Below are 122,072 nucleotides of genomic sequence, written 5' to 3'. Positions count from 1 at the left end.
TGAAAATGGGTGGACGTCAATTCCCAGAATTCCCCATCTTGGCTGATGTCCAAGCTGCCAAGGATGAGAAACACTGGCTAAAATTCTCAAAGATGCTTTTTCGAAAGGCCGCTGGACTGTTTTTTTCCCCCACTTCAGGGGAAAAAAAACACACTTATTTTCTTCTTCAAGGAAAAACACAGCCCAGCTGACTTTTGAAAAAACACCTTTGAGATAACTATGAGCTGTCCTGGATGACTGAGAAGACACTGGCTAAAATTGAAATCTCAAATGTAGTGCCCAAAGCTCACCAGCAGAGGACGCACCAATTCACAGATATTAGCTATGAAAGTTACCCAGGTTAAATATTTGAATTTCCTTTTGGTGGGGGGCGGGTTCCTTAGAAGCATTATTTCAAAGTCTTCATTACTTCAGATTCCCGGACGCTCCGTTTGGATTCCAAAAAGATTCCATCCCCATTTCAAGCGAAGAGATTGAATAGCCTAGCACAAATTCTGAAGAATTTCAGAGACACGTCACAAAATTCCCCGCTATTGTCTAGGTTTCCAGCAGATACATTTTTCAATAGCGCAGGGGGAAAATCCCCTAACTTGGCGGGCAGCCCTAATTTGCTGGCAGAAAGGTTTTACACCCAGACCTTTAGCCTTCCTCAGCCATCCGAAGCCGGAATTGCAATATGCTGACTTCTGCCGGAATGCTTAAAAATGGATTCTATTTATTTGTTTGCTATTTAAAGCAGGCAGCACATTAGAAGAGTTTAAAAAAAAAAAAAGATTATGCTAATATGGAGGATCTATTTCATCCATGTTTTGATAATAGTACAATTAGGATAACCGATTTCCTCCAGCAGCAACACGTTCCAAGAATGTTACACTAAATTGGCTCGGTCTGGAAGGTTATGGCAGGTTACAAATACTATTTTCGTATATCAGGTGTTGGGAGTTAAAACCTACCCCTCTCCTAGAAAAATGAAATAGTTTAGGATAAATTAAAAAGGCAGAATATCTGTACTGTGATTGTGATGTGGTGTTTGGGGCACCATGCTGGAGTAGCTTTCAAATTTCATTGTATTCGTGGAATGTAATGACAATAAAGGTTATTCTATTCTATTCTATTCTATTCTATTCTATTCTATTCTATTCTATTCTATTCTATTCTATTCTATTCTACCCTACCCTATCCTACCCTATTCTATTCTATTCCTTATTCCCTATTCTATTCTATTCTATTCTATTCTATTCTACCCTACCCTATTCTATTCTATTCCTTATTCCCTATTCTATTCTATTCCTTATTCCCTATTCTATTCTATTCTTTATTCCCTATTCTATTCTATTCTATTCTATTCTATTCTATTCTATTCTATTCTATTCTATTCTATTCTATTCTATTTCTATTCTATTCTATTCTATTCTATTCTATTCTATTCTATTCTATTCTATTCTATTCTATTCTATTCTATTCTATTCTATTCTACCCTACCCTATTCTATTCTATTCCTTATTCCCTATTCTATTCTATTCTATTCTATTCTACTCTACCCTACCCTACCCTACCCTACCCTACCCTATTCTATTCTATTCCTTATTCCCTATTCTATTCTACCCTACTCTACCCTACCCTACCCTACCCTACCCTACCCTACCCTATTCTATTCTATTCTATTCTATTCTATTCTATTCTATTCTATTCTATTCTATTCTATTCTATTCCTTATTCCCTACTCTACTCTACTCTACTCTACTCTACTCTACTCTATTCTGTACCTGCCGTTTGTGCAAATAGAACTAAGCGCCTGCATGCTCGCGTATTCAGTCACTTTTTTCAATGTCATTGTAACTTTTTCCTGGTTGCTGAATGAATGGTTGTAGATTGAGGATTACCTATATTCAAGTTGATTTGCTAATCAATATGCTCGGCCATGCCCTTTGAATCACGGTGTTGCCAGGGGGAAAGCCAGCGTGTCAAAATGTTGCCCTTTTACAGAAGTCCAAGTCCGCTGCTTTTGCGTCTCTCTTTGACTCTGTCCTCACTGGGGCTGCTGCAAATGTCATTCTCACTTTTGCCTCTGGCCCCTTAAGGTGAAAAGAGAGCTGGCTTGGTGCACTGATTAAGGTGCTAACTGAGAAGCCAAAAGATTGCTTCAAGTCCCACCTTAGGGACAAAACCAGGTAGGTTTTGACTTTCCGCCAATCACCAGGAGACAGTGAGTCCTAGTCAGGGGTGGGATGCAAATATTTTTACGACCGGTTCTGTGAGCATGGCTAGGTGGGCATGACTAAGTGGGCATGGCTAGGTGGCCATGGACATATGACTGGGTGGGCGTGGCCTCCTCCTCCTCTTCTTCTTCCTCTTGTTGTTTCTTCTTCTTCTTCTTCTTCTTCTTCTTCTTCTTCTTCTTCTTCTTCTTCTTCTTCTTCTTCTTCTTCTTCTTCTTCTTCTTCTTCTTCTTCTTCTTCTTCTTCTTCTTCTCCTTCTCCTTCTCCTTCTCCTTCTCCTTCTCCTTCTCCTTCTTTTTGCAGCCCTCCCCACAAAAAACAGAGCATAGGGGGGCAGGCAGCACCCCCACCCCACGCACCCCCCTTTTTTGCCTCCCGGGCCTCAGGGAAGCCTCCTGGACGAAGCAGTAAGACAGCGAGGGGGATCCCAGCACAGCTGATCAACAGAACAGCTGATCGTCGGGAGGGGGGAAAAGAAATACCTTAAGGAGTGACTGAGCGGGGGGAGAAAGCAGTCAGCGATGTCAGGCATGTGTGCAATGTTGCACATGCGCAATAAGGATTGACTGGGCGGGGAGGGGAGGGTGGAGAGAGGCAGGGCCAGCCAGGGTCATGATTTGCTGGTTCTCTGAACTGCGCAGAATCGTAACAACCGGTTCTATAGAACCGGTCTGAACCGGCATAATCCCACCCCTGGTTCTAGTCCTGCCTTAGGCATGAAAGCCAGCTGAGTGACTTTGGGCCAATCACCAGGAGACAGTGAGTTCTAGTCCCACCTTAGGCATAAAAGCCAACTGAGTGACTTTGGGCCAATCACCAGGAGACAGTGAGTTCTAGTCCTGTCTTAGGCATACAAGCCAGCTGAGTGACTTTGGGCCAATCACCAGGAGACAGTGAGTTCTAGTCCCGCCTTAGGCATAAAAGCCAGCTGAGTGACTTTGGGCCAATCACCAGGAGACAGTGAGTTCTAGTCCCGCCTTAGGCATAAAAGCCAGCTGAGTGACTTTGGGCCAATCACCAGGAGACAGTAAGTTCTAGTCCCACCTTAGGCATAAAAGCCAGCTGAGTGACTTTGGGCCAATCACCAGGAGACAGTGAGTTCTAGTCCCGCCTTAGGCATGAAAGCCAGCTGAGTGACTTTGGGCCAATCACCAGGAGACAGTAAGTTCTAGTCCCACCTTAGGCATAAAAGCCAGCTGAGTGACTTTGGGCCAATCACCAGGAGACAGTGAGTTCTAGTCCCGCCTTAGGCATAAAAGCCAACTGAGTGACTTTGGGCCAATCACCAGGAGACAGTGAGTTCTAGTCCCACCTTAGGCATAAAAGCCAGCTGAGTGACTTTGGGCCAATCACCAGGAGACAGTGAGTTCTAGTCCCGCCTTAGGCATAAAAGCCAGACCAGTGACTTTGGGCCAATCACCAGGAGACAGTAAGTTCTAGTCCCACCTTAGGCATAAAAGCCAGCTGAGTGACTTTGGGCCAATCACCAGGAGACAGTGAGTTCTAGTCCCGCCTTAGGCATAAAAGCCAACTGAGTGACTTTGGGCCAATCACCAGGAGACAGTGAGTTCTAGTCCTGTCTTAGGCATAAAAGCCAGACCAGTGACTTTGGGCCAATCACCAGGAGACAGTAAGTTCTAGTCCCACCTTAGGCATAAAAGCCAGCTGAGTGACTTTGGGCCAATCACCAGGAGACAGTGAGTTCTAGTCCCACCTTAGGCATAAAAGCCAGCTGAGTGACTTTGGGCCAATCACTAGGAGACAGTGAGTTCTAGTCCCACCTTAGGCATAAAAGCCAGCTGAGTGACTTTGGGCCAATCACCAGGAGACAGTGAGTTCTAGTCCCGCCTTAGGCATAAAAGCCAGACCAGTGACTTTGGGCCAATCACCAGGAGACAGTAAGTTCTAGTCCCACCTTAGGCATAAAAGCCAGCTGAGTGACTTTGGGCCAATCACCAGGAGACAGTGAGTTCTAGTCCCGCCTTAGGCATAAAAGCCAGCTGAGTGACTTTGGGCCAATCACCAGGAGACAGTGAGTTCTAGTCCCACCTTAGGCATAAAAGCCAGCTGAGTGACTTTGGGCCAATCACCAGGAGACAGTGAGTTCTAGTCCCGCCTTAGGCATAAAAGCCAGCTGAGTGACTTTGGGCCAATCACCAGGAGACAGTGAGTTCTAGTCCCGCCTTAGGCATAAAAGCCAACTGAGTGACTTTGGGCCAAGCATCAGGAGACAGTGAGTTCTAGTCCCGCCTTAGGCATAAAAGCCAACTGAGTGACTTTGGGCCAATCACCAGGAGAGTGATGTCATGGGCACGAAGCCAGATGAATGACTTTTGCCAGTCACTTTCTCTCAGCCGTGGGAAGGAGGAAATGGCAAACGACTTCTGAAATGTTTCCATGAAAACTTTGGGGACTTTTTCAGGTAGCCATCAGGAGTTTTTTTTAAAAAAAAAACAGACTTGAAACCACACATTACATTAAAGAAAAAAAATATCAGGCATATGTGCCGTGAAGAACAATGTGGACGTACAAGGTCCTGTAAACTAAACCCTGTGAAGGAAGCTTGAGATGAGAAGATTAGGACGAGGGCGGAGATAACGGCTCTCTTCTCAATGATTAGAGAAGAGGGGACCCCATTTCACTTGTTCCAGATTTCAGGATGCAGAAGATTAGGGCTAAGTTACAGGAACACGGATTCCTGTTGAATATTAGGAAAACAATTCCTGAATGGAAGAGGAAGAATGGCTTGATAATGGAATTGACATTCAGAGAGAGGGGATGTCGTGTGACCTCCCGTCCTGGCAGCAGAGAGGAAATTAATAACGAAGCAATTAGAACTTCTTGAAGTGTCCTTTTCCCATCTAAATAAAATGGCACATCTTTGTTTCATTTGAACAAGCAACTTATGGCGTACCTTGGCAGGCGTTAATTGGTGTACAGAATCCAGATCATGGGAAGTCATTGTGCCATTTCTGCTCCGTTCTGGTTGGATCCTGTTTGGGTGCTGTTTCCAGTTTTGGGCATCCCAGTTGAAAACAAAGCACGGCTATTAATGACTGCGTGATTCATTTAACAATTGTAGTGATTCACTTAGCAATTGTGGTAATAAAGGTGGTAAAATGAGACAAAGCTCACTTAATTGCCTTGCTTAGCAACAGAAATGTTGGGTTCAATTGTGGTCCTACGTTGAGGACTACCTGAGAACCACATTCTTGTGTGTCTTCTAGGCATATCACCAAAAACTATAAGGCGTGTCACTTGTCACATGCTTGGCATAGGTTCACCATCACTAGCCCAAGACAATTTATCTTAGAAAAGCTAAAAGCAGAATACATGTTAGGAATAACAAGGTTACCTAACGTAGTTTGGGTAAAATAATATATATAAACTATAATAGTAAGTTTAAGTGTGTGTCACTTTAAACTGCAAAGCATGTAATTTTGGGTGCGGTGTGAAACCGCCATAGGAGGGAGCAAGAGAACCTGATTGATTGCTGACAATTCCTGACGATTGATGGTTTGATGAATTGATGGTTTGTTAACTGCGTGTTTCCCTACTGCTGAGTTGCTGAAGGAAGAGAGGAGTTTTTGACTTCTTCATATTTCTACTGCGAGGAGATATATTACTGGACTGATATTTGTAAGTTTACTGACCTCTTTTTCGACACTGGAATTTGCAACTGAATAATCCCTGGACAGACTGAACTAGTGAATCATATATGGACCCTTTTGACTATGCTAAAACTCTTGCTGGAATAAACTATTTAACTAGCACAGTGTATCTGTTTTACTGAGTGCAAGCTACAAAAACATTTATCTCACATATTTTGCCTGCCTGCCTGACTGCCATGCAGATTCTGCTAGGGTGTATCCCTGACAATACAGGTAGTCCTTGACTTACAACAGTTCATTTAGTGAGCATGCAGAGTCCCTACATGCACTGAAAAGGGGGACTTAATGACTGTTTTTCACACATATGACCACTGCAGCAGTTCCATGGTCATGTGATCAAAATTCAGACGCTTGATAACTGACTCATATTTATGACGGCTGCAGTGTCTTGGTTGTCAACTAAAAAGATACTCCTTTGGGTTTTTTTAGCTGCCAGAAAAAGGGAGTCGGGGAAAACAGGATATTCTTGAAATGCCTAGATAATCACCACGGCAGCCCAAAGTTGTCGGAGCATAAGAAGTTATTGGAGAGAAGATTCAATTTATTATAGGATCTGGGATGCCTGGTATGAGCGGTTTAGAAATTAAAATAAAATAAAATGGCAACTAGGAAAAGAATGAGGGAATATGTAAATATGTAAATATACCATGGAGAAGATTGAGATGTAAGGATAAAAGATATTGATTTATAGTAAGAGCAAGATGTAATGGTAAAGGAATAAGTAAATACAAATACTGAAAAATGTGAGGAAATGCAAAAGATGTCTTGATGTTGATAACAATGTGTAAAGTTTTGTTTTATGTTCTTTAAAATTTGGAAACTAATAATAATTTTATTTAAAAAAAAAAAGTTATTGGAGAGCATGATGGATGACTCTTGGAGACGGATGTATCCCATTGGAGAAGTCACATCCAGGGGAAAGACCAGGGTCACGGGGAAAATGTATGACGTGATTTAGTATCGGCTGCACCCAGCCATGTGCCAACATGGCAATTCCTAATAAACCAATTTACTTTTTCTGAAAGGCAGCTAGAGACTTTTGGAATGAATGAGGGTGGATTTGTTGGAGCTCTGGCACAGGTGTCATGTGGTTACCTTTTACAACCTTATGACGAGCAAAGTCAATGAAGAAGCCAGAGTCCCTTAACACAACCATGTTACTAATTTAACAACTGCACTGATTCACTTAACAGCTGGGGCAAGCAAGGTTGTAAAATGGGGCAAAACTCGCTTAACAACTGCCTCACTTAGGGTTAACTAGGCTCAGTTGTCATTAAGTCGAGGGCTGCCTATATGTCTGGATTTAGCTCCTTTTTGAGAGAATGCTTATGTGGCGTCTTCCCTTCACACCACAGGAAGGGAAAGGCACCCTCTGTCCCAAAGAAGAGGGACCTCAGACCCACTTGTGCAAACAATAGCCATCTGGCAAGGGATGAACTATATCAAGGCCGGAGATGAAGCCTGCAGAATGCCAAAAACAGCACCATTAAGACGATCTCTGACATTTGGCTCCAGCGGGTTGCCATCCCCCGGAAAGGAAAGGAAAACCGTGACCCCGGCTTCTCCAGAATCAGAAAAGAGCCACAATCGAGGGCACGCTAAATAAACAAAGAACAAAAAACTAATTATGATTCACATCCTTCGATGCAAACTTCCTTGTAGGGCTGATGGATGATCGGTCTTAATATGTCAGAGGAAGAGATTACCCGGAACAGCTGACTTTTTAGCCAAGAGATGAGCCGCTGCGATGGAAGAATGTACTACCAGATGGTGAGAAAAGTCAGGTTTTACATGTAGGCAAGAAAAAGCAAGCGCCTAGGTGTAGAATAGGGGGTACCTGGCTCAAGAGCAGTAACTGTAAGAGGGATCTAGGTATCCTAGTGGATGATCATTTAAATGTGAGCCAGCTGTGTGCTGCAGCTGCCCCAAATCCGACACAATTCTTGACTGCACCAACAGAGATATAGAATCATGACCGTGAGAAGCCCCGCTGGTAAATCCCACACTTGAAATACTGCATCGTGTTTTGGTCACCATGATACCAAAAAATAATGTTAAGAAGACTCTTAGAAAGAGTGCAGAGAAGAGCAACAAAGGTGATTAGGGGACTGGAGGCTAAAACATATGAAGAACGGTTGCAGGAACTGGGCCTGGCTGGTCTAGAGAAGAGAAGGACCAGGGGAGACAGGGTAGCAGTCTTCCAATATTTGAGGGGCTGCCACAGAGAGGAGGAAGGGGTCAAGCTATTCTCCAAGGCCCCTGAAGGCAGGACAAGAGGCAACCGGTAGAAACTAATCAAGGAGAGAAGCAACCTAGAACTAAGGAGGAATTTCCTGACAGAGGGAATAATTACACAATGGAATGGCTTGCCTCTGACGTTGTTGGGTGCTCCGTCACTAGAGACTTTTAAGAAGAGATTGGCTAGCTATTTGTCTAGAATGGTATAAGGTCTCTTGCTTGAGCAGAGGTTGGACTAGAAGACCTTCAAGGTCCTTTCCAGCCCTGTTAGAATAGAATAGAATAGAATAGAATAGAATAGAATAGAATAGAATAGAATAGAATAGAATGGAATGGAATGGAATGGAATGGAATGGAATGGAATGGAATGGAATGGAATGGAACGGAATGGAATGGAATAGAAAAGAATGGAATAGAAAAGAAAGGAACGGAACAGAACAGAACAGAACAGAACAGAACAGAATAGAATAGAATAGAATAGAAGAAGGAATTAGAATAGAATAGAATAGAATAGAATAGAATAGAATAGAATAAGGAATTAGAATAGAATATAGACTTGAAACCAGAGATTTTTTTTATTGGGAATTTTACCTGATACATATAGTAAAGATTTGAAACACCTGATTGTAAATGTATTAACAGCAGCTAGGACTGTATTTGCTAAAAACTGGAAAAATAAGAAAATACCGTCGTAGGAGGAAATCATTAAGAAAATATTCGAATGTGCTGAAATGAGTAGATTGACATTTGAAATTAGAGAACAAGAGGGTAAACAATTTTATAAAATTTGGAACCTTTTCTATCAATGGTTAGATAATAAAACACAATAATAGAATATCTAGAATTTTAGAAAATAATGAATATATAAAGATGTATTTCTTTTTTTTTGTTATCATATCCATAAAATGTTTTTAGGATAGATTTGGGAGGATTATATGAATTGTTATAAAATAAACTAAGTAAATTATAGTTATCTCGCAAAGTATGAATGAATAAAATTATAGTCAAACGATTGTTTAATAGTGATACTAGGATATTCAATCTTTGATTGATCATATGAGCTATCATGCAATGTAACTGTAATTGAGACTATGAAATGGATGCACAAAAAATTGGTAAACCAACCGACACACTGCTTGTACATTTATGAAAGAAAGTTGGATGTTTTTATGTTTTGTTTGTTTTTGTTTGTCTTTAAAAACCAATAAAACTTGGATTCTTTTGGGTTATTTTGTAGAAGGGTTTCTAGCTCCTTAATTCTCTGTTGTAATTTGTTTTGTTGGGAGTATTTTTCCTTGTTTCTCTTAGCATTATAAGAGATTGTTGTGCCTCTTATAACCGCCTTCATCGTATCCCAAACGTTTTGTTTCGTGGTTTCTCCGTTATCATTTTCTTTAATAAAAAAAATCAATTCCTCCTTTAATTTATTAATATATTCTTTCTCTCTTATTAATTGAGTGTTTAAAGTCCATCTTTTCTTTGGTTTTGCCCTGCCCTTCCATATTACCTGTATTGGATTATGATCTGCCCATTCATTAGGCAAAATTTCCACTTCTTCTAAGTATACAAGCAAAAAAGTTACAGTCGTAAGTGGGAGGAGATGGGTGATAGGAACGATGAGAAGATTAATAGTAATAGTAATGCAGGCTTAGTAAATAGTTTGACAGTGTTCTATGTTATTGTGTTTTAATAGTCCTGAACTGTTCCTCTTTAGAAAATGCTCCAGGTGCAACATTCTTTGGTGCTCTCTTCACACTAGTTGTGGTTGGAATGTGTCAACCTCCGAATAAGCACACAGAGGGGTTTGAATGTTTTAAAAGAAAGACAAGATGCAACCAGTACGGTAACTCAAGCTCTTCGTTATCAGTTCAAGCAGATATTTCTCTAAGGGGCCAAGGCCTGAGGTTCAAAGAGACTTTGCTAGCTATTACACACACTGCGGTATTCAGACATGGGACCGGGGAAGAATTAGGTGACAATGCACCCACGACAGATTTCATTGTACGCGAGGCACAAGGTTGTCTTTGGAAGTTTAGACGCTTTGATCAGCCCAGCTTACAGATGTTAAGATCGGAGATTATAAAACTAAAAGGAATAGTTTTCACGCAACAACTTTCAACTTTTGATCCAGGGTAGAACAACCCGATCAAGCTGTCTAAAATCACACAGGACATCCAAAATAGACAGACCGTCTGCCTTCCTCCAAATAATAAGCCAGAGGTTTTTCAATGAAGTTGATGGACAGGAGTTTTATAACAATCAAAACAAAAGTCTGTAGAGATTCTCAGTCATCCAGGTGATGCTTGTCCCAAAGGTGCTTTTTCAGGAGGCAACTGAACTTTCTTGTTTCGTCTTTTGAAGACATTTCACTTCTCATCCAAGAAGCTTCTTCAGCTCTGACAGGATGGTGGGGAATGAAAGATTTATATTTCTTGCAGACAGCCGGTCATTTGCCCTAGGTTTATCTATGTGTCCTCAGGGTGTGTTTCAACAACTCTCTAAGCGGATGCGAATGACCAGCTGTCTGCCACAAATAAGAAGGGGGTCAATTTATTCTCCAAAGCACCAGAAAGCGGGACAAGAAGCAAGTGGTAGAAACTAATCAAGGAGAAAAAGCAACCTGGACTTAAAGAAACATTTTCTGGCAGTGAAGACAATTAGCCAGTGGAATGACTTGCCTTCAGACATTGTGGGTGCTCCATTACTGGAGGTTTTTAAGAAAAGACTGGACTACCTGAAATGGTATAGGGTCTCCCCTTCAACTCTGTTATTCTGTTGTCCAGCTGTATTCTGATTATTATTATGAAGTCTGTGGACTTCAATTCCCTGTATGGCTAGCTGGGGAATTCTGGGAGTTGAAGTCCACAAATCTTAAAAGTTGCCAAGCTTGGACACCCCTGGTTTTAGGTTCTCCTACCTGGGCTAGAAGATCTCTTCCAACCCTGTTATTCTACGTTCTAAATCCAGCAATGTATCATCTGCAGGAATGGACAAACACCGTACATCGATAAAGCCGTTGCTTAGCGCGTATCTTTATTTTTGGTGCTTTCCGTGGGGGCTATTTAAAAAAAGCTATATTCTCCAATTTCTTCAGAATGCAGCAAAAAGGATGTTTTTCCCATTAAAGCGTTTGCCTAAAGCGAAAGACAACGTTGGTTTCCTCACTTCCTCTTCAGAGGAACAGGGTAAAATAAAAATTCCCACTGAGGAGGAAACGGTGGCCAAGATATCTTATTTTTTCCTTCGGGATGCCAAGTTGATTTATGGATCATTCAGCTATGGAATCCTTCCCTAATGGGAACGGAAGCCCTGTGTAAACATATTGGCCTTGGGCCATTCACAGGGAGAGTAGAGGTGCGCCAAAACAATTTGAATTCTTAGAGGGCTACAGGGAATTTTCCTTTTTTTATTTAGGATATTTTAACTTTCCTGTTCCTTAAGTGTCTTAGCCGACATAAAAACTACACCATTCCGGTCTCATTGCTAATCTATGAGGTTAAGAAGGTGAATTTGAGATTTGATTTCCCGTATTATTTGGCATCTACAACAGAAAACGTTCCCTTTTCAGAAGAAGGGGGTTTTTTTTCTTCCAAGAAATGAATCAATTCCCAATATTTGCTCACGGTTCAACCGCTACATTTCCAAACGTTGATGACAGGGAAGACATAATGGAGTATGGTCCTGAAACGCGTAGAAGCCATCAAACATGTGTTGGAGTGAAGATATAGCAATTATTGTCATTTAAAGCTGTGTTTATTCCACCTTTGATTGACTGGAAGAGGGGTAAGGAAATACAGGTAGTACTCGAGTTATGACCACAATTGACCAAAATTTCATTGCTAAGTGAGACAGTTTTCCATTTTACGATCTTTCTTGCCACAATTATTAAGTGAACCCTTCCTTCCTTCCTTCCTTCCTTCCTTCCTTCCTTCCTTCCTTCCTTCCTTCCTTCCTTCCTTCCTTCCTTCCTTCCTTCCTTCCTCCCTTCCCTTCCCTTCCCTTCCCTTCCCTTCCCTTCCCTTCCCTTCCCTTCCCTTTCTTCTCTCCCATTTGCTTGTGGGAAGGTTGCTGGGAGAAAGTCAGTGAGGAAGCCAGCAGGAATTTGGAAATCCAGGGTCAGCAGGCAGGTAAGTGACTGCTGCTGGGTAGGAGAGTGAATGAGAGAGTCCATGGGGGCGAGTGTGGGAAGGGTATAGAAAGGGTGAAGGAGAGATGGCAATGGCACATGGGTGAGGGAGTGCACAGGTGGGCAGCATGTTTCAGGAAGGGTATAATGGGATGTTTGCAATATGCGAGAATAGCCATGGAGGCCAGGGATGGTGCATGAGGATGGTACAAGAAATGCCACACAGATTAAGGAAGGGCACTGAGTAGTGTGGGTTGCGAAGGGCATGTGTGTACAAGAGGTGGTCTGTAGTTCAGGGAAAATGCGGGTGGGGCAATGTTATGCCTCACCTGAATCCACAGGTGAGCAATCACAATTCTGAAGTTCCAAAATTATAAGCAACTAAAAACAAACCCCAACCAAGATAACTGCTGAAGTTTTTCCAGTCCTCAGCAGTAAAATCCGATTTCTGTTTGGGAAACCTGAAGTACCTATAAATCACAATGCCTCAGAGAATCTTCACAAGACTTTTGCTCTAACAAGACACTTTGCTTCTGGCAAATTTCTCAAGCCAATCCGTTTCCTTTTATCCCCTAAAGGGGGCGTGTCAGTCTCATTAATCACTGGCTTGACGCTTCTTTCCCAATTGAGATTGACGTCTCAATCTCTGTCTATTTCTCACGTCAAGCCAAGATCCCTCAAACCCCTCCTCCTCCGCACTTGAAACCTCTCGCACGTTTTCCTAATTAACTGTTCCCGGCTGCTGTATAATCAGAGAGGGAGATTCGGGGGAATTCACCTCCAATAAATCAGGTTTGTCTCTCATAACTAAGTCCACTTCCTCATCCTGGCTGCCCTCAGAATCACTCAGCAACGCAGGCTCAAATTTCACTGCCAAATCGTCTTCGCTCGAGCTCACATCTGCCAACGGAGCAGATTCCAATCCCGGAGTCACAACAGGGCAATATGGACCCAGAAAGGTGCGTGGGAATTCCCTCCTCGCTGTCCCTCCATCCCTTCCTCCTTTCCTATTTCTCCTTTCCCTTCCCTCCCCAGTAAGCAAGTAAATAGCTGCTGTTGGATGAGGGATGAAATGAGGAATTGTGAGAGTGACTGGGAAACTGTCGTGGAATGTTGAAAATGAGCACCCCGTGATTACAGCAGCACCTGGCAGCATTAAAGCAACTACAATTTCCCCAAATTTCATTCCCTTGGGAATCACAGGTCCTGGGCTTCGGAGCCCTTCTGTAAGTTATCCTGTTTGAGTCACCTTGGTCCAAAAATAATTGCCTTATGATGCATTCTTTTGCCCAGTTAAAGGTTTCAGAAATGAGAGTTTTAATAGTAAAGTATATACCCTGTTTCTCCAACAATACGGCCTCCCCCAATAGGAAGTCCCAGCATGTTTTATAGGCATGAAATGAAATTAAGCCCCTCCCCCCAAATTAAGGCCTATATTAAAACATGCAAAATGGGGGGAATGGTGGGGGGGGGCTTGCCGTTAGGAAGTACTTTTGTTGCACACCCGGATATGGTGCTGCCTGCGTTGACCCCGATACGAAGTGCCCCACCAATGCCAAGGTCAACATCCAAGCCGTTGCCGCCCGCCCGAAGATGCAAGGGGGGGGGAATTAAGTCACCCCCGAAAAGATGGCCTAGCCATTTTTGTAGGTCTAAAAAAAAAATAAGACCCAGCCTTATTATATGAGAAACACGGTAGATTTTGACGATGGAAATGTATCAGATGAATTAGACACTCAATATTCCTTTTTACACATAACTATCTTTGACTGCAGGGTAAACTCTTGCAGATCTGGTCTCGTATCTGATTTAAAAAAAAATATCAGTGATATGTATGCCATCTTTTTTAGAAGGAGATCTATTTATCTATCTAGACAGGGGAAGAGAAGCAAAATTTGAAGCGGTAGCACAAGGAGTGAGTTACAGCATTAGGTGCCACATCAGGCCTGCTGTTTCAAAAAAAAAAAAAAAACACCACTAGGAAGTCTAGATGCCTGTCAGGCTTTGAGACTCCCAATTAGCCAAACTGGCAGCAGTTCCAGGCTCAAGCCAAAATCAAGAAGAACAGGGAAAAACATTTCATTCCAGCAAGGTATTTTATAACTTTTAATGAATGGCTTAGGAGGAGGAGGAAGAGAAAAAGGTTGACAAGAACACCACTGAATGCTTCTTCCAGATCCTCCATTAGCACAAATGCTAATTGGGAGATAGTTGAGTCACAGAGCTGTGGAGCATTTGGGGAAAGGGACCGCGGTTGTCACACTATCATTTTGCTTCCTCTGCTTCCTCCCCAGCCTGGACGTGCTTGTGAAGAGACCCCCAGCCCTTCAGTCAATAAAAGGCAGCACACATCAGATGCAAAGCCAGTCCCATGTTTCATTGCCAAGCTTAAAAAAGGCCAAGCCAGGGATGATGGTGGGAGAAAAGCCTTCACCTCAATAGGAAACTCAGAAAGTATACAGCACCCCAGATTTTCTGGCTGGTATGTGAACACCAAAGCAACGTAATTATCAAGAGGAGGCGCATGACGGCCAAAAGAGACATTCCTTGCTGCCCGACCCCATTTTAATTGGGATAGTTTGCCGTAGCAGTGACGGCTGAGGAAAAAACCGAACATAATACATGTCTTCCTCCAAATGGTTCTCTCTGTCGGATTCTCCACTCAGTGCAATTCTGCAGGACACAGAATAATTGGGTTGGAATCTAGAAGTTGAGTTATGGTTTTTTTCTCGTTGGTTCGAAAGGTTTCGCTGCTTCCGTCTGAGCAGGTTGGTTGGGGCGGACCCCATGTATGTCCTTGAGGGAGGTTTCATTTCTGGATAGGTTCGTAGGCAAGAGAGTCGATGGGATGTAAATATTCCTAAATCCTTAGCCGGGACATTAAGTGTGGCCTCCCTGGTGGACCTGAGATGTCCCATGGGGTTGATGAAAGATCATTACAACAAATAGGTACAGGATTAGTCTGAGGTCTCTATACCACTATCGAGAGAAGGACTTTCCACTTTGGCGTAACTGGATTCCTTCATTCTTCTCTCAAACCATCCATCTTCCCTGTCCAAAATGTGAACATTTTGTCCTTAAAGGGAGCTGTTTTTTTGTTTTTGTTTTTTTAAATGAAGGTAACCTGTGATATCGCTTCTCCTGTGCTGGGCCATCCTCTTGTGTAAAAGCTACAAGCTTTGTAAGCTGAAATCTAGCCCAGTTTCATCACTTCCTGTTTTTCCGAAAATACTGGAAGTGATGAAACGGGACACGATTTCGGCCTACAAAGCTTGTAGAAGCCTGCAAAAGCCTTCCTCAAGCTTTTGGGAGGCCGAAAAAGGCCTCAAACTGGCAGAAAATCAGCTGTGAGGCGCGCACATGCACAGTGAGGTAGGTTAGCCTGCAGCTCGCGTGCCGGCACCAATGGCTCTGCGTGCCACCTGTGGCACATGTACCATAGGTTCGCCATCACGGGTCTAGCCGCTAGACATACCTAATTCCTCAATCACTCATTGTACAGTTTAGCCTCCAGGTTCCTGATCTTCTTTGTTGCTCTTCTCTGCACTTTTTGTAGAGTCTTGCCCAGGGGTGGGATTCAACTGGTGTAACAAATGGTGTGATGAGCGCGCACGTTTGAAAACCGCCCATTTTCAGCTGTAATACTTACCTTCTACTTCAGCCCCAGTGAGTAAAACAGCTGAGGCGCGGCAATCCATTGTGCCGCGCAAATCAGCTGAGCTGCAAAACGCAGAAATAAAGGACAGACTAAGGCAGGAGCAGGTGGGTGGGGCCAAACGATCACCTGAACCAGTAGAATCCCACCCCTGGTCTTGCCATCCTTTTTGTATTGTGATGACTAAAATGGGATGCAATATTTTGAATGCGGTCTCACCAGTGCCAGTAATAAGCGGTATTATCTCGATGCTATCCCTCTGTTGATGCAGTCCAAGACTGTATCGGCTCTTCTAGAAGCTACAGCACACTGTTGGCTCATACTGAAGTTGTACTTTTCAAGCCTTCTCAAAAATTCATAGGGTTGGAAGGGAAATTCCTGGGAAATCATCACAGAATGTTGAAAATAGGGGTTATGTGACCACAGCAAGAACAGCCCAACAGTAGCCAGTAGCACTGAAGCAGCACAATTTTTCCAAATTTCAATCCCCCGACAGTTATGGTCCCCGATTTTGGATACAGTCTATAAGCCCACTTGAAGTACCTTGTTGCTCTGCTTTGCCCAGTTAAAGACAAGAGTTTTAATACATACATACATACATACATACATATATGTAAAAGAATCAAATTACATTAGTAATAACATGATGTTCAGTCACGGATCATGCTAATTCAGAATGCAATTTTATTTAATTACCCAGCACACCTTATCCAACCCTCCTTATGAATAAAATAATGTTAAACTAAAAATTAACATTTCCTTGGAATCAAGGCTGTATAAATAAAGATTTAGAAATCAGCAATCGTTGGAATGCAGAAACCACGGAAGTTAATTAAATAACGTTGGATTTTTAAAGTATAATCTTTTAACCTTAATTTAATTTTCCATTCCCCAAATAGAAAATGGTTGATTAACACAAATCTAGAATTGATTTGCTTAGGCTGGAGTTTTCTAGGAGCTGGATTCTAATGCCTATTTCCCAACTTCCAATACCGATGGAAGATCTTAATTAGATGAAGGCTGATTCAGACGCCAGAAGTAGGAACCTTTAAACAGTGAAAATGCCAAATTATAAAACAGGGAGGGCGGAAAAAAGTCAACAGAGGAAAGGTTACTAGTCTGGAGAGATTTACAGCAAGAACAACTGCTCGTGAAGTACCTCAGGGAAAGAAACAGATGTAAAAATAGGAGGGTGAGAGATGAGAAAAAGTCAGAGGCGGATCATGTCGTTTGGCTTGCAGATAGCACAGAAACCATCAAATACTCAAATGCTTAGGTAGCATCCTAAATCCATTTTCCCACATACAGGTAGTCCTTGACTTACAAGTATTAATTTGGTGATAGTTTAATGCCACTGAAAAAAGCGACTTAGGACCAGTACTCACACTTATGACTGCTGCAGCATCCCCACGGTCACGTGATCACCATCAGGTAGGAGAAATAGAAGCAAATAGAAGTCACACCAACAGGCTGAAGAACAGATTTTTCCCCTTGGGCTGTCAGACTTCTGAATGGAAAATAACTTCATGTCAACATATAGTAGTATGACAGACTTGCTGGGCCGGCGCGTTGTACAACAAGGTCACATAGGATAATAAGATTGGGTCTGGGTTAGGGACTTCTGTCTTCATTATGAGTTGTGTTGGGGTGTGTGCAGGGGTGGGATTCCAATCTTTTAACAACTGGTTCTGTGGGTGTGGCTTGTGGTGGGTGTGGCTTAGGTGGTCATGTGACTGGGTGGACATGGCTTGGTGGTCATGTTATTGGCTGGGTGTGGCCAACTCAGTATTACTCACATCGAGGCATGCATCTCCTCGCCTGGCCTCATGACTGTGGGGATGCTGCAACAGTCGTAAGTGTGAAAAATGGTCATAAGTCACTTTTTTCAGTGCTATTGCAACTTTGAATGGTCACTCCACACAAGCAAAGTACCAGCAAAGGAGGGAAAGAAAACTTCAGAGAAGTTCCAGAGACAGGAAGTCTAGTCCTGCCAAGAATGTAATAAGGGTTAACGGAGAGGCAGTTTCTGTAAGCAACACCAGAATGTTTCCTTCCTGCCTTCCTTACAGGATTAGGCCAGTAATTTCTTCTAACACCCGGTTCTCTGAACTGCTTTGAATGTTAACAACCGGTTCTAGAGAATAGGTGCAAACTGGTAGAATCCCACCCCTGGGTGTATGTGCATGAAGGGAGGTTCAGCCAATCTCATTGTACACAATGTTGTACTCTGACAATAAAGGTAATAAATTTTTGGCCTTTCTTGTTGGCTTCTAACAAGCAAAGTCAAAGGGTGGGAGGGAGAGAAGTTGGATTTGCTTACTGACCATGCGGTTCACTTAACAACTACATTCGCTTAACATCTGTAGCAAAAGGTCATAAAATGGAGCATGGCTCATTTAACAACTGTCTTGCTTCACAACAGAAATTTTGGGCTCGATTGTGGTGGTATGTCAGACTACCTGTGTGATTTTTCTCACAGTAAATTGAGTGAACCAACCGAGTATCTTGTTTTTGTGGCTAATGACTTATGAATGTGTTGGGCAGGCTCCATTATGGTTGTAAGTGGAGGACTACCTGCAATTCTTCCTTATCAATAGCCATAGCGCTTAGATTTATATATACCACTTTACAGTGCCTTACAGCCCCTCTCTAAGCCGTTTACAGAGTCAGCCTTTTCCCCCCAACAATCTGGGTCCTCATTTTACTGACCTCGGAAGGACGGAAGGCTGAGTCAACCTTGAGCCTGTTAGGATGGAACTCCTAGCAACTTGCATGTATTTATAGTGGCAAAAAAGGTCGTAAAATGAGTTGCAACTCACTTAACAACTGCCATGCTTAGCAATGGAAATTTTGGGCTCAATTGTGGTCGTAAATCAAAGACTACCTGTATAGACCTTGTCATGCCCCTGTTGGAATCTGATTCCAAGGGGGAGGTTGAGCAGCTGATGGGAAGTGGGAGTGTGGCTCAGGTGGCTGTGGAAGAGGCTGTGGAAGGGCACTGTCTGGCTGGGCATTCAGAGGAAGACCCAGGCCCACCCCCTCTTCATCCTAGGGCGCACAGGGAGGAATGGAGAAGGGAGCAACATGAGTTACAGGGGAGAAAAGGGCCCTGATTCCCTTCATTAGGTATAGCTGGGAGCTAATGAAAAAAACCTTTTTAAAAAGGGTGTTTGCGCACAGCACCTTTCTGGAAGCAAAGTGTGAATTATCTTTGTTTGTCAAGTCTTATCTGGGTTCTGGCGTCCTCCCAACTGTGTGTGTTTCGTTATCTTTCGAAGTCTGCAATTCTTTATCCTGACTTGTCTCATTAATTGCTGCAGCTGTGGTTTGTGTTGGTTTTTATTTATAATTTATATGTACTTGGGGTTCGGACTGAATCTCTTCCTTTTAAAAACTGTTCTTGGGAGAGTTTTTTTTTCCTCCAGCCGATGATAACTGGACATTGGGGGCCAAGTTGGAGGAATTAAAGGGACTTTACCTACTTTTGTGACTTTGTTGCTTTTGTGCCACACTCCGGGTCATCACAGACCTTCTTTGCCACAGTTGTTGAGTAAACCACAGCAGTTGATAAGTGAATCACACAGTCATTCATTGAATCCGGCTTCACCCATTGTACAAGTAATCCTTGAGTTATGATGTACTGGGGTCTGCCCATTAAGGTCATAACAGTCATAAAACGAGCCAGTCATATGACCAACCTGATGTTATAAGGTCTTTGGGGTGGGTAGTTGTTATGCAAATTCATTGCCAGGGTTTGGTTTTGCCAAAAACTGGAAATGTGCCCGCAAATGGAAAGAAATAGAGCCATACATGGTGCAAACAGACATAAATAAAGCCATGTTGCCAAGCACCTGAAGTGTGTTCATACAACCACATGGAGGAGATGATTGTTAGAACTTTGCATCCCTTTTTCAGATAGGTGGTAACTTCAAACCATCACAAAGCCAACAGTCGCAAGTCAAGCATTCCCTATACATATGCCGGCAACAAGAGGAGGCTGATCTGCACAGAAATGCTGTTCCTGAGGCAGTGCAGACATATAAGACCACTCCAGGAAGGGTCACACAATGGCTCAGTCCAGTTGTGACCGCTCTTTCACTTCCAAAATCAACTCCTGCTGTTACTAATCCAGCTGGAGGTGACGTAAAATTAAAAAGAACGTTTTCAAAAATCAGTGGAATCAATTGTCCATTTTCTCAGCTTGGATGTTGCTTTTCACGATATTTTACAGTTTCTAAAGTGGTTATTAAAAGCATCCCTCCCCCACATAGTTTTGGCTTCTGCATTTATAGATAAAAGTACATATAAAGAATATTTCCCTCCATGGCAAAAACGAGAGCTTTTACTTGACTTTTTTTTGTGGTTTCTGCATTGAGTTGGAAGCTGGTCTCTCAAACCTCTTTCTATATAGATGAGCCAACTCTTTGAATGCTGGAAACCAAGTTGCTTTTTTGAGATTTAATGGTTCGGGTTAAAGGCTTTTTTTTTTCCATTTCTTAAAACGTTTGCAACGTGTCCCGTCTCTTTCTTAATACTTTTAAATTTTAAAATCTATTCATCTTAATTTAAAATTCCTTCTGTTGTCCTTTTATTGTCTCTTTTAGTTTTCCATTTATTTCTCGCATGGTCTGGCATTAATGTTAAAATTCAGGGTTGGAGTTTTTTCCTCATTCACTTGTCCTCCATGATACAAATAATCCTCAACTTACGACCACGACTGGGCCCAACAATTCTGTTGCTTAAGTGAGACATTTGTTAAATGATTTTTTTTCTTGCCACAGGTTACCAAAGGTTGTTAAGTGAATCACTGAAGTTGTTCAGTTACTAATATGGTTAAGTGAAATCTGGCTTCCCCATTGGCTGCTTGTCAGAAGGTCACAAAAGGGGATCACGTGACACCCGTCACCGCAACTGTCATAAATATGAATCAATTGCCAAGTGCCTAAATTTTGATCATGTGACCATGGAGATGCTGCAAGTGTCCGTAAGTGTGAAAAAAGGTCATATTTTTTTCTGTGCCATTAAAACTTCAGTCACTGTTGTAAGTCGAGGACTACCTGTATCACTAGCTGCATTGAAGCAGAAATAAGGGGACTTTCCCAGAAGAGCCAAAAAGTAAAAAAACAAAAACAAAGCAAAAAGTAATTTCTATGCTACTGTACTTCCTGAAAGAGTTGAGAGTATTTTATGAGAACCTGTTGTGGTTAGCCGGCAGCAGGTGCGGACAGCTGAGGAGAGTGAGGACTCAGATGAGGGGCCAGGACCATCAGGGAGTGGACGGCTGCCTTCAGAGATTGTGGGGGCTGGCAGCAGCAATGAGGAGGTTCCCGAGGAGCCTGTGCCAAGTGTACGTGCACTCAGGATTGCTCATAGGAAAGAGCAGCTACAACAGCATGGGCGACTTGGGAGTAAGGCTGCAAGGTAATGGCCCCTCCTTCCAGAAGATAAAAGCCAGCTGTGAAACGAACGTACTTTGCAGAAGGCAAAGACATTTTGAAACTCTAGCCTCTTGGACATTCTAGTATCCTGAGTTTCTAGTATCCTGAAGATTCTGGTATTGCAAATGATTTCTAGTCTGTTATCTTTTGGAAAGTCTTGCACGGTTTGGCAAGGCTTGTGCTTATCACAGCTAATTATTTTGCAAAAGCATTACAAGGTTTCTGTTCCTTTTGGATTGTGTTTGATTTGTTGGAAAGGGGAGTGGGTCAGAACAGAACCATTCATATACACGTGTTTGTGTTCATGTTTGTGTGCCTATGGAAAGCCACACTATTTTCCTACAAATTTGGCATAAGATTGGGGTTGGATTCATGCATTATGCAATTCCAATTTTTTTAAAAAAACTTGTTGACAAAATAAGTGATCTGCACAGCTTTTTTTAAACAGGAAATTAGCCCATATGTGGTCACTAGAGCTGCTGATACTAATTTCTTGGCACATAATCAAACTAAAAACAATAACAATGGTAAGCCATAATGCAAGTCAAAATAATCTGAGAGGCAAAATAAGGTCTCCTTACCTTCATTCCAGTAATTAGTCCGTTCATTAAAATGGTTCAGAGTTCCTCATGTTCTCTGGGCTTACTTGTTTTCTTATAGACATTTCATTACCTAGCTAGGTAATATCATCAGTGCTGGAAGAGAGTGGGGTTTGCACTCTGTTTTATGTGCAAATGGCTCAATGCTAGTGTTAGGGATACACCCTAGCAGAATCTGCAGGGCAGTCAGGCAGGCAGGCAAAATATGTGAGATAAACGTTTTTGTAGCTTACACTCAGTAAAACAGATACACAGTGCTAATTAAATAGTTTATTCCAGTAAGAGTTATAGCATAGTCAAAACAGTCCATATATCATTCACTAGTTCAGTCCGTCCAGGGATTATTCAGTTGCAAATTCCAGTGATGAAAAAGAGAGGTCGGTAAACTTACAAATATCAGTCCAGTGATATATCTCCTTGCAGTAGAGATATGAAGAACTCAAAAACTCCTCTCTTCCTTCGGAACTCAGCAGTAGGGGAAACACGCAGCTAACAAACCATCCAATCCAGTAATTGTCAGCAACCAATCAGGTTCTCTTGCTCCCTCTTATGGTGGTTTCACACCACACCCAAAATTACATGCTTTGCAGTTTTAAAGTGACACACACTTAAACTTACAATCATAGTTTATATATATTATTTTACCCAAACTACGTTAGGTAACCTATGTTATTCCTAACAGCTAGTGACAGCGTTCTTGGGGTTCCTTGATTAGGCAGTTGTATACAGTTTGATTGTTTGTCTGAATTAGAATTCCTTGATTGGGGTTTTGTTTACTGCTTGAGTGTTGCTCTTGTGTTAATCTCTGCTGATCTGGCTTTCGATTGCTGGCGATGAGGCGTTGTGGTCTTTTTGTTTCATTTTTGGCTTTTTTATTGTCTCTTTTAAATGGTACACAGATGTTGTTGATTAACATCGTGTGCTGAGAAAAGCCTAAGGCAAAATCTGTGGAGTGAAGAAGAGAAACACACATTCACCCCCAGTTAGCCTGCTTTCGGATCAGCTTTTTCAAATCATCTTCCGCTGTCACCCATTCTCCAGATGCGTTCTAAAAATTGGCTTGGAAAAACAGGGAGCGGCATGGCAGGGGAAGGATACTAAAAAACTCTTTAAAATTCTTGCTACCGGTTCGCCCGATCCGGTGCAAACCAGCTGAACACCACCACTGCTCCATTCCCTCCCCACCCCACTAACCTACTTTCCAGCTCCATTCTCCTGTGCGGGGCAACCAAAGAAGTCCCAGCCAATCAGCTGGGATTCAATGGGAGGCGGAGAATAGATGGGGGTGGGGCCAGTCAGAGGTGGGATTTGCCGGTTGTCTGAACTACTCAAAATGTCCGCTAACGGTTCTCCAGAACTGATCAGAACCTGCTGAATACCCCAACCTCTGCTCCAATTGCTGTTTCTTTTACTTTCATTCCTTTATGGCCGTCTTCTCTCACGCCCAACTTTATTATAAAAATTAAAAGACAGAAAATCGGATATAGACACATATATTAAACGCTTATTACAGATAATCCTCAACTTAGGCCTCAATTGAGCCCAAAATGTTCACTGCTAAGCGAGACAGTTGTTAAAGAGAGTTTAGTCCCATTTTATGCCTTTCCTTGCCGCGGTTGTTAAATGAATCCCTGAAGTTAGCATCCCGGTTGTTAAGTGAATCGGGCTTCTTCCCCGACTTTGCCTGTCAGAAGGTCGCAAAAGGGGATCCTATGACCCTGGAACTCTGCAACTGTCATAAACACACGCCAGTTGCCAAGTGTCCAAATTTTGATCCCGTGACCATGGGGATGGTGCAATGCTTGTAAGTGCTTTCTTTTTTTCAGTTCATTGTAACTTCGAATGGTCGCTAAAAAAATGACTTATAAGTCACTAAACAAATGGCACTTATAAGTCAAGAACAACCTGTATTTGTAGCTTGGGGGTTGAAATGATTGGTCCTTGGTGTTCTCTGAATTTGTTTGATGATGATGTTAACCTCGCTGGGTAATGAAACGTCTGCAAGAAAACTATCAAGTTCAGAAAGTATAATAAGGCCGGGTCTTTTTTTTTTTTTTAGCCCCGAAAAAACTGCTAGGCCGTCTTTTGGGGGGTGACTTAACTCCCCCCACTTGCATCTTAGGGCGGGCGGTGACGGTTTGGATGTTGACCTCGGTGTTGGTGGGGCACTTTGTATCGGGGTCAACGCAGGCAGCACCATATCCAGGTGTGCAACAAAAGTACTTCCTAACGGCAAGCCCCCCCCCGCCATTTCCCCCCCATTTCGCATGTTTTAATATAGGCCTTAATTCGGGGGGGAGGGGCTTAATTTCATTTCATGCCTATAAAACATGCTGGGACTTCCTATTGGGGGAGGCTGTATTGTTGGAGAAACAGGGTACCAAGGATCCCTCAAACGAGATTAAACCAACCCACCTACATGCCTACGGAGATTCTCAGTCAGCCGGGTCATGGTTGTCTCAAAGGTGCTTTCTCAAGAGGCAACTGGACTTTCTTGGCTTTTCTTTGAAGACATTTCACTTCTTATCCAAAAAACTTCTTCAGCTTTGAAGAGAAATGTCTTCAAAGAAAAACCAGAAAGTCCAGTTGCCTCTTGAAAAATCACCTTTGGGCAAAACCATCAACCTTATGAATGAAGGCCTTTATTTATTTATTTTATTTATTTGAGTTGTCCATCACTTACAAGATAATAGGTATATGAGTATGAATACAGGAAATAGGTATGAATAAATGGGGACAATAGGACAGGGGCGGTAGGCACGATGGTGCGCTTATGCACGCCCCTAACAGACCCCTTAGGAATGGGATGAGGTCAATAGTGGATAGCTTGAGGTTAAAGGAGTGGGGGGTTAGAGGATGTAGCAACAGAGTCAGGTAGTGCATTCCAGGCACTGAGCACTCTGTGGCTGAAGTCGTACTTTCTGCAATCGAGTTTGAAGCGGTTTACATTGAGTTTGTATCTGTTGTGTGCTCTTGTGTTGTTGCGGCTGAAGCTGAAGTAGTCATTAACTGGTAGGACATTGTAGCAGATAATTTTGTATACTCTGCTTAACCAACCGTAGGTGGTGTAGTTCAAGGTTGTCTAAGCCCAACATTTCAAGCTTGGTGACATAGGGCATTCTGTTGCGAGCAGAGGAGTGGAGTACTCTTCTCGTGAAATACTTCTGGACTTGCTCAATTGTATTAACGTCCGATATACAGTGTGGATTCCGGACTGAGGAGCTGTATTCGAGTATTGGTCTAGCAAAGCTTTTGTATGCCCTAGTTAGCAATTCAATATATCCGGAGGAGATATTCCTTGGGGCATTCCTTGGGCCTCAATAGTGGCAGAGGAGCAAACAGTGAATCTCTCAATAAAACATATGCCTACCCCAATTCAAGAGCAAACACCCATCAGTTCTTTCATAGCAACCATCTCAGACGCAGCCAACATTTGGTAAACTGCCTTACCTGACTGACCACTGGAGACAGTGTTTGACCGCAGAAGCTCTGAAGATTACAGCTTGATTTTATATAAACGGCTCCGACAGAAGACCATCTATTCCTTCCCGAGACCTCGGGAAAATTCAGAAATAGTCAACACCCCACTCTATGGATCTCTCTTAATTGACTCAGGAGCAAAATAAATTAAAGCTGCACTGCCAAATTGCAACAGTTCAAGCCACAGGGTACTCTGGGGGCAGTTGGCAGCCCATGGATTACTTGATGTATCTCAAGCTAAATTATTCCACTCTGTTCACAAAGCAAATTGTCTTCTGTGCATCACCTGGGGAAAGCTTTGCTTTTAAAAGGAAGCCTGGAGATAACTTTCAATTTATCCACCGCATTTGATTCATCACAGACACCACCCTGAATAACAAGCTCAGTATGATTGAAAAAAGTACAGAGTTGTTCACTTTGGTGGAAAGAAATCCGTTCAAGCTATCTGTCCTCTGTGGTTTGGGGGAGGCTTTTCACACACTGCCGGGGTACTTTAGTTCTGGTACGCGCGAAGAGCTAAGCAGTGACTCTTCTAGATGTATTTGCCAACTTGTCTTGGAGATTTAAAAACCCACCAAGAGTTCCTCAGCTTAGAAAGTGCTACAGAGGACGCCTCATGCAATAGAAGAACAAACTACGTGGGACCAATAAAGGAATATTATAATTTTGGAAAACAATTCCACAAAGGAGTTTGCTTTCATGACTAACCATTTAAACATTGTAAATCACTGTTAAGAGCCAGTTTGGTGTAGTGATTAAGGAAGAGGTAGTCCTTGACTTATACCTATTCGTTTAATGACCGTTCAAAGCGGCACTGAAAAAAGGGACTTATGACCATTTTTCACACTTAAGACCATTGTGGCATTTCCCCAAGGTGACGTGATCAAAATTCAGATGCCTGACAACAGGTTCATGTTTATGACAATTGCAGAGTCCCAGGGTTATGTGATCAACTTTTGCAACCTCATGACCAGCAAATTCAGCAGAGAAGCCAGATTTATCTAACAACCATGTTACTATCTTAACAGCCCGCAGTGATTCACCTAATAAGTGTGGCAAGAAAGTTTGTAAAATGAAGCAAAACTCACTTCTGTTGCCTGGCTTAGCAACAGAAATTTGGGGCTCAGTTATGGTTGTAAGTCAAAGATTGTCTGTACCATGCCATGGAAATGTTCACTGAATTCTAGCCCTACCTTAGGCACAAAACAAGCTGGGTGACCTAAGGACAGTCACAGTCAATCAGGGGTGGGATCTGACAGGGTTAACTACCGGTTCGGTAATTTACGATGTGCTTCCCAGCACGCCGCGTGGGCGTGTAAATCTTCGTCAGCTTGCTGCCTGGACAGCTGAGCAGCGCTACGTGCAGGGAAGCAGCGTTTGAAAAAGCACTTTTTTCCTGCTTTTTTCAACCACAGCTGTGCCTCGCACGGCAGCCGAGGTTGAAAAAGCAGGAAATAAAGGTCAGGTAAGAGCCCGGGAGGGCAGGCGGGCCAAAACAGCAGCAGACATAGAACTGGTTCTATGTCTGCTGCTCTTCAGAGCTACTGGTTCTACAGAGCCGGACAGAACCAGTAGAATCCCACCCCTGCTCTTAATCCTAGGAAGCAAGCAATGGCAAACCCACTTCTGAAAAAAAAACTTGCAGGAAAACTGCAGGGACTATTCCAACATTGACTCCAAGGCATCAAGGGGAGAGCCGGTTTGGTACAGTAGTTAAGGTATCAGGCTGCAAACTAGGAGCCTGCAAATTCTAATCCTGCCTTATGCCTGATATCAAATGGATGGTTTTGGGCCAGTCCCTTTTTCTCAGCCCTAGTAACAGGCAATTGCAAAACACTTCTTAAATCTTGCTAAGGAAATGGAGGGATGTGCTGTCAGTTGCCAGGAGTCAAGACTGATTCAAAGGCACACACCGCTCCCCCCCAAATACAATCTATCCATCCAACTACTTTTTATAACTTCTGTTGGACCAGGAACAAAATTATTCTCTGTTATCATCATGATGGTGAGCAACCCACAAGCCAAAGGAAAAATCAACACTATTGCATTATATATAATGGGGCCACCAATTCCTATCCTTTATCCAAAGCCTGTACATATATTTTTAATGCATTACTTACAAACCACAAGTAAACATAATATTAAAATCAGGAGTAACAAACAGACAATATTCCATTCAATTTAATTCTCTTCTGAAAAGAGAAAAGTTTGGGGGTGATAAGGGGGTGATTCTTGTTTGGAAGAAGGAGTCCATTGGAGATGGGTGGTTTCTAATAAATTTAAATACATTAAATACAATTGTGTGCTCTGTTTCATTTTGAAGTTAAATCTTCAGTTAGCTTCCTTAATTGTAAAGCTTAGTTGATATAACATGCTTGAGTCATTTTGCAGTGAGAATACCTACATACGTACATATGCATGCATGCATACACGGCAAGATTTACCGAATCCATTCACACAAGGTATAAGCCCTGATTGACAGGATACAATGGCTGGTTTACAAAATATGCCGAATTGCCTAGACAGCAAAATGCTTCAAATAAATGCATAAATAAGCAAATAAACCAAGCCAACTATTATGTTATTCCTTTTGATGGAAACAGTTCCAATTGTTGAATGATGTGCTGAAGAGCAAAAATGTTGACATACAATATATACAGTCCTTGAGTAGTCCTGGATTGCTGTCCCTAAGCAATGTGGCTGTACAGCATGTTACATAATTGTAGTGCTTAGTGACAGCCATTCAGAGAGTCCCAGTTGTCACTGTAACCCAAGACATGTGGATTGTTAAGTGGAGAGTGGAAGCAGAGGGTGTCACAGGGTTTTGTGGGGGGGCTTAGTGCCGGTAACATGAAAACTTGGTATAACTGGTGTGAGCTCAGGAAAACCAAGCAACGACAGTGCAGGGTTTATGTGGTCTCAGTGAGACCGGGAGAGAAAAGTGTGATGTGTGAGAGCGCAGGAAAGTGGGCAGGGATGGGGGTGTGGGGAAGAGACCCAAAACAACACCCAACCTTCTTTTCTGGTTCTATTGAGAGAGTTTTTGCAGCCGTAATTCAGCATCAGAAAAATAAACACAGACGGCTGATGCTTCATTTCACATCTTTATAAACATAAGTCGATTTTTACAAACCAGTTGTAGATTCCTCCAACAAACTCAGACAGAAATATGTTGCAAGTTCAGAGCAGAGCTCCAGTCTTCAGCAAGCAAGCTAGTTTCATCTTCAATAGATCAGCAAGCAAACAAGAGGAGAGAAATAGTTTCCTCTGCAGAGAATGAAGAGCTGCAGAGCTTAACACAGAGCCACTTTTAGTTTCAGTTTCCAGCCTAGGCTACTTCTAGTTTCAGTTTCCAAACAGTCCTCATTGGCTGATTACTTGCTATGCCTTATTCATTGGCTTGACCTTGTTAGCAAGCTCTATTCCAGTTCCAGTGTGCAAGCTTCTTGGCAAATACCCAACAATTGTTCACCTGACACACGGATACGGCAACGGCTAGAGAACTTCAAGGACTTGGTGCAAGTTCCCTTCTTGCGCTGCTGTTGTAACTTTGAACGATTGCTGAATGAAGGCCATAACTTGAGGATTACCTGTATAGTAAAAAAAAAAAAAAACAACACTCCAATTTATAATCATATAAATTCAGGTTTTCTTCCATTACCAGGGATTGTGCTTTCAAATGTTACATGTTCAGTTTCTGAGAACCACAGAGCTAATTATACAGTTTTGTGGCCTGCAGGAAAAAGTGACATTTTCAGCACAGGTAGTGCACATTGCACTGGTTCAGCATAATGAAGGAACCTAGTCTGTGGTCTGTGTTCTTCATGTAAGAGTCAAGCTAGCAGACCCATCAGCACGACATATTTCAATCAAAAGACCACTCTACCAAAAAAACTATAATTTGTTTTTATAAAGGGCTGCTTTTGTAATTCTTTAGCTTTTAATGCAGTTTTTGCATTCTACCTTAATGTACTCTGCATTAGTGAAAGGAGAACAAATGTGACCCAGAATGGATGAATTTAGCTGCTAAAAATATATGATTTCACTTTTCAAGCTAGTTCCAGACATTTTTTTAAAAAAACCCTCTTTACCCAGCTAGCAGAAACTGGTTATCAAGAAGTATTAGACTATTGGAAATGGAAGCAGCTAAAACAAACAAGATTAAAACAATAAAAGGGCACCACTGCAACTCAGCCAATCACAGATACACAGCTTAATGTAAGAGCTGATGTGAACCTTGGAAAAAATCCAAAAACGTAATTCACAAGGTAGTGAAGAGAATATTTCTCCAGGCAATCTAAACCGAAGGGGTGGATGTGACTACATCCATGGGTATAGCTTTAGGCAGTTCACAATAACCCCTAAGATTTCAAATTATTACAGTACGGGTAGTTCTTAGAGCCTGCCTATTACAGTCATAATTCCTAATAGTTGTAAAATGGTTCGGTCACACGAGTAACCTGATTTTAGGAGCTTTTTTCCTACCGCTCCAGGACTTGTCAAAATGAAACAATTGGGGAATGGGGGAAGAATTATCTACCTTTTATCTGATGGGACTATGACTATCCTTATTGAAGCTCAATATTCCCAAATGTGAAAGACCCTCTAAAACAGAGCTTTGTTATCAGCTCCAGAGGCCTTCAGGAAAGCCGAAGAAATGGGCCGGTGAGGCAGGTGTCGGGGGGTGCGAGGCCTGGCTACAACTGTCCAAAGGTAAGTAGTAGGGTGGCTCCACCCCTGTCATCCCCACCCTAGCTTAATTTTTACGCGTGCACTTTGGAGTGGGTGGGATCCTTAATTAGGGCTTATTTTGGGGGGTAGAGCTTATATTGGACACACACGTAAAAATCAAGCTAGGACTTACTTTCAGGGTAGGTTGTATTTTCAGGTAAACAGGGTACTTTACCACTTTTTTCCTTACTGGGACTTGTCAGACGTTATTTTATGGGTGCAAGCTCTCTACTAGGATTCAAGCTATGAACTTTTGCAGTTGAGTTAATTGTTTACCAGGGTCTCTCAACCTTGGCAGCCTCAATATATGGACTTCAACTTCCAGAATTCTCTCTCTTTCTAGCGTCTCAACATCTTCTTTATAGTGTGTTGACCCAAATGAATGCAATATATTAATCCATTGATTCTTAATGGGTAAATAAAAGAGTTATAACCCAGGGCTGTTTTTAGTGGATCCATACCTCAAAAATCCCACGCCCAGCAAATTTACCACTGCCCGAACAGTCTACTGGCTTTATGTGAGTTGTCTTCTGACCGGATGGAAAAAGAATAATCGACACAGAGAGTCTCTCTTTGACCACCTGCTGCGGCTCTGCTTACAGCTCATCTTTTTATCTCCAAGAACACTCCCCACGGAGTTATATTTCACAGCTCCCAGGTTCCCCAGACACTGTTTTCCCCACCAAGTTTGCTTTGGGTGGTATAAATTCGTTCTTTTTTTTTTTCTTCTTCTTTTGAATGGGTTGGTTTGTTTGGAGAGGACATCTTGTTAGTTTGTTTGCTCGTCCCTTCGATTGCGAAAAATGGTTGGCCTTCATTCATAAGTGGCTTTGGTGGGAAAGAAGAGGGCAGTGGTGGAAGCGGAAAAAGAAGCTCTCCTTCATCGAAGAAATTTGTGGGGTCAAGATGGAAGACTCTCCACCAAAGGAATCCCCACAGATTGCAGCCTTGGAGACAGGTCGGGGGGAAAAGGGGTGATTATACTTTAGGGTGAGGTGGTGATTGAAAATAGCCTATGTGGAATGTAAACCATGGTTTGTTGCTTAGTGTCTTTCTAAATCCAACCAGTGGTGGGTTAAGCAAACATGCTTTTGTATATTTCGTAAACATGACCAGGGATTCGTGGTTAGTTAGATGCATGGAATTATAAATAATTATCTTTATTTAAGAGAAGTCTTTTATAGCCCTGTTCAAAATGATTGTTTCCGAAAATCTCTGGTTTTTGAGGTGTCTTGTTAATATCCCGTTTGATGTATAATGGTTAAGGCATCAGCAGGGGTGGGATCCAACCAGTGTAACTACTGGTTTGGTGATTTTACTAAAACAAGCATAGGAATATTATGAGTTGACAATCAGTATCTTGACCCCAACAATCTTTTACCGACCTTCTGAGGTCAGTAAAATGAGGACCCAGATTGTTGGGGGCAAGATGCTGACTCTGTAAACCGCTTAGAGAGGGCTGTAAAGTGGTATATAAGTGTAAATCCTATTGCTATTCCTACGGAAGGCTGAGTCGACCTTTAGCCGGTCAGAATCAAACTCTTAGAGTGAGCAATGAGTTTGCCTGCAGCACTGCATTGCAAGCACTGCGCCACCACGGCTTTTCATGATCATGAAGTTAATGAAGAAGAATAAAGAAAAATAAAAATAATAAAATGTTCCCATGTCTCCTTAGGTCCTGGACCTGGATACTATAGCTTACCTCCAACAATTGGATTTGTCAACCATGATTACACCCGCTTCACCAGTCCTGCTTATTCCTTTCGTCAGAGGCTCAACTATCGTGGTAAGGAGTAATAGCATTGTTGAGCATTGCAACTTATAGGATGGGAGTGATCAGCCTCGAGAGATTGTTCCCCTAAAACTTCCACCTTCCATGTTTGTAGAGATTCTCCGTCATCCATCCAGGTCATGGTTGTCCCAAAGGCGCTTTTTCAAGAGGCAACTGGACTTTCTTGCTTTTTCTTTGAAGACGTCTCGCTTCTCATCCAAGAAGCTTCCTCAGCTCTGATTGGATGGTGGGGAATGGAAGGATTTATACTCCTCAAAGACAGCTGGTCATTTTTGCATCAGTGGCGGGATTCAAATTTTTTTACTACCGGTTCTGTGGATGTGACTAGGTGGGTGTGGCCATGTGACTGGGTGGGCGTGGCTTTTCAGTTTTGCTTTTTTGCAGTTCCCCCCCGCCCCTGCACCCATTTTGGGGGCCTTCTGGGCCTCAAAGGAGCTTCTGGGGGGTGTTTTTGCTCCCAGAAGGCTCCTCTGAGACCCAGGAAGGGAAAAAAATGGAGTTTTTTGGGCCTCAGCAAAGGGAAATCCTGGCACAGCTGATTGTATGAACAGCTGATTGTTGGGAGGGGAAAAAAAGAAATACCTTAAGGGGCCAGCGTCAGGAGGGCGGGGTGAGCAAGCATCGGGCGGGCGGGGCAAGTGAGCCAGCGACCGGTCGGGGGCGTGGCCAGCCAGAACTTACTACCGGTTCATCAATGCACACCAAATCCTTGCTACCTTGCTACCTGATCCAGTGCAAACCGCCTGATCTGGTGCAAACCGGCTGAATAGCACCACTGATTTGCATCCTTCCGTTTCGGAGCTGTCCCAACTTGAGCAGCTTTAATGGCTGCCTCTTTGCCGCTGGCAAGAAGAGCTTCTCCTGGATCTACCAGGGACTTTGCAGTATCCCTGGGATCTACAGGATGCGCTCTTCACTTTCGCTGTCTCTTCGGGACGGTTTAGATCCGTTTGGACCGTCCGGGGGCAAAGATATCGGTTGTGATCTCAGACCTTCGAGATTGCATGCCGTATTGTTGCGACGCCAGCTCCGCCCTCTCCTGATCCGGTGCAAACCGGCTGAATACCACCACTGATTTGCATCCTTTTAGAGGGTTGTTGAAGCCCTTGGAGGTTTATCTGTGTCCTCAGAGCCACCTGAGTGATGCTCCTGGTTCCTGTAGCCTGCAACCCTCTTGAAATCTATTCTCACTTCCACCCCATTCAAAGGATTGCAGACTACTGCACCACCCAGGAGACCCTGAGGACACAGATAAACCTCCAAGTGGCCTCAATGACCCTAAAAAGGATGCAAATGACCAGCTGTCTGCAAAGAATATAATTCCATTCCATTCTCCACCATCCAGTCAGAGCTGAAGAAGCTTCTTGGAGGAAAAGCGAAATGTCTTCAAAGGAAATGCGAAAAAAGTCCAGTTGCCTCCTGAAAAAACACCTTTAGTTCCACGCTCCATACATCTGATAGGATGTGGAGATCGATACAGGTAGTTCTCGACTTATGACCAACATTTGGGACCAGAATTTCTGTTGCTAAGCAAGGCAGCTGTTAAGTGAGTCACTCCTGAGCTTACCATGTTTTTGCTGTCGTTGGTAAGCAAATTATTGGTTGTTTAGTGAATCACATCATTATTGAAAGAATTCAGCTTTTCCCATTGACTTTGCTTGTTGATTGATTGAAGTTGATTGACACAGTTGCAGAGGTGGGATTCTACCGGTTCGCACCTATTCTCTAGAACTGGTTGTTAACATTCTAAGCAGTTGGGAGAACCAGTTGTTAGAAGAAATTACTGGCCTAATCCTGTAAGGAAGGCAGGAAGGAAACATTCTGGTGTTGCTTACAGAAACTGCCTCTCCATTAACCCTTATTACATTCTTGGCAGGACTAGATTTCCTGTCTCTGGAACTTCTCTGGAGTTTTTTTCCCCTCCTTTGCTAGTACTTTGCTTGTGTGGAGTGACCATTGAAAAAAAGTGATTTATGACCGTTTTTCAGACTTACGACTGTTGCAGCATCCCCATAGTCACAAGAGGCCAGGCGAGGAGATGCGTGCCTTGATGTGAATGATGTTGAGTTGGCCACGCCCAGCCAATAACATGACCACCAAACCACGCCCACCCAGTCACATGACCACCAAGCCACGCCCACCACCTAAGCAACGCTCACAGAACCGGTTGTGAAAAATTTTGAAGCCCACCCCTGCACGGTTACAAATGGCAATCATGTGACCCCTGGATTCTGCAACCGTTGTAAATGCAGTAGTCCTCGACTTATGACCACAACTGAGCCCCAAATTTCTGTTGCTAACCAAGACAAATTTAAAGTCAATTTGCCCCATTTTACGACCTTTCTTGTTTCGCTTGTTAAGTGAATCAGTGCAGATATTAAGTTAGTCACACGGCGAATCCAGCTTCCCCGTTGACTTTGCTTGTCGGAAGGTCGCAAAAGGGGATCACTACAACCGTCATAAATATAAGTCAGTGGCCAAGAGCCTGAATTTTGTTCACATGACCGTGGGTCGTCAGTGTGAAAAATGGTCATAAGTCACTCTTTTCAATGCCGTTGTATCTTTGAATGGTCACTTAATGAAATAAGGCGAGGACGACCTGTATTCAGTGTTCAGTTCCTGAGGGAAGTTGAATTGTTGACTCCATAGAATCATGTTTCTCATCCTTGGCTCCTCTATAGTATGTGGAGTTCGGTCTCTCTCAGCCTAACCCACCTCACAGGACTGTTGTGGGGAAAGTAGGAGGCAGGTGTGCTGGATATGTTCACCACCATGAATTATTTGGAAAAATAATAAAGGCGGGATATAAATAAACAACCCCCCGCCAGTAGTGGGATTCAAACATTTTTACTACTGGTTCTGTAGGCGTGGCTTTGTTGGCGTGACTTGGTGGGTGTGAGTGGGGAAGGATACTGCAAAATCCCCATTCCCTCCCCACCCCACTAACCTGCTTTCCAGCTCCGTTCTCCTGTGCAGGGCAACCTAAGAAGACCCAGCCAATCAGGAGGCGGAGAATAGATGGGGGCGGGGTCGGTCCGAGGCGGGATTTGCAGTTCTCCAAACTACTCCAAATTTCCGCTAACATTTCTCCAGAACTGGTCAGAACCTGCTGAATACTGTCTACTATTCTGTATACTGTACTGTACTATACTATACTATACTATACTATACTATACTATACTATACTATACTATGCTATACCGTCTAATATTGACCTCACCCCTTTCCTAAGAGGTCTGTAGGGGGTGTGCATAAGCGCACCAATGTGCCTACCGTCCCTGTCCTATTGTGTTTTTTTTCTTATATGTATCCATTTCATGTGTTCATAACTATGTTTATCCTTATACCTGTTATCTTATAATCTCTTGACAAATAAATACAATAATAAATAAATAAATAAATACCACCTCTGCCTCCTGCCCCCCCAAACTCCCAGAATTCCCCACATAAATGCTAGAATAAACTGAAGCATTAACCATACACCGGAAGATCCGTTTACAAACGGTTCTCTTTCTTTCATTTCCTTTGCTCTCAGCCCACGATGCAAGTCCCGGACCGTGTTACTACGTGTCCCCTGAGCTTACACGCTTTGGCAGGGCGAAGGGCCCTTCTTACTCCATGTTGGGACGAGCAAAAGCTCCAGGTGAGCTCCAAGCAATAACGGCAATAGGAATGGGGAGGAGGGAAAGAGGGAAAGGAGGAACGTGGAGGGAGGGAAGGAAGGAGGGAGAGAGGGAGGGAGGGAGGGAGGGAGGAGGAAGGAAGAAGGAAAGGGAAGTAGGAGGGAGGGAGAGGAAGGAGGGAGGAAGAAAGAAAGAAGGAGGGAGAGAGGAAGAATGGAAGGAGAGAGGGAGGAAAGAAGGAAAGAAAGGAGGGAGGGAGGAGGAGAGGGAAGTAGGAGGAAGAGGGAGGAAGGGATGGTGGGAGGAAGAAAGGAGAGAGGGACAGAGGGAGGGAGAAAGGGATGGAAGGAAGGAGAGAGAGAGAGAGGAAGGAGGGAGGGAGGAAGAAATGGAGGGAGGGAGGAAGAATGGAAGGAGAGAGGGAGGAAAGAAGGAAAGAAAGGAGGGAGGAAGAAGGAGAGGGAAGTAGGAGGAAGAGGGAGGAAGGGATGGAAGGAGGGAGGGAGAGAGAGAGGAAGGAGGGAGGAAGAAAGAAGGAGGGAGAGAGGAAGAATGGAAGGAGAGAGGGAGGAAAGAAGGAAAGAAAGGAGGGAGGAAGAAGCAGAGGGAAGTAGGAGGAAGAGGGAGGAAGGGATGGAAGGAAGGAGGGAGAGAGAGGAAGGAAGGAGGAAGAAAGAAGGAGGAGAGAGAGAGAGGTAGGAAGGAAGTAGAGATAGAGGAAGGAAGGAAGAGGGAAGGAGGAGAGGAAGAAAAGAGGGAGAGAGGGAGGAAAGAAGGAAAGAAAGGAGGGAGGGAGGAAAAAGGAGAGGGAAGAAGGAGGGAGAGGGAAGGAGGGAGGGAGAGAGAGAGGAAGAAAGAAAGGAGGAAGGGACAGCAGGAGGAAAGGAGGGAAGTAAAAAGGAGGAAGGGAAATATGGAGGAAGGGAGGAAAGAAGGAAGGAAGCAGACAGGATGGGAGAGGGGGGGAGAGAGAAAGAGGCAGGCAAACAGGAATAGTTGAAGTCCACACAGTCTAAAATCCCCAAGGCCGAGGGACGCTGTTCTACGGGTTCATCGCTTTGCCCCAGGCTCCTGAGGCCGACTCTCTCTCTCCTCTTCTCATCAAAAAAAAAAAAGGCCTCCAAATTCCACATTCACCTCATCCTTTACCTCCCCAGGTCTGCCTCAAAGCCCCGGACCAGGTACATACAGTCCAGAGAGGCTGGGACCCAGCCTTCAGCAGAGGGCGCCCTCCTTCTCCATAGCTGCCCGCACCAAATCCCGTCCCGTGGACCCCGTTCCGGCTTCCAACAGCTACATCCTCCCCTCCCTGCTCAGGGCACGGATCCCCAGCAGGCCCTCCAAGGCCACCCATGCTCTCTCTGGCAAGAACGCCAAAGGCAGCGCTTCTCAGGACCCTCGCCAAATGCCTGGCCCCACCAGCTACAAGCCCCATGCACCCGCCGTCTGCTTCAGCCGCCCCCCAGCTTTCTCCATCTTGAAGAGGCTCCAGAAAACCACAAAGGCCTTCCAGACTCCTGGGCCAGGAGCCCACAGCCCAGAAAAAGTGACCATTCACAGGACAGGGGCGCCTTCCTACTCTTTTGGGGTCCGTCACTCCGAATATCTCATGCCGTTCATCCCTGATGCTCCAGAGTGGTAGGGCAACAGAACGGAGTGGCCTTCTGGAGTATTTTCAAAATTATTATTATTATTATTATTATTTTTAAATTATTCCTTACTAGCTCGATACCCATGCTTCACTACGAAACTATGTGGTTGGCCTTAGTGTTTGGGGAGGAAAATGAGGGGGAAAATTCTGCCTCTACATCCATCAGTATTCATCCAGCTAACGTCCTGTCAGTGTGTGAGAGAATTGAGGGCTGTTTGGAAGCTGAAGCGGTATTTTCTGTGTGAGCAAGGAGGAGACAGCAAGGAGCCTGGGTGTGGCTTAGCTCAACTGTTCTGTACTAAAGCTGCTCGGTGCTCTGAAACTAAAACTGAAACTCCTCTCTGCTTGTGTTTTGCAACAGATTTCTTTTCAGGTGGTGAGAGGGAGTAGAACTCCTTAGCATCAGAGCATGTTAATAATAATATAGGAAATACTAACGCTCCAATGATGGTCATTTAAAAAAATCCTTTCTTAGTGAGCACCTAGAAGCCGAAAGGAACATATGTGGCAAATTTCAAGTTTGTAGGCTTTACGATTCTGGAGATTTTGTGACGATGCATGAATGCTATTTCGTTATCATATATATAGAAAGATAAATTCCTGATTATTAATTATTTTAATTTTTTTTTACAAAAAGCATAAAAACAAAAGCAAATTAATAAAGAGCAAAAGCAGGAGAAAGAAAAAAAAACAAAAGGAAAGAAAAGAAAGGAAAGTGTGAATTCTAGTTTCATCCTTGCCATGGAAGCTGACTGGGTGACTTTGGACCAATCACTTGGTGACCGTGAGTTCTAGTCTTGGCTTATGCAAGACAACCGGTTGGTGGCTATGGGCCAATCACCAGGAGCTGGTGAGTTCTAGTCCCTCCTTATGCACAAAAACAGGTTGGGTGGCTATGGGCCAATCCTTCTCTCAACCCAACCCACGTTGTTGTGAGAAAAAAATAATAATAAGAGAAGGAAGGTGTGGGGGATATGCCTGCTGCCTTGAGATATTTGCAGAAATAACAAAGGCGGGATAAAAAATACAGCAAAATAAAATTAAAGTAATAGTACAAAAGGAGAAAAAGAAAAACACAGAAAGAAAGAATAAAATAAATAGAAGAAGCTTCTGACTTCCTTTGCTGCCAATTATCTCCTTTATAATCGCAAAGGAGACTTCATTCTTTTTTATCATCTATTATCAAAATTGAATTTCGAAAATTATCTTATCTTTAAAAGTTTTGTTTCTTACAGTGTTTGAGCAACTGGAAATTGCCAGTCATAATGAATAATAATCTGAAAGAAAAAAACCCTCCTGTTTTAATGATATATTAGAATAAATTCTCATGATAGAGAAGACATGTTTGAGAAAGGTTGAGAGTTTTAAAATGAATATAAATTGGAATTAGAGGTTGTTGTTTTTTTTTTAAAAAAAGATTGCCAGTCAAAAATTTGAAAGAGTATTGTGACTTTTCCCATTATAGATGATGGTAGTCCTCTAATTACAACCAGAACCGAGCCCAAAGTTTCTCTTCATAAGCAACACGTTATTAAGAGAATTTTGTCATAGTCAAAGAGTATAAGCCCTCAGTGTGCGGTGGCAGCCAAAAAAGCCAATGCAATCCTAAATTGCATTCACAGAGGGATACAATCAAGATCAAGGGAGATACTAATACCACTCTATAAAGCCTTAGTAAAACCACACCTAGAGTACTGCATCCAGTTTTGTTCACCACATTATAAAAAGATGTTGAGGCTCTAGAAAAAGTACAGAGAAGAGCAACCAGGATGATTAGGGGACATACGAAGAAAGGTTGCAGGAACTGGGCCTGGTTAGTCTAGTGAAGAGAAGAACCAGGGGAGACAAGATAGCAGTCTTCCAATATTTGAGGGGCTGCCACAGAGGCGAAGGGCTCAAGCTATTCTCCAAGGCACCTGAAGGCCAGACCAGGAATAATGGATGGAAACTGAACAAGGAGAAATTCACCTGGAAATACGAAGAAATTTTCTGACAGTGAGAACAATCAACCCACGGAACAGAAGTTGCTCTCGGAAGTTGTGGGAGTGCCATCACTTGAGACCTTCAAGAAGAGACTGGACTGCCATCTGTCAGAAATGGTGTAAGGTCTCCTGCTTGGGCGGGAGGTTGGACTAGATGACCTACAAGATCCCTTCCATCTCTGTTAATCTGTAAATCTGTTATCTGTGTAGGAGTAGATGAATATTAATAATTGGTGTTTCTGTTAGCATTGATGCTATTACTATTATTATTATCTTCTGATTGGGAACTGTGGTGCTGATGACAAGCTTCTCTGGTATTTATACAGTGCTGTACTATTTAAATTTGCTTGATTTATTAATTACAATCACTTCTTTGATACTTCAGTTGTACAATTAAGCATAGCATAGAAATCATACAACATATTCAACATTACTGTATATTTTCACTGGGAACAAAAATGCGTAATTCCCACAATAAAACCGTAATATATTATCAGTATGCTTTGTATAGTCTAATTTTTCTACAATATTCTTTTTTTTTTTTGCTGTATACAGTTATTTCTTTGGGTTTTGCCTATTCCTTTAGTCTGGGTAACAGCTAGCTTGGTTTTTAATGTGTCTTCTTAACATTGTTGTACAGAGACATTGAACTGCTATTTCTTTTTTTCAGTTCTGTGCTTAAGTGCAAGGTAAATAACGGTAATATTCTTTTAAATTATGTTTATTTAGATAAGCATGAAACAGGGTGACGTGATTTGTTTGTTTTTCGCTGTCAGATTTGTATTGGCTCTTTGTAAAATGAGGAACTTGTTTACTCAAGCAATGTTAGAGGTCTGCGACTTGTTTCTATGATGTTTTTGTTCTCTGTTAGATTGTATTTGTGTTTGTGTTTTGTGAAATAGAAAATGCACCTCCCTTTAAGCAATTATACTTTCTGTATTCCCATTTGCCTTTGAAGCTTTGAAAATGATTTATGCATTAATTGGGTAAGGCTGAGACACAAGCGAACAAAAGACCACGGGTTCATTTATTTAAATATAAATATTTAAATGTAGCTGCCTCTCTCACTTGGGGGCAATCCTGTTAGCGCATGAAAGGCTAAAGCCAAACAGGGACAAAATACAAAATAAAAGTTCAGAATAGCTAAATACAGTCCATTTCAATGTTCTAGTCTGAAGGCTGGATCCAAACCCATCAATCTAAACCCACCAATCAACCAACGGGACCTGTCATTTCCCCTTCGGAATCTGAATCTGAGGACGAAGACGAACAATGTGGCTCTGTTGGCTGTGGAGGAAACTGGGGAAGGGCAAAGTCCGGCTGGGCAGAGCAGGGGAGAGGTAGAACAAGGGAGAGGGAGTTTAGAGGAAGACCCAGGCCCACCCCCCCTTCATCCTAGGGTACGCAGGGAGGAATGGAGAAGGGAGCAATGTGAGTTGCATGGCTTATGGGGGAGGAAAGGGCCCTGATTCCCTTCACAAGGCGCACCTGGAGATGGAGTTTAAAGGAGAGGCATGCTGAGTGCGGTGTCTGCTGGGAACAAATGTGAGTTTACCTTGTGTTGACTTTGGTTATCTCCCAACTGGGTTGAATTACTGCCGTTCTTGCCCTGCGAGACTAATTACCTCACCTTGCCTTGATCGGACTTAAAGTTACAGCTTGTGTTGACCATGTTTTGGACTTGTTTCTCTGCAGCGAAAGGCTGTTCCTGGGAGAGTTTTTCTCCACCCCAGAAGGTAACCAGGACGTTGGGGGCCAAATTGGAGCTAATTAAGGGATTATCTGACTGAGTTGCCTTTGTGCCCTGCCCCTTTGGGTCATCACAGGACCCACTTAATTTTCCAGCCCCAAATCTTAGGGAAACAAACAACCAATTTTTAATGCTTGACAAAAGAACAACAGGATCACACCAGAGATGGTTATTCAGCCAGTTCTGACCAGTTCTGGAGAACCAGTAGTGGAAATTTTGAATAGTTCAGAGAACCAGCAAATCCCACCTCTGACTGGAGATTTTACAGTATCCTTCCCCTGCCACGCCCACCAAGCCACGCCCACAGAACTGGTAGTAAAAAAAAAATTGAATCCCACCACTGGCTCACACTATCTGGAACTCTGGGGGTGGTGGTGGATATAGGTAGTCCTCGACTTACAAGCGTTCATTTAGTGACTGTTTTAAGTCACAACAACACTGAAAAAAGGTGATTTATGATCAGTTCTCACACTTACGATCATTGTACTGTAGCATCCCCATGGCCATGTGATCAAAATTTGGGAATGCTGGGATGTACAGGTAGTCTTCGACTTACAACAGTTCATTTAATGACCGTTCAAAGTTACAACAGCACTGGAAAAAGTGACGTATGACCCGTTTTTTTACACTTATGGCCTTTGTAGTATCCCCATGATCATGTGATCAAAATTCAGATGCTTGGCCACTGACTCATACTTATGACCTTTGCTGCAGTGTCCCAAGATCATAGGATCACCTTGGAAGTCGGCTGGAAAAGTCACAAATGGTGGATCACATGACTCCTGGGACACTGCAACCGTCATAAATACAGGCAGGCCTTGATTTTGTCGTAAGTTGAGGATTGTCTGTATTGGCTGATATGGGCTCACACTGCATGTTGTAGATGACTCCAGTTTTGTCTTCTTGGGTTTCTGGGTCTTTTGATTTATGTAATAGCCATAGCAATAGCGCTTAGACTTATATACCGCTTCACAGTGCTTTACGGTCCTCTCCAAAGCAGTTTACAGAGTCAGCCTGTTGTCCCCCAAAATCTGGCTCCTCATTTTACCCACCTCAGAAAGCTGAGACAATCTGGAGCTGGTGAGACTTCAACTGCCGAACTGCCGGTAGCCGGCAGTCAGCAGAAATAGCCTGCAGTACTGCACTCTAACCACTGCACCACCACAGCTCTTCATGTAAGATTTTTTCTTTTTTGAAGTGGCTTTGCTTGGTTTCTATGCTCCCTTGTGATGCCTCAGGGTTATAACACAATCCTTGGTTGTATAAATGGAGGTGTAGAATCAGAATCGCGTGAAACATTAGTACCTCTTCATAAAGCCTTAGTAAGGCCACAGCCTGGAATACTGCATCCAGTTTTGGTCACCGTAATACAAAAACAATGTCGAGACTCTGGAAAAAGTGCACCGAAGAGCAACTAAGACGATTAAAGGCCTGGAGACTAAAACATAGGAAGAATGTGTTAGATTGGGTAGATCAGTTCCAGTCCGAGACACGAGACCAGTGTACTTCAAGCTCTTTATTTCATTTTATAGACCTGTACAAGATCTTGGAGCCCCAGCAGCCCTTCATATAGGGATTGCTCGCGGCTCGCCGGCCAATGACAAGTACTTTGAATCTCCCATGATCGGCTTGGCCAATCGCGGTCGATTCTAAGTAAGCCAATGACGGTTGTTGAGTAGGCCAATCAGAATGCAGTTCGTGTGGACCAATCAGAATTTACCTTTTAGACTATGTTAATACAGAACAGAATGGTTGCAGGATTTGGGTATGGCCGGTCTAAAGGAAAGAAATACCAGGGGTGACAGGATAGCAGTATTCCAATATTTGAGGGGCTGCCACAAAAAAGAGGAGGTCAAATTATTTACCAAACCACCAAAAGGCAAGACAAGAAAAAATGGGTGTAAACTAATCCAGGAGAGAAGCAACCTGGAATTAAGGAGAAATTTTCTAACAGTGAGAACCATTAACCAGTGGAACTCCTTGCCTCCAGAGGTTGTGCCTGCTCCATCACTGGAGGTTTTTAAGAAGAGACTGAACAGCCCCTTGTCTAAAATAGTCTAGGGTTTCCTGCTTGAGCAGGGGGTTGGACTAGATGACTTCAAAGGTCCCTTCTAGGTCTATCCTGAATTTGACATGTGTCGTGTTGCTTGACCTTCAAGCGGGTGGCCTCTCCCACAATGCTACTGGCATTTTCACTCCCCCGAGTATAACTCAGAGCCTGTTTTGAAAGAAAAGATTGGAGGAGTCAGTGAAGCATTTCTGAAGTTTAGTCTCCATCACTTTTAATGAATGCTTTTGCAGCGGAAAAATGTCCTAGTGGGTGAAGAGGAGCCAAGCCGCTTCGCACCAATTATGTCATCTGTGTGGACAATGCAAGGTGTGACCATAGGATAAGCAGGCTTCCAAGGCGGAGGGCTTAGAATGGCTTCGCAATTACAACTTGACAGGGGAAACAGGATCTCATTACCAAGTATCACATCTCATGTCCCCCAGGAGTGAGATGGGAACAGATGGTGAGGCTGCTTTGGAAAGTCTGGAGGATTGACACTCCTTTCCTTCCTTCCTTCCTTCCTTCCTTCCTTCCTTCCTTCCTTCCTTCCTTCCTTCCTTCCTTCCTTCCTTCCTTCCTTCCTCCATTCCTCCCTCCCTCCTCCTTTAATTTCTTCTTTCCTTCCTTCTCTCTCCTTCCTTCCTCTCTCCAATCTTTCCTCCCTCCTCCCTTAATTTCTTCTCTCTCCTCCCTCCCTCCCTCCCTCCCTCATCTCTTTGTTTCTTCGCTCTATTTTTCCTTCCTCTCTCCCCATCTCCCTGCCTCCTTTCATTTCTTTCTTCCCTCTCTTCTTCCCTTCATCCCTCCCTTTTTTTCTGGATCAAATCTGCATCTGGATAAAATCAAAACCTAGATCAAACCCAGATCTGAATTAAATAAAAATCCAGATTAAAGATGTAGTGGGCCTTTGGTTTGTAAGACACTATTTTCATACATGCTGGCCTGCCTGCCTGCATATGCACGATAAAGGATCAGGAAGTCTTCCTTCCTCCCTCTCTTCCTCCCCTTCCTTAATTTCTTCTCTCCTTTCTCCCCACTTCCTCTTCCCTTCTTTCCTCCCTCCCTCCTTCCCTCCCTCCCATCTGGATTTATTCCCCGCTCTTCTTCTCTCCTATGCTGTTTTGCAGGGGCTTTTTTCTCTATTATCCTTTGTTTTTTAACCTTTTAACACTTGCAAATCACCTAGATATCGCTGAGACAGGTAGTGTAGGAGATGATCAGACTGAGCCTGAGGTCAAGCACATCATCAGTCTCAATTCTCTTTGTGCCCACGAGAGAGCTAAGTCCAGCCCATTGTGAATTCCTTATCTACCACCAATTTGCTTTGACCGTTAGTAGTTCAGATTCTTGTAGAGAGCTTAAGCTTGCAATAAAATCTTTATAATTTGAACTTCCAGGACTCCTGATTTCTGGCTCTTGATCGGTAGTCCTCAACCTGCGACTACAGTTGGAATTGGAATTTCCATCATAAGCAAGACATGATCAGACCTGATTTGTGACCATCTTAACTGCGTCATTAAGTGAATCGTGCGATTGTTAACTAAATGTAGCTTCTCCAATTGACCTTGCTTGTCGAAAGCTGGCTGGGATGGCCGCAAATTCTGACCATAAAATTGCTACTGCCATAAATGTAAGTGTAAATGTAAATCAAACACTGTCATGCCCTGGTTGGAGTCTGATTCTGAGGGAGAGATTGAGCAGCTGACAGGGAGTGGGAGTGTGGAGACAGGTGGTGGCTGTGGAGGGAAGGGCACAGTCTGGCTGGGCATTCAGAGGAAGACTCAGGGCCACCCCCTCTTCATCCTAGGGCACGCAGGGAGGAATGGAGAAAGGAGCAAGGTGGCTTATGGGAGAGAAAAGGGCCCTGATCCCTTTCATTATTTGCAGCTGGGAGAACAGGATATAAGAAGGGCCTTTGCACACAGCATCTTGCTGGAAGCAAAGCGTGCATTATCTTTGTCGAGGCTTATCTGGGTTTTGGCGTTCTCCCAACTGGGTGTGCTTAGTTATCTTTCGGAAGTGTGCAATGTATTATCCTGGCCTGTCGTGTTAATCACTTCAGCGTGTTGGGTTTTTTTATTTCTAATTTCTCTGCACTTTGGGTTCTTCCCTTTGTAGACTGTTTTTGGAAGAGTTTGATCTCCAGCCGAGGATAACTGGACATTGGGGGCCAAGCTGGAGGTATTAAAGGGAATTTATCTACTTTTGTGATTTTGTTATTTTTGTGCCATGTCCCAGGTCATCATAAAGGCTACCTGTATATAAATGGAAGACATTATTATTATTATTCAAGTAGGCCTGCTTTAGGCAGTTTGGTTTTGCTGCCCAGGTGCTACTAAAAGGAGTTTGATGGTGACACCGATGAAGCAGCCATGGCTATGTAGATTCCTCGAGACACAAATGATGATCAGACGCATCATGAGTTCCAGGAACTTTAGATGTAGGCCCGACAAGGAATAATGGATGGAAACCAAACAAGGAGAGATTGAACCTGGAAATAAGGATAAACTTTCTGACAGAAAAATCAACCCATGGAACAGAAGTTGCCCTCGGAGGTTGTGGGAGCGCCATCCCTTGAGACTTTCAAGAAGAGATTGGACTGCCATTTGACAGAAATGGTGTAGGGTCTTCCGCTTGGGCGGGGGGTTGGACTAGATGACCTACAAGGTCCCTTCCAACTCTGTTAATCTTTTAAAATGTCGGTTTCCCACTGATGAATGAAGGCCTCAGCAGATGCCTTGGAGCAGAGGTTGCTAAATTTGGCAACTTTAATATTCATGGACTTCAACTCTCAGAATTCCCCTATTTTGGTATTGAGGAAACTTTAAGAGGGAGGGAGAGAGGGAGAAAAGATGAAAGGAAGGAAGGAAGGAAGGAAGGACATGGCTGGCTGAGGAATTCTGGGAGTTGAAGTCCACATGTCTTAAAGGGTCTGTGAGGAAGGAAAGGCAGTAACATGGAGGCCTGCCGTGATTGCAAAGATTGCTTGTGGCACTTCCTAACACTAGAGGCTCCCCAGGGGGATGCAAAGACTGCCGGCTTTGTTGCTTCCTGAATGATTTTGCCAGGTGCGTGCGACAGGCTTTGACACCTGAAATGGTTAAGATGAACATGGGGTAATTTGGTTCTCATCTAAATTTGGCTTTAGCCTTTTATTTCTTATTAGATTTCCTTCTCTGAGCGTGGTTTTGTAAATGTCAGCCTGACTTGCAAAGCTCCTGGGAAGCCACCTGGGTTAAAGAGTGCATAAAGGCAGCAGAAAAATGAATTAAATCCTAATACTCAATTTGAATTTCCTTTCCTTCCTTCCTTCCTTCCTTCCTTCTTCCCTCCCTCCTTTATTCCTTCATCCCCTCCCTCCCTCCCCATTCCTCCCTAGCTCCCTCCCTCTCTATTTCCCTGCCTCCCTTCTCCCCTCCCTCCCTTCCACCTTTCCTTCCTTCCCTCCCCCTCCCTCCATCCTTAGCTCCCTTCCTCCCTATTTCCCTTTCTCCTTTCTTTCTTTCCTTCCTTCCACTTCCTTCCCTCCCTCCCCCTTCCCTTCCTCCCTGGCTCCCTTCCTCCTTTCCTTCCTCCCTATTTCCCTCCCTTCTTTTCTTCCTCCCTCCCTCCTTCCCCTCCCTCCTTTATTCCTCCCTCTCTCCTTCCCTCCCTTTCTTCCTTCCTTCCCCCTTTCCCCCTTCCCTCCATCCCTAGATCCTATCTTTCCTCCTTATTTCCCTCCCTCCTTCCCTCCCTTCCTCTCCCCCTCCCCTTTTCTTCTTTCCTTAAATTCATTGCTTCCATCTAACCCTCCCTCCCTCCCTCCATCCCTTCCTCTACACCCATCCATGTTTCCTTTCTTCCTTCCTTCCTTCCCTCATATTATTTCCCCGAAACCAGAATAGCAGTTTCCCCCTTTGCCCGTTATACGGTCTCTCTCCCCGCCTACCCTTCCCCAATTCCCGCTACACCATCTCTGCAAGGAGATGGACAGGCTTCCCAGCGAGAGCCAGGATCTCAGCGCCCGTCTATCCGTCCGAGTGTGCAGCAGTTGGCCAGGGTGTGTGTGTGCGTGCATGTGTGTGTGTAGAAACCACAGTGCCATTACATCATAGTGTGAACTGATCTTCCCAAGGGGGTGGGGGTGGGGGGGTTGTTTCTGGGAGGGTAGGGGAGGGGGAGGACGGGACTGATGTGCTGTGGCAGGGATGATAGGAGTTGAGTTGGAGCAAGAGTCATCCGAGCACTCTAAAACCACTTAGCCAGACCATCCACAGCAGGGCAAGCTGACAGAATCCAAGCATGATCCTCGTCGGGAGGAATCGCCCTCCGAGAAGCCAGCCATGAGCAGCAAGGTCACCGCAGTCACCCCTCTCCCTTCCCCAGCCCCCCCTGCTGCCCCCCTCAGCCCCCCTTCTCCCCTGGGGGAGGAACAGGAGGTGGTCACCACCTTTTGCACCCTACTCCCCAAGATGCCCCAGTGGAAATTCTCCAGCCCGTCCGGCTTTCTCAGCCGCAGCCCGTCCAGTGCCAGCAAAGACCTCTCGGCATCGGTCAAAAGCGGCAGCCTGGCAGAGGCCGAGGGTATCACGGTGCCCTCGTCGGCCTCGGGGTCAGGCCTGGCTGCTGTCCTCAGTGCCTGCGAACCGGTCTGTGCCACACCCTGCAGCAGACTGAAAGGAGGGGCGGCCGGGGGCAGGAAGACGCCACGGGCCCCGGGGCCCCGAGCCCCTGGGGAGGAGTGGAGCCGGAAAGGAAGTTTCATCAGCAAACCGGTCCAAGGTTGGCTGCATCCCGATGACAGAGTTTTAGGCCCCGGCGTCTCCTACATCGTCCGGGTGAGTAGCCTTTTGTCTATTTTTCCCCCATCAATCAAACGAAGCCGCTGAGCTTATCTTGGCTTGGTGAGGACGTTGCCTGGGATCTAATTCAATGTTTGTTTGTTTGGGGAGGGGGCGTTCTGCAGATTTGGGGGTGGGCTTGCCACATTTAGCAAGTGGGTCTACCCAGTAGACGGCCCCAGATTTATCCCTGCCCATCAATCCCCAAACAGGAAGCGTTTGGGCTTTGATTTAACAGAACTATTTTGCTGTTTTATCTACCTCTTGTAAAGCGCTCAGGTGGGCTTTTTGTGATATGATTCCGTCTCCATCTCTCTGAAATCTTTGGAAACTGCCCTCCGCAGATGCTCAGAGGCAATCTGGAATATAGTTTGTCATCCACTGTTGTGTCCCTGAAATGTGTAATTTGTTCTCGTGGGTTACAGGCAAGAGGTGATAGAATGACTACTCGGAGCATATTCAAATTCAGAATATTCTGAGCATATTCAAGACTCTAGCTCTTTTTGTTAGAAGCTGGTCCCATTGCCCCATCATTATTTTAATTGGTGTTTTGGCCTGGAACGACATCAGTAGCAGAATATAAACCTTCATTTTGAACGTTAAGAAGTAAGAGGCCATCTATAGATTTAGATGGGGCTGAATACAATTTAGGAAGTCTATCTCAGTTTCTCTTGAGTTATGGATTCCAAGATTGCTTGTTTGCATTCTGGAAATTTAGAGGATTGGGGAGAGCAATATGGGCTGTTTGTGTGATATTGGGTAGCCTTGAAAGAGAAAGGATCATTTGCAGACAGCTCTCTAAACTGTAAATAAAACCCTTAATAAGGCCACACCTGCATCCAGTTTTGCATCTAGTTTTGGTCACCACATTACAAAAAAGATGTTGAGACTTTGAAAAGAAAAACTAAGACGATGAAAAGCCTGGAGACTAAAATAATATTTCAATATTTGAGGGGCTGCCACAAAGAAGAGGGGGTCAATTTATTTTCCAAAGCACCTGAAGGCAAGAAAAGAAACAGCGGATGGAAACTAACCAAGGAGAGAAGCAACCTGGAATTAAGGAGAAACTTCCTAACAGTGAGGAAAATTAACCAGTGGAACAACATGCCACCAGAAATGGTGGGTGTTTCATCGCTGGAGGTTTTTAAGTAGAGACTGAACAGGCCACTTGTCTGGAACAGTATGCAGGGGTCTCCAACCTTGGGTACTCTAAGCGTGAAAGACTTCAACTCCCAGAATTCCCAGCCAGCTTTGAATTCTGGGAGTTGAAGTCCTCCACGCTTAAAGTGCCCAAGGTTGGAGACCCCTGGTATAGAGTCTCTTGCTGGAGTAGCGGGTTGGACTAGAAGACCTCCAAAGTCCCTTCCAGCTGTATTCTGATTAATCAAAAAAGGCAAGGTCAGAAAGCAGGGCTAAAATCTGAATAAAAGAGAATCATGTCTTTGAATAACACAGTCTCCTCAATGCCTCATTTGGAAAGAACCAATTAGCAGATGGAATTGCACAACTAACCCCTTGTTCTTAATTAATTTAAGGGTAATTTATGTTGACAGTTAAATTGGGCTAGTGAACCTCTAGAGTTCTCTTCATTTCCTCATCTGGCCTAGCCCAGGAACAGATTATCAATTATTCCTTGTTCAATTTAGATTTCAAGGAAGAAAGCACCGAAGTGTTCCTGGTTCCTTCACAAGCTAGACACCAAAGTCCTCCATGCACAGCCTATGTTGATATCACAACAGCAAAACAAAACAATTTGTGGTCAAAGCTGGTCATTGGCTAGCATGGGATCTCTAAGGGCCATGTGTTGGCGGTTGAATACGTCACCTAGTCTAGTAGGTTCTAAGTGTTTACTTCTCCTTTTATTTACATGGGTTTGATCCCAACAAAGTAAATATTTAAATTTAATTTAATGAAAGGCTCTGGAGAAGATATTCTTCAGTCTTCTTGTAGAAAAAGTATAGAAAGAAATTCAGATGGGTCCTTTGCTTGTGAATTTACTTGGCTGTGAACTTCAAAACAGTACTGATAAGACAATTTTGTTGCAAATATATGTATGTATGTATGTATGTATGTATGTATCTGTCTATCTATCTATCTATCTATCTATCTATCTATCTATCTATCTATCTATCTATCTATCTATCCCAAAAATAGATTTGTATTAAACATTTGCAAACAATAATATAGTGAAAACTTCTTCATTGTGCTCAGAAATTTCTATTACTGGGTTTCCCCTGCCTTACATATTTTTTGCCACCCAAAAAGGCACCAGGTCTTATTTTCAGGGGACGTCATCCACTGACTTACCTCACTTGCATGCATTGCCCCCGGCTTCCTTTTTGCAGTCAGAGGCCTTCAGGAGCTACTTCTTCTGAGGCCAGGAAGGCTTTCCTGAAGGCCTCTGTAGCCCATAAGAGAAGTCTGGATCGATCCAGAGCTTTTGTTATCAGCTACAGAGGCCTTCAGGAAAACCTTGCCAACCTTGCCGGCTTCAGAAGATTTTAAAATGGGTTGGCAGGGGTGTGAGAGGCCTGGCTACAACTGTCCAAAGTAGGGTAGCTCCACTACCCCCATCCCCATCCTAGCTTAATTTTTACCCATGTACTCTGGTGTGGGTGGGATCTTAATTAGGGGGTTAGGGCTTATATTGGGTGCACATGCAAAAATAAAGCTAAGACTTACTTTCAGGGTAGGTCTTATTTTTGGGGAAACAGGGTACTTTTTAAATAACATAAGAATAACTTAAAATGCTCTACCTGGTATCTTGTGTTAACGTTCTACTGAGCAATAATTGTGCCATCACAATCATTATCTGTTTGTTTATGGACAATCTCTCTTTTGAAAACACATTTTTGTTTTAAATAACATAAAATATAAAGAGACTCTCTCTCTGAGGGAGATTCGGAAATGTGGTCAATAAAAACAGACACGCAGACTGTTAATGTACCTTTTAAAAGAGAGAAATAAATATCTGTTTATACTGTGTTCTTGCTAAAAACAACAAGGGCCTGCTACTTTGGGGTTGGCTGACGGGACAGAGAAGGTTCTCACCTTTAGGCTGTCCATTATTTTGGTTTTTAATTTTAATTTTTAATTTTTATTCTATTTTAATGGTTTTTCACAGTTTTTAACTTTCATTATATTATAAGCTGCCCAGAGTCTCCGTACAGGTAATCCTTGACTTATGACCATAACTGAGCACAACTTTTCTGTTGCTAAGCGAGACAGTTGTTAAGGGAGTTTGCCCCATTTTATGACCTTTCTTGCCAAAGTAGTTAAGTGAATTGCTGCAGTTGATAAGTTAGTGATATGCTTGTTAAGTGAATCCCCATTGACTTTGCTTGTGAGAAGGTTGCAAAAGGTGATCACATGATCTCAGGACACTGCAACCGTCATAAATGTGAGTCAATTGCCAAGCAGCTGAATTTTGATCATGTCACCATGCAATGGTTGTAAGTGTCACAAACGTTCTTAAATCACTTTTCTTAGCACTAAACAGTTTTAAGTTGATAATTACCTGTATTAGTGAGATGGATATCATAGAAATCCCACAGACAGACAGACAAGACAGACAGACAGACAGACAGACAGACAAGGTTTTAACTCAAAACTGCAGGTATAGTATTAGTATCTATACCAGAGAGTCTCTTAAACATGGCGACTTTAAGGCTTGTGGACTTCAATTCCCAGAATTCCCCAACCACCCTGGCTAGCTGAGGAATCCTGGGAGTTGAAGTTCAGAAGTCTTAAAGTGGCCAACTTTGGAGATCTCTGATCTGTAGTACAGAGAATAAAAATTTAAGATGCGAAACATTAATTCTTGTCTTATGAACGATGGCGAGATGAGATTACTTAACAATAAAAATGCACGAAAGGGGTTTCATTGCAGTTCTGGTTTAATAGAGTTGGGACTTTGCTTCTGTATAAAAATGATTTACAAATTATTGTAAAGCCATTAGGTGCAGAACAATAGAGGGCATTGAATGCAGATTGGCAGGGCTTCAATTCCTTCTTGAAGAGTTCAATATAACTAGACTTTGGCACTAAAATCATTTCAAAAACTTTAGGAAAAATGAATTGCATTGAAAAAAAATGTATATACTTTTTGAAGTTATTGTAGGGGGAAATAATCAGTATTTGTGTGTGTGTGTGTACACATGCACACATATTGGGGGATCGGCAAGGTTTTATTTATTGAGAGGTAGTTTGGCCTAGTGGTTAAGGCACCAGACTAAAAAGCAGGAGATGATGAATTCTAGTCCCAGTTTAGGAATGAAAGCTGGCTGGGTGACTTTTGGCCCATCACCAGGAGACGGTGAGTTCTAGTCCTGCCTTAGGCATGAAAGCTGGCTGGGTAACTTTGGGTCAATAACTAGGAGATGGAGAGTTCTAGTTCCACCTTAGGCATGAAAGCTGACTGGGTGACTTTGGGGCAATCACCAGGAGACAGTGAATTCTAGTCCCACCTTAGGCATGAAAGCCAAATGAGTGACTTTGGGCCAATCACCAGGAAATTGTGAGTTCTAGTCCTGCCTTAGGCATGAAAGCATAAAGGCAGGCTGATTGTCGAGAGCCCCAAATGTGGACGCATCATTGGAACTTCAAAACTAAGTCGTAAGTACTTTTAGGTGGGGAGTCCAGGATGTTGCAAGGGTAGTAAATAAATTGCTGGTTGCCATCGTAACTTTGAATGATTGCTAAGCGACGGTCATACATCGAGGACTGTAAATGGCAGATCTTCTGCTATATATATTCAAATCATCCCCTCAAATGTTTTGAAGGCCTTTCCCACCTGGTTTTGAGACGGCTTGGGGGAAGGGTCTTCTCAACCAACGACAACCATTTTATGGAATTTTCTCGTTTGCTCCTTCTTTTGTGTCTTCTAAGAAGGTGTTAAATCTTTCAAGCTTTCCCTGGATATTTTAAAACAGAGGTTATAAACTTCAAAGGCAACTATTGTTTTTGTTTATCATTTGTTATGATGTTTTCCTAGCTTTTCAAGGAAATTTCAACATTTTACTGGTGATGTTTACACTGATTTACATAGCTCATTTGACTGGGATCAAGCAGAACAGATAAATAAATACTGTAAAAAAAATGGAATACAAAATAAAGCAAATCACAGCCCTGGGAAAACCAAAGCTGATGATTTGTATGTTTTGTTTGCCGTGAATTGCAAAACAGTTTTAAAGCTTCCCTGTGACAGCTGCTGAATTATGAAAGGACGACACAGCCTCCCTTGCTAATTCCCAGTAATCACACTGGGGTGCTATCTATGTAACTCTGAAATTCGATTGAGGAAGTCAGAGATTAAACTTTAACAGCAAAAACCATTAAACCAGCTTGAAGCTCGGGCTATATTTATTTTTTATTTATTTATTTGATTTGTCAATCAAATAAAGGTAATAGGCATAAGTATAAACATGAGTAAGAATACAGGAAATAGATACGAATAAATGGGGACAATAGGACAGGGACGGGAGGTACGATGGTGCGCTTATGCACGCCCCTTACAGACCTCTTAGGAATGGGATGAGATCAATAGTGGATAGTTTAAGATTAAAGGAGTGGTGGCGTTAGAGGATTTAATAACAGAGTCAGGTAGTGCATTCCAGGCATTGACCACTCTGTTGCTGAAGTCATACTTTCTGCAATCAAGTTTGGAGCGGCTTACATTGAGCTTATATCTGTTGTGTGCTCTTGTATTGTTTACTCTTATTCATTCATCCATTCATTCATTCATTCTGATCAACTGTGCAGACCGACAATTGAATAGAAAGGGTTTTTATTTTTATCTTCATTGGTTGGCAAGATCAGCTGACCACCATTAAACCAGGATTTCATTCAAGAGTGCACCCGAGGGCTATGCAACAGATCTGAGCTAGGTTAGTGTTTCTCAACCTTGGCCATCCTAAGACTGGTGGACTCCCAGAATTTCACATTCCTCTCCCCCACACCCCCAGGAGAAGCAGCTTCCAGGAGAACCCACTTAATAGAATAGAATAGAATAGAATAGAATAGAATAGAATAGAATAGAATTCTTTATTGGCCAAGTATGATTGGACACACAAGGAATTTGTCTTGGTGCAAATTGGTTTCTTAGTTCAGAAAGGAGACTTTTTAAGCAGATCACCCTCCAAAGATCACAGGACATACTTAGATTTAGGCTTAGAATAACTTTATTGTCACTTTGAATTGACTGTTATATATTGACTGTTTTCTAGTAGGATTTGATTGCTTATTGTACCCTATGACTATCACTAAGTGTTGGACCTGATGATTCTTGACTCTTGACGAATGTGTCTTTTCTTTTATGTTCACTGAGAGCATTTGCACCAAGGCAAATTCCTTGTGTGTCCAATCACACTTGGCCAATAAAGAATTCCATTCCGTTCCGTTCCGTTCCATTCCATTCCATTCCATTCTATTCTATTCTATTCTATTCTATTCTATTCTGTTCTGATCTGTTCTGTTCTGTTCTGTTCTGTTCTATTCTATTCTTTCCTTATTCCTTGTTCTATTCTATTCTATTCTATTCTATTCTACTCTACTCTATTCTACTTTATTCTATTCTATTCTATTCTATTCTATTCTATTCTTTCCTTATTCCTTATTCCTTGTTCTATTCTATTCTATTCTATTCTATTCTATTCTATTCTATTCTATTCTATTCTATTCTATTCTTTCCTTATTCCTTATTCCTTGTTCTGTTCTATTCTATTCTATTCTATTCTATTCTATTCTATTCTATTCTATTCTATTCTATTCTATTCTATTCTATGCTATGTTATGCTATGCTATGCTATGCTATCCTATTCCACTCCACTCCACTCCATTCCATTCCATTCCATGCCATTCCATTCCACTGAATGTACACTGATCAGCATACATTGAAATGAAATTTGGTTGCACCCAGTTCTCAAAGGGTCAAGGTACATGGAAGAAACATGGGACCAGATCAGCCATTCCAACGAAGTGAATGCCTGTGGATTGATTTTGTATCTTCTTTCTTTCCCCAGTATATGGGTTGTATTGAGATCCTGCGATCAATGCGATCTTTGGATTTTAACACCCGGACACAAGTCACCAAGTAGGTACCCCTTGTCTATCTTCTTCTTTCTTCTCTGGTCTTGTTCTCTTCATTGCCAGATGTTTCATTACCAGGTTAGTCTCAAAGTTGTTTTTTTTTTCCCCAAGGGGCAAGTGGACTTTCTGTTTTTTCTTTGAAGATGTTTCGTTTCTCATCTAAGAAGGTTAACGTCATTGGTTTCTCACTCCCCTCTTTGGGAGAGCTTCATAGCTCCCGCTGCCTTAAGAAAGTTTAAAACAGGGGTGTCCAACCTTTCACCATCCCTGGGCCACATTAGAAGATGAAAATTTGGTTTGGGCCGCACATAAAATAAAATAACAGTAACGATACCCGATCATCCCAAAAAACCATAGAAAACATAGTTAACATATTAAATTTATTTGGAAATAAAGTTAGTGAGATGTTTTTATTATTTATTATTAATTATTTATTTAAAATTATTTATTTTTTATCACGGTTTTTTTTATCACAGTTTTTTTATCACAGTTTATTTTCTGGCCAAATTTTGGGGAGGAGGTGGGGAGAAAGCTCACCTGCCTCACGCCTACCTCTCCTCCTGCAAATAGCCTGGCTGGATGAGGCAGGACTGGAAGGCAGAAGCAGCAGCAGCGGCGGGGGCAGAAGCAGCGGCAGGGGAAGGCTTCTGCCCCTGCCGCCGCCACTGCGCTTCTTCCCCGCCGCCGCTGCTGCTTGCTGCTACGCCGCGCTTCTTCCCGGGCCGCCGCTGCCGCCGCTGCCCCGCCGCCCGCTTCTGCCGCCGCCGCCACTTCTTCCCCGCACACCGCTGCTGCTTCTGCCACGCCGTTTCTGCCCCCGCCACCACCCCCACTGCCGCCGCTGCTTCTGCCGCCACCGCCGCTTCTTCGCCACCGCCGCTGCTTCTACCCCACTGCGGGGCAGCGGCGGCGGGGGCAGAAGCAGCAGCAGTGGCGGGAGAAGAAGCGGTGGCAGCTGGGGCAGAAGCAAGCGGCGGCGGGGGCAGCAGCAGCGGTGGGGGCAGAAGCAGCAGCAGTGGCAGGGCAGAAGCGACGGGGTGGCGGCGGGGCAGAAGCAGCAGGGGTGGCGGCAGGGCAGAAGCGGCGGGGTGACGGGCAGAAGCGGTGGGGGTGGCGGGGGGGTGGCGGGGCAGAAGCGGTGGGGTGGCGGCAGCGGCAGAAGCGGCGGGGGCGGCGGGGGCAGAAGCAGCAGCGGTGGCAGGGGCAGAAGCGCGGCGGTAACAGCAGGAGGGTGGCGCTCTGACGGGCGCCCGCCTTTTCTCTTGCTGCTTGGCCTGGCGCCGCCTCTCCTCCTCCTCCTCGCTGGCTGTGGCACGATGGTTGGGGTGGGCATTGGGTCGCATTACGAGGCGACCTGGCCGCATGCGGCCCGTGGGCCCGGGTTGGACAAAGCCTGGTTTAAAACATTCTCAAAGATCCATCTCGTCCTGGGCACCCCCTCCCTTTTTTTTTGAACTATTACCATCTGGTAGATGGTACCGGATAATAAAAACAAGGACAAATAGGCTGAAAAACAGCTTCTAGCCCAGGGCGGTAGCTCTGCTGAATTCTACTGTATAGTGCAATATGAATGCAGTATCAGGGGTTTTCAATTCAGTTGTATAGAATGTGTGAAGGATGTGTGTTTGTGTTTATTTTCATAGTCATAATGTACACTGAAGATGGTATTTAATTTCATTGTACAAGGTACAATGACAATAGAGTAAACTAAAGCTACTGTCATGCCCCTGTTGGAATCTATGGCTGTGAAGGAAACTGGGTAAGGGCACAGGCTGGCTGGGCATTCAGAGGAAGACCCAGGCTCACCCCCTCTTCATCCTAGGGCACGCAGGGAAGAACGGAGAAGGGAGCAACGTGAGTTGTGTGACTTACGGGGAGGAAAGGGCCCTGATCCCCTTCATGGGCTGCAGCTGGGAAGACTATTTAAAAGAGCAAACCGCACATGGCAAAGCTGCTGGAAGCAAAGCATGTAATTATTCTGGTTTGTCAAGTCTTACCTGAGTTCTGGCGTCCTCCCAAGTGTGTGTATTTCGTCATCCTTTGACGTCTTCAATCCCTTTTCCTGCCCTGTCTCGTTAATTGCTGCAGTGTGGTTTGTGTTGGTTTTTATTTATAATGTATATGTACTTTGAGTTTGGATGGAATGTCTTCCCTTGAAAAGCTGTTCTCCGGAGAGGTTTTTCTCCACCCGATGATAATTGGACATTGGAGTCCAAGTTGGAGGAATTAAAGGGACTTGACCTATTTTTGTGACTTGGTTGCTTTTGTGCCACGCCCTGGGTCATCACAGCTACTTCAGAGCCACTTCAGACTGAGGAAGCTTCTTGGATGAGAAGCCAAATGTCTTAAAAAAAAACCAAAAACCCAGAAAGTCCATTTGCCTCTTGGAAGAAAACAACTTTGGGACAACCACGACGTGGAGGACCGAGAATCTCTACAGAGAGTTACCAATAGTTATGTAACCTCCTTGGTACATAAAAGAGTAGAATTTGCTGGCTGCTTAGATGTGGTCCCTTGTCTTACCAGCCTTGATTGCTTCTACCAGTAGAGATCGTCCTCAACTTACAACAGTTCGTTTAGTGACCGTTCGAAGTTACAACTGCACTTTAAAAAGTGATTTATGACCGTTTTTCACACTTACGGCCATTGCCGCATCCCCATGGCCATGTGATCAAAATTCAGACGCTTGGCCAACAGACTCATATTTGTGACGGTTGCAGTGTCCTTGGGCGGGGGGGACGGTCATGCGATCCCCTTTTGGGACCTTCTGACAAGCAAAGTCAATGGGGAATCCAGATTTACTTAACAACTGTGTTACTAACTGAACAACCGCAGTGATTTGCTTAACAGATGCGGCAAGAATGGGGCAAAACTGTGGTCCAATGGGTCTAAACTCGCTTAGCAACAGAAATTTTGGCTCAATTTTTGTCAAAAGTCAAGGACTACCTGTAATATAATATAACTAGCTCGATACCCATGAAACTATGTGGTCGGGCTTAGTTTTTTGGGAGGAAAATAAGGAGAAAAAATTCTGCCTCTGCCTACCAGCATCCATGGGTATTCATCTGGCTAGCGTCCTGTCAGTGTGTGAGAGAGTTGAGGGCTGTTTGGAAACTGAAACAGTATTTGCTGTGTGAGCAAGAAGGAGACAGCAAGGAGCCTGGGCGTGGCTTAGCTCAACTGTTCTGTACTAAAGCTGCTTGATACTGTGAAACTGAAACTGAAACTCCTCTGCTTGTGTTTTGCATTTGGAAGAGATTTATTTTCAGGTGGGGAGGGGGAGAAGAACTCCTTAGCATCAGAGCGTGTTAATAATAATATACGAAATATTAATGCTCTGATGCTGGCAACCAGCAGTCAGCAGAAGTAGCTAGCAGTACTACACTCTAACCACTGCCCTACCATCAGGGGTGGGATTCAAATATTTTAACAACCAGTTCTGTGGGCGTGGCTTAGTTGGTGGGCATGGCTTGGTGGTCATGTTATTGGCTGGGCGTGGCCAACTCAATATCACTCACATCGAGGCACGCATCTCCTTGCCTGGCCTCTCATGACTGTGGGAATGCTGCAACAGTCGTAAGTGTGAAAAATGGTCATAAGTCACTTTTTTCAGTGCCACTGTAACTTTGAGTGGTCACTTCACACAAGCAAAGTACCAGCAAAGGAGGGGAAAAAAACTCCAGAGAAGTTCCAGAGACAGGAAGTGCCAAGAATGTAAAAAGGGCTAACGGAGAGGAGAGGCAGTTTCTGTAAGCAACTCCAGAATGTTTCCTTCCTTACAGGATTAGGCCAGTAATTTCTTCTAACAACCAGTTCTCCGAACTGCTTAGAATGTTAACAACCGGTTCTAGAGAATAGGGGCGAACTGGTAGAATCCCACCCCTGCTACCATGGTTCTAACCTCTTTTTCATAAGATATCTTTTTTTTATGGGAAGATACAAGTAGTCCTCTATTTATGACCACAAGTGAGCGCAAAATTCATGTTGTTAGGTGAAACATTTGTTAAATGAGTTTTGGCCCATCGTGCAACTTTTCTTACCACAGTTGTTAAGTGAATCATTACAGTTATTAACTTAGTAGCCCGGTTGTTAAGTGACTTTGGCTTCCCCATTGACTTTGCTTGTCGGAAGTTCACAAAAGTGGATTACATGACCCCGGGACACTGCAACCGTCATAAATGTGAGTCAGTTGCCAAGCGACTGAATTTTGATCATAGGGATGCTGCAGATGTGAAAAAACAGTCACAAGTCACTTTTTTTTTCAGTGCTGTTGTAGCTTTGAACGCTCACTAAACAAATGGTTGTAAATTGAGAAGTACGTGTAATTTGTCATGTTGTTGTTGTTTTTAATTAGGGATTATAGCCAGACAGCCCCCAGCATCTTTGCCTGAGAAAAGCAGATGGACACTACTGACATCCTGACACTGCCATGCAATTTAACGTGGTTAATTAGATCAGTGAAAATAATAAGAGATCTATTTGTAGCATAATGCAAAGCCTGGTGAGCTTTCCGATTGGATCATGTTTTTGTGGTTCGGTGTGATCTTTTGGAGTAATTTTTACAATTTGAGTCGTTTGCAAAGTAGGGCATTCCCCAAGTGAACGAACCCAAGCTTTGGCTAGATGACTAAAACTAGCTAAAGCGACACCTGATGAAGATTTGTTTTGTTTTCTGGAATTAATATCAGGGGTGGGATTCTACCGGTTCTGTCTGGCTCCGTAGAACTAGTAGCTCTGAATCAGAGAAGCAGACACAGCACCGTGAAAAATGTAAATCACTAACACCGGTTGGATCCCACCCCTGACTAATATCCACCCTGAAACTATCTTTGCTGCAGGGAAGCCATCAACCGACTGTACGAGACAGTCCCAGGAGTCAGAGGCAACTGGAAGAAAAAGGTGAGTTTGTTCGTACGACTGCAGATCTTCCCCCCACACCACAATGAGTAAAAAGTAAAGGAGTTCTTGCGGATTATACTCCGCTAATCGTTGCCGACTCTAGGAGCCGGTGCTCATCTCTGTTTCAAGGCCATTGAGCCGAAGACAGTTCCGTGGTCATGTGGCCAGCATGTGGTCACAGAGTGCTATTACATAGTGGTACCTATTTATCTACTCGTGTTTGCATGCTTTTGAACTGCGTGTTCTGACCAAGGCTTCCAAGACCGTAATTAGGCACGTGCTTATTTTAAAAACAAGTCTTGTTTTATTGCAATGCTGGGAATTATTTTCATTCCCAGTCGGTAATGAATCTCAAACAGTCCCTCAAGATAAGCACCCACCTTTCTTTCCTGCGAAGTGCTGCCAATAACAGAAGTGTCAAATAAACTAGAACAAAAACCAACCGAAGTACAAAGAGCTTCAAGAATGAATCTGAACCGAACAAAGAACTTTGCTTCCTGCAAGGGTTTCGTCACCTTTGCCTGTCCTTTATAACTTATGGGAGGGGCAATCACCTCCAAGCCTTGCTCCCAAGTCGCCCCTTTTTTCTCAGCTACTCTTGCCTTCTAGCAGCTCTGCACACACACGCACTGGGAACAGGCTCTCCTTGTTCCTCGGCCTCGCTGCTGCCAGACTCCAGAGGCTCCGGAGGCACCACCCCACTCCCAGATGGTCCTGGCATTGGATGCAGGACCTTCATCCGAGTCCTCTCCAGGTCCCGGACTGGTCCCCTGTCTTCCCCACTGTCCGATTCTGCTGCCGTCTGCACAGGCTGCCGGCGAACCACAACACTGAGTTGGGATGAGGACGGGAGCTCACCCAGTCGCGTGGCACTCGGGTCTCGAACCTGGACTCCTGGCTTTCCATCTGACAAGCATAGCATCTCGTCCAGTGTTCCATATCACGTGCCTCCCCGCTGCCTGTTGCTGATGCTGCAGCCATGCCTGCTGCTTGGACAGCCAGCCCAGAGGAGCTGGCTCCGGAGTCGCAGAATGCGCCAGTAGAGGGGCTGGCAGGCTGCAGCTGCTGCCGGAAACCATCGGCCCCTGCACACAAAGGCCGTCGAGCGTGCGATGGCTGACGGGTTCCGGCAGCAGACACCCCAGCCCCTGCCTCGTCTCACCTCGCTGTCAGGATTCCGGAAGTTACCCCCGTTTAAATCATGAGTCTCGAGCCAAACTTCCAAAACTTCAAAAGGATTTATTGGGAGTTAGCATGTCCGGCACTGCCTGGGTGTAGCCGACTCTGAGACACATCACTCATTGTCACCCTTCACCCTGGTTTTCCCCCCACCCCACCCCCTGGGTGTATTGTAATTCATATCCTCCAATGGGACACCTCCATAGCCCAGAGTCATCAATCATGCTCTCCGGTTAGATATTTGCACGGCAAAAACTTTGGTCACTTAGTTACTATCTTTATAAAACTTAATGGAATGCACTTTCGATTTCCAAGTTGCCGCACTGCTCTTTCAAAACCCTTTCCCCCCCTCCCTTTCTGTTGGCAACTCTAAAAAGACCATAGAAATATTTAATGAGTTGACACTCACCTCATCCTGTGTGACGAGCCTCCTGCTCACTGCCCCATCTGCCGCAGACCCCGGATTCCCTCCCCAACCCCGGCCAGGCCCCACAGGTGCCCCCCAAATGACATTGAGCTGGCCAAGCACGTGGGCCATGTCCAGTCAACTGTGACCATCCCAACCACGCTCTTCCACCCCCACCATGGCCCCCCCAAGGACAACCACAATGCCAATACGGTCCTCAATGACATTGAGTTTGACACCCCTGATCGAAGGGAATCTGTTCTGTCCCTACTACACGTTGGTCTGTGTGCAGCTCAACACGCAGCTAAACCCACCTATCCTCCAATAAAACAGACTGTGCGCGTAGATCTGAATGCTTTATTGAAAGAACAGGTTATGGTGAAACTGGGGAAAATAGGGACACGTACAACAAGAACAGAATACAAGATAAGACAGTATTTAGTCACTGCTGAACATAAAAATTATTACAAGCAATTTAAATCTCACCAGTGATGCTCCGTGTGGGATGTCGGTTTGTCTTTGGATGACCACATGCCACAGATTAAAGATGGATGCTTCCTTGTGCTTCTGCCTTCTCCAAATGCTAAAGGAAACGGAGTCTGGCTTTTGTTTGAGAGTGTGGGCTGATGGGTGAAATGGGTTGGGTCAGCTTCAAACAATATACTTGGTATTTTGTCTCTCTGGCCACTAGATGGGGCTAGAGCGCAACAACAGTATATAGAGATCAAATGTTGGGGCATATTTGTCCCTCCGGCCACTAGATGGGGCTAGAGAGCAACAACAGTATATAAAGATCTGATGTTGAGGCATGACAGAATCACATAGTCGTTAAGCTGCCCCATTGACTTTGCTGAGTTGATAAAGGGTTGAAGAGCTTTCATAGATCGGTTGACCTCTGATTCTGTTTTCCCAGGCGCCAAACAAAAGTCTCTTTTCAATCCTTGGCAAGAGCAACCTCCGATTTGCCGGCATTAGCATAGCTGTCAATATTTCCATCGATGGATTGAACCTGATGATCCCTACCACCCGACAGGTGAGTCCTCCGTCCTCCATTTGGGTCGTCCCATCTGCCATCTGACTCCTCCCCCTCAGGTATGTGTTGGAAGAAGGCAAATCTGAAAACCTCCACTTCAAAACACTTTTTGCTAAGATTAGGAATCATGTAAGGGATGATCAGGCTGAATCTGAGGGAAGGGACAAATGTGTCATAAGTCACGAGTCCCTGCATTAAGCGATCTTAATCCAGCCCACTGTGAATGACTTTCTTATCTCCCGCTCATTTCCCTTGACTGTTAGTTGGTCAGATTCTTGTAGAGACCTTAAGGTGTAATAAATCTTTATACTCATTTGAACTACCTGAATCTCCTGATTTTGCCGACGTTTGACGGAACCCACCAAAACATAAAACATAAGCATATGTTGCCAATTTAGAGTGAGATCCTTGGATTGACCATAGAGGTCCGTGATGGCGAATCTATGGAACGTGTGTCACAGAGGGTATGCAGAACCATTTGCGCGGGCATGCGAGCCCCAGCCAAACTTACCTGCACTGCGCATGCATGCGCCTCCCAGCTGATTTTTGGCCTGTTTGAGGCCATTTTCTGGAGGGAAATACTGGAAGTGCCAAAACGGGTCTGTTTTTCGGCCTCCTGAGGCTACAGAAGTTTCCCTCGAGCCTCCGGGAGGGCGAAAATGGCCTCGAACAGGCTGAAAATCAACTGGGAGGCGTGCGCATGTGCAATGCAGATAAGGGGGCGGAGGTTTTGCGCGCGCATGAGCGGGGGGGCGGGGAGCATTGCATTGTGGGTGCCGCTTTTCGCACACCGCAACAAAAAAGGTTCGCCATCACTGATATAGGTGATCCCAATCCATTAGAGATCAGTTAGAGATCCTTTCTTGAATGGGTAAAATCAGAAAGCGCTGCCCAGCTGTAAAATCAATTTACAGGCAGTCTTCGCCATACGACCATTCATTTAGCAATCATTTGAAGTTACGACAGGGTTGTCTTACAATCGGTCCTTGCACTTACATCTGTTGCAATATCCCCACGGTTATTGAATTGTGAACTGAGTGCTTGGCTATGAGCTTGCACTCATGACAATTGTGATGTCCTGGGAATCATGTGATCACTGTTTTTGTCTTCCCCGGCCGGCTTCCAAGAATGGGTAAAATCGGTAGGGAAAGATGCAAGTTGCGGACATATGACCTCTCGCTTAGTGACTGCTGGAAAAAAGGTTGCAATGTTGGATGCAGTCATGGGGTTACTTCATTTCATAACTGCATTGTTTAACAGTGAATTTTTCTGGTTCCGATTGTAGTCCTAAATCAAGGACTGCCAGTGTAGCAAACACCTGATGTTTTTCAACTGGCCGCATGGGCGATCCCAGCCAATGTAAGGGTTGGGAGTCGAAATCCACAAGTTTTCAAGTTGCCAAGTTTGCAAACTCCTGTGGGTTGAACGATACGATCCGGCCAATCGCTGAGCCACGCCCAAGCCCTTTTTATTGGCCTTTTCCCCTTCTTCCTCACAAAGCTGACCATAGCTTCCCTTCCATCTCTATCTGTCTGTCTGTTTCCATTGTAGATCATCGCGAATCACCACATGCAATCCATCTCCTTCGCCTCGGGGGGTGACACGGTAAGGGGAACATTGAACATACGTGTCCTGTGCATGGGAGGGACCTTAGATGCATGGGAAAGAGAAATGCAGGATTCTTGTTATTGTGTTATTCATGGTCGGCTGCACAGTCAGCCAGATGTTCAGACTGGATTTGGCCGTTTTGTCAACCTATTGAATCTTCCCCAAGTACATGGGATAGGCAGATGTGGTTTTTGTTTAATAATATTGAAGGTATTGTAGCAGAATGTCCCAAAAATGCTTTTTCAGGAGGCAACTGGTTATCTGGTCCTCTTTAATAGCCATCTCAGTTGGGGGCCATTCCTGGTCTTAGGTAAAGGTTCCCCTTGCACATACGTGCTAGTCGTTTCTGGCTCTAGGGGGCGCTGCTCATCTCCGTTTCAAAGCCGAAGAGCCAGCGCTGTCCGAAGACGTCTCCGTGGTCATGTGGCCGGCATGACTAAATGCCATAGGTGCACGGAACGCTGTTCCCTTCCCACCAAAATGGTCCCCATTTTTCTATTTGCGTTCTTTACTTGCTTTCGAACTGCTAGGTTAGAAGAAGCTGGGACAAGGAACGGGAGCTCACTCTGTCATCGCGTTACGCGGTGCTAGGGATTCGAACCGCCGAACTGCCGAACCGTTCTGATTGACAAGCTCAGCATCTTAGCCACTGAGCCACCACCTCCCAATCCTGGTCTTAGGGCCATGATTTTCACAGGGCGATGAGGCATTGTGTGAGAGTGGTGCAGTAACCTAGAGGTGGAGTTCTCGCCTCACAATCAGGAGGCTGTGAGTTTGATCCTAGGTGGAGGCAGATCTGCTGAACAAAACTCCACATTGGTGACAGGAAGGGCATCCGGCCATTTAAAAAAACATTCTTCTAGCTCCATTCAGTTGCCTAAACTCCACCCCGCAAGGGATTATGGGGTCGTTAAATAATGATGAAGGAGACATTTTGTGGAGAGGTGATACCTACATGGCAGTCATTGTTGTGTTACTGAGCTATGCTCTTTCCTCAGGTCATTTATCTCAGAATCTAACAAAGCTGACATTTTCAAAGCAGCAGATAATAATATGACCTTGGCACGCAGGAGATTTTTTTTTTTCCAAACTCCACTGCTGCGAGAAAAGATGATTAAAACCATGTCTAAAATGCAACAATGAAGGCAAGGAGAAAGGAAAGGGGAAGGAAAGGGGAAGGAAATAAATGGCTAAAAAAGAAAGGAAGGGAAGGAAATAGATAGGAAAGGGAAGGAAAAAAAGGAAGTAAATGGATGAAAAAGAAGGAGAGGAAAGGAAAGGAAGGGGAAAAGGAAAGGAGAGGAGAGGAGAGGAGAGGAGAGGAGAGGAAAGGAAATAAATGGATGAAGAAGGGAAGGAAGGAAGGAACTGAAGTGGAAGGGAAAGGAAAGGAAAGGGGAAGGGAAAGGAAAGGAAAGGAAAGGAAAGGAAAGGAAAGGAAAGGAAAGGAAAGGAAAGGAAAGGAAATAAATGGATGAAGAAGGGAAGGAAGGAAGGAACTGAAGTGGAAGGGAAGGGAAGGGAAGGGAAAGGAAAGGAAAGGAAAGGAAAGGAAAGGAAAGGAAATAAATGGATGAAGAAGGGAAGGGGAAGGGAAGGGAAGGGAAGAAAGTAAATAGACAAAAGGACAGGAAAGGAAAGGGAAGGGAAGAAAATGGAAAGGGAAGGGAGGGAAAGGAAAGGGAAAGGAAAGGAATGGAAGAAGAGAAGGGAAGGAAAGGAAAGGGAAAGGGAAAGGGCAGGAAGTAAATGGGTGAAAAAGAGAAGACTCGACTCGATCACTTGAACCTTAATCCTCATAGTAAAGAGGCTCTTCATCTCTCCTACTTATTTAACTAAGAAAATATGTTCAGCAACAACAACATTTTCAACAGCAACAAAACAGAAAATATGTTCAGCAACAACAACATTTTCAACAGCAACAAAACAGAAAATATGTTCAGCAACAACAACATTTTCAACAGCAACAAAACAGAAAATATGTTCAGCAACAACAACATTTTCAACAGCAACAAAACAGAAAATATGTTCAGCAACAACAACATTTTCAACAGCAACAAAACAATTGCTTTCCAGCTAAACACAAGGCACACACAATCCATAGAGTTTTTTGAGAAATAGCAGCCTTAATTTAAAATCAACGATCAGCACTCTCTTAATTAAAGATGATACTATACAGGTAATCCTCGGCTTGCATTGCAACCATTAATTAAATGATCGTCCAAAGTTACAACGATGCTTTGTTTAAGACAAATTGTTGAGGTAATTCCCCGTTAGGAGAATGAGCGCATACAGGGAGATGTAGTGAGAGAAGTGTTTGAATAATACACACACAGCACACAGATACACTGTACAGTTAATGTAGGTTTTTACTTCCAATAAACATTTAAGCACAGTCCAAACAAGCAGTCCAAGTCATTCACATTTAAAGCAGTCAGTGTTCAGTCCAGGGATAATTCCAGTATCAAAGTCCAGTATCAAAAACAGTTCAGTAACAGACGTACATCAAATCCAAGAATAACAGTCAACAGGGAAAAATGGAGGAACGGCAACTCTTTCCAACAGAAGGAAACAGAGACTCACTCACTTCACTGAGACTTCTGAGACTAAAACAACCCAGGTTTCTGGCTCCATCTTATGGCCATTTGCCGAACCACACCCAATTGCAGTTTTTGCATTCTCTTAAAGGCATAGTAATAAAATGTCTATCTTGGTTTATATATTTCCAACCCAAATAACTGTTAGGTGACTTACATTCTTAACACAAATACAGCACCCAGGGTCACTGGGTTGCCATATATGACTTCCCAGCCGGTTGTCAACAAGCAAAGTCAAATCCGGGAAGCTGGACTTCCTTGGCAATCGCATGACTCACTTAAAGACCGTGGCAAATAATGGGGTATAATTCACTAAAGAACAGGTCCCCAGCCCAATTGTGGTCTCAAGTCAAGGACTCCCTGTAATTCTGCTGCTGCAGAACCTGGACAATAATGTCTTTTGAAATAATAATGGTGATGGTAATAATTACGATGATAATGATGTGGTATTCCTTGGTACAGGTAGTCTTCAGCTTACGGCCATAATAGAGCCCCAAATTTAAGTTGGTGAGCGGAACAGTTGTTAAGTGAGCTTGTGATGACCCGGGGCATGACACAAAAATAACCAAGTCACAAAAATAGAAGAAAGTCTCTTTAATGCCTCCAACTTGGCCCCAATGTCCAACTATCCTCTGCAGGATATCAAACTCTTAAAGAAAACAGTTTATGGAGGGAATAAATGCAGTCTGCACCCAAAGTAAAGTTAATTCGAAATTAAAAAACCCAACACAAACCACACTGAAGGAATTACTACGGCAGGCAAGGATGATTAATTGCGGACTTCTAGCAGATAACATAGCAACCAGTTGGGAGGAAGCCAAAACACAGATAAGCTCTGACAAGAATGCACGCTTTGCTTCCAGCACCTTTGCCATGCGCAGTTTGTCCTTTTAAACAGTCTTCCCAGCTGCAGCCCATGAAGGGGATCAGGGCCCCTTCCTCCCCCGTAGATCATGCCACTCACATTTCTCCCTTATCCACTCCTCCCTGCATGCCCTAGGATGAAGAGGGGATGGGCCTGGGTCTTCCGCTGAATGCTCATCCAGCCTGTGCCCTTCCCCAGTTTCCTCCAGAACTGCCGGAGCCACACTCCCATTCCCTGTCAGCTGTTCCACCTCTCCCTCGGAGTCAGACTCCAAGAGGGGCATGACAGAGCTTTGCCCTGTTTTACGACCTTTCTTGCCACAGATGTTAAGTGATTCACCGCAGTTGTTAAGCTACTAACACGGTCGTTAAGCTTCCCCATTGACTTTGCTTGTCAGAAGGTTGCAAAAGGGGACAGCCTGACCCTGGGATGCTACAAATGTCGTAAATATGAACCAGTTGACAAGTATCCAAATTTTGTTCCTGTGTCCATGGGGGATACAGCAATGGTCATCGGTGTGAAAAGCGGTCATACGTCACATTTTTCAGTGCCATTGGAACTTTGAACGGTCACTAATTCAACTGTTGTTAAGACGAGGATTACCTGTATGGTGTGTTTACAGATTAACTGAGTTGGAAAGTCACCTTATAGGTCATCTAGTCCAACCCCCCCACCCAAGCAGGAGAACCTTGCATACCATTTCTGACAGATGGCAATCCAATCTCTTCTTGAAAGTCTCAAGTGGTGAAGCTCCCACAACTTCCGAGGGCAACTTCTGTTCCTTTGTTTGATTGCTTTCACTGTCAGAAAATTTCTCCTTATTTCCAGGTTGAATCTCTCCTTGATCAGTTTCCATCCATTATTCCTTGTCTGGCCTACAGGTGCTTTAGAAAATAGCTTGACCCCCATCTTGTCTGTGGCAGCCCCTCAAATATTGGAAGACCGCTATCATGTCTCCCCTGGTCTTTTTCTTCACTAGACTAGCCAGGCCCAGTTCCTGCAACCGTTCATCGTATGTTTTAGCCTCCAGAGACCCCTAATCCTCCTGGCTGCTCTTCTCTGTACTTTTTCTAGACTCTCAACATCTTTTTACAGTGTGGTGACCAAAACTGGATGCACGATTTTACAGTATTTTATAAAGACGGCTCTGCTAAAATGTTCCCTTAGATGGGGATGAACTGCAGACAGAGGCATGAAGGTAAAAAATGATGTACGCTTGTGTGTGTGTGTGTGTGTGTGTGTATGATAGAATCACAGATACATATGCACACACACACACACACACACACTGGGGGGGGGATAACAAAAGGCCCGTTTCCAGGCTAGAGAAAAGCTTGCTGCTTGCTCAGGTGTCAAAATTTCAAAGTGTTTGTCTGGGCTGTGTAAATGTCACAGAAAAAGCGAGCGAGAGATTCTGCCTTGCAGGAAATGAACAAAGGCAATTTAACAATTAATGAGCTGGATTTTTTTTCCGTTCCAGGCGCTCAGCCTGTGTAGAAGCCAGGAAGCAGCTGTTGTGCCTTGCTAAATGCTAGTCAGATCCACATGCCCCGTTTAGCCAAGATGAGTTAATAGCCCAGCCGCTGCATTCTCACAACCATTAGTATTTCATCTTGGTTAGCTTATTTTTGTGAGGCAACATAGACGGAGAAATCTAACTTGTAGGGCCAGAATAACAGAGTTGGAAGGGACCTTGGAGGTCTTCTAGTCCAACCCCTTGTACAAGTAGGAAACCTTGTAACATTTAAGCTTATGGATCTGTGAAGGCTCAATAGCAGTAACTCAATAGCAGTAACTCAATAGCAGTAGCTGTGAGAGGGATCTTGGAGTCTTAGTGGACAACCAGCTAAATATGAGTAAGCAGTGTGCAGCCGCCGCCAAAAAAGGTAATGCAATCCTAAATTGTATTTACAGAGGATTCAGCCAAGATCAAGGGAAGTACTAATATCACTCTATAAAGCCTTAGTAAGACCACACCTAGAGTACTGCATCCAGTTTTGGTCACCACATTATAAAAAAGAAGTTGAGACTCTAGAAAAAGGGCAGAGAAGAGCAACCAGGATGATGAGGGGACTGGAGGCTGAAACATACAATGAACGGTTGCAAGAACTGGGCTTGGCTAGTCTAGTAAAGAGAAGGACCAGGGGAGACATGATAGCAGTCTTCCAATATTTGAGGGTCCGCCACAGAGAGGAGGAAGGGGTCAAGCTGTTTTCTAAAGCACTTGAAGGCCAGACAAGGAATAATGGATGGAAACTGAACAAGGAGAGATTTAACCTGGAAATAAGGAGAAACTTTCTGACAGTGAGAACAATCAACCCATGGAACAGAAGTTTCCCTTGGAAGTTGTGGGAGCTTCATCCCTGGAGGCTTTCAAGAAGAGATTGGACTGCCATTTGTCAAAAATGGTGTAGGGTCTCCTGCTTGGGCGGGGGGGTTGGACTAGATGACCTACAAGGTCCCTTCCAACTCTGATTATCTGTAATCTGAAGTGGGAGAGCTCAGAGCATGGCAATTTGGGAAGTGTGTGTGGCATGAATGCAACCTGTAAAACACTGGTAAATTAGGCCAGGATTTGGTCTCTGCTTCCCTTGACAAAATGCCAATCATTGGAGCACAGTTTTAAAATAAGCCAGAGAGTGTAACCAAGATCTTTGATGGATCTATGACAATATGTCAGGTGAGGAAGATGGTTGTGAAGTTGTGCTGTTGCGGTCCAAGCTGTGGGACTTAGAAAGGCAGTCAAATCTGAGAGGTCACAGGCCTGAATTATACCAAGTATGAAAGAACTGAGGTCAAATTAAAGAGATTTAGACTAAGGTTTGTCAACCTTAGCTACTTTAAGACTCTTGGACTTCAACTCCCAGAATTCCCCAGCTAGAATTATGGGGGGGTCGACGTCTATATGTCTTCAAATAGCCTACTTTAGAAAAATACTGTTTTAATTTAGACTCCTCTAATCCAGTGTAGATCTTGGCAGCTTTACAGATATGGTTCACCACTGTTTTCTCTCATCTAAGATTTCCTGGTGGTCTCTTTTCCAGTATTCATCAGGGCCAACCCCTTCATAGATTGCAACCTCAGGAAAGAACTCCCAGCCATACAAGTCATACTGGCTGGGAGCCCTGCAGGTCATACTGCTGGAAGTTTTTGTCTGAGATTGCAAGCTATGAAGGGTTGGCTCTGATTAGCACTGGAAAAAAGACCACCAGGAAATCTTAGATGAGAGAAAACAGTGGAAACCACTTCTGCAAAGCTGCCAAGAACAGCGCTGGATTTGAGGCGTCTAAAGCAGTGTTTTTCAAAGCAGACCACTTTAAGATATATGGATTTTAACCCCCAGAATGCATTGTAATAGCCTGGCTATCTGGGCTGTTACAATGCATTCTGGGAATTGAAGTCCACTTATCTGGAGAGTGCTCAGATTGCTGAAAGCTGAGTTCAGGAGTCTTTAGCATACCCAGGCTGAAATGCAGGTAGTCTCTGACTTAAAACAATTCACTTAGTGACCATTTAAGGTTACAACAGCACTGAATAAAGTGGCTTATGACCATTTTTCAAACTTATGACCATTATAGCATTCCCAAGTCACGTGATTTACATTTGGATGCTTGACAACTGATTCACATTTACGACTGTCGCAGTGTATCGAGGTCATGTGATCCCCTTTTGGGACCTTCTGACAAGCAAAGTCAATGGGGAAACCAGATTCACTTAACAACAGTCGTAATTACTGTTCTGATCCAAACCTTGTTGCAAGGAAACAAACACGAAACAGAGGTAACAGCGAAACCTTTTAATGATTCTTTACACATTCCGTTCCTTCAAGGTTAAAAGGATGTTTCAAACTAATTGTCTCTGATAAGAACGAGCCTTGCCAAGGTTGTGCAAGGCTGCCAAGAACACTAGATAAAGTTACTAAGGAATATTTCAAACACAAAGAGTCTCCAAACACCAACCAAGATATTCCGAACGTCCACAAGGCTTGAGTGCAAAAACTTCTTTGCTTCCTGCAAAGAACTCCGGTTTCTCAGCTGGCTTTTATCTCTTAAGGGAGGGGCCATTACCTTGCAGATTTACTCCCAAGTAACCCGTGCTGTTGCAGCTGCTCTTTCTTTCGAGCAGCCCTGTGCGCAGGTGCACTGGGCACAGGCTCCTCGGGGGCCTCTTCCTCACTGCTGCCAGCCTCCACAATCTCCAAAGGCAGCATTCCACTCCCTGATGGTCCTGGCCCCATCCCTGCATCACAGCAGGCCCCTCACCTGCGTCCTCGTTCTCTGAGACTTCAGCCATCTGCACCTGCTGCCGGCGAACCACAACACTTACTCATTTAATGACTGCAGTGATTCACATAACAAATGTGGCAAGAAAAGTCATAAAATGGGACAAACTCACTTAACAAATGTTTCACTTAGCAACATAAATTTTGGGCTCAATTGTAATCATAACTTGAGGACTACCTTTACCTGCAGATCTGGGCAAAGATTAAACAAAAAAAAGGAAGGATTGACTCTTTGCAGTATTTGGGTCAAACTGGGGTGTTATTTATTTTACATTTAAAAATGACAGAGAAGAATTGTACACATTTTCTTACGATCCCATTCACTACCATCCTGTCAAGCTGCCTCATTACATTACATCCATTTTATCCATTTCTCCCTTTTCTCTAAAGCTTGTTTTTTTTGGCACTCCTGAGCTGTTGTCGACTGCCATTTTATTTTCCCAGAATGCCAAGCGGTGTTGATGTTACAGCTTTCCACGGATTTGTGTGCAGCAAGGGTCTTCAAACTTGGCAAGTTTAAGACTTGTGGACTTCAACTCCCAGAGTTCCTGAGTAACATGACTGGGGGAGGAATTCTGGGAGTTGAAGTCCGCAAGTCTTAAAGCTGTCAAGTTTGAAGATCCCTGGTGTACAGGAATGCCCATATAGGGTGGTGCTTCCTAACTCTATTCACTTCCAGAGGTATAAATCTCAAATCCCAGAATTCCACAGCCAGAGAAGCCATTGTTGAGAATTCTGGGAGTTGAAGTCCAGCTGTCTTAAAGTGGGCAAGGTTGGGAAACCTTGATGTAGTAGAGGGAGGAGTTACAAAAATCAAGATGGCTTCTTGCAGACATGACATGTCCTTTTTACATGTGTTGTGCATGCATGCTGCAAGCAAAAGTAGGACATGATTGCATCATCATAGCCACCATTTTTGACCCCTCCCCAATTACTCGGTTTGAATTTTGACATCTTCCCATTAAAATAAATATATTCCCTTCCCCCATGTTATCACCAAGGTCAAAATGGGACCAGCCCTTTTCATTCAGTTAGTAAAACTAACCTGTTTAAATCAAGGCCAAACCCAAGGGAGGTCAAAGAAGTCAAAATGGCAGCTCAACTCTGCCTTGTGGGATTGAAGCCCCACCCCTTTTAAAAGGGGTGGGGCTTCAATCATGCAGGTATAATCCGATCAAGTTTTTATTATTGTAGATAGGTAGAGTAGAATAAAAATAGTAAAAGCTTTGTGAGCTTTTAAGCTTTTACTTTTAAAAAAACAATAAAAGCTAGAAAGAATATAAAATACACAAAATAATAAAAAATTCACTTTTGTCAGTCTTTTGTCTTTTTTAACCCTGCTTCTTTGGGTTACATTCTTGGATAAAACATGACCCCCAAAGTTTATTTGGTATTTTAGGCAATTCCTCACACAATCATGCCTACTGAGCTTCAACAGACAAAAATCATTGAAGGAAAAGGAGACTCAGGTACAGAATGCAGTCAGAAGAAAGTAGAGAAATGGGGCTGCATCTTAAGGTTTTGCTCCTGAGTCTGTCAGAGAACGTCTGAATAAAGGAGAAAATATATCAAGATTTAAATAAAGGAAGAAAAGAAAGGCTCGGTGTACTTGTCATGAGAGAACCTTGGCAGAGATAGGCCAAAAAATCAAGATGGCCACAATCAGAGCAGCCATCTTGACTTTTTTGCCCCCAACCTTATGGACATCCCTCATTGTATACATTATCCAATTTGGGATCATGGAGCAGTGTTTCTCAATCCTGTGCGCTGGAAGGCCTGTGGACTTCAACTCCCAGAATCCCCCAGCCAGCAGGCGAGGGAATTCTGGGAGCTGAAGTCCCCAAGTTTTCAAGCTGCCAACCTTGAGAAACATTATAATGAAGGATTGAGGGACATTATTCCAGTCTACCTTTTAGCCAAATCAACGAAAAATCTAGTGGATGCATTCCCACAACATGCTAGGCAAGGTTAATAAACCATAACCTTGGCTAATATATTCTTTTATGGAATCCTAGAATGAAAAGGCTGGAAGGGGTCCCTAGAGGTCATCTAGTCCAACCCCCTCACCCACCCAGGGTGGGGAACTTGCCCTTACCACATCTTCCCCAGGGGCTTTCCCAACTTCCTTTAAATCCCTCCTGTCCAATCTATTCAACAACTGATCCACTCTCACTATATATATATTTTCCTGACCATGGAAGGTAAACGTGAAGTTTAAAAACAAACCTAGAAATGGGGTCAGGAGGAATTCTGCTGCTCAGCAGAGAAGTCACCTCCATCCACCATAAATAAAAAAAAATCCTCTTATTCAGCTAAACTGGTGCAGTGCTGATACCTTTCCCATCCTTGGCCCAGCTCTGTATTCTAACAATAAGTTAAAAAACAAACAAACCAAACTCAATCCCTTGGCAAGGGATTATGGGAATTGCAGTCCATCATATTTGGAGGTTGTGGAAGGCTTATGACTGTTTCCTAGTATGATTTTATTGCTTATTGTACTCTACGACTATTATTAAGTGTTGTACCTTATGATTCTTGACAAATCTATCTTTTCTTTTATGTACACTGAGAGCATTTGCACCAAGACAAATTCCTTGTGTGTCCAATCACACTTGGCCAATAAAGAATTCTATCTATAAACAATTCTATCTAACATGGCCATAACTTATTCAGGCTAACTGTATCGCTCTTAATTGCTCTTAATTGCTCCCAACTATAAGTCCTGCTTCTTAGCATTAGCAGACCAGGCACAAAGTTAACTCTCTTTTTTTCTGAATTATATTTCCATCCAGGATACAACCGATTACGTCGCTTATGTTGCCAAGGATCCCATCAACCAGCGAGGTGAGTGTGATTAGAGAAATAGCACGCAGCTTTTAAAAAGCTGTAGCAATGGCGTCTTACAGAAGCTTGCCGAAGATGTTATTTAAAAATTATGCTATGTTTTTTTTTATCTGCCTGTACGAAGCAATGCATAACACCAGGTGTCAGCAATTTTTTTTTTGTAGGTTCATACATCCATATGCATACCCATATCCATGTATTTTGTGATGTAGTCTTCGACTTACAACCATTCATTTAGCAACTTTGCCCTGAAAAAAAGTGACTTACAATCGGTCCTCGCAGTTACAACTATTGTAGCATCCCTTTTTGATCAAGTGATCAAAATTTGGGCATTGGGCACTTGGCAACCAGCATGTTTTTATGATGGCTTCATGACCTGGGGCCACAGGATAATATATATAAAAGTAAAATAGCACTCACACATCATCACAAAATCTCTAGAACCGTAAAGCCTACAGACTTGAAATTTGGCACGTCTGTTCCTCTTGGCTTCTAGGTGCTCACTAAGAAAGGATTTTTCTAAATGACCATCAGAGCATTAGTATTTCCTATATTATTATTATTAACATGCTCTGATGCTAAGGAGTTCTACTCCCCCTCACCACCTGAAAAGAAATCTGTTCCATATGCAAAACACAAGCAGAGGAGAGGAGTTTCAGTTTTACTTTCACAGCAGCAAGCAGCTTTAGTAGAGAACAGTTGAGCTAAGCCACGCCCAGGCTCCTGGCTGCTGCCTTCTTGCTCACACAGCAAATACTGCTTCAGTTTCCAAACAGCCCTCAACTCTTTCACACGCTGACAGGACACCAGCCAGATGAATACTGATGGATGATGGTAGGCAGAAGCAGAATTTTCCCCCCTTTATTTTCCTCCCTAAAAATTAAGCCTGACCACATAGTTTCGTAGCGAAGCGGCTGGCCTACACACACACACACATCCCACACAAGTGCCTGTTCCTAGATCTATACACATATCCACATCGGGAGCAAAAAAGCACTAGATAGCAGTGTTCCACTATCTAAGGGGCTGCCACCAAAAAGAGGGGATCAACTTATTCTATATTCCATATTCCATAAAGCACCTGAGGGCAAGACAAGAAGTAACGGATTGAAATTAATCACAGAGAAAAGCAACCTAGAATTAAGGAGAAATTTCCTGATGGGAAGAACAATGAATCAGTAGAACAACTTGGTTTCAGAATTTGTGGGTGCTCCAACACGGGAGGCTTTTAAGAAGAGTCTGGACAGTCACATGTCTGGAGCGGTACTATACGTCTCCTGTTTGAGTAGGGGGTTGGACTAGAAGACCTCCAAGGTCCCCTTCCAACTCAATTATTCTGATTTGGTGTGTGTGGATGTGTGTGTATAAACGAATTGTAAACCATTTCTTCTTTTGTGATTTCTTTCTTTTTTTAAAAAAAAAAGTCAAAGACCTGTTAAATGCATGTTATATACCTCTTTTAAGATTTGCACCATTTGAAAATGTCAAAACCTGTAGAAATTGCACTACGACAACAATACATCTCCCTCAAGAGACAGCTAACTTTCGGCCTGCATCTTAGCTTGCAGGGTGAGGGTTGTAATATAAGGGCTGACAGATGGCGCCCAGGGGGGATGAGCTATCAGCTCTTCAGCTCTGCTCCCTCTTGACTAGCTGCCTTAGGTAAGCTGCTCTCGCTGAGCCTCCTTCTCCTTTGCTCCTTACGCTATCAAGATGCTGGAAGATTTACCCCTCGACAGATCGTAAATCCATCTCCGCACTGCAGCCTTTTAAAAATGTACTGTTGGAAGAAATATCTGATTTCTGAGTTCAGTTCCAGGTGGGGAAAAAGACAGTGGAAACATGGAGGCTGTACGGAAAGATGGTTTAATGGTGGACAGGACCACATGCAGGATTCATAATGTTGAACAACCGGTTCTGTGGGCGTGGCTTAGGTGGTGGGTGGACATGGCTTGGTGGTCATGTTACTGGCTGGGTGTGGCCAACACAATATCACTCACATGGAGGCACGCATCTCCTCGCCTGGCCTCTCATGACTGTGGGGATGCTGGAACAGTCATAAGTGTGAAAAATGGTCATAAGTCACTTTTTTCAGTGCCATTGTAACTTTGAATGGTCCTTCCACACAAGCAAAGTACCAGCAAAGGAGGGAAACAAGACTCCAGAGAAGTTCCTGAGACAGGAAGTCTAGTCCTGCCAAGAATGTAATAAGGGTTAACGGAGAGGCAGTTTCTGTAAGCAACACCAGAATGTTTCCTTCCTGCCTTCCTTACAGGATTAGGCTGGTAATTTCTTCTAACAACCAATTCTCCGAACTGCTTAGAATGTTAACAACCAGTTCTAGCAAATAGGTGCGAACTGGTAGAATCCCACCCCTGACCACATGGCTTGGAGCTCCAAAGTGAAAAGGACGATCACATGCTTCAAGATGTTGGGCGAAGGAAAAGAAGGGAGGGCTGAGATGCTGAGACCCTTATATACCCTCTGTTGAGCCCCATCTTAGTGCTTCCTGTTCCTGTGTCAGAATCGTATCCCATTGGCTGTCAGACTCCCAGGGGCGGGGGTCTCAGCTAACTTTGTAGGCTTTGTCTGGACCACATGACTTCACCTGAGTGCTGGCTGATGCAATTTTCCCAGGCCAGGTGGTGAGATGGGTAGAGGGCTTTGTTATGTAGAATACTCTGGTCCAGGACTTAATGGCCCACCCATTAACAAAGGTGGGGATGAGCTGTTGCTTCTGAGGTGAATTTCTGTTTCTGAGTTTCTACTCTTTTGGGGGGACATATTCTGCCTTTCTAATATCTCCTAAAATATTTCATTTTCTAAGGTTTTAACTTCCAACAGTATGATTTTAAGCCACACAGAGGCTATCAGGGTGTCAGTAACGTCAACCTGGAGGAACGAGAGACGGGCGGTATCTAAATTTGATAGATAAATAAATAAATAAATAAATAAATAAATTAAAAAAAATTAAAAAAAATGTTGCCATACAAAGATGCTCCCTTGATAAGAGTGTGGTGATATCTGGGTAAAACCGAGCTTTCGTTCTGCTTAGATGAAAAGTGCTTAAATTGAGCGGATGTTGTCTTGACCCTTAGCTAATTTTTCTCATTTACACCTTTTTCCAATCTTACTGAAAAAGCTGTAAGTAAAAGTTTTGATTGATCGAAGCCTGCTGTTCATTGCGTTAATCGTTGTTGTTGTTGTTGTTGTTGACAGTGAACATGGCAAGATCTTTTAGATCTTGGAGGTGCTATGGGGATGTTAAGAACGTATAGGAATGCATGGGTTGGTTGTAGTGTGTACAGATAATCCTAAACGTATGAACATAATTGAGCCCAGAATTATGGTTGTAAGTGGTGGCAGTCCCAAAATGGTGGTAGTTCTCCCCCCCCACAAAAAAAGTTGCCACTTTTTAAAAGAGTCATTCTTGTTTTTTTCTCTGAAGACGTTTCGCTTCTCATCCAAGAATATTAAGGTTATTAAGTGTGGCGCAGGATGGAATAAGGATCTTACACTGGGATGGATCGTGATTGGTCCATGTGATGTGATGATGGTTAAAAAGGGGATGGATTGTAGTTTGGGACATTGTGGGACGTCCGGGAAACTTTTAGTTTCGAGATTCCACAGATGTGCCAGGTGCTATTCTAATAAAGGTACCTTGGAGATTATGCTTGTCTCGGAGTTACTGATTGGAATGGAGGTTTTCTGGAGCGCTGACAGAAGCTTCTTCAGCTCTGACTGGATGGTGGGGAATGGAAGGAGTGATACTCCTTGCAGACAGCTGGTTATTTGCATCCTCTTAGCGGGTTGTTGAGGCCACCTGGAGGTTTATCTGTGTCCTCAGGGTCACGAGTGATGCAAATGGGTGTGGAGCCTTCTTGGAACTGCAGAAAGGACCTCTGTTGTAGACTGGAGATAGATGATGTTGTATCCTTCCCTTTCTGTTGAGAGAGGGCTGATCAATTTTGGTATAGATGGCCTCTTTGACCTCTTTTTCAAACCAGCGGTCTTTTCTGTCCAAAATGAGGACTTTGTTGTCTTCAGAAGAGTGGCCTTTGTCTCTTAAATGCAGATGGACTGCTGAATCTCGTCCTGATGGGTTTGTTCTCCTGTGTTGTGCCATGCGTTAATCAGAATAGAGCTGAAAGGGACCTTGGAGGTCATCTAGTCCTGCCCCTTGCTCAAGCAGGAGACACTACCATTTCAGACATCCAGCCTCTTCTTTAAAACCTCCAGTGATGAAGCATCCAAAATGCCCGAAGGCAAGATGTTCCACTGGTTAATTGGATGAACTTTAATTAATTTAATTTAATAGAATGAACTTTATGAAGTTCACTTCATAAAAACCAAGAAAGTCCAGTTGCCTCTTGAAAAAGCACCCTTGGGACAACCATGACTGAGAATCTCCATAGACAGTAAGTGGTGACAGTCATTAAGCAGGACACCGCGTGACTGCACCTAATTTTATTACCTTTTTGTGGTGGTCAGCAACCCACGGCTCTGGAGCTGCATGTGGCTCTTTCTTACCTCTCTGCTACGGCTCCCTGTCTCTCAAAATATGCATCACAATTGCCAATATGCGACACCCACCAGCATGCAATTTATTGAGCTTTCAACCCCCAGTAGGCCAACCATGGATAAATCCAAGAAAAGAAAACTTTCAGGAGAAAATACACTTTAATTCAACTATAAATGCTAGTTTTGTGGCAGCTCAGGAAATAGTCAGGCGTGGGAAGGGTTTTGTGACTGCCAGTGTTTTATTTTCTGTGGGAAACAGGTCCATATGGCTCTTTGAGTGTTTAAGGTTGCCAACCCCTACCCTAGTCATTAAACCCATTATACCTAGTTATTCTGTCTCACCTTTCTTCTTTCCCAAAAGATGAAAGAGTACAAACTCACACAAACACAGGCAGGCAGGCTGGCTCAGACTTCACAGAGTTAATTCTTTGGAACTGATAAAGTCCTTGGCATTCCAATACCCTCTGCCTGCCAAGTCCGAACTGATAACAAGTAAAAAGCTACTTAAAGAAAATTACAAGGCAGACCACAAAAATCATTCACAAAGAAAACCTGAAGTAAGATCAAACTTTGTCTGTACAAAGTTCCAGCCGACAACACTTTTATCCCCTGTGGGGTGTGGCTCAATGACTCAGCTCACTCTCTGATCTTCCCACGCCTCCTATGTTGCTGCTCACGTTTCTCCCTACGACGCTGCCTAGGATCAAGCCAACATTCTTCCTCTTGACTCCCTGTCAGGGGCTGCTCTGATATGCCTTCCTCCTGATTAATCTCAGGCTGTTCCTCTCGGTTGTCTGATGAAACCTGAGGCATCATCAGGGAGGAAGACATTGCCAGAGAGGAAGGTCCTGGGGAGGAAGGCATTCTCAGTTCCTCCTCCTCATCTTCCAAGTCCTCTTCCTCTAACAGCACAGGCTCGGGAATCAGAGCCACAACACCTAGTAGGCATTTTTTTATGGCAACTAGAAGTAAAGCTTAGATACTACCCAAACCTTTCAAGAATCACAGTCACATGACAGCAGGACGCCGCTGGCAGCCATCAACGCGAGCCAGTTGCCAAGAGCCCAAATTGCAATCCCGTTACTGTGACAGAGGGTGTGGCCATTGGAACTTTGAAATCCAATCGTAAGGACCATTTTTAGAGGTCCGTCGTAACTTTGAATGCTTGCTAAAAAAACCCGTTCGTTAAACGAGGAAACTACCTGTGTGATATCCCAGCAACTGGCGGCCATGAAAGAACCAGGGAAAAGAATGTGAATGTTATCCAGGTGAAAACCTTAAAAGTTTTATTCTTTTATTCCCCTTCTTTTCACTTTCACTTTTGGTTTCACTTTCACTTTCGCTTCTCCAGGTATGTCTTATTTTCAGAGTTCTGCCAATGTCGCCCATTGACAGGCCCCATTGGCTCAGTTAACACAGTCTAAGGTTGCATTGCCTGCTTCTGTGGCTGCATCTCCCGCTGCTATTTGTGTCTTGTGGTGGGTGTGTCAGTTTGTGTCTTTGTTGTGTATCTTCTTTTGGGGCGCGTGTGTGAAAAATACGTTTAATTTCTGGTTGCGGATCTTCTTTTTCTCTTTGGCAGCCTGCCACATCTTGGAATGCTGCGACGGACTGGCACAGAGCATCATCAACACCATCGGGCAGGCCTTTGAGCTCCGCTTTAAGCAGTACTTGCACAGCCCTCCCCAAACTGTAGCACCCCAGGAGAGGTATGGGATTATTATAGCCTCAGTTTCCCCACGCGTTGAGGATCGGGTATGCTGCAGATCTGTACATTTAGACTTGCAAGTTCTAGATTGCCCCCTCCTCCCCAGTCAGATGATTGGCTGATTCTGAGCCAGTCCCTCCCTCTTATTCCAAGATCCAATCAAATATAATCTAGTGGAGAAGGGCCTGGATTAAGGAGAGGGAAATTTGGATTCTAGCCCCTCCCACCTCTTAGCTACAGAAGCTCATTGGCTGAATGTGAGCCAGTTCCTCCCTTTCAGCCCAAGAGCCAATCAGATATAGTGAGGAAGTGGCTGCACTAGGACCGGGGAGACCTATATTGTAGTCATCCTCAGCCACAGAAGCTCATTGGCTGACTTTGGGCCAGTTCCTCCTTCTTAGCCCAAGACCCAATCAGGTGTAATGAGGAAGATGCTGGACTAAGAGAGGGGAATCCCTCAATCTAGTACTCCTTAACCATAAAAGCTCATTGGCTGAATGTGGGCCAGTCCCTCCCTTTCAGTCCAACAGCCAATCAGCTGTGGTGGGGAAAGGGTGGATTAGGGTTTGGGAGAGATCCAGGATCTAATCCTCCCTCAGCCACCTAAGCTCATTGGCTGACACTGGGCCAGCCCCTCCCTCCTAACTGAGGAGCCAATTAGATGTAGTGTGGGAGGAGCTGGTCCAGGAGAAGGGAGAGCCAACTTTTAGTAAAAAATGATATTGAAGCCCCTGCCCCAATTTTACACACACCATGTAAAAATGTGTTGGAGTTTTGATCGTGCAATTGTCACACAAACTTTGATTTTTTTACACACACACATATAGACTCTCTCTCTCGCACACACACACACACACACATATTCTCATACACACACATATACAAGGACACATGCAGTCTCTGTCAAAAACACACAACTCACTCTCTCTCTCTCTCTCTCACACACACACACACACACACACGCATACATGCACAGAATCTGTCATACATACACGCACACAGATTCTCTCTCACATATGACTGTCACAAACACACACATGCTCACATTCTCAGACACACATAGACTCTCACAAACAGACTCTCCCACAAACATGCACACATGCTCACACTCACACACGCACATGCAGAGAGTCTCTCTCTCACTCACACACACACATACACACACACATTCTCTCACACACACATACACAAGGACACATGCAGTCTGTCAAAAACACACAAACTCTCTCTCTCTCTCACACACACACACACACACACATGCACAGAATCTGTCATACATAAACGCACACAGATTCTCCCTCACATATGACTGTCACAAACACACACACGCTCACATTCTCAGACACACATAGACTCTCAAACACAGACTCTCCCACAAACGTGCACACATGCTCACACTCACACGCACATGCAGAGAGTCTCTCACTCACACACACATTCTCTCACAAACACACATTCTATCATACACGAATTCTCTCACACACAGACCTTCACACACATACAGACACACGGCTCTTTCACACACAGACTCCCCCCCCCCTCTCTCCCACACATACACACACACATATTATAGATGTCTATGTTTCTGAAATATGTGACATTCATTGTCCCTTGTTTCTAGTGATTGTTTATTTGATTGATTGATTGATTCATTTCATTCATTCAGTTTATATAGCCTTGGCCTTTTCCCCCACTTGTCTTTCTGATCAGGACAATGGGAGTGGACGATTGTTGGGGTGAAGAGGAAGACTCCTCAGGACACAATTACTACAACAGCATCCCTGGGAAGCAGCCCCCACTTGGCGGCCTGGTGGACTCTCGCCTCCATTATGGATCGGCGTCCAGCCACACGCTCTCGCTGGGTTCCTACGCCACCCACTTCAGCCAGGTGACCCCCAAACTCCTTGGCAGGTTCAGCTGGTGTATCCCAGCCTGTTTAGCTCAACTTAAAGGGCATCATCATTTGTTTCTTAACCACGGTCTCTTCCCGCCCCCTGCCCCTACCAAACTTTCCTGTGGTGAAAGAAGAACCGATGCCAGAACGTGGCGGATGACCCGTATAATTTAGGAAATTGGCTTGTTTTTAAAAACCTCTTTTTCTGTGGTCCAAAGGTGCCACTCCCTTTTGTTAAACAGACATTGGATAGGTGTATTATTTTATTAAAAAAAATTGAAATCATTTTCTTCTGCAGAAAAATATCCTGTGGCAAAGGACTGCAGTGAGTCCTTGGCTTATGACTGGAATTGAGCCCAACATTTCTGCTGCTAAGCAAGACAATTATTAAGGAGGTTTGCCCCGTTTTACGACCTTTCTTTGCACAAATGATTAGGTGAATCCCTGCAATTGTTAAATTAGTAATACAGTTGTTAAGTGAAGCTGGTTTCCCCATTGACTTCGCTTGTCAGAAGGTCGCAAAAGGTGATCACATGATCCTTGGACACTATGACCATCATCATTATGAGCCAGTTTCCCAGCGCATGAATTTCGATGATGTGCTGCAACAGTCATAAGTGTGAAACATGGTCATAAGTCCCTTTTTTCCAGTCCCTGTTGTAACTTCAAATGGTCACTAAAGGAATGGCTGTAGGTCAAGAGCTACCTGTAATTGAGGAAATTGGTTGCTTTAAAAACCTCCTTTTCTGAAATCCAAAGATTTTCCTCCCCTCAATTAATCAAACATTAGATGTGTGTTCTTATTTATTTTAAATCTTTTTCTTCAGCAGAAAAAAATATCCTATGACAAAAGACCAATTTAAAAATACAGTAAAACTATCATGACAGGAGACTGACGGTCCAAATGGAATTGTCGATTAGAATATCTTGAAGAATGCCATTCTTGCAGAGGGAACTACAACTTTCATCATCCCCAGACAACAGGGTGATGGATGTTGTAGTCCATATAGCTTCAAAAATTTTAGCAACAGGCCCAGTTGCTGGGTGGGCGTGGCCATGGTGGGTGTGGCCTAGTTGGCCTCAAGCACCACGGGGGGGGAGCGTTTTTGCCCTCCCTGGGTTCCAGAACAGTGGTGGCATTCAAATTTTTTTACTACTGGTTCTGTGGGTGTGGCGTGTCTTGGTAGACGTGGCAGGGGAAGGATACGGCAAAATCCCCCTTCCCTCCCCATCCCGCTAACCTGCTTTCCAGCTCCGTTCTCCTGTGCAGGGCAACCAAAGAGGAGCCAGCCAATCAGCTGAGACTCAGTGGGAGGCGGAGAATAGATGGGGGCGGGGCCAGTCAGAGGTGGGATTTACTGGTTCTCCAAACTACTCAAAATTTCCGCTACCGTTTCTCCAGAACTGGTCAGAACCGGCTGCATACCACCTCTGTTCCACTCCTCAAGCCCCTGGGAGGGTGAAAATGGCCTCGCCCGGGCTCCGGAGGCTCTCTAAAAACTGGAAATGGGCCCATTTCCGGCCTTCCCAAACTTCCAGGAGGCCCGTTTTTCGCCCTCCCTGAGTCTCCGTGCGAGCCCTGCACTTACCTGCATCCAAAACGACCTGCATGGGGACTCCTGGGAGGGGAGCGGAGTGGTGGGTGGGGCCAGCCAGGAGTGGGATTTGGGGGGTCTCCGGACTGCACAGAATCTTAGCTAATGGCTCTCCTGAACCCCTGCGAACTCCCAGCAGCCCAGCCAGGGGTGGGATTCTACCAGTTCGCACCTATTCGCTAGAACCAGTTGTTAACATTCTAAGCAGTTTGGAGAACTGGTTGTTAGAAGAAATTACTGGCCTAATCCTGTAAGGAAGGCAGGAAGGAAACATTCTGGTGTTGCTTACAGAAACTGCCTCTCCATTCACCCTTATTACATTCTTGGCAGGATGAGACTTCCTCTCTCTGGAACTTCTCTGGAGTTTTTTTTCCCCTCCTTTGTTGGTACTTTGCTTGTGTGGAGTGACCATTCAAAGTTACAATGGCACTGAAGAAAGTGACTTATGACCATTTTTCACACTTACGACTGTTGCAGCATACCCACTATCATGAGAGGCCAGGCGAGGAGATGCGTGCCTCGATGTGAGTGATATTGAGTTGGCCACACCCAGCCAATGACATGACCACCAAGCCATGTCTACCTACCACCTAAGCCATGCCCACAGAACCGGTTGTTAAAAATTTGAATCCCACCCCTGAGCCCAGCCCGGAGTCCAGCCCTACAGAAGAACCCCAAATTGGCAGAGGCTGGCCAAGAGCCATTTTCTTCTGGATTACGAACTGAATTCTACCCTAGAGACTCACCTAAGGGCAGTGGGGAATGAAACTGCAGGCAAACCAATTCTTTTCCCTTGTGATAATGAGATCCTTTTCGGTGGAAATCTGAACTCAGCAGGAGTCTCTGCTAGGCAATGGTCTCCTGAGAGCGTGCAGAGCATTAAAGAAACATGAGTAATTCAGCCGTCAAAGCAATTCCAAAAGATAAATGCCGATAGTGTAGCTTGACTGCCAAGCAGAGGCTTAACCCAGCTGTGCTGATGAATGCAAACAGATGTTAATTATATCTGGAGCGTAAGGGAGACTTGTTGAGAAATGGAGACTGCAGGAAAGTTGGATGTAAATGACACACTGGAGATCAAGAAAGACAAGACTGAAAGGAAGAAGCAGCTTCTTTGTTTCTTAATCACAGTGACTAAAATGTAGGAAGAATGGTTGCAGGAATTGGCTAAGGTTAGTCTAGAGAAAAGTCTAGAGCAGTGGTTGCCAACCAGAGGGCTGGGGACCACTGATGGCCCGTGAGAAAATTTTGGTGGTCCGCAGAGAAGTGTCACCCCCCAAAGCACCTCCCCCCCCAAAGCAATTAATCCAGGCTGCGCGGGAACACAAGACTGCGCCGCCCACATGGCCCAGGGGAACCCAAGGCTTGTGTCGCTTGCATTGCAAACAACATGAGGTAGTGAGGGGAGGGAGAAAGGGCAGGGGGGGACTTTCCCCACTTTCCCCCACGCTCCTCGCCTGTTTCTTTCCACTTCTTTCTTCTTCTGCTTTTGGCTGCACGCAAGGAAAGCAGCAAAAGTCTTTTTTTCTCTCCCCCAAACTCCACCAGAAAGGAGTCTTTGGGACCCTGCAAGGCGTCCTGCTCCAAGAGGCTGCATCAGCGTGACCAGTCTCCCAAAGATTCATTTCTGGTGGAGTTTGGGGGAGAGAAAGAAAGACTTCTGCTGCTTCTGCTGCTTTCCTTGCGTGAAGCCAAAAGTCTCTCTCTCTCTCTCTCCTCCTCAGAACGGAGCTGGAGACGGTATCCTGCGATCCCAAATAAAGAATGATCGATTGGTAGGAAAATGGGGTTTTCCTGTAGACCTTTTTGGGGGATTTTCCCAGGGTCTCTGGTCCGCGGGATTTAAAATGATGAGTTTGGTGGTCCCTGAGGTCCAAAAGATTGGAAACTCTTGGTCTAGAGAAAAGAAGGACTAGGGGTGACTTGATAGCAGTGTTCCAATATCTCAGGGTTGCCAGAGCTTCTTCAGCTCTGACTGGATGGTGGGGAATGGAAGGATTTGTATTCCTTGCAGTCATCTGATCATTAGCACTCTCTCTGAGAGTTATTGCGGTTTATCTGTGCTCTCGGTGCTGAACTGCTCAAAGGGAAGTCCTCAGAGAGAGCACTAACAACCAGATGATTGCGCATAGGGATGGGATTCTACCGGTTCAGACCGCTTCTATAGATCTGGTTGTTATAATTCTGTGTAGTTCGGAAAACCGGCAAATTGTGCCCCTGGCTGGCCCCGCCCCTCTCCGCCCACGCTTCCCTTCCCTGCCCAGTCAGTCCTTATTGTGCCTGCCTGACATTGCTGACTGAATTCTCCCCCACCCAATCACTCCTTAAAGTATTTCTTTCCCCCTCCCCGACGATCAGCTGTTCCGATGATCAGCTATGCCAGGATCCCCCTCACTGTCTTACTGCTTCGCCCAGGAGGCTTCCCTGAGGCCCAGGAGGCCAAAAGGCGCATGCGAGGGGGGGGCGATTGGGGAGGTGCTGTGCCCCCTCCTTCTGTGCTCCATTTTTTTTGCCTTCCTGGGCCCCAGGGAACCCTTCTGGGAGCAAAAACGCCCCCCCTGAAGGCTTCCCTGAGGCCCAGGAGGCAAAAAATGGGGGGAGGGGTGTTTGCTGCAAAAAAAGAAGCCATGCCCACCTAGCCATGCCCACAGAACCGTTTGTTAAAAAAATTTGAATCCCACCCTTGATTGCACAGAATATAATTCCTCCCCTTCTCCACCATTCAGTCAGAACTAAAGAAGCTTCTCGGATGAGAAGTGAAACATCTTCAAAAAACAAACAACACCCAAAACCAGAAAGTCCAGTTTCCCCTTGAAAAAAAAACACACCTTTGTCTCATGAAAAAGCAACTTCTTACCTTTTCTCCTGTGTGAGCCGATATGATTCCATTTCTTCCTAACCCACAGGTCGGTCCTTCAGCCAGAAGGGAACCCAGTAGTCACTCAAACCTGAACTGGGATGCTGATCTTTCTGGTAATTATCATATTTATCCTGTCCAGTTTGTGTGGGGTGTGATGAGCTGGGACGTGGCACAAAAGCAACAAAGTCACAAAAGTAGGTAAAGTCCCTTTAATACCTCCAACTTGGTGCCCAATGTCCAGTTATCCTCGACTGGAGAAAAAAAAAACTCTCCCAAGAACAGTTTTTCAAGGGAAGAAATTCAGTCCAAACCCAAAGTACATAAAAATTATAAATTAAAACCAACACAATTAACGAGACAGGGCAGGATAAGGAATTGTGGGTTTCAAAAGTTAACGAAACACACACAGTTGGGAGGATGCCAGAATCCGGATAAGACTTGATAAAGATAAATTCACACTTCCAGCAAGGTGCTGTGCGCAGACTCCCTTTTTAAAATCCTGTTTTCCCAGCTGCAGCTAATGAAGGGGATCAGGGCCCTTTCCTCTCCCGTAAGCCACATTGCTCCCTTCTCCGTTCCTCCCTGCGTGCTCTCCTTCATCCGCTAGGATGAAGAGGGGGTGGCCCTGGGTCTTCCTCTGATTGCCCAGCCAGACTGTGCCCTTCCCCAGTTTCCTCCACAGCCACCAGAGCCACACTCCCACTCCCTGTCAGCTGCTCGACCTCTCCCTCGGAATCAGATTCCAACAGGGGCATGACAGTGGGAGGTACTGTTTAAACCACATCTGGGTTGAAAGGATTAGCCGGAGACATCACCGTTCCCTAAGGGGGCTACTTTTATGTCCCTGTCAGGGAGCTGGAGCGAATGACGGGAGCTCACCCCACCATGCAGCCGCACTCAGGTCTCAAACGTGGGCTTGCTAACTCCAACCCAGCATTTTCATGACATGAGCCATCACGCTCCACTGTATTTATGATAGTAGGAGATATCTGGCCCAATGTGAATTAGGTAAAGATCTTTAAAAAATAAATAAATTAGGGGTTTGGTTTTTTTAAGGTGCTTATATAGGAGGGAGTCATCTGTAGCCATTTTACAGATGACAGCCATTTTTCATCTGTAGCCATTTTAAGATGTGCAGACTTCAACTCCCAAAATACCCCAGCCAGCCATGCTAGCTGGGGTATTCTGGGAGTTGAAGTCCGCACATCTTAAAATGGCCAAGTTTGGGATACGTCTCTATGAAACCACCCGAAATCAAGTTGCATTTGAAAGGGATTCATCTTCTCCATTCTCAACAAATTCTTCTTCCCCCATCTAGTGCCACAACCGGCGGTGGAAAACTCCAGATTTATTTATTTATTTGGTTTCTACAGTCGCCCATCTCAATACGTTGCACAAAGACGTACAGATGAGAGCAGTTTGGGAAAAGCTGCAATAAAATGTTGCGGCGTCCAATGTTCCTCTTTGTTTTTCCATCAGCCTGGTCCTACACTTTCTCCTTTCTCACCGTCCATGGTTGTCTGTGGAGATTCTCAGTCATCCCGGTGACGGTTTTGGCAAAGGTGCTTTTTCAAAAGGCAACTGGACTTTCTTTGTTTTTCCTTGAAGATGTTTTGCTTCTCATCCAAGAAGCTTCTTCAGTTCTGACTGAATGGTGGAGAATGGAAGAATTTATATTCCATGCAGTCGTCTGGTCATTAGCACCCTCTCTGAGGACTCTCAGCAGTTCCCTGAGGGCACAGATAAACCTTCAAGTGGCCTCAATGACCCTCTAAAAGAATGCAAATGACCAGATGACTGCAAGGAATATAAATCCTTCTATTTTTCCATCATTCAATCAGAACTGAAGAAGCTTCTTGGATGAGAAGCGAAATGTCTTCAAGCAAAAACCAAGAAAATCCAGATGCCTTTTGAAAAAAACACCTTTGGAATTTCTCAGCTGTAGATAAGGTAGAATAGATAGAATAACTTTATTTTCACTTTTGGCCTACACTAATTGGCCTATATTAAAAATAAATTTCATTGCATATATAACTTTCAAAGGGTCACCCCCTCCAAATATACATTACATAACCATGACAGAATAAATAAATGCAAAATTATGCTTATACCCACATCTCTATATATAAAAGCGAAATACCACTCACGCATCATCACAAAATGTCCAGAACTGCAAAGCCTACACGCTTGAAATTTGGCACATATGTTTCTCTTGGCTTCTAGGGGCTCACTAAGAAAGGATTTTTCAAAATGACCATCAGAGCATTAGTATTTCCTATAGTATTGTTATTAACACGCTCTGATGCTAAGGAGTTCTACGCCCCCTCCCCACCTGAAAAGAAATCTGTTCCAAATGCGAAACGCAAGCAGAGGAGAGGAGTTTCGGTTTCAGTTTCACAGCTGCAACCAGTTTTACTACAGAACAGTTGAGCTAAGCCACGCCCAGGCTCCTTGCTGTCTCCTTGCTCACACAGCAAATACTGTTTCAGTTTCCAAATAGCCCTCAACTCTCTCACACACTGACAGGACGCTTGCCAGATGAATACCGATGGATGCTGGTAGGCAGGCAGAATTTTTCCCCCATTATTTTCCTCCCCCAAAACTAGGTCCGATCACATAGTTTCATAGCGAAGCACGGGTATCGAGCTAGTATATTATATGACACAGAAAAAAAACACATGGATGTATACATGTACATGGCAAGAAAAATGAATCTTTAAACAAGATTCTTTTCAAGATGCTTAAGTCTCCTTCCCTCCATTTTTAATTTTTTTTTTTTGTCTCCAACCGTCTTTATTCCTTACCTCCCTCTTACTTTCTTGCCTATTAGTGGTGCAGTATTGACTTTAAAAAAAACAGCAATTATGTTCTGCTTCAAGGAGCAGAAATGAATTTACAGATTTTGGGGTTTTTTTTAGTTTTGGTTTTGTATTTTTGCCAGCTACTGCAAGCTGGCTTTCTCTCAAGTAGCGGTGTTTTGGATGTAAAAGCGTCCCTTGGAGTCCAAACTTCTAAAATCGATGGAAATAAAGAAAGATGGGATGCCATTTACTTTCTGAAAACTTAATTAATTCAGAATCAATTCTCAAGTCAAGATAAGGACTGGAACTTTCCCTGTTTGGCATTTTTGAGGGATTTTTGTGATGCTCCCTCTGTTCAGATATACATTATTGGGAGGAAAAATGACAAGAAACAGAATGATATGGGAGAACAACTTCCACAAATATATACAGATCCCGTAGTTCTTAACTTACTACCATAATTGAGCCCAAAATTTCTGTTGTTAAGTGAAACATTGGTTAAGTGAGTTGTACCCCATTTTACGGCTTTTCTTGCCACCGTTGTTAAGTGAATCACTGCAGTTGATAAGTTAGTAACCTCATTGTTAAGTGAATCTGGCTTACCCAGTGACTTTGCTTGTCAGAAGGTCGCAAAAGAAGATCACATGAGTTATGGACACTGCAACCGTCATAAATACGAATCAGTTGCCAAAAGCATCTGAATCCTGATCACATTTGATCACATTTTGGTACTACAAAGGTTGTAAGTGTGAAATACGGTCCTAAGTCACTTTTTTCAGTGCTGTTCTAACTTGGAACGGTCACTAAACAAACTGTTGTAAGTCGAAGACAACCATTATATCGTAAGGCCAGAAAAAGTGTGACAAATGTAAACGCAGGACTGAGATTTTTTTTTTCCCCTCTAAATGTTGGAAAATACAAGACTGATTTGGGAAACGGGACAGAAGAGTGTAAATGAGGGAAACCGAATGTAATTAAAAGGATAGAAATAGATGCTGTTCAAGAGGGCTGTGAAAAATATCTACAGACCCCTCACATCCCGGACATAAACTGTTTCAACTCCTTCCCTCAAAATGACATTATAGAGCCTTGCACACCAGAACAACTAGACACAAGGACAGTTTTGTCCCAAATGCCATCACTCTGCTAAATAAATAATTCCCTCAACACTGTCCAACTATTCACAAAGTCTGCACTACTCTTACTATCAATCTTCTCATCACTCCTTATCACCTATCCCCTCCCACTTGTGACTGTATGACTGTAACTTTGTGGCTTGTGTCCTTACGATCTATATTGACTTTTCCTAGTATGATTTGATTGCTTTTTGTACCCTGTGACTATCACTAAGTGTTGTACCTGATGATTCTTGATTCTTGACAAATGTATCTTTTCTTTTATGGACGCTGAGAGTATTTGCACCAAGACAAATTCCTTGTGTGTCCAACCACACCGGGCCAATAAAGAATTCTATTGGGTCTTTCAGGTCACTGTTGCGACGGCTACGTTCAGGCAGACAGCAAACCTTTGGGCTCTCAAGATTACGAACAGCACATGTATGTCAACACTGAAAACTTCAACAGCTGGGAGACCAATGCTGGGAAACCGGATGAGAGTCCTCCCAAAGACCTTTTCGATATGCGTAAGAGAAGGGGGCTTATGGGGAAAGCTGGGGATGGGATTTTGGCTGGAACTGGCTCTAGAGCCAGTTTGGCCCAGTAGTGAAGGTGCTGAACTAGAAACCAAGAGACTGTGAATTCTAGTCCTGCCAGGTCTGAAAACCAGTTGGGTGGCTTTAGGCCAGTCACTAGGGGATGGTGAGTTCTAGTCCTGCCTTAGGCATGAAAGCCAGCTGGGCGATTTGGGCCAATCGGCAGATAACAGTGAATTCTAGTCACCAGGAGACTGTGAATTCTAGTCCTGCCTTAGGCATGAAAGCCAACATGCATAAGCGCACCGACGTGTCCAGCGTCCCTGTCCTATTGCTTCTTTTATTTTTCTTATATGTATCTATGTATTCATAACTTATACCTATTATCTTGTAAGCAATTGACAAACCAAATAAAATAAATAAAATGGTGAGTTCTAGTCCCGCCTTAGGCATGAAAGCCAGCTGGGTGATTTGGGCCAATCACCAGGAAATGGCTAGTTCTAGTCCCGCCTTAGGCATGAAAGCCGGCTGGGTGACTTTGGGCCAATCACCAGGAAATGGTGAGTTCTGTCCCCCCTTAGGCATGAAAGCCGGCTGGGTGACTTTGGGCCAATCACCAGGAAACGGTGAGTTCTAGTCCCGCCTTAGGCATGAAAGCCAGCCGGGTGATTTGGGCCAATCACCAGGAAATGGTGAGTTCTAGTCCCGCCTTATGCATGAAAGCCGGCTGGGTGACTTTGGGCCAATCATCAGGAAACGGTGAGTTCTAGTCCCGCCTTTAGGCATGAAGGCCGGCTGGGTGATTTGGGCCAATCACCAGGAAATGGTGAGTTCTAGTCCTGCCTTAGGCATGAAGGCCGGCTGGGTGATTTGGGCCAATCACCAGGAAGCGGTGAGTTCTAGTCCTGCCTTAGGCATGAAAGCCAGCTGGGTGACTTTGGGCCAATCACCAGGAAATGGTGAGTTCTAGTCCCGCCTTTAGACATGAAAGCCAGCTGGTGATTTGGGCCAATCACCAGGAAATGGTGAGTTCTAGTCCCGCCTTAAGGCATGAAAGCCAGCTGGGTGATTTGGGCCAATCACCAGGAAACGGTGAGTTCTAGTCCCGCCTTTAGGCATGAAAGCCAGCTGGGTGATTTGGGCCAATCACCAGGAAATGGCTAGTTCTAGTCCTGCCTTAGGCATGAAAGCCAGCTGGGTGATTTGGGCCAATCACCAGGAAATGGTGAGTTCTAGTCCCGCCTTTAGGCATGAAAATTGGCTTGGGTGACTTTGGACCAGGCTCTCTCAACTCAACCCACTTCACAGGGTTGTTGTTGTGGGGAAAACAGGAAGAAGAAGGGGTATTAGGTATATCACCACCTTGACTTACTTATAAAGTAATAAAGGCAGGATAAAAATCTAATGAATGCTATTAATAATGATGTGATGTTACTACCATAACGCTTCACGTGATCTTGATTCTACGCCTCTCTTAATGCAGCCCTGGGCTTTTTTGGGCAGCTGCAGCACCCACTGCTCGATCATATTTAAGAGTTTTAACAGATATGGATACCTGTATCATATTGAACAGACGAGGAGATCTGTTTTCTGGAAAGAAAGACAGAGGGTTTGAATTGGTTTTGCAAACGGGTTCAGGTCAAGATGGCTAGGAATGCAACCCATAGTTGTGATCCGGAGCGAAACCTGCCAACGTGAGTTCAGGACCATAGACAGAGCTAAACAAGAGTTGGACAGAGACAAGCATCCCTGCTGGATTTCTGCTCGGACAGGCCTGCTCACTTTATCGATCAATCCAAATAGAGCTGGAAGGGACCTTGAAGGTCTTCTAGTCCAGCCCCCTGCTCATGGAGGAGACCCTTCAGACAAGTGACTGCCCACTGTCTTCTTAAAAAGCTCCAGTGTTGGAGCACCCACAACTTCTGGAGGCAAGTAGTTCCACTGGTTAATTGTTCTCACGGTCAGGAAATCTTTCCTTAGTTCTAGGTTGCTTCTCTCCTTGACTAGTTTCCTTCCTTATTGCTTCTTGTCCTGCCTTCAGGGGCTTTGGGGAATAGCTTGACTCCCTCTTCTTTGGGGCAAGCCCCTCAAATACTGGAATACTGCTATTACGCCACCCCTAGTCCTTTTTTTTCTGTAGACTGGCCATACCCAATTCCTGCAACCATTCTTCATATGTCTCCACTCTCTTAATCATCTTAGTTGCTCTTCTTTGCACTGTTTTTCCCCCAAAGTCTCAACATCTTTGGAAAAAAAGATTCCAGGGTGTCCCAGCGGAAAATAGCTTTTCCCATTGCCTGCGACCTGATCTTTTTCCACTGGAAATGCTAAACACCAAACTGGACATTTCTGACATCCAAATATTTGCATTTATTATTTCAATTAAGATGGCCATCCATCTCGAATTCATGACTCTGGGTAGTTCGCAGCAGTTAAAAATAATTGCTCTTTTTTATTACCCACTGTCTTGCTGCAACTTTCTCCTATGTTCTTGGTTTGATCTCTGAATTTTTCCTTTCCTTTCCTCCCTCCCCGTTGGTTGCTATTTTTATTTGCTTATTCCGTGGCCAAGTTAGATAATTGGCACATTTATCAATAACTAAAGTGCTCTGGGTCTGGGAGATCTATAGATGAAAATGCATTCTACATACATTTTCAATCCTCATCATTTCAACGCACAATTGAAGCTCTTGAAACTAAATAAGTGTTTGACTGGAAACCCCTGATGGGCTTTTTACTGGGAAAAAAAAAAGTGATTTATGGGTTTGATGATTAGAAAGGGGAGAATATGGAAAGAAGGAAATTATGATGTAACCCTTGAGAAGGTAAAATATAAATCCACTTGTAATTGCTGTTAAGAAGATGAGAAGCTGCTGCTTTAGAACTTTTTTTTTCCTTTTTCTTATCTCTCTCTTTCCTTGCATCACTTTCTCCCCTTCTTGTTGCTTTTCTCTTTATTCTTTTCAACATTTGTATTGTCTGAATTCTCTTAATATTTCTGTAATGATTTCTTTTTGAAAAAGATAAATCTATCCTATCACATCTCTCTCTCTATATATATATAGATATAGAAATAGAAATAGATATATAGATATGTGTGTGTCTGTCTGTCTGTATTCTTTCTATCTATCTATCTATATCAGTGAGCTGCAAATTTTTTAACAACCATTTCTCTGGCTGGGTAAACATGGCTGATTGGTCATGTGACTGGGTAGGTGATGTCACTCATCACACCCAGCCCCGCCTCCCGGCCACTCGCCTCAAAGGAAGAGGTAGGATTCAGCCAATTGGGGCTAATCCCACCACTGGCTGGCCCCGCCCTCATCCACTTGTTTTTGGTCCATTTTCAGGCTGTTTTTCGGGCCATTTTCAGGGCGTTTCTTCAGGGTGTTTGGGGGTTATTTTTTAGGCCACTTTCAGGTTGGTTTTGGGCCATTTTTTGACCTTTTTCAGGCCATTTTTTTTTTGAGCCATTTTCAGGCTGTTTAGTTCTAAGGAGAAATTTCCTGACAGAACAATTAATCAGTGGATAGATTTGCCTCCAGAAAGTTTCTCCTGCTTGAGCAAGAGGTTGGACTAGAAACAGTGTTGGTGAACCTTTTTTGACACTGAATGCCAAAACGGGAGCATGCATGCATGCCCAGGGGAGTGCCGGAAGCTGCAGGAGCAAAAGAGGGGGAAAAAACTCCAGAGAAGTTCCAGAGACAATAAGTCTAGTCCTGCCAAGAATGTAATAAGGGTTAATGGAGAGGCAGTTTCTGTAAGCAACACCAGAATGTTTCCTTCCTGCCTTCCTTACAGGATTAGGCCAGTAATTTCTTCTAACAACCGGTTCTCCGAACTGCTTAGAATTTTAACAACAACAACTAGTGAATAGGTGCGAACCTGTAGAATCCCACCCCTGCTAGGTCTCTGAGGTCCCTTCCAACTCTGTTCTGCTAACTGTCTGTCTGTCTGTCTGTCTGTCTGTCTGTCTGTCTGTCTGTCTGCCTGTCTGTCTGTCTATCTATCTATCTATCTATCTATCTATCTATCTATCTATCTATCTATCTATCTATCTATCTATCTATCTATCTATCTTTGTTGCCTGCAGAGCTGACAGCAGAATCGGACAGTGGGGAGGAACATGGGCCAGTCCTGGAGTCTGGGGTGGGGCACGTACGAGGGATCTGCATCCAACACAGAGATGGGGCCAGGACCATCTGAGAGTTATGTGCTGACTCTGGAGCCCCCAGAATCTGGCATTAGCGAGGCAGAGGAACATGGGGAGCCTGTTCCCAGTGTGCGCTTGCACAGAGCTGCCAGAAGGCAAGAACAGTTAAGACAAAAGGGGTGGCTCGGGAGTAAGGCTTGGAGATGATTGGCCCCTCCCATAAGACGTAAAGGAGGAGCAAAGGGACAGGAGTCTTTGCAGGAAGCAACTTTGTTCGCTCTGGTCGATTTAAAATCTGAAGCTCCGTTTGACTTTGTGCCCCGTTTGGCCTTGTACAGCTAATTGGCAATTTAGTTGTTGGCAGCATTTCAAGGGCAATAAAGGTGGGGGCATATCAGCCTTATCCTGAAAGACTGTGGCAGACTTCTGTTGGACTACTCACAAACAGTTTGGGACTCATTACGGGCTGTGAATGCATATAATTCACAGCCATTGAAATGAAAACAAGGTTTTGGGGATCAGCGTATGATTGTTACTATCTCAGGAAGCCTTGGTCAGAACACTCTTCTCTCTCTCTCTCTTCCTCTCTCCCTCCCTCTCTCTGTCTCTGTCTCTGTCTCTGTCTCTCTGCCTCTCTGTCTGGAGTTTCCTGGGCAAAATTTTCAGACCTGGTTTGCCATTTCTTCTTTCCACGGCTGACAGAAAGTGATTGGCCCAAGGCGAGGCTAGAACTCACAGTCTCACAGTTTCTAGCCTACAAAGCATAAAAACTAGGCGCAGGGAAATAGGGGTGCTGACCGATCTAAGCCCTCCTGATGTTTCCTCTCTCCTTCCCATCCCAGGGCCTTTTGAAGACGCTCTAAAGCACCACGAATCCATGTCAGCTTGCGGGGTGCAGAGTGGGCTCCATCTTGAGGACCAGTGGCCCAGCCCGCCCAGCCGCAAGGCTCCCATCGCCCCCACCGAAGACCAGTTGAAGCAGGAACTGTGGTACCATGGCAAGATGAGCCGACGGGATGCAGAGAAATTGCTGCACACAGACGGCGACTTCTTAGTCCGGGATAGCATCACTAACCCTGGGCAGTACGTTCTGACAGGGATGCACAATGGGCAGCCTAAACATTTGCTCCTGGTCGATCCTGAAGGAGTGGTAAGTGCCCGGATTTGGAGAGGTTGGTGCCTGAGATAGGAGAGCCTTGATGTTCTTTCGTTGGCTGTAGGAACGGAAATAAGGCAGCGAGGATGCCTTGATGTCCTGGGCTTTGCAAGGAAGCTCACCTACTGTACTTTCTTGAAGGTCGGGAAGCAAAAAATTAAATAAGGATGGATGAATGAGGACCTCACTCAGATGATGAATAACAGATAACAGATCATCAGAGTTGGAAGGGACCTTGGAGGCCATCTAGTCCAACCCCCTGCCCAAGCGGGAGACCCTACACCATTTCTGACAAATGGTGGTCCAATCTCTTCTTGAAAGCCTCCAGGGATGAAGCTCCCACAACTTCTGAGGGCAACTTCTCTTCCATGGGTTGATAGTTCTCACTGTCAGAAAGTTTCTCCTTATTTCCAGGTTGAATTTCTCTTTGTTCAGTTTCCATCCATTGTTCCTTGTCTGGCCTTCAGGTGCCTTGGAAAATAGCTGGACCCACTCCTCTTTGTGGCAGCCCCTTAAATATTGGAAGACCACTATCATGTCTCCCCTGGTCCTTCTCTTCCCTAGACTAGCCAGGCCCAGTTCCTGCAACCGTTCATCGTATGTTTTAGTCTCCGGTCCCCTAATCATCCTGGTTGCTCTTCTCTGCTCTTTTTCTAGAGTCTCAACATCTTTTTTATAATGTGGTAAACAAAACTGGATGCAGTACTCTAGGTGTGGTCTTACTAAGGCTTTACAGAGTGGTATTAGTACTTCCCTTGATCTTGACTGTATCCCTCTGTTAATACAATTTAGGATTACATTGGCTGTTTTGCCTGTTGCTGCATACAGCTGGCTCCTATTTAAATGGTTGTCCACTAAGACTCCAAGATCCCCTCTCCCAGTTCCTGCTATTGAGCCTGGTTTCACCCAGTCTATATGTGTATTTTTGGTTTTTCTTGCCTAAGTGTAGGACTTTCCTTTTCTCTACATTGAATCATCAACGTTGTCAGCTGGTCAGTTAATTCCCATGGTAAATTCTGGGTGCATCACTACAAAGACGAGGGACTGGAGGCTAAAACATACGAAGAATGGTTACAGGAACTGGGTAGGTCTTGTTTATAGCCTAGAAAAAGAAGGACCAGGGGTGACATGATAGCAGTCTTCTAGTATCTCAGGGGCTGCCTCAAAGAAGAAGTAGTCAAGCTCTTCTCCAAAGCACCTGAAGGCAGGACAAGAAGCAATGGGTGGAAACTAACCAAGGAGAGAAGCAACTTGGAACTAAGGAGAAATTTCCTGACTGAGAGAACAATTAACCAGTGGAACTACTTGCTCCAGAAGTTGTAAATGCTCAAACACTGCAGGTTTTTAAGAAGATGTTGGATAACCATTTGTCTGAAGTGGTGTAGGATTTCCTGCCTAGGCAGGGGGTTGGACTAGAAGACCTCCAAGGTCCCTTCCAACTCTGTTATTCTATTCTATTCTACTAAAAGAATCTACCAGCAGGAAAAAGGAGATCCTCCATTCCCTTTCTTCTCTATTTACTCCCTTCCCTTTCTCCTTTCCCTTTCCTTTCTTTTCCTTTCCTCCTTCCCCTTTTCCTTCCCTTCCCCCTTCCTTCCTCTTCCTCCTTCCCTTTCTTCTCTTCATCCTTCACCCTTCCTTCCTTCCTTCCTTCCTTCCTTCCTTCCTTCCTTCCTTCCTTCCTTCCTTCCTTCCTTCCTTCCTTCCTTCCTTCCTTCCTTCCCTCCTTCCTTCCTTCCTTCCTTCCTTCCTTCCTTCCTTCCTTCCTTCCTTCCTTCCTTCCTTCCTTCCTTCCTTCCTCCTCCCTCCCTCCCTCCCTCCCTCCCTCCCTTGAGTTGTGAGATGAAGTGATAAATGAGCTGGCAGCATTTGTGAAGAATAACGAAAAAAAAAAGGATGATTATAGTAGACTTGCTTGATGGGCCGGTTAATATGTTGCTTTTCATTAATATTCAGTGTAATGAATAACCTCCTTGTCGCTGGAGTGCAGCCTGTGAGCAAGAGAGGTCTGGCACAACACCACAGCACAGATTCCCCCAACAGGAAGTGTTGCTGTGAGAAAGAGGAAAGAAACGTGTGAAAATAATTGGGAAACGTGGCAAAGGCTGAAAGGACACTACGAATAGATGAAGAGGCTGTCCTGTATCTCTCTGTATGATTCGTCGCCCAGGGCTTATAACGAGGCTTTCCAAAATCGGGCAATTTTTACTCATTTTGGCACTGGAGGTCGAGTTCAAAGGAAACAGATTGCACATTTTAGGCAATCTTTCCTCATAAATGCAGGTCGTCCTCGACGTACGACCACCAATTGAGCTCAACTTTTCTATTGCCAAGCGAGAAACTTGTTCAGTGAATCTTGCCTCATTTTACAATCTTCCCGGCCACCTTTGTGAAGCGAACCACTGCAGTTGTGCAGTTAGCGATCCGGTGGTTAAATGGATCGTTGCGGTTGTTCAGTTAATGGCATCGTTGTTAAGTGAATCCGGCTTCCCCTTCAACTGTGCTCATCAGAAGGTTGCAAAAGGCAATCACCTGACCCCGGTGATGGTATTATTATTATTTTTTTTACTACCAGTTCTCTGGGCGTGGCTTGGTGGGCGTGGCAGGGGAAGGATACGTGCAAAATCCCCATTCTCTCCCCACCTCACTAACCTGCTTTCCAGCTCCGTTCTCCTGTGCAGGGCAACCAAAGAAGGCCCAGCCAATCAGCTGGGACTTGGTAGAGAATAGATGGGGACAGGGGGGACAGTCAGAGGTGGGATTTGCCGGTTCTCCGAACTACTCCAAATTTCCGCTACCGGTTCTCCAGAACCGGTCAGAATCGGCTGAATACCATCACTGCCTGCCCCCACTCCCCACCCGGGACACGAAACCACCCAAAATATGAATCCGTTGCCAAGCATGGAGATTTCAACCATGTGACCGTGCAAGATGCAGCCACGGTCCTAAGTGTGAGACACAGTCATAAGTTCTTTTTACCGTTGTTGTAACCGGTAACTTTTGGAGTCACGGTGCCATTGTAACTTGGAACCGCCGTGAGACGAACTGTTCGTAAGTCGAGGACTATCGGGATAGGAGGGCGGTGGGTGGTGGGCAGATGGGTTTCCCAGAATCTGCCAACGTAGGTTCTCGTCTGTTTGTTGGGTTTATCCGACAGACTCGCCGAAATCTGGATTCCTGATCAGGACGGGAGCTTTCCGTTCCCGCTTCTCACCCTTGTTTCCCCCCAGGTGAGAACGAAGGACGCCTTGTTTGAAAGCATCAGCCACCTCATCAACTATCACCTGCAAAACGGGCAGCCGATCGTGGCGGCGGAGAGCGAACTCCACCTGCGGCAGGTGGTCCGGTGGAAGCCATGAGGCTTGTGGGTAGGCGCCTGCGGTCCTCATCACGCGCCCCCCCCCGGGGTGGGTTGGGAGGTTGGGGAGAAGCACCCAGGGGTCTTGTGAGAATGGCCTTGGGAGAGGGAGACGGTGGTCAGATAAGGGAGAGCTCAGCCCACAGAAGGAAAAGGGGCCTGGGAAGGAGGGGAGAGCGGACGTTAGGCCTGATCGGTTCTGTTATTGCCACCTTAAAATATTCTATATTTACCCCAGGACTGGCATCAAAGATCCATTTCTAAAGCTTCCCTTCCTCCCTTCCCTTCCCCCCCCACCCCCTTCCCTTCTCTTTCCTCTTCCCCTCCCCTCCCCTTCTTCTCTTCTCTCCCCTTCCCTCCCTCCTCTCCCCTCCTTCCCTTCCCTCCCATCCGTCCTTCTTCCTTCCCCTCTCCCTCCCCTCCTCACTCCCTCTCCTTCCCTCTTCTTCCCCTTCCCCTCCCCTCCCTCTCCCCTCCGTCCTTCCCCCTTCCCCCTCCCTCCCTTCCTCCTTCCCCTTCCCCCTCCTTCCTCCTTCCTTCTCCCTCCCCTTCCTTCCTCCTTCCCCTCACCTCCCCTTCCTCTTCCCTTCCTTCCCCTCCCTTTCTCCATCCTCTCCCCCCCCTCCCTTCCTCCTTCCCCTCTCCCTCCCTTCCTCCTCGCTTCCCTCTCCCTCCCCTTCCCTTCCTCCTTCCCTCTCCCTCCCCATTCCTCCTTCCCCCTCTCCTTCCTCCCTCCCTTCCCCTCTCCCTCCCCACCCTCCTCCATCCCTCCCTCCCCTTCCTCCTTCCTTCTCCCCCCTTCCTCCTTCCTTTCCTCCTCCCCTTCCTCTTCCCGCTTTCCTTCTCTTGCCTTCCGCCTCCCCTTTCTCTCCCCTCTTCCCCTCTCCCACCCTTCCCCTTTTCTACTCTCCCTCTCCCTTTCCTTCCTTCCCTTCTCTTTCCCCTTCCCTGTCCCCCTCCTCCCCTTCTTTCCTCTTCCCCTTTCCCCTCCACTCTCCTTCCCCTCCCCCACTCTTCCCCCTTCCCCCTTTTCCCCTTCCCTTCCCTTCCCCTTTCCCTCCCCTCCCTTCCCTTCTCTGTGTAGGCGCTACCTCTTTCCAGTTGACACGTCCTTCCTACCTTGCGCTCAGCAACAAAACCTGATTTTGAAATTGCCACGTCTCTCTCGTGTCATTTCCCAGTGTTTTTCAACTGGTGTGGGGATGACCCAAGTCTACTCCCAAAAATGGATACGCAGAAAGACGGCGCGATTCAAAAATAAACGAAAATTGTGGACAGCCAAAAAGCGAATTGAAAGGCAAAGGGGAAAATGACATACTCACCTCTTCTTCTTCACTTCTCCTTTCTTAGGAATCCGTCTCTCTCTTCTGAAATAAACACTAGACGTTTTTGACGGTTTCTTTCAAACCGGAAGCCAGAGAAAAGCCACAAAAACTTGCATTAATTTCTTTTACCGTCCTCACTTGATCTTCTCTGGGCTGTTTCTTACTGCTACCGCTTCCTTTCCGGTCCCAGTTTTTGCAACGGTGGTTGGGAACCTCAGGAGGGATGGAACGGCCTACCTTGCAAGATGGATGCGCGAGTGATTGTTAGCAAACGATGTTTCTAGCTTTTGGGAGCTAAAAAAAAACCCACAAAAAAACACAAAAAAACCCCATCTCTTTTCCAAAGCACCAAAAAGCCAAGATGAGAAACCATGGATGGAAACTTAATCAGGGAACTAAGGAGGAATTTCCTGACTGTGAGAACAATTAATCACTGGAACGACTTTCCTTCAGAAGTTGTAAATGATCCAACACTGGAAGTTTTGAAGAAGAGATTGGATAATCATTTCTCTGAAGTAGTGTAGGGTTTCCTGCCTAGGCACAGGGGGTTGGACTAGAAGACCTCCAAGGTCCCTTCCAATTCTGTTATTCTATTCTAATCAAGGAGAGAAAATAAGGAGAAAGTTCCTCAATGGTGAGAACAATCAACCAGAAATCGTGGCCGCTCGAAGAAACCGGACAATCCTTTCACTGAAATGGTATAGGATCTCCCGCTCAAGCAAGCGGGGTGGACTAGAAGACCCCTCAGGGTCCCTCCCAACTCTTGCTAGGTCTATCTTCTATGAAAATGCCGCAAGGATTTATTTGCCTGTTGTTTTTAGGAACACAACTTCCCCCGCCTCTGCCTCTGCAGACCTACGAGCACAGGTGAGCGAGTGGGAAGAAGGAAGAGGAAAAACAGAGCCGCTCCTTCCAACTCTAATCCGATTTTTTTCACGAGAACTAAAAAGAGACCGTTGAAGGCACGAAGGGGGGGGCTGCTTCTATTCAACGTTGGGAACTTTGTCAGGGCTTTTCCTGGTAATTCAGTTTCCCCAAGCCAAAAAACCCCCCAAACAAACCTGAGAGTGTATTATCAGATTATAATGATGTTTTGTTCCCTGTTCTGTTTTGTTTTTTTCCTTTGTTTTTGATCATGCACCAAGCCCGGTTGCCAAGAAGATGTGTGACACTAACAGACCCGGAGGTTTCTACTCCTTTTCACCCCCGCTCTGGAGTGTGTTTCATCTTCTAATTCTTGCACGTTACAATTCTAGGATTTCAACTGGCTGAGACGATGCGGGAGGGCTTCCTGCCTGTATTTTGGAGAGGCACTCAAGTTCCTTTGAATCTGCCTTGCGAGGTAATCCAGGCAAAGAAGCACATCCAGAAGCTCTATTACTGATTTTAGAAGCCAATCTCATCGTACACATGTTGTACTCTGACAATAAAGGTTAATTAACTTACGGTAAAGATGCGTTAACCGAAACTTGCAAGCACATCTCTCTCTCTCTCTCTCTCTTTCTTCACCTTTACAGTGCAAGAAACTAGGGAGGGTCCCTTCTGGGATGTTTTCCAGGCCTTATTCCTTCTTGGAGGCTAAGCAGCCTGTTATCATTAGTGCTAGCGCATCAGAGGCAATAAGACTGATGGTGTTACCTAGCTGGGTAATGAAACGTCTGCAAGGAAACAGCCAAGCTCAGAGAGCACCAAGGACCCCGAATCCATGAACGGAATCTTGCCAGTGAATAAGTACAATTCTCCCCCCTTTTACAGTCTCAGAAGTTAGGGGGGGGTCCCGCTAAAAGATTTCCCGTGCTCCGTTCTTTCTGCAGGCTCATCTCTCATCTCTCCCTATTGTTAAGCTTTGGCTAATATGAATCTTGAATGCTTCAGGAATTATCTAATACACATTCTGTTTGCTCCTAACTTCTAGCTGAGGTCTGCAAGATGCCTAACTCTTTGTTACGTTTATCAGCTTTCTAACCACCCACAATTGTTACGTGCATATTCCCTGTGAATAGGGCTTCCCGGCGTCAGGATTCCAGCAGTTACCCCCAATTTTAAATCATGAGTCTCAAGCTAAACTTCCAGAACTTCAAAAGGATTTATTGGGAGTTAACATGTCCGGCACTGCCTGGGTGTGGCTGACTATGAGACACATCATACATTGTCACCCTTGACCCTGGTTTTTCCCTACCCCATGGGTGTATCGTAATTCATATTCTCCAATGGGGCACATCCATAGCCAAGAGTCATCAATCATGCTCTCCAGTTAGATATCTGCGCGGCAGAAACTTCAGTCACCCAGGTACTATCTGAAAAACTATTTATGGAATGCACTTTCGATTTCCAAGCTGCTGCACTGCTCTTTCAAAATCCCTTTCCCCCTCCCTTTCTGCTGGCAACTCTAAAAAGACCATAGAAATATCTTACGAGTTGACACCCAGTCTCCTTTCAAACGTATGCCATAACTTTGCTTTCTTTGAGTAGACAGCAGGGGCAGGATTCGGACTGGTTAGTTTGCAAACCGGTAGTTCCGGCGATTAGTTGGCCCCCCCACCCACCCACCCGCCCCTGCGCTAGTCTGTCCAATATTTCCATGTTTTGTAGCCCAGTTGAGTCGCGTGGCACAGAAGACTGCCGCGCATCCGCTGTTTTCCTCACCGGGGCTGCAGCGGAAGGTAAGTTTTAGCGCTGAAAAATGGATGATACTCAAACGCTACGCGTACTCACCAGTTGTTACACTGGTTGAATCTCACCCCTGGTAGACAGCCCATCCTTCTGGCCTAAGATTTTCATTCTGTTTGGGAGCCTGGAGCTCCATAGAGATTTAACCTTGATTTATCCCTTTGTAACCATGTTTCCCTAGCTCCAGATCTTAACCCCACCCCATTTGGAAGCTCGGGAGAATTCCTTCTGAGGGCTCAGCTGCCTTTCATCTCTTTTCTAGTCTATGGCTCTTCCCTCCGTTTCCCAAGGTCATTCGCTCATACCACTACAGGTAGTCCTCGACTTACAACGTTCATTTAGCGATCGTTTCAAAGTTACAAGGGCACTGAAAAAAAGTGGCTTTTCCTACTTCCAACCGTTGCAGCATCCCCCAGGGTCACTTGATCAAAAATTCAGGTGCTTGGCAACGGGTTCGTATTTACGACGGTGGCAGTGTCCCTGGAGGTCACGTGATTCCCCTTTTGTGACCTTCTGGCAAGCAAAGTCCACGAGGAAGCCAGATTCATTTAACAACCGTGTGACTAGCTTTAACACCTGCATTGATTCACTTAACAACGGTTGCAAGAAAGGCAGTAAAATGGGGGCAAATCCCATTTTTTCATTTTGGGTTCAATGGTAGTTGTAAGTCAAAGACTATCTGTACATCCCCAAACTCATCACACTTGGCCAATAAAGAATTTAATTCAATTCTATATTCTATATTCTATATTCTATATTCTATATTCTATATTCTATATTCTATATTCTATTCTATTCTATTCTATTCTATTCTATTCTATTCTATTCTATTCTATTCTATTCTAATTCTTCTATTCTATTATTACATTTACTCATAGTACTACAAAGACCCCAGCAAATTATCAACCTCTTGGATAGTTCCATATTGCCCTGCCTAAATATCTGATTAAGAGTTCTTAATGTCTGATTAAGAGATTGGGAGGGCGAGTTGGGAGAAATACCCAAGACGGATCACTAGGGGGCACTGTGATGCCAGAACAATTTTTCTTGGCAATTTTCCCCCCCAAAAATATCTGTCTAAAGAAACATAGCCTTTGCTTCTTTCAAGATTTATTTTCCCTCCTTTGGATATTCCCCTCCCTCTTTTCTTTCAACTGAATAGCTAGAGAATTTTTAGCACACATATAAAAATATATATATGACCTACACTGTAATCATGCAATTATCCAGGAAAGCATCAGAGGATCGAGAGCCACTGTTTTTATTATGTCTTAATTGAGTGTACAGATGTTTAATGTGGCCCTAATTCTGTTTTTTCTTTAAAAAAAAGACATTTTCAGTCCTTCGCATTTTCTATACAGGTATATTATAGAGTATCCCAAGTTCTCCAAAAAACACTTAACTCCTTAAGGATTTTTTTTATATATAAAAAGAATGCACAACTGAAACAGAGTTAAAATACCTTAACTACAATTTTATAGATCATGGGTAGGGAACTTTGACCCCTTTATGACCTGTGGGCTTCAACTCCCAGAATTCCTGAGCCAGCAAGGAATTCTGGGAGTTGAAATCCACCGGTTATAAAGGGGTCACAGTTCCACAACCCTGTCGATAGACACCGAGAGATAAATGCGCATAGAACCTACTGGAGTTTTCTTTTGATTAGGCTTGGATTAAGGCTGAGTGGGTTAGGATCGTAGGTTGAATTTTTTTAAAAAAACGGCTGTTGTGGGATTGCAAGAGGCTTTCTCTGTTCATTAATTTAATGGGCAAATAAACTAGAATGACTTGCAAAGAGAAATAAAGCTTCCATTTCCTGAAACCTTTTGTGGCCAAGGGAATCAAACCTCTTATTTATTATTATTACTTTTTGGTATCCGAGGACTGTAAAAGGCAGAGCAATCATACGTTGTCGGAAATCTCGCTCTGTTTTCATGGCATGGACGTCGGTTTTAAAGCCAAACACATAACAGCAACCCGAGAGAAAGTAAGTCTCCGTTTCTTATTTCAGAGTTTGAAAAACAGGGAGATTGTACGGCCAAATTTTGGCCTACTGAGGCTCTGTTTCATAGAATCATAGGGTTGGGAGGGATCTTAGAGATTATCCAGTCCAACCCCAGCCTTGGACGGGAATCTTGAATGAATGGTGGTCCGTTCTTTTCTTGAAAAACCAGTGCAGGTAGTCCTCGACTTATGACCACAATTGAGCCCCAAATTTCCATTGCTAGGCGAGGCATTTGTTCGCCCCATTTTACAACCTTTCTTGTCACCGTTGTTAAATGAATCACTGCAGTTGTTTAAGTGAGTAACACTGTTGTTAAGCAAATCTGGCTTTCCCGTTGACTCTGCTTGTCAGTTGGTCACAAAAGGGCATCATACGGGGATACTGCAACCGTCATAAGTATGAGCCAGGTGCCAAGTGTACGAATTTTGATTAGGGGACCATGGGGTGGCTGCAACGGTCGTAAGTGTGAAAAATGGTCGTATGTCACTTTCTTCAGTGCTGTTGCAACTTCAAGTGATCACTAAATAAACTGTCATAAATCATTTAATGCTGGAGTCCACACAGTTCCTTACGGGGCAGGTGGTTTCTCTGTTTCATTGTTCTCACGGTCAGGAAGTGTTTGAATCTCCTTCTATAAATCTTCCAATTGATGGTTATTGTTGTCCCATTGGGCACTATGGAAAATAAATTAGGGTTTCCAATTTTTTCCCTACCGTTTCCATGTGCATACTTGCACGCACAGGGTTCCAATACTGACCTCTGTCAAGGCTGAGGCACGACAATAGCCGAATAAGCTGAGCTTCTTGTGTGCACGTGTGGCAAAGATACGGAGTTCTGTCAACCTGGTGAGCTGCCTGGACTGTTTTGAAGCTCAGCTGAGGCGCAGCAACAGCCAAATCAGTTGAGCTTCACACGCAGGGTGAAAATACAGAGCTCTGTCAACCCGGTGAGCTGCCTGGAGTGTTTTGAAGCTCAGCTGATGTGCGCCAATAGCCAAATCAGTTGAGCTTCACACGTGGGGTGAAAATACAGAGCTCTGTCAACCCGGTGAGCTGCCTGGAGTGTTTTGAAGCTCAGCTGATGTGCGCGTTGAGCTTCACACGTGGGGTGAAAATACAGAGCTCTGTCAAGCCGGTGAGCTGCCTGGAGTGTTTTGAAGCTCAGCTGAGGTGCGGCAATAGCCTGAATCAGCTGAGCTTCATGCGTGCAGCAAAAATATGGAACTCTGTCAACCTGGTGAGCTGCCTGCAGTGTTTTGAAACAGTCAAAATTTTCGCTACCAGTACACCAGAACTGGTCCAAACTGGCTAAATACCACCTCTGGAATAAATCCACTCCCCTTCTTGGGAGAGGACTTGAAGGATTGGAAGTCTTCTATAATATCTCCCCTTCCCCCAAATATCTCTATAGGCTAAATGCACCCATTTCTTTTACCCATTCTGTGGGGTCCTTAGTTCTCTCTTGAGTTTCATTGTTTTCTTGTGGGCGTTTCATTACCCAACCAGGTAACATCATCAGTGCGAGGGAGTGTGGCATGTGGAATGGCAGCTCCGGTGGCCTAGAGGTGGAGCTCTCACCTCATGATCCGGAGGCTCTGAGTTCGATCCTAGGTAGAGGCTAATATTTGGAATAGACTCTCCTGCTGGAGCAGGGGGTTGGACTAGATGACCTCCAAGATCCCTTCCAACTCTGCGATTCTATTCCCTCTTTATATACAATAGTTTTGCCACAATAGGGAATCCTAGACTAGGCTAAATTCCAAAACACCAAGGAATCCTGAAGACTTGGCATTCAGACAAATCAGCAATCAACAGGCACAGAGAGATAAGCTGCATTTACACATCCTTCAAAACAATCAATACAGGTTGTCCTTGAGTTCATTTAGTGACTGCTCAATGTTACAACGGCAATGAAAAAAGGACTTATGACGTATTTCACACTTACGACCATTGCAGCAGCTCCATGGTCATTTGATCAACATTCAGATACTTGACAACTGACTCATATTTATGACGATTGTAGTGTCCCGGGGGCATGGGACCATCTTTTACAACCTTCTGACAAGCAAAACTCAATGGGGAAGTCAGATTCATTTAACAACCATGTTACTAAGAAAGGTCGTAAAATGGGGCAAAACTCACTGAACAACTGTCTCACTTAGCAATAGAAATGTTGGGCTCCATTGTGGTCATAAGTCGAGGACCACCTATAAAGAGACAAGAAGCAAGCAAAAGGACCAGAACCGTCCTTTCTAGCAACAACACTCAGATAAGCATGGATTAACACCAGACAAACAAGCAAGCAAGCAGAAAACAATCCCTTAAACAAGGAGCTACCCTAGGGCAGTGGTGGCAAACCATTTTTGGCTCCCGTGCCGATAATTGCGCACAGCTCTCGTGCGCTCGTGCTCGTGTGCCAGCACCCAGAAGGCAATGCGTGCTGCTCCCCCACCCACCTGCACGTGCGATCTCCCCGCAGCGCGCTGCACATCTGCGCATGCGCACGCAATCCCCTTGCCATGCGCCTGTGCATGTGCGTGTCATCCCCTTGATGTGCACCATGTGCATGTGCGTGCGATCACCCCATGTGCTGTGCATCTTTGCACATGTGCACACAATCACCCCCACGCACCACCCATCTGCACATGTGTGTGTGATCCCTGCATGTGCCGTGTGTTTTTGTGCATCTTTGTGCACTGCGCATCTTTGCGCACTACGCATCTTTGCGCACGTGTTTCCTGCACACCTGTGCCCCCTGGCATGCACACCAGATTCCCAACAATCAGCTGTCAGGTGGCGGTGGTGCGCACACTTGCGCAGTGCGGCTCTTTCGGGCGAGCTCTCGCATGCCAGGGGAAATGGCTTTGTGTGCCACTTCCAGCACACAGAGCCATAGGTTTGCCATCACAGCCCTAGGGGAAAACCACATTCAAATATGAAGGGCAAGCTACTGTATATACACTGGGAGCAAACCCCACACTCTCTAGTACTGATGATGTTACCGAGTTGGGTAATGTAACATCTGCAACCAAACAACCAAGCCTGGAAAGCACAAGCCCACAGTTCAACCCTGAGTTACATATATTCTTATATATATATATGTATGGTATTCAGCTTTGTTCGGGTATTTTCCCACGTCATTATAGTTGTGCTTTTAAAGTTGTGGCAACCTTTCAGCAGAATCTCATCTGCCATCATCAGGCTTCTGTATAGTGTTCGTCTTTGAGTCAGACTTTCACAGCCATTTCTGTTTTAAATTTGGGGCTAGCCTACTGCTGTGCCAGAATGTTTTTTCTTTTTTCTTCATCCTGATTGGTTGGGAGTTTTGGTCTGTGTTTATTGGTCTTGGAGTTTGCTGTGTTCTGCTTGATTGGTGTTTCTAATATCTTCTGTCTGTTTTGTGGCTTTTTTTGTCTTGATTGGCTGGCAACATTGTGTTTCCTGTATTGGAGGCTTTTAGTGCGGCTTGGCTCCGAGTAAACGGATGGCTATCATTTATTAGGAAGCTAGGTTTCATCTGGGTGCCTGGTTGGGGTGTGTTTGAGCTGGAGGTATCAGGGGGGATCTGTTTGTGCCCAGATGTTTGCCTGGCTTGTGGTGTGGAGATTTTTTTTGTTTGTGAGTGCAGGCTTCCAGATAATTGACAGTCTGGTGGAGTCATCTCTTCTATTCATGCTTTCAGGTCTTTTTTCAATCTCTATGGCTTCTCTGATAATTCTGTGGCTGGGGTTTTCTATAGTGGCTAGGGTTTGGGTGCCATTGAAGTTGATGCTATGACCTGTGGCTTTCATGTGTTGGACTAGTGAGGAAGTGTGTTCCAGCTTTTTGACTGCATTTTTGTGTTCATCCAGGCGGGTACTTATTCTTCTATTGGTCTGTCCAATGTATGTGGCCGGGCATGATTCCCAGGGGACTTTGTATATGCCTTGGTTTTCCAGGTCAGTTTTATCTTTGGGGTTTCTAAGGATGGCTGCTATTTTTCTGTCTGTTTTGAAGGCAGTCTTGATGTGATGCCTGTGTAGTATCTTACTGATTTTGTCTGTAGTACCTCTTATGTAGGGCAGGACAGCTGTTCCATAGGTCTGTTCATCTTCTAGGTCTCCATTATGTCTCAGTGTGTTTTTGTGGATCAAGCTAGTGATTTTGCTTTTGTGGAGGCCGTTGGCTGTCAGTACTTTAGCCAGGGTGCATAGTTCAGTCTTTATGTGTCTGCCAGGCGTTTGGTTCTAGTGATTAGTGTTTTGGCCACGGAGTTTATCTGTGCTGGGTGGTGGTGGGATTGGGTGTTGAGGTAGCAGTCGGTGTGTGTTTTCTTCTGGTATATGGTGTGTCCTAGTGTGCCATCTGTTTTTTTGTAAATCAGTACATCTAGGAATGGTAGTTGTTTGTTTGTTTCTGTTTCCATGGTGAATTTGATTTTGGGGTGTGTGCTGCTTAGGTGTGTTAGGAAATTGTTTAGGTTTTCTTTTCCATGGGGCCAAATAACAAATGTGTCATTGATGTATCTTAACCATAGTTTGGGTTTGTGGGTGGCATTGGCTAGGGCTCTGGATTCAAATTCTTCCATGAACAGGTTTACAATGACGGGAGACAGTGGTGATCCCATAGGATGGCAGATGATCCCATCTGCTTGCACTGGCACGAAGCCGAAAGCACCAGCCTGAGGATAGCGAATGGGACCTTGCTGAAACATCACCAAGATACTCTTAATCTTACACGGGAAAAGACCCGAACATACCTAGACCTACACACACACACACAAACACACACACACATACACATACACACACACACACATATATATGGCATTCAGCTTTGTTCGGGTATTTTCCCACGTCATTGTAGTTGTGTTTTTAAAGTTGTAGCAACGTTTCGGCAGAATCTCATCTGCCATCATCAGGCTTCTGTATAGTGTTCATCTGCCTGTATAGATTCTGTCGAAACGTTGCTACAACTTTAAAAGCACAACTACAATGACGTGGGAAAATACCTGAACAAAGCTGAATGCCATACATGTCAGTACCCGCGAAAACTTAAGAAAACATATATATGTGTGTGTGTATGTGTATTCGTAGATTTTTATGGGTACAGGTATGTAGGTCTAGGTGTGTTCGGGTCTTTTCCTGTGTAAGATTAAGAGTATCTTGGCGACGTTTCAGCGAGGTCCCACTCGCCATCCTCAGGCTGGTGCTTTCAGCTTCGTGCCAGTGCAAGCAGTGTGTGATCGGAGCTGCCGTCTCTCTATAAATACTGGTGGTGGGGGCTGGTGTGCTGGGCTAGTTGGCTGCATTGCTGCCTCTTGATTGGTTGATGGAGTTGATGTTGGTATAATGGGCTGTGTGATGGCCTTGTGAGTTTTGTTGTGGAGATATCATGGATCTTGTGCTGTAATCTCCTGGGTCGTTTGTTTTGTAGTGATCTTTTTTCCATTAGCCTCTTGTGTTTTAACGGCTTGGGTAATGGGTTGTGTGATGGGCTCGCGAGTTCTTTTGTTGTGGTATCGTGGGTCCTGCGTTGTAATCTCCTGGGTCGTTTGTGTTTTGATCTCTTTTCCATTAGCCTCCTGTGTAGTAACGGCTTGGTTAATGGGTTGTGTGATGACCTTGTGAGACTTATTGCTGTGGTATCCTTGGTCTTGTGCTGTGATATCCTGGGTCATTTGCTGTGTTGCAACTTCTTGAGTTCTTGTGGTGTAATTTCCTGAGTTTTCTGATGTGATATCCTGAGTGGGTGGCTGTGATGTAGCATTCTGGGTTTTAGTCTGGCTTCGAGTTTGGGGTCTGGGTCTGTGTTCTTGGCGTATGTCAGCTTGTTTGGTTTTGGGGTCGGGGGGTGGTCTGTTTTCTGGATGGTGGTTGTCCTTCGTTTATAGGATGGGCTTGGGCCTGGGTCTGATGAGGGGGATTGGCAGTGGTGTCCCGTGTTGTTTCGGGTCTGGTGTTGGTTTTCGTGGCTGGGACTCGTTTGTTGGTGAGGGCTAGCTTCCAGATGTCTGGTAGGCGGGAGGTATCATCCCGTCTATTCATATTATGGGGGTGTTTCTCTATCTCGATGGCTTCCCTGATTATTCTCTTGCTGGAGTGTTCAATGTTGGATATTAATTTGGTTCCTTCAAAATTAATTTCATGTCCTGTGGCTTTAAGGTGCTGGAAGAGGGAGGAAGTATTTTCTTCTGACTGTGTTTTTGTGTTCTGCGATGTGTGCATTTATTCTCCTGTTGGTTTGTCCAAGGTATGTGGCTGGGCAATTGTTGCATGGTATTTCGTAAACTCCTTGGTTTTCTAGCTGGATCTTGTCTTTGGGGTTTCTTAGGATGTGGGCTATTTTTTGGTCAGTGCCGAAGGCTGTCCTGATATTGTGTTTGAGGAGAATTTTGCTGATTTTGTCTATGGTGGCTTTGATGTAGGGGAGGAGAGCGATACCGTTGTCTTGTTCTGTGTTTTGGTTTTTTGGGGGTATCTCTTTTTGGATTAGGTTGGTAATAGTGTTTCTTTGGAATCCGTTGGAAATTAATACGTTAGTGAGGGTGTGTAGTTCTGTTCTCAGGTGGTCTTTGTCAGCTAGGCGTTTGGTTCTGGAGATGAGGGTCTTGGCTATGGAGTTGATCTGTGCAGGGTGGTGATGGGATTGTGCATTTAGGTAGTGGTTGGTGTGTGTTTTTTTCCAGTAGATGGTGTGTCCTAGGGACCCATTGGCTTTTTTTTGTAAATTCTACTGAAGAAGCTTCTTGGATGAGAAGCAAAACCTCTTCAGGGAAAAAATAACCCCGAGAAAATCCAGTTGCCTTTTTAAAAACCACAATCGTGACCCGGAGGACTGTGAATCTCCACAGACATACAATAAAAACATACTCATTAAAAACAATAAAAACTGCACAAGTGAAATAAAGAGTAAAAAAAACTACTTTGAAATGATCCAACTGGCCCTCCAGCCCTTTGGCTATAATGCCAAGTCAAGAAAGCCACTAGCCTTTGGATTTCAGCTATGCCCTTAGGCTTTTAAGTTTAAAAGTGCAGCTTTGGGTTTAAAGCAAAAAAAAAAAAATGCATTCAGGAAAAAGGAATATTGTGAGAAGTTTTATCCAGAAATATTAACTTGGGAGAACAGGCTTTTCGATGCATATTTAAATATGAATTTTGTGCATGAAGGAAAAGACTGTTGCTGCGAAAGGCAGCTACCATTTTCCCATGGTGGATTTTGATCTTAGCACTGAATTATTCCTTCTGTCATTGTCTCCCCAGACATCATAAAATGTCCCTGTTAAGAGAGAAATTCTGACGCTTTTTATTTCATCTAATTAGTTTGCCCGCTGCAGCCTTGGATACGGGAAAATTGAGTTTGGTCCAATAGCTGTCAAAAAGCTGCCCAGTTCTGTCTTAAGACAGAATATTGCATGCAGTTTGGTCACCGTATTATTAAAAAAAAAAGATACTGAGATTTTGAAAGAGTGCAGAGAAGAAAGACTCAGAGGATTAAAGGTCTAGAGATCAGAACATATGAAGAACAGTTGCAGGAATTGGGTAGACATGATTGCAGCCTTCCAATATTTGAGGGGCTGCCACAGAGAGGAAGGGGTCAAGCTATTCTCCAAAGCACCTGAAGGCAGGACAAGAACCAACGGGTGGAAACTAATCAAGGAGAGAAGCAACCTGGAATTAAGGAGGAATTCCTTGACACCTAAAACAATTAACCAGTGGAACCTGCATCCAGAAATTGTGGGTACTCCAATAGTGGAGGATTTTAAGAAGAGACTGGACAGCCACTTGTATGGAATGGTATAGTATCACCTGCTTGAGTAGGAGTTGGACTAGAAGACCTCCAAGGATCCTTCCAACTCTGTTATTCTATTAAGAGGAATAGGATAGGATAGGATGGGATGGGATGGGATGGGATGGGATGGGATGGAATGGAATGGAATGGAACGGAACGGAACGGAATGGAATGGAATAGAATGGAATAGAATTCTTTATTGGCCAAGTGTGATTGGACACACAAGGAATTTGTCTTGGTGCAAATGCTCTCAGTGTACATTAAAAAAAGATACATTCGTCAAGAGTCAAGAATCATAAGGTACAAGACTTAATAATAGTCACAGGGTACAAAAAGCAATCAAATCATACTAGGAAACAGTCAATATAAATCCAGAGGTGGGATTCAAATTTCTTAACAACTGGTTCTGTGGGCATGGCGTAATTTGTGGGTGTGGCTTGGTAGTCATGTGACTGGGTGGGTGTGGCTTGCAGACTGGGGGAGTGACTTGGTAGTCATGTGACTGGATGGGTGTGGGTTGTACGTAAATATTGTAAATATTTATGTAAACATCATATATATATATATATATATATATATATATATATATATATATATATATATGGATCTTTGGTTGTTCGGGTTTTCCCCGCGTAAGATTCGAAGTATCTAGGCAACGTTTCGATGAAGTCTCATTCATCATCTTCAGGCTTCTGTCTCCGGCTCTGTGCTTCTCAGAGTAATGTGAGATTGCAGCTGCTTCCTCCTTTTAACTGCCAGTGGGGTGGGACTTGATTGGGTGGGGGCTTGGCTGTGTTCTGATTGGGTGGGGGTGTGTTCTCATTGGTAGGGGTTTGGCTGTGTTCTGATTGGTTGGGGGTTAGCCGTGTTCTGATTGGTTGGAGGCGTGTTCTGTTCAGGTGGGGGCTTGGTTGTGCTCAGGTTAGTCTTAGTTGCTGGGGGATTTGAGCTGGTGAGTTGTGATCTAGCTGTTTGGCTTCTAGTTCGTGGTCCTGCTGCATCTTCATAGTGGGTGTCGGTTTGCTTCATGTATGTCTTGGCTACGGAACTTCCCTTCCTAGATGTCTTGGTATACAAAAGATCCAATGGCTCCCTAGGACACACCATCTACCAGAAGAAAACACATACTAACCGCTATCTACATGCACTCTCACACCACCACCCAGCACAGATCAATTCCGTAGCCAAGACACTCATCTCCAGAACAAAATGCTTAGCCGATGAACAACACCAAAAAACCGAACTACACACTCTCACCAACGTACTTACAGCCAATGGATTCCAAAGAAAGAAGATTACCCACCTAATCCAAAAAGAAACCCCAACCAAAATCCAAGACAGAGAACAAGAAAACGGCAAAGCCCTCCTCCCATATATAAAAGGCACTACAGACAAAATTAGCAAGATCCTCCAAAAACACAACATCAAACAGCATTCTGCACAAACAGAAAAATATCCACCATCCTAAGAAACCCCAAAGACAAAATCGAATTAGAAAACCAAGGAGTATACGAAATCCCTGCACTGCCTGCCCTACACATACATTGGACAAACTAACAGAAGAATAAGTGCACATTGAAGAACATAAGAACTCAATCAAAAAGAAGAAACGACCTCTTCCCTGGTCCAACACCTCAAAGCCACAGGACATGAAATTGATTTTAAAAATACCAGAACTATCGCCAAAACCGAACACTTCAATAGCAGAATAATCAGAGAAGCCATAGAGATAGAAACGCCCACACAGCATGAACAAACGAGATGACACCTCCCGCCTTCCAGCCATTTGGAAACCCGCCTCATGAACAGACGAGTACCTAACATGAAGAAGGACACCAGACTCACACCCATGAGAGCCACACAAGAGGCCACCACCACACTGCCATGTAGAAAACAGACTCCCACCCGTTCAGAAAATGAGACACGACCATGGACCAGAAGCTGCACTGCAGCTGCATCACTACCCACTTCAAACCCTCTGAGCCATACATGAAGCAAACCGACACCCACTATGAAGATGCAGCAGGACCACGAACTAGAAGCCAAACAGCTAGATCACAACTCACCAGCTCAAATCCCCAGCAACTAAGACTAACCTGAGCACAACCAAGCCCCCACCTGAACAGAACACGCCTCCAACCAATCAGAACATGGCTAACCCCCAACCAATCAGAACACAGCCAAACCCCCTACCAATGAGAACACACCCCACCCAATCAGAACACAGCCAAGCCCCCACCCAATCAAGTCCCACCCCACTGGCAGTTAAAGAGGAAGCAGCTGCAATCTCACATTACTCTGAGAAGCACAGAGCCGGAGACAGAAGCCTGAAGATGATGAATGAGACTTCATCGAAAACGTTGCCTAGATACTTTGAATCTTACGCGGAGAAACCCAACAACCAAAGATCCACATACAAATACCATGAGAACCTCAGAAAACATATATATATCTATCTATCTATCTTATTCACCATCTATCCATCATCTCTCTATCTAAATATCTAAATATCTATCTATCTATCTATCTATCTATCTATCTATCTATCTATCTATCTATCTATCTATCTATCTATCTATCTATCTATCTATCTATCTATCTATCTATCTATCTATCTATTATTCGGGTTTTCTCCTGCGTAAGATTGGAAGTATCTAGGCAATGTTTCGATGAAGTCTCATTCATCATCTTCAGGCTTGTGTCTTTGGATCTGTGCTTCTCAGAGTGATGTGAGCTTACAGCTGCTTCTTCCTTTTAACCCACCATGAAGATGTGGCACGACCACAAACTCGAAGCCAAACAGCAGGATCACAGCTCACCAGCTCAAATCCCCCAGCAACTAAGACTAACCTCAGCACAACCAAGCCCCCACCTGAACAGAACACGCCTCCAGCCAATCAGAACACGGCCAACCCCCAACCAATCAGAACACAGCCAAACCCCAACCAATCAGAACACCCCCAATCAGAACACAGCCAAGCCCCACCCAATCAAGTCATACCCCACTAGCAGTTAAAAGGAAGAAGCAGCTGCAAGCTCACATCACTCTGAGAAGCACAAAGCCGAAGACACAAGCCTGAAGATGATGAATGAGACTTCATCGAAACGTTGCCTAGATACTTCCAATCTTACGCGGGAGAAAACCCGAATAACCAAAGATCCACATACAAATACCCACGAGAACCTCAGAAAACATATATATACATATACATATATACATATACATATACATACATACTTACACACACATACACACACACATATGAGCAACTTTTACCCAAAATAAGGCAAAGCAGATTGAGTTGCTTGCAGAATCGTAGATTTACTCACAGATCTACCTTTCTGCAATCTTCTGCCTGAGTCTGCACTGAAAAATAGAAGCTTCAGTCCTAAGGAAGGTTTGGCTCTGTTCTCAGGCCGCATCTCCCTCACTCCCAACCCCCTGAATACCACCCCTGACTGGGCCTCAGGGAAGCCTCCTGGGCGAAGGCAAAGCGGCACAACAGCGATTTAGATCAGCTAGAAAGCAGAAATCCGACAGGAGTGGAGGGAGGGGCGAGTCAGTGGCGCGATTTGCCGGTTCTCCGAACTGCGCACAATCGTAACAACCAGTTCTCTAGAACTGGCCCGAACTGGTAGAATCCCACCGCTGTATAAATCGTAAGGATACAAGCGACTAAGTTACAGTCATACAGTCACAAATGGGAGGAGATGGGTGATAAGGAGGGATGAGAAGATGGAAAAAGAGGAGAAGGAGGCTAAAAACGTATGGAGAACGGTTGCAGGAATTGGGTATGGCTAGTCTGATGAAAAGAAGGACTAGGGGTGACATGGCAGCAGGGTCCCCATATTTGAAGGGTTACCACAAAGAAGAGGGGGTCAAGCTATTCTCCAAAGCACCAGAAGGCAGGAGAAGAAGCGACAGATGGAAACTAATCCAGGAGAGAAGCAAGTTAGAACTGTGGAGAAATTTCCTGACAGTGAGGACAATTAACCAGTGGAACAACTTGCCTCCAGAAGTTGTGAATGCTCCAACACTGGATGTTTTTAAGAAGAGACAGGGCAGCCACTTGTCTGGAATGACAGAGGGTCTCCTGCCTTAGCAGAGGGTTGGAATAGAAGACCTCCAAGACTTCCTACTGGCTGGGAAATTCTGGGAGTTGAAGTCCACCCATCTTAAAGGGGCCACGGTGGAGGAGCAGGCGTTTAGGACTTTAGCGGATAATTTCCTCCTGATTTGCAGTGCTGTTATGTTCCGCCTGCTCAGCGGCCAAGATAATTGTATTGCTCTCCAACCTACCAGCTGATAAAAAGCTGCTGGAAACATCCTCTCCATCTTTCAGAGCCTCCATTCCATCGTTAGGTGAAGGGTCTCTTTGGAGCTCCATGAGCGACATTTTCTCCTGTTGCTTTGGAGCATTCGCTGCTCCGTGAAGAGGCTGCATTTACATGCCAGAAAATATAATCAAGCTGGAGAAAGGCGACTGAAGGGGGGGAGGAAAGAGTGAAATTTACACATGCTGTTGGTAAAATCACCTTCCTTCCTTCTTTCCTTCCTTCCTTCCTTCTTCCCTCCCTCCCTCCCATCCATCCATCCATCCATTCTCACTTCTTGGCCATCTCCCTTAGATGTATGCCGAGGTAAGCTTCAAAACTACCAATATGGTGGTTTTTTTAGCTGGCAGGGAACTGATATTGCAGTCTGTCTGTCTGCCTGTCTGACTCTCCACCTACCTACTTACCTGTTTACCTACCTATCTACCTGTCTACTTACCTACCTGTCCACTGCCCTATCTACATACCAACCTGCCTACCTATCCATCATCTGGATATCAGTCTCTGCTGCACTATCTACCTGTCTAGTTCTCTCTTTCTCTCATCTATCTATCTATCTATCTATCTATCTATCTATCTATCTATCTATCTATCTATCTATCTATCTACATTTGTCTATTTACATCTATCTCTCTTATCTCTCTCTTATCCATCCATCCATCCATCCATCCATCCCTATCTATTCATCCATCTATCCATCCATCCATATTTGACTTACATCTATCTACATCTCTCTTTCATCTCTTCATCCATCCATCTCTGCCCCCCCAACCAGCCTGTAAAAACAATAACTGAGAAACCACAAACACAGTATTTTTTTTCTCCTTCCCCCACTTTCTCAGTTCCCCATTGTTATCCTTGCCTTCTAAAGCTCTGTTTGTTCAACTCGGTTACTAAATTAACCCTTTTTTTTTTTTGGCGCTACACAATACTCTGAATTATCCGCTGACCGAATCGACTAGGCCGGCAAAATACGTGAAAATAATCTGTCAATTGCCAAACACAGTTTTACTTGAAATCAGCTTCCATCCTGCAACAATGCTTTTAATACAATCAAACCACATCTGCCTATCCCCAGGAGCTAGTAGGTAATTTCTCCACCTTGGGAAGTTTAAGAGATATGGACTTCAACTCCCAGAATTCCTCAGCTAGCATGTTGAGTTGAAGTCCACACATTTAAATTCCCCAAAGTTGAGAATTGTTGAGCTAAGGAGAACTTTGTATATGTCTTTTGGCGTTGTTCAGTTTGTATGTTGTGGAAGAGCACGTTATTTTGTTGTTCTCAGGTTTCTGAGTACAATGACAATAAATTTATCTATCTATCTATCTATCTATCTATCTATCTATCTATCTATCTATCTATCTATCTATCTATCATCTAACTTCAAACCATGGAGTTTTCAGGCTAGATTGCTCCTGTGGCCTTGACTGACAAAGGACACCCACAATGGGCAGTGAAAAAAGTGACTTATGACCGTTTTTTTCACAGTGACGACCTTTACAGCATCCCCATAGCCACTTGATCAAAATTCAGGTGCTTGGCAATTGGCTCATATTTATGACCGTTGCTGCATCCCAAAGTCACACGACCCCCTTTTGCGACCTTCTGACTTAGCAAAGTCCATGGAAAAGCCAGATTCACTTAACCACCGTTGTATCAACTTTACAACTGCGGGGATTGGTTTAACAACGGTGGCAAGAAATGCTGTCAAATGGGGGCAAAACTCAGAACAAACGTATCGCTTAGCAACAGAAATGGTGCTCGTAAAGCAAGGATTACCTGTACCCTGCTTAGTTTCCCAAAACTCTAGACGCCATTTTTCTCCATTGCTGAGTTGTTCTCTGTTCCCACCATTTGCAATTCTTCCCCCCTCTTACTCCATTTTAATTCCCCCGCTTTCTCTCCTGCCCTCTCCCCATACAAGCGAAGGAGAGGAAGTCCCACCGTTATTTTCAATTTCCTGCTCCTCTTTATCTCACAACTTCACTTTTTTCTCTCTCTCCCTCCCTCTCCCTCTCTTCTCTCTCCTCCTTCCCCTCTCCCTCCCTCTCCTTTCTCTCCTCTTCCTCTCTCCTTCCTCCCCCTCCTCTTTCTCTCCTCTCTCCTTCCTGCCTTTCTTCTCCCTCTCCTCCCTCTCCTTTCTCTCCTCTTCCTCTCTCCTTCCTCCCCCTCCTCTTTCTCTCCTCTCTCCTTCCTGCCTTTCTTCTCCCTCTCCTCCCTCTCCCTCTCCTCTCCCTCCTCTCTCTGTATTCACTCTCCCTCCCTCCCCCTTTTCTCCATCCCCTCCCTCTCCTCTCCCTCCTTTCTACTCTCCCTCCCACTCTTTCTCTCTCCCTCCCCTCCTCTCTCCCACCTCCTCCTTCCCCTCTCCCTCCCTCTCCTTTCTCTCCTCTTCCTCTCTCCTTCCTCCCCTCCTCTTTCTCTCCTCTCTCCTTCCTGCCTTTCTTCTCCTCTCTCCTCCCTCTCCTTTCTCTCCTCTTCCTCTCTCCTTCCTCCCCCTCCTCTTTCTCTCCTCTCTCCTTCCTGCCTTTCTTCTCCCTCTCCTCCCTCTCCCTCCCTCTCCTTTCTCTCCTCTTCCTCTCTCCTTCCTCCCCCTCCTCTTTCTCTCCTCTCTCCTTCCTGCCTTTCTTCTCCCTCTCCCTCTCCCTCTCCCTCCTTTCTCTGTATTCACTCTCCCACCCTCCCTTTCTCTCTCCTCTCTCTCCTCTCGCTCCCTCCCCTCCCCTTCCTCTCTTCTCCCTCCTTTCTACTCTCCTCCTCTCTTCTCCTCTCCTTTCACTCTCCCTCTCCTCCCCCTCTCCTCTCTCCCCACCTCCTCCTTCCCTCTCCCTCCCTCTCCTTTCTCTCCTCTTCCTCTCTCCTTCCTCCCCTCCTCTTTCTCTCCTCTCTCCTTCCTGCCTTTCTTCTCCCTCTCCCTCCCTCTCCTTTCTCTCCTCTTCCTCTCTCCTTCCTCCCCTCCTCTTTCTCTCCTCTCTCCTTCCTGCCTTTCTTCTCCCTCTCCTCCCTCTCCTTTCTCTCCTCTTCCTCTCTCCTTCCTCCCCCTCCTCTTTCTCTCCTCTCTCCTTCCTGCCTTTCTTCTCCCTCTCCTCCCTCTCCCTCTCCTCTCCCTCCTCTCTCTGTATTCACTCTCCCTCCCTCCCCTTTTCTCCATCCCCTCCCTCTCCTCTCCCTCCTTTCTACTCTCCTCCCACTCCTTTCTCTCTCCCTCCCCTCCTCTCTCCCACCTCCTCCTTCCCCTCCTCCCTCCCTCCTCCTTTCTCTCTCCTCTTCCTCTCTCCTTCCTCCCCCTCCTCTTTCTCTCTCTCTCTCCTTCCTGCCTTTCTTCCTCCCTCTCCTCCCTCTCCTTTCTCTCCTCTTCCTCTCTCCTTCCTCCCCTCCTCTTTCTCTCTCTCTCCTTCCTGCCTTTCTTCTCCTCTCCTCCCTCTCCTTTCTCTCCTCTTCCTCTCCTTCCTCCCCCTCCTCTTTCTCTCCTCTCTCCTTCCTGCCTTTCTTCTCCCTCTCCTCCCTCTCCCTCCCTCTCCGTTCTCTCCTCTTCCTCTCTCCTTCCTCCCCCTCCTCTTTCTCTCCTCTCTCCTTCCTGCCTTTCCTCTCCCTCTCCTCCCTCTCGCTCTCCTCTCCCTCCTTTCTCTATATTCACTCTCCC

At 44.6% G+C, this 122,072-nt stretch overlaps 2 protein-coding genes across 4 annotated transcripts; both read left to right on the top strand.

The window, feature by feature from the left end:
- Nucleotides 1-12,170: 12,170 nt before the first annotated feature.
- On the top strand, nt 12,171-37,565 carry CIMAP1D (CIMAP1 family member D; the record flags this gene model as incomplete). The annotated part of the gene is made up of 4 exons (XM_087936645.1): nt 12,171-12,255; nt 31,833-31,943; nt 35,485-35,592; nt 36,730-37,565. Coding segments are annotated over 4 exons (789 nt in total), but the record flags the coding sequence as incomplete, so codon positions are not given.
- A 9,614-nt stretch (nt 37,566-47,179) lies between these two features.
- Nucleotides 47,180-100,325, top strand: SHC2 (SHC adaptor protein 2). Of its 3 annotated transcripts, XM_087922694.1 has the most exons (12): nt 47,180-47,825; nt 54,848-54,918; nt 59,753-59,813; nt 62,312-62,431; nt 63,983-64,036; nt 74,576-74,627; nt 80,731-80,857; nt 82,567-82,744; nt 87,252-87,318; nt 91,493-91,648; nt 96,653-96,960; nt 100,197-100,325. In XM_087922694.1, exons 1-12 carry the CDS (start codon nt 47,331-47,333, stop codon nt 100,323-100,325), a joined length of 1,818 nt encoding a protein of 605 aa, XP_087778820.1. In that variant the 5' UTR covers nt 47,180-47,330. The 3 variants fall into 3 exon arrangements, with proteins under 3 accessions (XP_087778820.1, XP_087778821.1, XP_087778822.1); XM_087922695.1 differs by lacking the exon at nt 63,983-64,036; XM_087922696.1 differs by lacking the exons at nt 54,848-54,918; nt 59,753-59,813.
- The last annotated feature ends 21,747 nt before the right edge of the window (nt 100,326-122,072 follow it).

This window comes from Pseudonaja textilis, chromosome 1 (genome assembly GCF_049901715.1).
Source record: "Pseudonaja textilis isolate UNSWEBS1 chromosome 1, rPseTex1.2, whole genome shotgun sequence".
Lineage (NCBI taxonomy): Eukaryota > Metazoa > Chordata > Lepidosauria > Squamata > Elapidae > Pseudonaja > Pseudonaja textilis.
This window is presented reverse-complemented; position numbering and strand designations above follow the sequence as displayed.

Coding starts and splice junctions, on each gene's coding strand:
- SHC2 (XM_087922694.1), top strand. CDS start 47,331: ATGAGCAGCAAGGTCACCGCAGTCACCCCTCTCCCTTCCCCAGCCCCC. Junction 80,858..82,566: donor ACTGTAGCACCCCAGGAGAG/GTATGGGATTAT, acceptor CTTTCTGATCAG/GACAATGGGAGTGGACGATT. Junction 91,649..96,652: donor CAAAGACCTTTTCGATATGC/GTAAGAGAAGGG, acceptor TTCCCATCCCAG/GGCCTTTTGAAGACGCTCTA.